The sequence below is a fragment of the Acomys russatus genome, chromosome 17 (genome assembly GCF_903995435.1).
Source record: "Acomys russatus chromosome 17, mAcoRus1.1, whole genome shotgun sequence".
Taxonomy (NCBI): Eukaryota; Metazoa; Chordata; class Mammalia; order Rodentia; family Muridae; genus Acomys; species Acomys russatus.
In genome coordinates, this window is record NC_067153.1 from 43,133,680 (window position 1) to 43,275,427 (window position 141,748).

General features: G+C 52.1%; 1 protein-coding gene across 1 annotated transcript; it reads left to right on the top strand.

Moving 5' to 3' along the window:
* The first annotated feature begins 20,260 nt into the window (after positions 1 to 20,260).
* Cacna1i (calcium voltage-gated channel subunit alpha1 I) lies at positions 20,261 to 99,444 on the top strand. The gene is made up of 35 exons (XM_051160025.1): positions 20,261 to 20,367; positions 21,108 to 21,241; positions 36,408 to 36,505; positions 45,967 to 46,126; positions 53,072 to 53,387; positions 54,674 to 54,766; positions 57,555 to 57,867; positions 60,465 to 60,874; positions 66,974 to 67,125; positions 68,003 to 68,188; positions 68,486 to 68,603; positions 68,773 to 68,928; positions 69,320 to 69,413; positions 70,024 to 70,226; positions 70,726 to 71,199; positions 71,496 to 71,596; positions 72,028 to 72,151; positions 72,492 to 72,560; positions 73,049 to 73,233; positions 73,705 to 73,831; positions 74,110 to 74,235; positions 75,647 to 75,736; positions 76,758 to 76,950; positions 77,538 to 77,689; positions 78,886 to 78,995; positions 79,573 to 79,706; positions 81,475 to 81,545; positions 91,133 to 91,211; positions 91,761 to 91,882; positions 92,417 to 92,797; positions 93,055 to 93,201; positions 94,166 to 94,288; positions 94,932 to 95,097; positions 96,820 to 97,016; positions 98,124 to 99,444. The coding sequence occupies exons 1-35, from the start codon at positions 20,275 to 20,277 to the stop codon at positions 98,769 to 98,771; spliced, it is 6,345 nt and encodes a 2,114-aa protein (XP_051015982.1). The 5' UTR covers positions 20,261 to 20,274; the 3' UTR covers positions 98,772 to 99,444.
* The last annotated feature ends 42,304 nt before the right edge of the window (positions 99,445 to 141,748 follow it).

Sequence of the window (141,748 nt, forward strand, 5' to 3'; positions counted from 1 at the left end):
AGGATAAGGTTAGAGGCCTATCCTGGCAGGTAAGAGGAGAGCATTTTGCATGCTGTGTGATACTGAGTAAGTCACTGGAGCTCTCTGAGCTTCTGTTGGTCACCATGGCTCTGGCCTTCAGAAGGACCTTGGCCTGGAGTGTGACTCTGATAGGTGTGCTGAGTAGGCTGCTATGACAACACTGCCCCAAGTGCCATAGAGAGGTCCCTACTTGGGAGGTGGCTAGTGGCCTGTGTGCTGAGCATGTGTGTGACTTTGTGTCAGCTTCTTTTCTCTGAGCCCCAGTGCCTCCACCTGGAGAGGAGGGGCTGGTGAGAAGTGTCCTTCCAGCGTTGGGAGCCAGGGCCAGGCATGCCACCCAGTGGGGCAGTGCCTAGCATGGAAACCCAGCTGTCACCTGACTAGACAGGGCAGCTACACTGCTGACCCATTGGGTAAATAGGCTCTCAGTGACTCCCCTCATTGACTTCACTCTCCCTGTGTCCTCTGCTTAGTGGGTCCAGTTTGAGTAGGACATATTGGGAGGGACTGGGAGGGAGAGGAGGGGCCTTTGGTGGAGCTTGTGAAAAGAGATTTAGTGGCTGGAGAGAGAGATGGCCTGGTAGTTAACATTAACAGTGAGTGCTCTCTTCCAGAAGATGCAGGTTGGGTTCTAAGCACCATGGACAGCTCACAAGCTCTTCCAGCTCAGGTTTTTTTTTTTTTTTTAAATTAACTTAACCCAAAGTAGTGTTTGAGAAGGGGGGACTCAACTGAGAAAAATATCTTTATCCAGATTTCTTGTACACAAGCCTGTGGGAGCATTTTCTTTTCTTTGCCTCTTTCCTTCTCTCCTCGCCTCTCCTTTCATCTTCCTTCTTTCCTTCCTTTATTCCGTGTGTGTGTGTGTGTGTGTGTGTGTGTGTGTGTGTGTGTATGTGTATGTGTGTGTGTGTGTGTGTGTGTGTGTGTGTGTGTGTGTGTATGTGTTTGCTTGTTCATTTGAGACACAGTTTCTCTGTGTAGCCTGGCTGTTCTGAAACTTGCTCTGTAGACCAAGATGGCTTCCGACTCAGAGATCCACCTGCTTCTGCCCTACAAGTGTTGGGATTAAAGGTGTGTGCCACTACACCCTGCTGGCTTTTTCTTGATTAATGGTTGATGTGAGTGAGGCCAGCCAACAGGGGGTAGTATCAGCCCCTGGCAGGTGGCACTGAGCTGTATAAGAAATCAGGATAAACAAGTCACGGGGAGCAAGCCCACGTAAGCAGCACTCCACCATGGTCTCTGCTTTAGTTCCTGTCTCCTGGTCCCTTTTTGACTTTCTATCTTGACTTCATTCACTGATGGAGTGTGACCTAAGAGCTCTAAGCCAAACAAATCCTTTCTTCCCCCAAGTTTCTCTTGACCATGGTATTTAATGACAGTAATAGAAACCCTAACTAAGACAAGTTCCAAGGGATCTGACTCCTTATTGTGGCCCCTGCAAACCTCTGAATGTATGTGGCTCACACATACAAATATAATACAAAGAATAAGTGTAAGACAGATCTGAGCCAAAGGGTGGGACACAGCTCAGCTGTGCTTTTCCCTTCGTTCTGCCCTTTGTTGTCTTCACTCATCCTCCTGCCACCCACCTGCATCCTGCCCTTCCCTCTTCTATCTTCCTGCTTCCTACCTGCATCCCACTCCTCCCTTCCCCCTCCTGCTTCCTACCTGCATCCCACTCCTCCCTTCCCCCTCCTGCTACCTACCTGCATCCCACTCCTCCTTCCTTCCTTCTTCCTTCTGCTCCCTCTTCCTCCTCCACCTTCAATCATTCTTCCTCCTTCTGTCCTCCTCACCCTTCACCCATCCTGTTCCTTCTTTGTCTTTTCCCTTTCCTTCTCCATCTTCCTTCCTTCTTACTCCAATCTCCACTCTCCTCTTCTGTAGTCCTTCCTCCATATTGACCTCGATTCTTCCATTTTCCACCTTTGTCTTTTCTCCATGTGCCTCCTTTTCTCTGTCCTTCATCCTCAGCCCTCTTCTCTCCATCTTCCATTTTTTACCTTCTTCTCCCACCTTTCTCTTCTTCCAGTTTGCCTTTTCTTTCAACACTCTTTTTCTTTCCTCATTCTCTGCTCTTTTTCCACCTTCCTCTTTCCTCCTCCATTTCCCCTTCCTTTCACCCCCTCCACCTTCCACCTCCTCCACCTTCCACCTCCTCCACCTTCCACCTCCTCCACCTTCCACCTTCTCCACCTTCTACCTCCTCCACCTTCCTTCTGCCTCCTTCTCCTCCTTCATCTATTTCCTCTTCCTTCCACCTCCTCATCCTCTTTCCTCCACCATCCATCCCCTTCCCTTCTATTTCCTTCTTCCTTCCTTCTTTCCCACCCTCCCTTCCTCCTTTCCTTCCTCCCCCCATTCCATCCTCTCCTTTTTTTCCTCTTCCTTGGGAGAGTTTCCCCAACCCTGAATGTTTGGTGCTGTCAATGGCAGCAGCTGATGTTTCTGTATTGGGGCATGGGGACTCAGTTCTCATGCAAAACCTCAGGCCACAGCTGGGGTGGTACCAAAGATGAGTGAGGTCATGGATTCCAAGCTCAGAGACAATTAGTCTAGAAGCTTCTATGACTGAGTCTAAGAGGTAGGATTTAAGGCTGGGTGACAGGAAAGCTAGACATGCCAATAACCCAAATTGAAAAATTCTAGATGTGTGAACTTGGCAGTTGGGATGCTGTGTGTCTGGGGTCCAGAGACCTGGGACTTTTGGCTGTGATCACAGACCTGAGGCTGGAGTCTCCTAGTAGACAGGGTGGCTGGGAGTCAGGAAACAGCTGTGTCAACAGGGGACTCTGTGGCAGGGACTTGGGGGACCTCACAGCATGCTTCAAGTGCTCAGAGAGTCTTTGTTGGGGAGGGGTGTCAGGTGTTTAAGGTCTGACATGCTGTCCTGGTCAGAAATCTCTCTCTCTCTCTCTCTCTCTCTCTCTCTCTCTCTCTCTCTGCCCCCTCCCCCCCCCCAGGCAGTGGGAGCACTCTCAGGCAATGTTTAACCCAATCCTCCTCAGTGGGAGGACATTAGGCTTTAAACTTTCTCCTTTGAGGGTATGTGGTTCTTAACTTAGTTCTTGGTGGGGAAAGCACAGGTGGGGTAATGTTAACTGAGCCCTCCTCGGTGCTAGAGGAGACAGGGGCAGCACCCAGTGCTCCTCCTGAATAGAGCCCTGTTTGGATTTTGGGCTGCTGGTATTTGAGGATATGGACTATCTTGCACATTGTAGGATGTTGGCCATTCCTGACCTTGGGCACAGAACGCTGTGGTGTCCCTTGCTTACCGTGACCACCAAATATGTGCAGTCTTTGCAGATGGTGGCTCAGCTCCCCACTAAAAGGCTGAAGGCCTGCAATGTCAGGCCAGGCAAGTGGGAACTTGCCCCTCATTACCAGTGCCAGGCAGGGCAGGGTAATGGAGGTCAGTCTCCAACAGTCCATCCTGAGCTCCTATCCCTGGTTCCTGGGGCTGTGGCCCAGGGTTCTTTGGAGCTTGGTGCTCCTGACTCAGCTTCTTGCGCAGCTTAGAGCAAGCAAGGCCTGAGTCACTGCCTGCCTGACTCACTGTGAGCCGCCAGGCTGTGGGGACCCTCGTAGGCGGGGATCCCGCTCACTCCCTGCCTGGCCCGGGGCCTGGGGCACTTGCTAGCAGCTGGGAGGCCTCTGTGCTGTGATGCCAGGAAACGGACTGTGCCATTTGACTCATGGGGAGAGGAGTGTGGCTTGTAGAAGTCACTGGCTACCTGAGTCACACAGACTGGGCCTGGTTCTTCTGTTCATTGCTGGGCAACCATGGCCAGCACCATAACTCCCCCAAGCTTCAGTACCCCTGTGGGGGGAAAAGGGTGGTGGCGTCCCCTTCACAGGGCATATGGAAGACCTGTGTCGTAGGTGAGGGGGACGTGACAGTGGAGTTTCCTCACAAAGGAGCGGGGCTGTTGTGGTTACCACGGTGTTGAGAGTTGTGAGGCGAACGGGCTCTCATGCATGCACGCATGCACGGCTCAGTAAACACTTTGCCTGCAGGAGATTCAATAAGATGCCAGGTGATGGGTCCTTTATATGGAACATAACACCTTCAGAGGACATGGTTCCCAGGGAAAATCTGATTCCATCTCTCTTATTAACATGAATCAGGGTGAGTCTGGTGACTCACGGTCAAGCCGGTGTCAGGGCAGACATTAATCGACCGTGCTATCTGCCACCTGCCCCCTCCCCCATCAAGCCATGACTAATCTGGGAGCCCCTTTTGTACTCCCATTGGGTTTTCAAAGCCCCTCTTAGGGGTAAGTGGTTGCATTTGCTCATGTTAATTGACTATCCTGTATACCCACTTCTTTCATCTCTAACGGCGCCATGACAGGAGATAGGAGGCGCTTCCTTTTTAGCCTCCAGGGTATCTCCATATGCCAAGGGCTGGTTGGAGGGCTCTACCTACAGCATTGTTTTTAGCCATCCTGGCCATCCTTGGAGATAGGTACCTTCATAGCCCCATTTCACTAATGAGGACAGTGAGGTTTATAGAGACCGAGTTACTTTTATTTAGCTGGGTTACACAGCTGGCATGTGGCAAAGCTGACACAAACTTACAACTTCTGTCACCCATCTCCCCAGGTTTTATCCAGAATTCTACTGCTACCTGCACCCAGTTCTCCACACTCTGCCTGGGGACCAGAAATTTGCTGTTCTAGGCAGTGGGGTAGGTCAAAGTTCCCCAGGCTCTTGGTGTACAGTCTCAGGAACCCTCTGGCTGTGGCTAGCTGGGCATCCCTTTGAGGCTGTGGCCCCCCTGCCCTTCCTATGTGCCCCTGTGCCAGTGACAGCCAATACCAAGGAATGGTAGGAGCAAGCATGGTGGTGAAGCCAACTGGCTGAGAAGCCACCACAAGTCCCCTCCCTCTAGACCCCTTGGTTTCTCCCTACTTGCAGAATGGCAGGACAGGCAGTGATCTGTAAGGAGGCCAGGCATCAACTTCTCCATTGCCATCTTTGTGGGGCTCCATGACATCTGCCTGCTGGGGCTGATGAAGTGGCTAGTAGCAGGTTGTGGTATTTGCCCTGGATGAGCTGGCCTATCTCTGGGTAGGAATGGGACAGATCTTGCTAGTGGCTTACGCTGGTCACGAGACACTCAAGAGTATCCATGTACCCATGGGATAGATGGAAATGCTGAGCCCCAGGGTGTCCATTGAGTGCCAGGTGTCTCATAGGTCACAGTGCTGGTCATTTCATGCCTCTAGTAGTGAGGGCTGTAAGACCGATGAGAAAAGAGGTGCTGAGGGGACCCTGATGATAAAGGACAGATCCTAGAGTGTGTTCCAAGGGTCTAGAGAGGGCAGTTATGGTGGAGGTGTTGCAGTCTTTGGGGCTGGTGTTGGGTGCAAGTGACTCAGAGGTGACACCAGGGCGTCTGCATCTTGGTGTCTAAGTGAATGAAGAGCTGAGCTTGGCTCGAGTGGTCTTGGGTGAGGCCCTCCACTTGCTTAGCCTCTGCTTGTGTGTCTGTATAACAGGGCTATGGTGCAGCTTGGTTGGGAACACTGGGATGGGATGAGACTTCCAGGGCCAGGATTGGCCAAGCTGCTATGCGATGAGTATTGCTGTACACATCCTGAAATGGCTGGTAGAGCTAGCAGGGCCTGCAGCAGCTGGGTAGCTGGGTGCTGGTCTATGGTAATGGGCTCAGGAGCCTAGAGGATGCAAGTGGGAAGTGTGCTGCCCTTGAGAGCATGGCATAATGTGTGTGTGTGTGTGTGTGTGTGTGTGTGTGTGTGTGTGTGTGTGTGTGTGTGCATGTGCGTGCACACGCACATGCATGCTAATAAGTACTAGCTAGTAAGTACAGGCTAGTAAGTATTGCAAAAGACCCTGTCTCCATCACTGCCTCAGTCAACCAGTCTGGCCCTGTCTCTGGATTGGCTTCTGCTCAGTTCTGCTGTATCAGATAAGACCTCAAGCTGCCAAATAAAGGCTTCTTGGATTTCCCAGTGTGTATGTGGGGATGCTCTGGGCTCCTGGGAAGTGCCTCCTCACCATACCTGAACCTTTTTACCCAGGATGCAAAGGGGTTGGGGCTAGGCATTTGCTGGTCCTTATGCACTCCAGTCTGCACTCCAGTCTGGCCTTATCCTCTTTCCCTTCCCCTATAGTGGAGACGGGGACTCAAGCTGTGTTGCTTTCTACAGCACCATGCTTGGATACGCTTCCCTTTCCAGCTCTTTCTTCTGTAGGTCTGGGGCTCCTGAACATGGAGCTTGTGTCTTTCACTTGTGCCTAGAGGATGCTGCCCTTTCCTTCCTTCCCTCCCTCCCTCTCTCCCTCCCTCCTTCCTTCCCTTCCTCCGTCTTCCTCAACCATGGGCTCTTCTGGTCTCTGCAATGGGCTTAGCACAGTGTCATGGCCTGGACTTGAGGTGTCTGTAATTCGCTCTGATTGACTGCCTGCCCTGCTCCCTGACAGCTCTCCATGCTCTGTCCTAAAGCTCAGACAGCCTCCTCCCCACGCTTCCCCATGTGAGCCCTGCTCCCTGTTGTCTGTGCTGTTCTCTCCTCCTTCTTTAATGCTATGAGCCCAGCAGCCCCACACAGCCCACCTTCCCCAGACCCTGGAGGGCAGGGCCTGTGTCTCTGCTGTCCAGTCCAGCCTGGAGCTTGTTTTGGGTCAGCATTCCTAGTCTCCATGTTCACATGCTTGATGCTTTGGTGGCTTTGGCACCTCCCGTGTGTGTGTGTGTGTGTGTGTGTGTGTGTGTGTGTGTATGTGTGTGTGTGTGTGTAGGGAGTGCGCTAATCGTATGTCCTTTAGCTGGGGCATGGGTTGGGAGGCAGACCTAAGAGGGAGTGTGATTCACTCAGAGTTACCTGTTGAATGTGAAGAGGTAGACCTCTTATATATAAAATATAATATACAACATATAACATAACATACAATATACAATATAATTATAATGTATAATTGTATATTATATGTTATATATTATAAGCAGGCTGCTTAGTTAGAGCCCAGCACTGTGGATCCTCTATCCAGGCTGCCTGTCTCAGTTCCCTCCGGGTAGGAGGGGCTCGCTAAAGGGAGCTGTCCCCTCCTCCTCCAGCCCTGGTCTAATGGGACAGTCCAGAAGGTGGCAGGCACTGCCGGGAGAAGCAACACATGCCGGAGAAATTGTCCGTTTCCTCCATCTGGTGTGGAGAAAGTTGTTTTTCTCAGAAATAAGAGTCAGACTCAAGAACCATCCCCCAAGATGCAACTGGAGGCCAGAGCAGGGACCACACTGGTTAGGGGGGGTCCTGGCCAGGCTAGGGAGCTCCTAGGTACCTTCAGGTTATGGGGGGTCCTGGCCAGGCTGGGGAGCTCCTAGGTACCTTCAGGGACTGTGTTAGAGAGCTCTGCATCAAGAGAGCCAGAGGGGTTGAGGTTGCCTGTGATGGAGTGCTGGGGTATTGGTGAAGTTTACCTGCAGGAAGGGGTCTTTCCTTCTGGGTCCTGCTGTGGGAATAGGAGTTTCCAGAACAGCTGAAGGAGTGCATTCCTGGTAGAGGCCATAGTGGGGATTGGGGGTCTGGGACAGTGAGTCAGGGGTTGGAGATCAGGGTGTGACTTACCAGGGAAAGGTTTGTGCTTGTAACACTGGGTAGTGGGGTGGGGACATGACAGGTGACCAGCAGGGACAGGCCCTGGACACACTCACTTCCTTCCTATTTTCCTTTTCTTTATTTTAATTATTAATTAATTAATTATATACATGCGTGCGGCCACGTGCACGTGCCACCGCACAGGTGTGGAGGGGTTCTGAGGGAGAGACAGAATCTGCAGCCAGCCAGGAGCTTCCTGCACCCACGTTGTTTGATTGCATCAGTTGTTCATCCAATGAGAGTTGGAACTTGCTGGCTCTGGATGGAGGTGCCCCGAGGTTCAGTCCTACCCCATGGCCACCGGGTGTCTACAGATCCCCTGGCCAACTGTAAGAGGCACCCAAGTCCCAACCCTTCTGAAGGAGGGTGGTGGTAGAGGAATCCTGGACCACAGTGATGAGATAACGAGGTCAGCTTGTGCCAGCTTAGGAGCCCACCAGAGCCTTGCTGTGTAGAACAGGAGGCACGAGATGAAGTTGCTCTGTGGGACCACCCAGCTGGAGGTGAGGGTGACAGGAAGTGGAAAGGGGGCCATGCATGAACATGACATGGACTTGCTGGGCACTTAAAGGTGACTGAATTCTAGTGTGCCTTTATATCCTGCCTGGTAGCCTCCAAGCTGAATTTGACCTGCCATCTTCCTTAGGCGAACAGGATCCTGTTGAGAGACAAATGGCCCTGTTTGTTTCCCCCTGGGAGGAATCAATAGTCTTATTAATCAGCTAGAATGTCTTTCTGCTAATCTCCCTACAAGTTGCTGCAGGGCTGCCTGCCTTTCAAAGAACCATCCTGATCAGCCAGGTGGAGCTGTGTGGTACTGGATGGACACCTTGGCCTCTCTGGGTTCAGTGTCCCTCTGGGGATGAAACTGCAGTGGGAGAGGTTCTGAGACCTACCCTGATCACTGCCAGCTGCTGGTGGTGAAGGGACCTGACTGTCCGTCCTATAGGTAAGGTCTGTTCTCTACAGGGTACGAGCATGGTGACCTTGGGGACTGAATAACCCTTTCCCTCGGTGTCAGTTTCCTGACCCATATGAGTGGGAACTGGGGGTTGCTGTCAGGTTGATTTTGCTCCCAGGGGGACAGATGACAATCTCTAGAGGCACACTTCGCCCATGTATATGACAGCCCATTCAGAGAACTGCCTGTCCCAAAGTCACTGGGGCTGAGGGTAGAAACCCCAGGATTGAAGGCACGGACAGGACCAGTGTGAGCTGAATCTGGGAGAGCACAGCAGTGCCTCTCATGCAGGTGGGAGGATGAAACTGAGTCCCAAGCAAAGGGCTTCCTATTCCACCCAGGCCTCATTCCTCATAGAATGACCATTTCCTACAGTGTCAGTACCTGCCAGGAACCCACCTGTCCATCTTTTGTCTGTTTGTCCACACACCTACCCACTAATCCATCATCTGTCCATTTAACCACTCGTCCACCCATCATCTATTCATCCATCTATCTATCTATCCACGCATGTGTACATCCACCAACACATCTACCATCCATCTACCTGCCTATCTATCATGAGTCGTCCACCCACTCACTTGCTACTGATGTATCCACCCACTTATCTGTCTATCCATCCACCTATCCCTCTATCCTTCATCCATCTACTCACCTATCAACCCCTATGTCATTTACCCATCCACCATCTATAATGATCCACCTCTTATTCACTTATCCACATACTTACCCACCCTTCCATTCACCCACCCACCATTATCCACTCACCTACCTAATCCAACCACAGGTCCATCCATCCGTCTATCCATCCATCCACCCACCCACCCATCCAACCATCCACCAACCCACCCACCCATCCATCCATCCACCCACCCACCCATCCAACCATCCACCAACCCACCCACCCATCCATCCATCCACCCACCCACCCATCCAACCATCCACCAACCCACCCACCCATCCATCCATCCACCCACCCACCCATCCACCCACCCACCCACCCACCCACCCATCCATCCATCCACCCACCCACCCATCCAACCATCCACCAACCCACCCACCCATCCATCCATCCACCCACCCACCCATCTAACCATCCACCAACCCATCCATCCATCTCTCCATCCACGCACCTGCTCTCGCATATCCACCCAGAGACCTTCACATTTATGCAGCATCTATTTGCCTTCTAGCCATTTCTCACCTGTCCTCATGAGAAGACACCATCCTGCCTCCTACCCGCACACATACTTCAACCCTTCCATTCTTCTTTTGGTTCATATTTGGCAAATACTTTTCGGTCACCCCGTCCCCATTTCTAATGTCTCCTGTCATGTGCTCAGGGCCAAGACAAGCCTGTGTGTTGGGGCCCTGCTATTCTCTCTATGAACCCTTTTCAGGGCCTTTGGTATGCAATGTATACTCCCATTCTGCTAGTTAGAGAACTTCCTGTGTTCAAGCTCCGTACTCCATTGATGCACACCTCTTTTCCAGGCTGCGACCTCACATTGCTGCAGAGCAGATATGTGTCAAGGCTTTTGATGGAGTGCCTCTTAGCAGGCAAGGTGAAGTGAGAGGGGTTGAATGGGGGTGAAGACAAATGGTCCCCGAGTGCCCAGCCAAGTGTTCAGGGCTGAGAAGCAGAGGCTGGAGATGTTGTGGTGTAAGGCATCCAAGCTTTTGGGTTTGGAAGAGCTTATGGAATGCACACATATGGAGGGTGCATCTTAGAAGGCTAGCCTGAAGGAGGAGGTTGTCCAGAGACGGTTCTGGTGGTGAAGTAGACACATCTCTAAGGGGGTTGTGGGCTGCAGAGGAGCAGGTAGTGAGGAGATAGGGAAGTGGACAGGTTGCCAGGGTGAAAGGAGGCTCCAGAGGTCTGTGGGCCACTTCCAAGACTGGGGGTGAGGTGGAAACGTGGACAAAGGAGAGTGTGCCTGTACCCCTTCATGTATGACAAACTTGGGGTTGACAGAGATCTTTGGTGCAGAATCTGGGAGCCCTTGCTTGGCTGTTAATGAGTACAGTCTTGGGACAACCTTGGACTCTGATCATCCCATGGGAGGCTGTCAGAAGTAGGGTCAGGGAGAAGAGACACAGGGGCCAGGGATGGCACCTGAGACTCAGTGTTGGAAGACAGAGCCCAGGAAGGGACTTGGGGTGCTCCCTCTGGCTTGAGGGTTCCTAGAACAGGTGTCAAGCTGGAGCTCATGAGCTTTTGTGGGGATAAGTTGAGTTTTGTGGACCCATGGCTCAAATTTAGCATTTACAGTGAAGGCAAAAACAAACACCGGACACTTCCTTACCTCCCACCTCTCCATCCCCCCATCTCCCCATAGCACAGTAGCAGTTCCTGCCACCTGGGGGAAGAGTCATCAGCGTTCCTGTCACACCAGGGTCACTGCAGGGCTCTTGGATTAATAGGCACATCCTTCATAGTGACAGGTTGTCACATAACCTTAGACCTATCGCTGGGCCTTGTTACTTACTGTGCTGATAACAAAACATGTGTATTTATTTAAAAAAAAAAAAAAGAACCCATCATTTTCTTGGTGTAGTACTTCATACCTGTAATCCCAGTCCTTGGGAGGTCAAGGTAGGAGGATTTCAAGTTTGAGGTCAGGGGCTGAGCACCTTTAATGCCAGCCCTTGGGAAGCCAAGACAGGTAGATCGCTATAGGTTCAAAGTCAGCCTTCTGTATGTAGTGAGTTCTAGGACAGCCAGAGCTACACAGAGAGATCCTGTCCCAGAATAAAAAAGTCAGAAAACAAAACAAAATCCTTAAAAGCTTGATATATATATATATATATATATATATTTTAGTATAACAGGTTCCCTTTCTATTCCTAAGTTTTTAGAAAATTTACATTAAAGACTGTCCTGGCCTGGTGAGATGGTTTAACTTGTAAAGGTACTTGCCAAGCCTGGCAACCTGAGTTCAGTCCTTAGGACCCACATTGGTAGAACGTGTAAATGGACACCTTTAGGTTGTCCTCTGACCTCCACATATATGCATATGAATAAAAAAAAAAAAAGGAAAAAGCCATTATTTCTGTGTTTAAGACAGAAAAGATGAAGAACCCATGTTCTCAAGGAGAAGGTTTGGCTGGGCCAAGTGCTGCTGTCTGGGAGCAGGGAGAGGTAGTTGTGATCACACACACTGTGTGTGTGTGTATGCATGCACGCACACGTGTGCACATGTGTTCTTGTGGAAGCACACAGGTGGACACGAACAGGTATGTGTTCCGGGGCAGGTGTGGTAATGCCACCATCCTCTGCCTCTCCTGGGTCTCTGGCATCAGGGACCAAGTGTCCTTCATTCTGGTTTCTAAGCACCAGGCACAGAGGGAGGCCCTGGCAGAGGAGTGTTACGAGAATAATGAGCAATGGAGGTAGAGTTAGGAGTAGCAGGTATGAAAAAGGACAGGAGAGGACACTCAGGATGGGAAGCCGAGCTGCAAACCCCTCCCCGGGCTCCATGGTGCCTCCATGCAACAGGAGTCTTATCTCCTCGCAGCCGCAGATGCCCTGAGTAGCTGTCCCAGGGCAGACTCCCAAGTTTGCAGGAGCACAGGATGGCTGAGGTGACGAGCCCACACCTGAGCAATAATGGGCTGTCTTAGCAGATGTGTTCACATTTGGCTGCTGGGAGTCACAGTGGGTTCTGTAGGTTCAGTTTCTTTGAGGTGGGCTCCCGAGGCCATGTCTGCCCCTGGACAGTGGTGCCTGTACCATCTTCTCTTCCCTAGGGGCCAAGGTGTGTGTCTGGCAAGTCTTCTTGGCCAGAGCCTCTTTCCTGTGGGCCACTCACCCTGGGTTCTCTCCCAGACTGGCATCATCTTTGTCGGCTCACTGTTGTCTCCCCTACTCTGGCTGTCTATGTCAGGCAGCATAGCTTGCTGGGCATGTGGGAATCAGAAGCTGGACAAATGCACTGAATTTTCATTTGGCGGTGACTCTGAGAGGGGGTTGGGGATGGGAAGGGAGAGAAGAGGGTAGACTTGCCCCTTGTCTTTATTTTTAGGGGCTTCAGGGCTTGTAAGTAAAGCCAACTAGGCTTGGCCGTCTGTCCTTAAGGAGACTTCTTGTCACTGGGGACATGCAAACTGAGTGGAACCTGCACCCTGTATGTCAGTTCGGTTCCTGGAGCAGCTTTCTGGCCCAGCTCAACTGCTGTGCCATTCGGGGCCAATCGTACTGTCTCTAGACCTTCTTTTCTGTGCCTGAGAAGTGACTGTGCCCATCTCCCTGGGGCATGGTGGGGGTGGTGAGGTACAGCAGATATACAAACACGTATCAGTGGAGAAATCGCACAGGGCCTGATCCTAGTTACTGCCTTCCTTAGCTGTAACTGTAGATAAGTCACTGAGCAGGGGTGCAAGGATTGTTGGGAAAATCTCACTGGAGGCCAGAGCCCGTGGGTGCCCCAGCATGTTGCTTATGTTTTATTGATTTATTTTTGAATCAGGGTTTTATATAGCTCTGTCTGGCCTCAAACTCACTATTTAGCCAATGATGCACTTGACAGCCTTGACGTTGTTGACAATTTGGGCTGATTGATTCACTGTGACAGGGACTGTCCTGTGCAATGTAGGTTTCTGGCAGCGTCCCTAGTCTCTACCTACTGGATGTCAGTGGTTGCCTCTCCCAGCCTCAGTCTGTGTTCAGCTTTAATAGACATTGTTAAACAACTCTCCAGAATAGCGATTGCCCATAAAGGCTAGTTGAATAGATTAATAAGTTAATGAATGACTGGATAGCTTTAATTCCCAGGCATTCAAACACAGCAGCCACGGCTCATGTGACAAACACAGTATGGCCACACGTCAGGAATGGTTTAGGAACAGGACTGTACTCTGGGGACTCCCAGGGTCCGAAGTGAACTTTCTTTATAACTTTTTTATTTTTATTTTAGGTGCATTAGTATTTTTCCTGCACGTGGGGCTGTCAGGTTTCCCAGAACTGGAGTCACAGACAGTTGTGAGCTACCCTGTGGGTGCTGGAAATTGAAGCTGAGCCCTCTGGGAGAAACAGCCAGTGCTCTTAAGCTGCTGAGGCATCTCTCTAGCCCTGTAGTGAACTTTCTGTAGCTCAGTCCACTGGTGCACATGTGATGTTTTTACAGCAGGTGCTCCGTAGATGCTTGGAGACCTGGCCTCAAGGAACCGGCTCAAGGCCTGGCCTGTGTAGATCAGGCCTCTGGGATTCCCCAGGGCCTAAGCTCTCCACTATCCTGGAGACAGACCGAGGGAGCGTGGCAGGGAGACTGTCCTTTGTGCCTACTCCCCATCCTGGAGGACTTGGCCCCAGCTCCCTTCCTCCACTTGACATATTTAGACAACCGAGTAGAAGAACCCTGGGAAATGGATCTGATTTCAGATTTGATAAAAATAAAAACAAACCTAGCCACCCCCTTGGCCTAGCCCAGTGTCCCTTCTTAGCATCCCCTCCCAAGTTCCCCCCACCCCCAGAACAGAAACCTCCTCAGCAATGAAGGAAGGAGGGTGGTCACCATGGTAACCATGCAGACCTCTGGCAGCTCTTTGAGAGGAGCATGCCCTGCAGGGCCCTGCTTGGGAGAGTGGCACTGTTTCCTCTACCTGGTCACCTGGTCACTCTCTTCTGCCTGGGTGCCTGGCAGGAGTGTGTGTGTGTGTGTGTGTCCCTTGTGTGGTGGAGTCTCTGGTGGCCCTGAACCCACCTACCCTGACCCACATTCTGGACTTCTCAGGATGCAATGCTAGGCTGTGGAGTTCCAGATTGATTCAGACTGATCTTTTATAGCTGGGGTAGCAAACACAGCCCTGGCTTTCTCCCCTGAAGCTTCCAGTGAAGAAGGGCAAAACAGAGACTCCTGAACACTCAACATCTGGGAACCCCAGGTCTGAGGTGCTGAGCCCAATGTGGACAGGATGTAGTTTAGAACACAGAACCTGGAGCTAGCAAGAAGCAGTTCAGATTCTGACATGTGGAATGCCACAACGCTTGCTGCCTCGGTTTCCTTATTTGTCAAATGGCAGCAGCAGTAGCATCTGCCAGGCTGAGGGACTTTCTAGAGATACCAGGTACTTTGTCTCAAGCTTGGGCTTCTGCGGACTGCCTGATTCTTTTACTGTCATTGTTTCCAAGACAGGGTCTCTAGTCCAGGTGTCCTCTAGGTAGTGAACCCCCTGCTGTAGTCTCCACAGGGCTCAAGTGGCAGGTGTGTTCCACCATACCCAGCCAGTCTGAGCTGTTTTGAAAGGCTCTAAGCTGTGAGGCGCCTGTCACTCAAAAGGCTTGTAAAGACACCTTCAGCATCTTCAAGGCCTTATTAAGCAATGATCAGAGAATGTTGAGGTGGGATCTCTGTCCCCTCGGGATCCAGGAGAGCCCTGGCTCTGTTGAGGCTCCTCCTACTGATCCCGCTGTGCTGGCATTGCATGCTGAGACCTCCTGGACCCTTGCTGCGCATGCTGACATTTGTTTAAGATAGGATCTGTGTAGCCCAGGCTGGCCCCAAACTCACACACATTCTGCCTCTACTTCCTGAGTGCAGATCACAGGCTGTGCCTGAGTTCCCGGCTTGACGTTTGGTTAGAAAGCTCATTGGCAGTTACTCTCGGTCACTTGGGAAGTGTATATAACCAGCAGGTGTTCACTAGGCATCTGGTATACAGCAGGCATCCCATATGTGTTCATTAATTCTCTTCAAGGCCCTGAGGACTTTGGGAAGCAGCGAGAGTGGAGAGAGCTGGTAAGGGTCCAGGTTTCTGAGAGTTCCCTCAGGTGGTAGGGCTGAGGTAGGTGTTGGAAGGTCCCTGCCACTCACAAGGGTGCTTGAGTGTCTTCTCTCAGGCCTGCTGAAAAGCCAGATTTGCCACCAAGGACACTGTATTGACCTGATGGACACTGATTTTTGCTCTGAAGGGTCCTCAGGGGTGCTTGTGGTCACTACTCTGGGGCTGTTCGGGGTGACAAACAGGGAAACTCAGGGCTGGTGGGCTTATAAGACTGCTGCGTCTCAGGGATATCCAAGGGTCTGGGTGTTACCTGCACTGCTTCTCTTCTGGGCTCTCCCTGTGTTCAGCCAGGTCTCTGCTCCTGTGACCCATTCATGCAGAGGGGTCTTGGATCCCACACTGTCTCAGGATTGAAGGGGCTGTTCTGCTGTAACCCCTGGAGACTGAGAATCTCCAAGCAAAGAAGGTGGGTTTGGTCCCCACTGCACATCCTTAGATGGCAGTCCAGGGCTTTGTTTCTGCCTAGGAGGGGCAATAGAGAGATATTGATTACTCCATTCTCTTGTGGGGACAGCATTCAAACCTCACCTGTTTCATTACTCAGAATTTCCCATCTACCCTCTTGGCATGGGAGTGGGGTGGGGTGTCATCATCTTACCTTCCCTTTTCCCAGAACTCAGCTTGGCCGGCTTGAGCCCTAAGCTCCTTGGTACTGTGACCAATGGTGGGAAAGTAGGTATTGGACCAGGCCACCAAGCTGCCCAACCTGAAGGCTCTGATCCCTCTGACAGCTCCTACCCGTACTGCATGCATGGCTTGGTTTATCTTCCAGGAAGCCTGGGGCCTTTCATCCCTGAGCCAGCGGGAATGTGTCAGGAGCTATGGGCAGCCATGCTGCGCTGGCCTGACTTCTGAGCCTTGGAGCTGTTGGACAGGGCCCAGGCCCTGCCATCTGGGATTTCCCCTTGTGCTCGAGGCCAGCAGGAGCTGAGGAGACCAGGGGCTGGACCTGCTCTGCCCGCAGGGCCTCTGTGCCACGATCGGGGTAGCTGAGCTGCAGAGGACACGGTTGGCATGTTGAGTTTGCTCACCCTGAGCTGCAGTGTGCCTTTGTGGAAGTCACATTCTCCCTCCACTTCCATGCCTCTCCCTGATGGTAGTGACAGTTAAGGTCATGTCACTAGGGTGCCTGGCATGAAGCGGTCATAGTGACTGCCAAGTTCACCACTGTGGTACGTGCTAGACCAGGGGCGGCGGGTGGGGGGCAGAAGGCTGGGCACCAGCTGGGATGGGTGAAAGGCGGAGCAGGTGAGTGAGGTTGTGATGGTGGGCAGGGGCTGCCTGAGAGGGAAGGTTAAGCCATGCAGTGGGTGTGCTTGCAGGTAGTAAGAAGCTCAGTGCATGCCGGGGCCAGCAGGAGATTCAGGCAGTGAACTTAATGAGATCGGAATCCAGGAGGCCTTGGGTGTCAGGCTAAGGGGTGATGGGGAGCCATGGAAGGCTTTAGAGCAAGCAGGGATTAATCTGGAGGGGGCAAACTAGTTTGGGGAGCAGGAAAAGACAGGTAGAGTTGCACATTTAAGGCCGCCTCTGCAGCTAGCTACTTCAAGTAAATTGATCCCTTTTCTTCACCAAGACAGGACCTCATGTAGACTGAGATGGCTTCAGACTCGTGGTATAGTGGAGGATATCCTCCAACTCTTTTTTTTCTTCTTTCTTTCAAGACAGGGTTTCTCTGCGTAGTTCTGCGTGGAACTCACTCTGTGGACCGGGCTGGCTCCAAGCTCACAGACATCCTCCCCCTGCCTCTGCTTCCCAAGTGCTGGGATTAAAGGTGTGTGCCACTACTGCCAGATGACGTTCCTGCGTTTGGGTGCCACGCTGCCACGCTTGGCTTTATGTGGCTCTGGGAATGGAACCAGGCTTGTGTGCACACTAGTGAAACGCTGGCAACTGAGCCGCACCTCTGGCCCCACCCCACTTAAAAAGTATTGCTATGCAGTTCTGGCTGGCTTTGAACCTCCTGCCTCAGCCTTCCCAGTGCTGGGATTACAGGTGTGCCATTACACCTGGCTAAATCTGTTCCTCTGTGTATCACACCTAGTTTTGTCTTTTCTATGTGAGCTCACCGAGGTGTCTGAGGCCTCAGTGCCTGGCATTATGCAGGGTCTACTGGAGAAGTAGGGGCCGGAACTGCAGCTCCAGGAGAGGCTGGTACTAGGTCAGGGATGTGCCCTGGGCTTAGGAAGTCAGGGGCAACATTGCAGGGGCAGGATGCATGGCTGAGAGGGGCCACTGGCCAAGGAGTCCAGCAGACTTGGTATAGACAGATCGCAGCCATGTGACCCAGGAGGGGCCTTGAGTTTCCCCAACTGTGAATGGCCCTGCCAGGTACCCTTGGGCTTGGGTCTTCAGGAAGGACAGAGGCAGGAGAAACTGGGCTGTGAGAGGGTGGTGTGTGTGTGTGTGTGTGTGTGTGGTGGATCAAGGGGAACTGGGATGCTCACTGGTAATTAGAACGTTTGAACTTCCAAAAAAAAAAAAAGAAGTTAATTAATGATGAAGCTGCTGCCGGAGCAATGCTTGGGCTCAAAGGGGGCCTGGCAGCAACTGAAATTAATTATAGGCTATGGCGGGAGAGTGGCAGCCAGGCCAGGGACAGGAAGGAACAGGGCAGAGAGAGGCCATGGAAGGCAGTTTTCAAGGTGAGCGGGGTCTGGGGAAGCAGAGGGGGTTGTTGCCATGGAAACTAGGTCAGCTCTTTTAGCAGAAAGCAGGGGCCCGGTCCACTGTGGTTGGCATCTGGCTGGGGTGGGCTGGTGCGGCTTCACAGAGCTGTGAGCTGAGGTTGAGCAAGTATGGCCAGGGTCCTGAGAGAAGCTCATTTATTCACTCAGCAAGTCTTGGTTAAGTATCTACGTGGTGTTAGGGCTAGACCTGAGAGTGTGAATCCCAGTGACCCAAACTCTGCTCTAGAAGTAGGCAGAGACAGTGAACACCATCTCCTTAGACGGTTTAGAAATGCTTGAGAGGTGCCGGGCGTGGTGGCGCACCCCTTTAATCCCAGCACCTGGGAGGCCGAAGCAGGTGGATCTCTGTGAGTTTGAGGCCAGCCTGGTCTACAAAGTGAGTCCAGGACAGCCACGGCTAACACAGAATGACCTGGGCTTGAAGAGGTGAGTGAAACTCCTTGCAGGGAGAATCTTGGGAAGTGTTTCAAATGTCTCCCAATGGAAGGGATAGTCTCTCCCAAGGCCCTGAGATGGAAGGTACCTAAGACCAGACCGGAAAGGCAGGAGGCCACCACAGGCTGAAGGGAGGCCATTGGGGGAAGGAGAGAAGGGTAGGTCTTGCTGGCCAGCTTTGGGGAGGGCTTCCAAATTTATACCAGGAGAACCTGGGAGCCATAGCAGGGCTCTGAATAGAGGTAGAAACCATCTCCCTGGTATTTTTCTTTTTTTTTTAAATATAGTTTATTAATTTATTCATATTACATCTAAATTGTTATCCCATCCCTTGTATCTTCCCATTCCTCCCTCCCTCCCATTTTTCCCTTACTCCCCTCCCCTTTGACTGTGACCGAGGGGGACCTCTTTCCCCTGTATATGCTCATAGGGTATCAAGTCTCTTCTTGGTAGCTCCCTGGTATTTTTCAATGGCTCACATTCTGTAAGGAGGACCTGGGACAGCCTCTGTGGACCTGTGAGGAGCCCCTGGGGTCCAGTGAGGAGCATCTAGGAGATCAGAGATGGGAACGGGCTTGCTTGAGACCCCAGAACCCCTCCCTGCTGGTCCTGGAGTTTACACGCAGGCCCTGGTCTCTGGTGCTGTGGGGTGCTCTGAAAGCACATAGTCTCTCTATACCCAGATGCTAAGTGCTGGGGGTCAGGGACAGAAGTGTGCAGACAGCTGGTGGCAGGAGCTGTCAGTCCCCCTTCTAGTAGACGAGAGAGACACTTCTGGGTCAGTTGTCATCTCCAAGGGAGGTCAGGCTGACAATACTGGAGACTCACCTCCAAGTCTGGCTTTGGTCATTTATGTGGTTGTATGGCTTAACTTCAATTTACCATGAACTTTTTGGGGGGCACAGATCTCCTTAGATTCTAGGACTTGGATAACAGAGGAGAGGCCATGTTGGGAGGTATGAGCAGACTTCAGCTCTCTTAGCTTATATATCATGACAGCTTGGGGACTGTAAGTGACACAGCCCCCAAGGTCCCTTTGAGTTTTGAGCTCCCTGGTTGGGTAGACTGAGATCAGCAGGTGTCAGCCATGGCCTAAGAGGGGGCTGTTAGCAGGGGGAAGGGGTACTTAGGTTTCCTCTGTCTGTGCTGTAGGATTCCTTATCCTGTTGGTGGCCTGTGGCTGAGTGAAGGACTGATCTCTAGATGCCCTGGCTCCAGGAGGCAGCATTTGGTTGGGGCAGAGCCTGGGGATGGGGCTGACTGGGTGGGACTGACCTGGGAGCAGTCAGCCAGAGCTTCAACTCCACAGAGATGGGCAGGTCAGGAGACCACGTCCTGAAGGTCTCAAAACCGCGGTGGAGCCCTTGAACTGGAAATGCAGGGCTTCTGCAGAGGGAGGGGTTCATGAGGGGAGAAGATGGTCAGAGAAGGGAGGCATCAGAATTTTTGAGGCCTTGCTGGGAGCTGCTACTTCCTTGGTGGCCAGGAGCATTCACCCGTGGAAGCTTCAATGGTTTGGTCTGGTCTGGTTCATTGCAGGGTGTGCCCATTGGTCTTACCCTGTGTGGTGGTGGGACAGGCCGCTGTACAGTCTTTGAAAACTTGGACCTGGGCCATTGAGGGGTCCACATGGGTGGGAGGGCAGAAATGGTCGGTGTGTCTCTTTCTGGGGTGTCACATTCAGGGGTGTAGCATCCTAAGCCATGCTGCCACCGATTCATCCTTGACTCCGTGCACATGGTTCGAGTGTGTGAGCATGCTGGTCATCCTGCTGAACTGTGTGACCCTGGGCATGTACCAGCCATGTGACGACATGGAGTGTCTGTCAGACCGCTGCAAGATCCTGCAGGTGAGTGTCCTCTCCCAAGCTCAGGGCTTTACTCTAGCGCAGCCTTCACCTCTCCTACCTAATTGCCCCTCCAGCCTCCTCTGGCTTCCCAGCTGAGGCTCCTCAGCCCATCCTATTTACACCAGTAAAGTGCAGTGGCTTACACTTCTCTGCCTATAGCCTGCCTTGGCTCCTTGGAATCCCCTCCCCATGTCTTTTAGGAAAGGCTTCCTGCACTTCTTACTTCTCATCTCCTGGGTGGGCCCTGACATGCCATCTGCATGGTTTGGGGGCAGGGTGTGAGGAACCATAGAGCAGGGTCTGGGGCTGCACCCACTTTGCAGAAGTAGACTATTTGGTGCCCATCCTTGGGAGCCAGACCTGAGGCACAGAGTTGCCGTGTAACCCAGGGGTCTCTGAGTCTCATTTCCTTAGCTGTAAAGTGAGTTACCACGTGTGTGCCATTGCAAGAATTAGGAGTGGGGTCTCCTACTGTCTGTCCTAGTGCTTGACAATTATTGGATTTAATGATGGAGGGCTGGTGCTCCTTGTCATTACTGGGGCTTAAGCAACTAAGGGTATGGGCTGTGTAATCTTGGACAACTTCATCCCTTCTCTGGGCCCTGGTCTCTGAAGTGGTCCCTGAAGGACCAGGGCCTCCGAGGTTCCTGTCCTATGACGTTTGACCTCGTAGTGGCTCCGACTTTCGCTCCTGCCCAAGAGTTCACTCTGCCCTGTGTTGTCTTCCTCCTGCTCCACAGGTGTTTGATGACTTTATCTTCATCTTCTTCGCCATGGAGATGGTGCTTAAGATGGTGGCGCTGGGCATTTTTGGCAAGAAGTGCTACCTTGGGGACACATGGAACCGCCTGGATTTCTTCATTGTCATGGCAGGGTAGGTAATGACCTGGTTTTCGATGCATGTCAGCTGCCATATAGCAAAGCCGGGGGCTTCTGGGAGATGACGGTGATACGTGTGAGAATGCAGGGCTCCTGGGTGCTCTCTGTGGACGGGCCTGGACAGACAGCTGTCCTTTTCTGTGGCCGCTGTAAGCATCTGCCTGTTGTCTTGGGTGGCCAGCTTCCACTGAGTGTTTTATGCTGATTAATTGCATGCCTTTGAGAAAGTCACTTAACCTTGCACCACAGTGATAGGCATCTTCGTCATTACATCATATTTGCACCACACTCATCACCACTGCCATCATTGTGACCATCAGAACCATTAATGTAATTACCACCACTTCTGTCACCGTCATCACAGTAACCATTACCACCACCATCTCCACAGTTGTCATTGCCACCACGTCTTGCCACCATCATCACCACCCTGAGCATTGTCACCACCATTGTCATCACCATCACCGCCGTTATTACCATCATCCTTACCATCACCCTTACCATCACCACCATCATCATCACCATCATCACCACCATCACCCTTACCATCACCATCATCATCCTTACCATCACCACCATCACCATCATCATCCTTACCATCACCCTTACCATCACCACCATCACCATCATCACCACCATCACCCTTACCATCACTATCACCACCATCACCCTTACCATCACCACCATCACCATCACCACCACCATCACCCTTACCATCACCATCACCACCACCATCGCCACCATCGCCATCTACCACTATTATTATCATGGTCACCATTGCCATCATTATTATCATAGCCACTCATCAAGTCAGAAATGGAGGGCAGACTTAGGCATCAACTGACCCCATGCTTGGTCATTTCTCATAAAGCACAGATGGCTTTAGGTTGGAGGATCAGTTTACATAGGAATTTAAGACTCAACTAAAAAAGACAAAAAAAAAAAAAAAAAAAAAGCCATATGCTGAAGCCAGAGAAGCTAGGAGAAGCGAGGTTCCATTTTGCCTATTTGGAGCATGACTCTGGGCTTCCTGGCTGCGTTCCTGGAGTCTGTCCAGCATCCAGGGATGCAGAGGGCTGTGTTGAGTGTGGGTGTTGCCCTGGAGGCCAGGTGAGGAGGAGAGAAGGCTGTCCGCAGGTCGGTCCTGCCAGGCTCACTGTCTAGGACAGGGTCCAACAGCACTGCTGTGGTTGGGTCTGTCCACACTTGGACCAGGGCTCTGACCCAGGTGCTGTTGTTCGGCTGAGGGCGTTTAACCTAGGAGTCTGATGGAACCTGGCTGGAGATATAGGGATTTGAGTTCGGGTCTGAGGAGGTAACTCATGGGTGGTGATAGAGAAACAGGCACTAACCATGCTTAGTATGGCTCAGCAGGGCAGGAGTCAGGAGAGAAGGCTGGTGACCATGGATGGGCATGTGCCTCTCTGAGTGTGTGGGGGCTTATGTATGCATTTGTACTTACGGGGCAGCAAAGTCCCTTGCAGATGGCTGAGAGGGGGACTAGAGATGCGGAGGTCCAGGAGTTTGCTGAGCTCTTATGATCATCCCTTCCTGGTGGTGCTGCCCAGACTCCTAGCCCCCTTGTGACTGGGGATTTGGACCCTGCCTGAAGGCAGGTAGACTTCAGGTGGTTTCTTGGGTACTGGGTCACTGCCTTTGCTAGGTGCATTTTCATTTTGGGCTGACTGGAGAATATCCTTAAGCAGAGTTTCAAAGAAAAGGTTTTGGATGGCATCATTTTTTAATCTTGGCTGTGCCAACTCGTCCCTTTGATCTTGGAATGGGAAGGGCAGCGTGTGTCTGCTCTTTTGTAGGATTGCAGTTTTACTCTCTGAGAACCGGTGGTAGTGGTGGTGGTGGTGGCGGCGTTTGTGCCATGTGACCTGATCACACACGGCTGCAGGGGGACTGGTACCACCGCACTCCCCTTTCTTGGGAGGTAACAGCTTTGTGTAACTGAGAACCTGGTGATTTTCCTTCTTGTCTTCAGAACTCAGACTTTCTCTGGGGTGTCTGGGCACTGGGGTGAAGTAGTGCCAACTTCAAGCACTCTGTTGGCTCAGAGCAGTGGCCCGGGTCCTGCTTTGGTTTTCCAGCTCACTCCCCTGATCTGTCCTTCTCAAATTCCTATTAGCTGGGCCGTCTGCCCCCGCCCCCCACTTGTCTCTGCATCTGTCCTGTTTTCACCCGGATGGGGGGAGGGAGAATTTGAACCCCCACTTTGTGAGTCACCCCTGGACTCTCAGTGGGGGCCCTCTGTGCTCTCACTGCCTCTGCGGGAGCTGTCCCCTTCTTTGTTTTTTTTAATCCCCTGGACATCTTCTTGCTTTATGGTTTTTCTGGGTTTCAGGACAGTTTGTGCCTGTTTTTTTTTTTTTTTTTAAATGGACATGCTAGTCACTCTCTTCTCCCTGGGAATACTAATGGCGCCTCTCTAGAGTCTCTGCTTCTGGAAGGAACCTCAGACCAGAGTGTCGTTTCTAAAAGTTCAAGAAAGAAATATGAGGAAAAGTGGCCCTAGTGCCCGTGTACTACCGGTCGTCCTGCTGAATGGGGGAAGGGTGAGATGGCGACTACAGTCTCTGGGAGGAGGTGTAGACAAGCTCGGAAGGCCACTAGAGCTGAGTGACAGCCTAGTGATGGCCTCCTGTGAAGACACCACGGGTTGTCTGATGGGCAGAAGTCTTTCCTGTTGGGTAGAATTGGCATCCATCCTGCCTGGTAAAAATCTACAAATTAGCTTGCAATTTCCCAGTGTCCACACCTTTTAATTAACAGGAAAGAACAAATCAAACAAAGACATTGTCCCCTAGATACTGACAAACCATCAGGCAAGTCTGTTACCTCATACTAACAGGGCCTCACTGTGTAGACGAGGCTGTCCTGGGCCTCACTGTGTAGACGAGGCTGGTTTTGAATTTAGACATCTCCAGCCTCCAACATCCCAGCGCTGAGACTAAAGGCACATTGGGCCTTTTCTCCTAACCCTTATCTCAGTAATGTCTTTTCTTTGTCTGGGTCTGCCCCTCCCATCTCAAAGCTTCCCAGTAGATGGAAATAGAGCAGGGGTGGCTGGGGGCGCTGGAATGCCAGGCTCAGCACCTAATATCCTGGGACAAGCTCTGGTTAATATGTTCCTAGTTCTTGGGACAAGTTGGTAGGTGGGAATCTTCTGGCCACAGCCCTCAGTATCGGGGAAGGCTGGCGTCGGGCTGGAATGTAGGGTGCATTCACAGCCTTACTGTGTGAACTGGTAGCTGTGGCTGTTGTACTGTCACTCTCATTGTGGTCCACAGGTGATGCAGCTCGTCCATTAGCTTCATGGGGGACTTTCTCCCAGAGACACCTACAGGCCTAGCCCTGTGCTAGATGCAGAAGCAGACCTACCGTTGTATCCAGGGGTCTTCACTATCCTAGGAATGGTGTGGGTGGAGAGGACAGGGTGAGGGGTTCTAGCTGGTACCCCAGAGCCCACCCTCCCCACTCCCACCTGGCTCTCATCACCCCCAGAGCTGCCCACCCATCCCCCCAAAAGTCCCACCAGTACTATAAACGTTCTGTTTCCAGGGTAACAGGTCTGACATCCCAAGGATGTTTCCTCCCTTCCCGCCCCACCCCTTCCCCAAATTACGGGCTGCCTCTTCCAAGCCACAGAGGGTAACACAGAACCTCCCAGTTGCAAGGTTCCTTAGAGGTCACAGCCTCCCAACTCAGTGGTGCCGAATTGTGATCCCTGGCCCCATTTATGTGCTGCCCCTGCATCTCACTGCCATGGTCATGCAAGGCAGCCAGTCTCAAGTGGAAACGTGATAACGTCCTGGGAAGTTCTCTTTCTGTGGCTCCCACCTGTTAACACCCATTCATTTCCTGAGTCAGCATTTATTGAGGTGCTGTTAACACACCAGGCTTTGTCTTGGGAAGCAGGGACACAAGATAAGGGAGACAAAATGCTCTTCTCACTGTCACGGAGCCCAGAGTGTAGCAGACAAACACAGAATGCACATCACAGACATACTCAAAATGGTACTGCAACCTTGCCTAGAAGGACCAGAGCACCATGGGGTCCAGTGGGTCTGGTATCCACTGGAGGATGGACTTAAGCGGCCCTCAGGATACAGAGCTGGTGTGGGAGCTGGCCAGCAGAGGCAGGACAATGGAACCTTTGGTGCAGGCTTCAGGCTGCAGACTGCAGGCTGTGGAAGGTGGTGTGTGTGTGTGTTGTGTGTGGTGTGTGTGTGTGTGTGTGTGTGTGTGTGTGTAGGTAGGTCCGGCCCAGCATTGGGAAATGTGTCTGGGGCTTCTCAAGTGGGGAGAGGCTGCGGGGAGGGGTTTCTGTACACACTCTCCATAGGCTTCTAGAAGCTTCATTTTCCCCTCAGGATGCAGTGGCCCAGGCCCTCCCAACCTTTCTCCAAGGACGGTATTCTCAGAGCTTTCACTTGCTGGATTTGCAATGCCGCTGTCTCTATCCTTGCCATTAGGTGTCTCTGTCCTTGCCTCGAGGCTAGGATCCTAGCCTCCAAGGACAGGACAACAGCTTTGAGGCAGCCGGGAGAGTGCCATCCCAGTAAAATGTAGGCTCGGGTAGCTTTGTCTCGTAGTCATGTTTGCCCTCCAAGCCAGGTCTCTCTCACCTTGGGATTAATAGCAGGTGACTTTTAAACTCCCACAGCCAACTTTGCCCTAGAGCTGGCACTTTCATCAAAGAAAGGTTCTTGGTGGAAGGATCCAGCTGTTGGTCGCCTGTGTCACTTCCTGGACTTGCTCAGCCTGGGCTGAGAGCCCTGCCATTTCTACTTCCCACCCCATGACAGAGCAGACCGTCCCCACGGCTCTTCAGGTGTGGGTGAGCCACCCACCGCCTTCTCACTTAAGCCGCTCTCTCCTGCCTTGTACATTAGGAGGTCATGAAACATTCCATTATGGGCCTGACTATTTTTGCCTGTATACCTTCCTTTATACACCACGCTGAATCCCTTCTCCGCCACGCTAGGTATGAAGTGATCAGTGCCAGCAGCGAGGAAGAAATGAGACCACTGTTAAAAGTTAAAGGCTTGGTCCTCTAGGGAATAGGGGCCTGGGTGCAGCCGGCCAGTTGTGGGCTCTTTGATGGGTGAACACAGGGAGTAGGTGTGTCAACACTTTGAATCTGAAAGCCCCTGAAACCTAAAGGCTGTAACATCCTGGGGAAGGGCCTCTCCCTGTGGAAAAGAGCTGCTCTCTGAAGGACAAGGAAATATGCTGCTAACTCCCTTCCCAGAGGAGATGCAAGCAGTGACTACCCCTACTGAAAAAACCCATGTCTCTGCTGGGTAAAGGCTTTCCTGGCACAGCAAATTGAGGGAGGAGGATGGTCACGCCCAGCAGTGTGTAAGTTGGGATGGGTGATTTCCTCAACCTTTCAAACACAACCTCTCATCTCTCTCCATGCTTCAGAGAGCAGCAGGGCCGTAGAGGCAGCCTCTTGGGCCCTACTCCAGGGATGTGGGCCTGTCAGGCATGGCAGGACCTAGGAATCTGCGTCAATGCAGGGGTCCCACTGTGGTGGTCTGTGGCTGCTCTCAGAGAACCGGGCCCCTGTGACCTTCATAGGAAGCCATGATAGGTGGAGTTCATGACTCCCCGTTTTGGTCATTAGTGAAAGCTCTGCCATACAGGAGCTCATGCCCTTGTGATTTTCTGTTCTCTCATGGTCACAAGGCAGTGGCTGGAGCTATATTGAACTGAAGGCCATATGGGAGGGTGGAGAGATGGCTATGCCAGCCATGCCTGACCACTTGGGTCAGAAAACAATGTTTTCTTTACCAAATCCCTTCCTTCCTTAGTGCTCTGGGCCAGAGCCAAGCCTCATGGCTACTCTTAGCCACAGGGAGGCGAAGGAAGCAGGAAACACGCAGCACAACCAACTAAGAGCTACTCTGTGGGGTACAGTGAGTGGGGAAGAGGAGGATTCTTGGTGGGCAGTGTCCTCACGGGAGCCGTGGTCCCCTGGTTGCCACTTCCGTAGCTCCATCCAGGCTGGCTGGGCACAGTCTGAACTTCGCTGAGGAACCTAAAGTTGGTACTGATCATACAAGTGCTGCATAGGCCATTGCCTGCCAGTGGCCAGAGGCTCATTACTGGGTGTTTCCGGAAGCCTGTGGAGGAGGCTTCCTCTTATGTGCCTGTGTTTATGTTATGCATGGCTCAGGAAAGCTCCAGAGGTGTCAAGAGACCCTGTGGGCCACCTCACCGGCCTCTTATGGACTTTATAGAGCTTTTCTCTGATGGCAGGTCCCTGGAGCCTGGCCCTGTGTCTAGGACATGGGGAGGTTCCAGGCAGCATTGCTTTCCTGTCTGTTGGGTGAGGTGTTCAAGAGTGAGGTGAAGCTCTGTTAGCGGGTGGGTGTGGACCGGGGAAGGTTCTAATTAGAATCCGAGTGTAAATGTTGTTTTTGTGTGTGAACAGGGCTGGTAAGAGCAGGTGATGGTCACCGTGTAGGCCAGTTTCCATGGAAACAAGATGGTAGCCACTGTGGGGGATGGATGAGTTGCCAGAGATCCTCAGACCTGCCTGTGAGTGAGTCAGACTGGTCAGCTGTGAGTCAGGCAGGGACCTCAAAGTCACGTGGTGAAGGGATTCTCCCAGCTCTCTTCCGTGCCTTCCATCATGGCTGGTTCCGGAATCTGGACAGACATCCTTATCTGTGCTGCCATCTTTTAGCTCTGCTGTTTCTTTGGAGCTAACTCTCCTCACTGGAGCTAGCCCATGCCTCATGGCTTCTAAACAAGGAGGATATCCCAGGGGAGGATGGAGAGGGAATCCCTGGCCCTGGGTTCCTTGGAGCCCAATCAGAAACTTGGACAACAGGAGCTGGCTCATGAGTGGCTTGTCGGTGGGCTAGGGTCCTTTACCTCTACCATCATGTCCTCAGCCTCGGGATCCCAGGAAGTCAAAGGGCTTTGCAGATGAGGAAATGGAGGTTCATAGAACTTAGTAGCCCCTTCCAGGTTACCATCCTATATTGGGTGGGGCCGGAGGGGGGTGTCTAGGATTGCTCAGATATGGCTGAGCCTGTGCTCAGTCAAGGTACGAGAGAGTGTCACCTTTTCAAGGGTCCAAATAGTCCCATGGGCCTGTCTCAAGGTCTTGAGGAGTCTCACTGACCCTCGGGAAGCTGCCTGGGACAGAGTTTATAGTGCCCTTCCCCCACCCCCCAGTAGCATAGCCCACTGAGTAGGGGGTGGTCCCAGGACTAGTCTGAGGGGGACTCAGGGAGGCAGACATTGCAGAAGATGTGCGTGTGGGGTGGGGGCACATATGAAAAAATAAACATGCATTGGTGATAGCTCATTGCATAATATGCTTACCCCACAAGCGTGATGATTAGAATTTGGAACTCCAGTACTTTCTTCAAAGCCAGGTGGGCATGGGTGGCTCACCTGTAACTCCAAAGGTCCAAGGACCAAGACAGGGGATCCCTGGAGAAAGCTGACTAGCTAGACTATTCATCTTGGAGAGCTTTAAGTTCAATTAGAGAGCTTGCCTCAGTGATTAAAGGTGGAGAGGATCAAGGAAGGCTCCCAACATCAGACGCAGGCTTTCATACACACAAACACACATGTACTCCTACACATGGGGACAGGGGTACACACTACCCGAAGACACACGCAAAACAAAGCAATCAGGCATCGCTGAGTGGGGCCTGGGGCTCAGTCATGTCTGTAGACCTAACACTGAGGCTGAGAGTTTGAAGCACAAAGGACGACTGTCTACAAACCAACCCAAACAACATATGCATTTTACCTTAGCACCATGCATTTCTCTGGTTACCCTAGCAAAGAGGAGGCCTTGTAGCAGAGGGCAGGCCCATGGTGGGAGGGTCCCAAGTCTCTTGACCACTGAGTTCCTGGAGCCACTTTGGTTCCCACCTTCAGGAGCAGAAGTCCTCCCCTCCCCCCCGCCCCTTGAACTATGAACTCGGCTTGACTTGGTTATATTCACTTTCCCTCATCTGTCAGGTGGGCTTACCAACCTCCAGCCTCCTGGATGTGGAGGCTTTGTATGAGGGACTGTGGGATCTCAGTACTGGCATGCCGTATGGAAATGCCACGGGCTAGCTGGGTGACGGGAGCTATTGTTCTAAACGGCAGACATGCATTTCTAGTGCTGGAGGCTGGGAGCCCAAGGTCAAGCTGCAGGAGTGTTTGGAGCCAAGGGAGGGTCCACTCCCTCACAGATGCATCTTCACAGGATGAGGGGTGAATAGTTGTCTTTGGTTTAGTCTGTAAGGGTACCAATTTCACCCTGATGTACCCTAAGGACCCCACCTCCTCGTTCCATGCTTTTGGACATCAGAATTTTAACATACGCCTTTGGGAGGAATGTAAACCAACCATAGCAATGGGCGAAAACACCATGATTGTTAAGGAACTGAGTCAGGAACCATGCTGTTGTTTCCATGGTGACCCCACTGTTAGCTTTGCGGTTTCCCTGCACTTTCTCCACCAAGACCCCTACTGTGTGCTGGGGGTCAGGCTAGCATCCCAGGCAGAAGTTGTGAAGTGATACTGGCTGAGTTATCTCCAGCTGCCTCCTGACAGATGCTCTACCATCCCCAGCGTTGCATCTTCCCTGCCACGAACCCCATCTTCTACTACATTTTAAGAGAGCCCCACGGGCTTCTCACAAAGATGGAGGAAACAAACGTAGATGCCAGCCCTGGGCAGAGTGTCTCCTCGATAGATGCACCCCAGCCACTTCGTGTTGCTTCTCCGAGGCTCCACAAGCTCTCTTATCATCTTGTTCTTCAAGGTGTTTATTTGAGAAGCTCTCACAGGGAGCCAGTCTGGGCTCAGTGCTCGGGGGCCCTGGCTGAGACCTTGAGGCATCTCTGAGGAACTGGGCCAGGCAGAGTAAGCATCAGAGGATGGAAAACAGTGGGACACAAAACAGGAGAGCTCAGTTCAGGCTGGGGTTGGGTCTGGGGAAGCCAGGAAGGGCTCGTTAGGTACAAGGACTGGACTGAAGGGGCCCGGAACACACTGAGAGCTGGTGTTGTTGCCTAACACTGGAGTACAGTGGGTAGCAATGCTGGGGATGAGGCCAGAGGGCTTCCAGAATTACGGCCTGGCCTTTCTTGGCTCTTCATGCCTGAGTATATATAACTTTCTTCAGGGTCCATGTAACTGGTGGATGAGGATGAACTGTAAAAGGTAAGGAAACCCATGATGGTTCATACTTATTGGCCCTTCTTCATGCCAGGCCCCGCTTCCATTGACTACATTGCTCAAGGTCACTGGGTGTACTGGGCGTGAGATGGGACTGGAACCCAGTATAATATGCTCTCACCATTGACCCACACTGCCTCCAAGGATGCTCGCCATCTCCCACTTGCTGTCGTGTGTTGTGGCCGTCAGGCCAGCTGAAGGGGAGCTTGAGAGCTGTGGTGAGATGGGGCTAGTAGAGGGTAGGGTCCTTCCACACCTGGAGGTGTCCCCTGGGTGCTCTGAGTCTCAGCTTCCTGTTCTGCACATCGTAGGCGTGGTAATCCTCCAGTGGGAGAGTTTACCAGGGCATGTGTGTGTGTCTACTTGGTGGCTACAGAGTGCTTAGGAGGTCTGTCCCAGCTTGCCAAGATTGAGTGGCAGGTGGGAGAAACTCAAAGCATCCAGGCTCCTTAACCCTTTAGGCTTCAAGGGAAGAAACTAGTCAGAATAGAGGACAGTGCTGCTCTGGCCTAGGACCCTGCCCTTCAGGCCACACTAAGGCAAAAGGGCCTCTGGAACCTCGAGTTTCCAAGCCACACATCCAGGAAGGGGTGCCTCCTTTCAGCAGTTCTGGTTCAGGGACCACCTGGGACGGCATGCCCATTGTGACCCTGTGACTGTGACCAAGCCAAGGGAACATGTCTCCATCTGAGCAGTCCTGAGGTTCTCCTCAGAGCCAGGAGTTCTGGGAAGGGGGCTCGTTAAGCAGGGACACTGGAGGATGCCCTGAAGAGACCACCTCACCCTCCCTGCTTTTCTCCTGACCTGGCCCCCACTCAGGTGTGGGGGAGTCGGACAGCTGGAAACAGGCTCAGGGCTTCTTCTCCTGGCCAGTTCCTGGGTGGAAGTGTTTCTTTAGAGCAAAATTGCTTTACCCAATTAGGCGCCTGGGAGCTGGCAGGAGGTGGTGGGGGTTGTTGATTTTTTTTTTTTTTTTTTAAAGACTTTTAGCACGGAAGCTCGGTGATAAAGTAACTGTGTAATTAGGAATTAATTTCTCACTCCTGAAACTGTGGCCTTGCTTGGGGCCTGAGGGAAGTCAGCCCCGGAGCGAGGACAGGGGGGCCTGAGACCACTCTCGGGGTGACAGGAGGAGGAGGAAGGGACCACTTTTTGTCACTGCAGGTGGCCTTGGGCACGGAGTAGGTGGTGTTAGTCACATTAGGTGGGTTCCGTGTGTGTGTGTGTGTGTGTGTGTGTGTGTGTGTGTGTGTGTGTGTGTGTGGTGCGTGTCTTCAGGGTGTGGGTAGCAGGTGAAGTTGAGCATGAGGGTCAGAGGAGAGGAGATGGGCACACCCAGAGCCGCTGTGTGTGTGTGTGTGTGTGTGTGTGTGTGTGTGTGTATGTGTATGTGTGCACTGCAGGGGCTATTGCTGTTGGGTCACCTCCCTGCAACTGCCCCCCCCCCCCCAAGAACAGAACTCAGGGCCTCACATGTGCTAGGCAAATTCTCTGCCCGGTGCTACAGCCCAGTCTTGCTGCTCCAGTTTCTAGATATCCCTACGGTCTCTTGGGGAGTCCTGTATGGGGTCTTGCCTAAACTGCCCCGACCGGTCCATTCTTTCTATTCACTTGAATGTTTCTTGGGTCCATTCTTGAGTAAATGAGCAGCAGTCCGAGTCCTTGGCCCAGTAGAGGGGAACCCATCCCAGCCAGGAGGTGTGGACTGTGAGGACAGACACAGAACAGGGCATAATGGTGAACATTTGTACTTGGTGAGGAGCAAGGAGGCGCCTTCAAGGAAGAAGGTAGGGAGGGTGGCGGAGGGCCCTGTGCCATAGAGTGCTTGCTTAAGGTGAGCCTAGCTTGGCACTTCGGGTCACTGAAGGTAGGAGCAGGCGTGAGGGGCAAGGCCAGCTGTGGAGGGCCTTGAAGGCTGTAGTCAGGGGCTTGGGCTGTTTTCTGAGAGCAATGGGAAGCATAGAAGGCTTTAAGGAGGCATCGCTCCATATAAGGTTTAGATTTGTTGGGCTAGTGGGGGAGGGGAAAGTAGGAGACAGGAGAACAGGAGGGAGGCTGTTGCAGCTGTCAGGAGACAGGGATGGTGACGCAGTCTCAGCAGGGACAGTGGAGAGATGCCGCCAGCTGTCCCAGGTTAGACTTGCTGGTGCAAGAGTCTCTGTCAGGATGATGAGGTGCCCAGGGCAGAGACTTCTTATGCACACAGTTCCTGCCTCCCAGCCACGTGTTCTCCCCTGTCCCTCCCATGCGTGTCCAGCATTCTATCTGTCATCTTCCCCTCAGGGAAAACTGAGAGCGTCTGGGTTCTCCACTGTGCACCTAATGCATGCTTTCCTGTGCACCTAATGCATGCTTTCCTGTGCACCTAATGTGTGCTTTCCTGTGCACCTAATGTGTGCTTCATACTCATCAAATGCATTTAGATCACTGGGCACCTAATGTGTGTTTTTTGTGCACCTAATGTGTGCTTCTTATCCACCAAATGAATTTAAACTGTCCTCCCCTCTGAGACAGGAAGCAGAGTTGCAGGCAGAGTGTCACAGTAGGGTCAGGAAGCATTGAAGAAGGTTTAAAGAAACCGTGGAAAGCCCCACAGTGTCCAGTCAGTTCATGTTGCTTAGAACTTGGCGGTATCACACTTTCCCTTTCCAACTGGCTGCCAGGAAGCTTGGAATTCAGGCTTCAATATTAAATTCTATAAGAAGTTTCCTGGGGCCAGGGTGTTTTTTTTTTTTTTTTTTTTAATTGAGGGATGCACTAATGGGGAGCGAGGTCTCAGGAAGTTTTGCAGATGGCTGCAGAGACCTGGAGGGTCAGGTCCAGGGTGGAGGGAAGGGGCTGGGATGGTGGGCAGTGTCTCTCTAAGTCTGCTTTTTCAGACTTAGATGAGGAGGGTGTCTGCTGTTCTGTTGGGCTGTGGGAGCTTTCTCTCTACCTTCTGAGGAGCCAGAGTGTAGGGGTTGCTGAGTCTGAAGCTAAGCCTGTGAGTCTGACTGGCTTCCCACCATGAGTAGGTGTTCAGATACTGTTGTTTACTAACTGGGCGTTCGTGGGCCTTGGTGCTAGCCAGCCACAGCCCACAGCCCATCCAGGATCCAGGGAGCCCGTCTCTTCTCCCGGGTTATGGAAGACAACATAAGAGGGCAGTTTCTCACCAAGATGCTAAACCTCCCAGGGCAGCCTTATCCCAGACCCTGTGCTTTTCTCAGTGCTAATTGCCCAGGCTGTGGACCTGGGGGGAGTCACTGGAGGGGAGATGGTAGAGCTGTGGGGCCCAGAATCAGGGATAGCAGGAGGTGTTCTGAGGACAGGGCTCTCTCCAGGGCAGACGCAGGTCCAGAATAGTGGCTGCACTCAAGTGTGGGGGCCTCAGGCATATGAACATAAGAAATCAGGAGCACAGTGCCCAGGCAGAGCCCCCACTTCTCAAGGCTGCATTATTTTTTGATGTTTCACAGGGGTAGGAATGGCTCCATGTTCCCTCTGTCCTGAGCTGGGCAGCTGTGCCACCAAGGGTCTTGGGCACAGTCTCTGGGAACCCCTTCTCCTGCACCCTCAGCAGAAAGTGCCCTGCAGCTCCCTTATGACCATATCAGAGAACGTGGGTCATCAGGAAGAGAGGGTCTGTGGAGTGGGTGACTGCTGCAGGGCAGCTCCTCATGCCCTCTGTGTGTGTGTGTGTGTGTGTGTGTGTGTGCATGTGCGTGCGTGCGCGCACATGTGCCAAAGCAAAACATGTCAGTGAATACCCAAGTGTGTGTGTATGTGTGTGTGTGTGCATGTGCCAAAGCAAAACATGCCAGTGAACACCCAAGTGTGTGTGTGTGTGCCAAAGCAAAATATGCCAGTGAACACCCAAGTGTGTGTGTGTGTGAGTGTGTGTATGTGTGTGTGTGTGCATGTGCCAAAGCAAAACATGCCAGGGTGAACACCCAAGTGTGTGTGTGTGTGCCAAAGCAAAACATGCCAAGGTGAACACCCAAGTGTGTGTGTGTATGTGTGTGTGCATGTGCCAAAGCAAAACATGCCAGGGTGAACACCCAAGTGTGTGTGTGTGTGTGTGTGTTTGTATGTGTGTGTGTGTGCATGTGCTAAAGCAAAACATGCCAGGGTGAACACCCAAGTGTGTGTGTGTGTGTGTGTGTGTGTGTGTGTGTGTGTGTGTGCCAGCATATGCCGCCCCCACAGTGCCTCCGTCACAAGCATCCCCCAGCTGCTGGGAGAGCTCTTTCTACACAATATGAAAATGACAGTTTGGCTCACCCACGCATGGAATCCTCACGCGGCCTGCTCCCTGCTGCCTGCTCAGGGGCCCTCTTGTCCTCCCCCATGGCCAGGCCTCAGTCTCATCCTCTCTGTCAGCTACTCCCCTGCACCATTCCCTCTTCTTCCTCCTCTTCCCTTCCCTTTCTCAGATCATTGTCTCTGATTCTAATCTCTGTCACTTTTTTTTTGAGGTTACTCCTAACTCAATTTAGGCTAAAGTAGGAGTGTGTGTGTGTGTGTGTGTGTGTGTGTGTCTGTGTGTGTGTGTGTGTGTCTGTGTCTGAGAGTATTTGCAAGTGAGTGTGTGAGTGGATGTGTGAGCTCAGGTGTGCATATGTGGAGGTTGTGCATACAGAATGGAGCCTGCCAGAGAGCAAGGTATGGACAAGAGTGGAGGGACAGACTGGGGCATCTCAGGTGAAGCAGTTTTCGCTCAATTACTCCTCAAGTGACAGGAGGGGGCGGTGGCTCACAACAGTTGGACAGGTTTATTGGGTATGTAGGAAAGCCTTCATTTCCCACCCACACTTGTGACAGGTGGAGCTGGCAGCCATGCTGGTACCAGGGTCGGGTGGAGGAGGGGCTGCTGAGTGACACCTGAGGTCAGTTGTTGGGGGGATCTTTCAGTGAAGGAAGAGGGCAGTGGCGTCTCAGCACCTGACTGATGTGTGGACCTTTGTGTGGGTCTTTAAGATCTGCCCTGTGGGAGATCTGGGAAAAGATGACCAACCGCCAGCAAAGCACTGCAGGGCAAGTGAAATGAGGAAGTAGGGTGTGGGGGTGAGTCTGAAGAGGGGACTAGAGCAGTGTGAAGCTCCAAGGCTGTCTCTTTGTGTTGCCCTGCCCAGCAAGGCTGGGGGTGAGACATTACTGGTCCATAGCACTGGCACTGGTCTGGTGCATTCTGGACTCAGTGTGGAGGAACTTCCGGGGCTCCAGGGCTGTGTGTACGGCATAGGCATGATTTTGTCACAGAGGTGGCTGCCTTCTCTAGGCAGAACAGACCCGAGCAAAGGTCTTTGGCCGTGGAGCGTCTGTGAGCCTGAGGTGATAGCTGAGTTGTCCAGGGCTTCGTGGAAGCTGAAGAACCCAGCTCACATGCCATGTCTTGGAGATGTGGCACAAGGTGTCCAGGCCGGTGTGAGGTGGGACAGAGAGGAAGCTAGCCCTATGGGATGCTTGGCTCTAGCCTCATCTAAGGTGACTCAAGCCCTTGACATCATCCCTCTTATCTTGCTTTCTTACTGGGCCTTTGACCCTTTGCCCTGGTGGGCCCCTCTTAGGTCCTTCTTTGTGGTGGAGGCTTTATAAAGCCATTGCTGAAGTTAGTGACACCCAGGTGCCAGCCTGAGGTCCCTCAGCTCTCTCAGTTTAATCTGATGGCCCAGCACCCATGCTGGAAGAGACATTCTAGGAGCAGGACTGACACAGGTCATGGGTCATGGGTCATGGGTCAGATGGATAGGCTCTAGAGAGTGAGAGCCACATGACATGGTGCTGGCTCTACAGTGGGTTCTTGTCTCTGTTCTTTCCACTCCTGCACCTGACTGTACCGGCAGAGCGCCTGTGACAGGCAGAGTCTTGCTGTTGCTAACCTCGCTTACAAAGAAGACTGGGCCCAGGGGAACATCACAGCTGGATCTTGGTCCCTCTTTCCTCACTCTCCTCCTCTCCTTTCTCCACAGGATGGTCGAGTACTCTCTAGACCTACAGAACATCAACCTGTCAGCCATCCGCACTGTGCGTGTCCTGAGGCCCCTCAAAGCCATCAACCGTGTACCCAGTGAGTTGGTTCTCCCTGCTCACCTGCCACCACCTGCCCACCTTGCCCCATTTATTCACTCAGAGAAGACAGATCAGCTCCCTCCTGGGACAAATCTGTGCTTATGGTCCTGGCCAAATGTCACTTTGCTCCCATCGAACTCATGGGCCTGCATGTGGGACTCATAGGTGCTGGGGGTGGGTGGGTGGGTCAGGATGCCTCTGAGTCCTCAGATAACAGATTTCAGCACTTAGGAAGTCCAACTGCTCTGGGATAAAAGGTTACCTGGGGGTGGTCTACATAGGCTATGAAAGGGGGCTTGTGTAGAAAAGAACCTGATTAGCTCGAGGGAGAACGAGTTTAATGCTTCATTGGGAAGTCAGCCCTGGCCGACTTAGAACTTGAATCTGTCACCTGCTTACCCATAGGACTATCTACTCCTTTGCTATCTGTCTCCCCGTCCATCTACCCACTCATCCACTCACCCCTCTACCCACCTGTTCATGCACCCACCCACCCCACACACCTACCCTACACACCCACCCCACCCACCCACCCCACACACCCACCCCACACACCCACCCCACACACCTACCCCACACACCCACCCCACTCACCTGTTTATGTGTCCATCTACTACCATTCACTTACCCATCCACCCTCCTGTTTGTATATGCATTCATGTATCTGTCCATCCATCCATCCTTCTGTCCATCTATCTATCCATCCATCCATCTGTCTGTCCATCTATTCATCCACCTCCTCATCTGTCTATCTATCCATCCCATCTAATACCCATCCACTCACACATTTAGCCCCTTCTCTGCTGGCTTTCTCTTTTCTGTCTGTCTGTCTGTCTGTCTATCTATCTGTCCATCCACACACCTATCTACTTATTTACCCCACTGCTTCAACTATCCACCTGCCCACCTCTATACCTGTCCATCTAGCTCATACCCACCTTATATTTGAGAGGCTGCCTTGAATCCACAAGCCCCGAGGTCTGCTCTGCACTGCCCAGTCTGTCTTCTCTTGACATCTCAGCCTTACATTTATCCAGGGAGGGATCTTGGGCGATGAATAAACAGCCTGGAAGACATGGTTCTCTCCTTGAGGATGCACTGCCAGCAAGCAGCAGATGTAGCATGCCTCCTCCACTGCCCCGTGTTAGGAGTAGGGAGAGGGAGGGAAGGGAAGGAGGAGGACACAGGCTTGGGGCTTTCAGATCTGCTTGGGAAGGCCAGGAGCTGTTCTTTCTCTTTGTTCTCTCATGTGCGTGTGTGCATGTGCATTTACATGTGTGTGTAGGTACACACAAACTTGTGTGTGTGTGTTGTGTGTGTTTGTGTACATGCCTGCATGCATGGCAGCCTGAGGTTGATGTCAAGCATCATCCTTGATCACTTTCTACCTTTGTTCTTTGAGGCAATTTCTTTATTGAACCCAGAACTCAGTGACACAGCTACTATGGCTAGCCAGTTTGCTCTGCTTCTGCCTTCCAAGGGCTAAAATTACAGGCAGGCTGCTAGGACAACCAGATCTTTACATGGGTCCTGGGGATTAAAACTCTGGCCCTCATGTGAGGACAACACTTTACCCACTGAGCCATCTCCTCAGCCCACCCCATGGCAGATTCAGGCATTCAGTGCCTAGAACCATGAAAGGACCCCCCCCAAAACACATGTCAGCCCATCAATCCATTCTCCAGGGCAGGACCACAGAGCTGCTAAGGCACAGTGCTGCCTTGGACCCAGTGAAGCTCAGGATGCAGGGAGTGGGGGTGGGGAAGCATCTGAGCTGAGATCCATGAAAACCTGGAGATTATCTGACAGTGAGACAGATCCACCAGTGGGGTGAAGGAGTGGGTGTGGCTGGAACAAAAGTCTAGAAGCTGCTAACCTCTGACTGTTGGGAATCTCGGGTACTGGCTGCTGAGGGGAGTTGCAGATGAAGATCAGGGAGTGGGACTGAATCTGGAGGGGACAGGAGAGGTCAACAAGAGAGTGTTTCAGACATGGCCCTGGCAGGAGTGTGGGGTAAGCTGGTCAGGGAAGCAATGGCTAAGGTGGGGCAGGGCAGAGGGAGGGAGGTGGTGCTCCTGGACCAGCTAGGGTCTGAGAGTCATTAGCACTGGCTTTGAACTGCTAAGGGAGGGGCTGGGCACTGAGAGTCCATCTCTCCTTGTCCTGCCCATAATGCTGTCCCAGGGATGGCAGGGGTAGCTGCTTTCATTTACAGCTGTGTTCTTGACATAGTGCCTACAGGCCTGGTCACTTTGGAGGTGAGGGGCATGCGGAAGGGCATCATCCACAAGGGCAGTTTGCAGGATCTGACATCATGGTCTCCATCAGGCCCGGCATCTGACAAGCATGGGACAGCCATACAAAAGAATGTCAGAGAAAAAGGGACAGCATAGACACGTAGGGTCCAGGTCTTTCTTGTGCTAGGTGGTTTCTGGACATCTGTTTGTAGATGTGGAGATCTATATGTATTCACAGGAGAACACACTTGAGTGTATACGTGTGTATGTAAATGTGTAATGTGCGTGCATGTGAGGAAATGTATGTGTGCCATGTCATGGTGCTTGTCACTCATGGGAGCATATGTGGAACCTGGCCATTCACGATGTCTCTCCAGGTTCCCTTGGTCCCAAGCTGGCTGTGCACAGAGCTTGTTAAGTGGCTTTGGGACTGAATTGATTATTCCCTGTCCCAAGCACCAGCTTGCTTGCTCTCTGGAGAAGGGCAAGGGTCAGTCTTGAGCCCAGCTTCCGTGTGTTCCGGAAAGTTCCAATTATCGAGGTTCTGTGCACAGATAGCCAAGGGAGGCTCCAAGCCTTTACGCAGGACCTTCTAACAGCTAATGGCTCCCCAGGGAGCCCTCAGATGCCCTTTCAGCTGATGGTCACCTCTCTCAGAACTCAGCGTTGTGGAGATGCTGAGAACATGGGCCCCCACGATCCAAAATACCTTCAGGTTGAGAAAGCAGCTGTGTTCCACAAACACTTCTTCCTCTTCCTCTTTTTATATATATATATTTTAAGATAAGTTCTCTCTCTTTACATATGCCTTTCACTCTGTAGACCAGGCTGGTCTTAAACTCAGAGATCTACCTGCCTCTGCTTTCCAAGTGCTGGGATCAAAAGCATTACCCACCACCTCCCGGCTTAAACTCACCTTCTTAGGTAACTAAACCCCAGGAGCACAGGACAGTTAGAAAGTGAGGATTCCCTGAAGTCCAACAATTCAGCACCTCATTCTGCAGGGCTGTCTACTTTGTCCCTGGTTGTCCTGTCTTCCTCCAGGAATCACCAGGTGATGAGTGACCTGAGAGGGGTGACTGGGCTCTTTAGCTGTGTCTGCCTTGGGATGTGTTCAGCAGTAGCCCGCAGCTCTCCATTTCACCACTAGATGGCAAGCGAGAGAGCCAGCACTGGGGCAGTCAAATTATCAGTGATTAATTGGGAAATCAGGGAAGGAGGTTACCTGAACCTTAAAAAAGAATGCAGTGGAAGGTAGAGTCTCAACTTGATCACCCAGAAGGACTCAACTTGGCGTGAAAGTTTGTTTTCTTTTCGGAGAGTGTGTGGTTCTTTGGTCATGAGGGAAGTCAGAAGGAATACTGTGAGTGGACCATTCCCTGGCACATCTGGCATTCCAAGGCTGCTTGTCTTTAGTCTCCAAAGGGACTCTCTCCCCCTGGGTAAATAGGCCCCACAGCCTGCAGGAGGGAGGAATAAAGGAGGAGAGAGGTAAAGGGGAGAGATGAGGCAGGGACCCTACTGCCAAGAGCTGCTGCCTTCTCTGAAGAGCAGGGTGCAGAACTTCTGGCCAGATGTCTGGTGAGACCCCAGAGGGATTATTGGACATGCTGGGAGTGGGGACCAAGGCAGTGACTGCAGGTCAATACTGATTCCTGTCCTAGGAATCTGGAAGATTGTTGGGCAGGACACAGGTGGCAGGAATAGGACTGTGTACTGGCCTCTTGATTTCTCTGTAGCTGAAGTAGTGTTGCCTGGGCCCTCTATGCCAGGACCAGAGCCAGAAATGGGCCAACGCAAAGGCTCATCCATAATCCCTCACTGTTGGCTGACACCTGAGCCCCAGGTGGTGGACCAGGGTCTACGGGTCAGGGCTAAGAAACTGCAAATGAGACCTCACAGAGGAGGGTGACAAGACCTTGGAAGAATGAATGCTGCTTGGGACGCTGTGGGTGGGAGTGTTCCCAGGGTGTGGGCACACACTGCTCTGGGGCAGGGACTCGAGGCCTGTGGGATGAAGAAGACAGGGTGTTCTGTGATTTGCTGTCTGCCTTCTACCTACAGGCCCCTTCCAGGCTGGCCTGGGGCCAGCAATTGTGACCCTGGCAGTCCGACCGTCTGCTGCCTGGCCTGGCCTCCCTGGCCCCTGTTGTGCCTCTGATTAGTTGGCTTGGCAACAACAGGGCAGCAGACGGCTTCTCCTTGCGCTCAGCACCTTCCTCTCCTGGCTGCTCAGTGCCCTCCACCAACCTGGCCAGATCCGAAAGTATGCAGCCTTGGGGGCCGGGCCACAGCCGCGGTGCACCTCTTTCTGTGCCGTGCCTTTCTCCGGCAATGGGTTGTGCCCCTGGCTGAGGCTGGCACACGTCCCATGATTTCTGCTTGAGATGGCCCAGCAGAGTGACCGAGCTAATCTGGGTTGACAGCCCCTGTCTGTGGAGCACCTTGGGCCTGGGGAGGAAATGCCTAGTAGGAAGGCATCTCCTTGCTTTCTCCTCCATGGCCGCCAAGGGAACTTTCAGGTTTTCTTGCAGCTGGGGGTCTGTTCTGGGGTCTCCGTCTCTTAGGGTTGGGATGGGACTGCTGTATTCATTTCTCTGCCTGGCATTTGCCATTATGGCACCAGTCTTGATGCCATCTAGACCGTCTCCCCTGACTCATTCACTTCACATTCCTAGATCAGACCCTTCTCTCCTGAACCCCACACTCTGAGCCTAAACGAAGCAATGCTATGAGGATGGACAGCCAGGCACCCCAAACTCCACATCTCCACCGTCCCTGACGGATTCCTTCCTCCAACACTCTATGCCTCATCTCTTGACCCAGTGTCTCCAGGGTCCTCCCTCTGTCTCCACACCACTCTGTGTCACCCAGACCCGACATGACTGTCCTTTAGCTTATCACAATGGCGGGTAAGCAGTGGCCAGGCAGCAACAAGCAGGACACACGGGGCAGATGGACCAATGGCAAAGTACTGTCTAGCCATAAAAGAGGCCTGAGTGACTGAAGCAACCTCAATAGTTGGGCTGAGGATGGGGAGCCTATTCTTGCTGTGTCCCACCCCAGCCATTATACTGCCACCATTACCCTCTTCGTCACAGAGCCCAGGAGCCTGTCCTCCAAACTGATATGGGCTCATGCAATGGGGCAGTTCACGGGGCATTTGCACAGGATCCTGTGTGCTGTTTCCCAGCGGCCTCTTCTGCCCTAGCCTGTTTTGTTCTCTTTCTCTGGCTGCTCCTGCTGCCCAAAGCTCATTTGTATAGACATGACTCTTTATTTCCTTTGCTTCTTTGCTCAGTGTAATCTTGCTTTTCTGGTCCCTATTTCATACCCTGAATGTCCCCTGACCCTTGACTGGCAGCCCTGTTCCTTTCCTGATTCCCTCATCTTCACAGTTAGTGCCACTGGGCAGACAGATAGATCTATATACTCATCAGTCGCCTGTTCTCATGTGTGCTTTGTGGGGTAGGGGATTTTGCCTGTTTTTTTCCAATTTCATTTTACTTATGTTAATTAATTAATTGACTTTTGAGACAGGCTTTTCCTCTGTAGTGCAGGCTGGCTTCAAAATTGGGGCAATCCCCTCGTCTACCCTAAGTGGAGGAATTACACGTATTCTTCACCACATCTGGTCTTACGTGGTTTGATTTTTAAGCTAACGAGTCCCTGGGGCCTAGAGCACTGTATGGTGGTGGCAGGCTTCTTGTTTAGTAGCTGTGGTGGGGAGCATCTATTCACTCTATCTTTAAATATCTAGTTTTCCCTCTGTCTGTATGAGTGTTTTGCCTGCATATACGTCTGTGCACCATGTGTGTGCCAGATGCCTATAAAGACCAGAAGTGGGTATCAGATCCCCTGAACTGGAGTTACATATGTTTGTGGGTTGCTATATGGGTGCTGGGAATCAAACTGGGTCTTCTGGAAGAGAAGCCAGTGTTCCTAACTGCTGAATCATCTCTCCAGACCCCACCCATAAGTCTTTTATTCTTTAAACTGCTGTCTCCTGAGGGACCATCACTCTGAGCAGGACCCAGGTAGGACTTGGGAATGCAGACTTGCCTGGGTCCAGAAGTGAGATTCAGAGCAGCAGGAGCTCTCGACCTATAGAAGTACCTCAAGGTAGTAAGTACCTCAGGGTAGCTGTGATTGGGGGGGGGGGCAGAATGGGCTCAAGTCAGGCACCAGCCTATTCCCAGAGACCAGAAGAGGAGACCCTGGAGCAGAGAAAACCAAAAGAGATGCCCTCTGACTATGCACTGGCTGGGCAGGAAGCAGGAAGCTGGGGTCTATAGAGTATACAGTGGTGGGCCAGGCTTGCCTCTAGGTGTAGACCCAGGGCTTCCTGATAGGAACATTTGAAATGGGCTGTAGGCTGAGTTGAAGAAGAGGAAGAAGAAGAAGAGGAGGAGGAGGAGGAGAAGGATGATGATGATGAGGAGGAGGATAGAGAGTATTCATGTTCTTGAATTGAATACATGTGTGCACATGGGACCTGCCTATTTATAAATGAGGTTACTATGGCCATTGTGGCTCCAAGAGGAAGGAGTATGTCTTGATACCCAACTTGGACCTCTTTACTTGATCTGTGCTGGGTGCCATCAGGAGTGGGTTGGCATCAGATGTCCTGTGTCCTCTGTCCCTTCTTGGCTGGGGAACAGGCCTTTGGCTACACTCTTGGGGCTACTAACAGCCTGTCTCTACCAAGAAACACGTGTCTCCTGATCCAGACTGAAGGCCCCCAAAGTAAGCCTAGCCTCAGAGAGGGAGAGTGGGATTGGGGCCAGTGGTGGCAGAAGGTGGGCACTTTTGACCAGGTGTGGTGAGAACCCAGAAACACTGCCTGGAGGATGAGAAAGAGCACGTGGTGGGTGGGTGCGATGGGGAGAGAGAGAGAGAAGTGTGGATGGAGGCCGCGCTTTCTCCCATGCATCTACCCCTCTGACTCTCTCCCACGTCTTCCCCTTTCTGTCTCCATTTCTTTCTACTGCCTCTTCCTCCCTCCTCTTCCTCCTATGCCTAGCACCAGGGTACTGGAGGAAAAGCGCCAGCATCCTACCTGTCTTGGCTACTTACTATAGCAAGTATATAAAAGAAGGCTTAGCCAGGCTCCTTGGGGGCCTTGCCTGACTCCTAATCCAGTGGTCCCCAATTCCCTGGGCAGCCATGGATGAATTCAATTTGTGTTAAATTCCTAATTAGCTAATTACACCTTGGCTCTGTGGCCCTGGGACTGTCCAGGCCCTAGGGAGGCACCTGTGAGAGGAGCTGGGCCCCTGGGCAGAGAGGAGCAGCGGGAAAGGACTGTTGTTCAGGGAGAGTAACTGGCAGCTCAGAATTTCAATATCCTGGAGAACAAGGGAAATGTAATTAATTGAGCAACAAAGGCCACCCTTGGGAGCAGCCAGGAGCAGCCAGGCTGGCGTTGCGCTAGTTAGTTAGTGTGGAGAGGAGCCTGTGGCCTTCTCAAGGTAGTCTGGTTCAGCTTTCTCTCCATCCACTGCCTCTGCGTGGACTCTAGGACTGCATTTCTCAGAGCCCAGAGCCACTGGGGGGGGGCATGCCTGCTTACAGATCTGCTGGTGACAGTGACATAGGCCTTTGATTAGTCATCCACATAGATACCACCACCACCGCCACCCCCTTTAGAATCTTCAACAGCACTCCCGGGCCTGTCTCCAGGTAGCTATGTATGCTCACAGGCTAAACTTCCTTACAGCCCCTGTGGCAGATTCTTTACATCCTGTAGGGCCCAGCTCTACCTCATCCTTCCTAAAAATGCGCCCTTGGCAATAGTCCTTTTGCTCAACACTGCTGTCTCTGGCCCCTGCTGCTGGTCTTCGAGCTCTGAGGGGAGTTCTCAGCCTAGTGCTGGCAGTCTGCTGCTTGATGAATGAATGCATGCATGCATACATGAATGAATGATTGCATCCCCAGAAAGGCTTGCAGCTGGCTGACTTAAGTCCTTTGGTCCATTTTGAGGAGCATTTGGGGACCTGTTTTGTTTCCTTGCCTCCCCCAGTATACACCCCTTGTCTTCATGTTGGGGGGTGGCTATAAAACAATAGGGTGCTGAGCCCTGGCCCTGGCTGTTCAGTCAGATGACGCAGCCTGCCAGGGAGCCCCATTGCTTTTCCTGAGAGGACGCTGACCTAGTTTTGTGGGGAGGGAAGATGGGGTGGACATTAATTATTGATGGGAAATCACTCCACACCAAGTTTGTGATGCAAATCCACGGTAATTATCCTCATCAATAACCACCTCAGCATCACACTGGGATGCATCAAAATCCAACAGGATTGACCCTCCTACTTGCTACCACCCTTCACTCCTCCCCTCGACAGGCTTCCGCTCTTTTCCAGTCTTGCACATGAGCAGGCATCCAACAAATATGGAGGAAGCTTATCTTCTGGGTTAGGCCCTGCTGGCTTCTGGGAATATCGAGGTGACTCAGACACAGATTCTGGCCCTAGGAACTTACAGCCCAGCAGATGGAACAGGAAGGCATACAGGCATACAGGAAGGCATGTTTATGAGGGTTAGATGTTGATGCACACGGGACTTCTTAGGGTTGTGGGACATAGAAGCTGAAGTGTACAAGGCAGGCAGCCTAGGTGAGGAGCTACTCAGATTGCCCAAGGGAGGGGAGGGGAGTGAGTGCCCGGGAGAGAAAAAGTTGGACCAGCTCCGTAGAACAAGGTTTCACAGGGCTGTGGCCAGTGAACAGGTGGTGGTTAGGGTGTTTCAAAAAGAGCAGGCAGCATAGGCAAAAGGATTGGCCATAGAAAAAGGCTTAAACTCAGCTTCGGGCAACAGATTTAAATTCATATCCTTTTGCTACTGTGGGACGCTGCGTAAGCAGCTCCGGTGGGCTCTTCGAACCTCCTGCATAAAAAGAGTATTGCCAGCTTCAAGGGGTCACTGTGAGTGCTGAAGGAGAGCCTGTTTGTGCACGTCCCCACGAAAGCATTCAGCACCTGAAAAGGGACTCCAGACACGTCTGTTCCTTCAACCATGATCTTCTGGAAGTCCAACAGGGCCCAGAGCCATTTTCCTGGCTTTGTGGGCATAGCAGCAGACACGGAGGAGAGAGGCCCTCTGGCAGGTCCCAGCAGGTGTGGAGCAGGAGGCTCCACTCTCTCCTCCAGCCACCCCCACCTCAGCTTCTTGAGCTGTCCTTTTTGCTTCTTTGATGCCACCTCCTCTGCCCTTCTTCTCCCAGGCATGCGGATCCTGGTGAACCTGTTGCTCGATACATTGCCCATGCTGGGAAACGTGCTGCTGCTCTGTTTCTTCGTCTTCTTCATCTTCGGCATCATTGGCGTGCAGCTCTGGGCAGGCCTGCTACGGAACCGCTGCTTTCTGGAGGAGAACTTCACCATGTGAGCGCCCCCCCTCCTCCCTCCCCCCCCCCTCCCCTCCCCCCTCATCTTAATTAGGCTTTCTATTGCTTTGATGAAACACTGGGATCAGAAGCAGCTTGGGGAGGAAAGGGTTTATTTCAGCATCTCACGGCGTGCAGTTCATCATTTAGGGAAGTCAGGACCGGAACTCAAGCAGGGCAGGAGCCTGGAGGCAGGATCTGAGGCAGAGGCTGTGGAGGGGTGCTACTCACTGGCTTGCTCCCCATGGCTTGCTCGACCTGCTTTCTTATAGCACTCAGGACCACCAGCCCAGGCATGGCACCACCCACAGTGAGCTGGTTCCCCCCACATCAATCATCAATAGAAAATGCCCTGTGGACTCGCCTACAGGCCAAATCCAAGGAAAGCATTTTCTCAGTTAAGATTCCCTTTTCTCGGAAGACTCTAGCTTGTGTCAAGGTGACATAAAAAACAAACAAACAAACAAACAAAAAAACAAAAACAAAAAAACCCCAAAACCAAAGACAAAAAAACTAGCCAGTTTTCCCCACACCTACCCTATCCCCAACCCACTCTGTTCCTGCTGACTCCGACCTGCCCCTTGCTAAATCATTTAGTAACTGAGAATTAGGCCAACAAAGTAGGAACAGCCAATGTGGGAAAGCTGGATAGGAGGAGAGCGGGAGGTCTGCACATTAGAAGGAGAGAGAAAAGTTCCAGAACTCAGGGAGGTGTGTGTGGGGATCAGCTTACATCCTGCTGCTGGGTCTAGAGTGGGAGCCGGGCGCTCCTCAAGGCAGGATGTCAAGAGCTGCTTAAAAGATGGGTTTAGTTTCTGAAAAGGACGTCCTTGGAACCCCTTCTTCCCAAGTGCTGAGTGCGACCCCGTGCATGCACACACGTTACATGCTTGGAAGTGAGGGTGTTTCAGCTTCCAGTTTCCACAAGCCACTGGGCTGCTACCATGTGCCAGGCCCCACCGAGGCTGAGACGGGAGAGTGATCATGTCTGTTTTAACCCGGCAGATGTACCCAGGGTCTGTTCTTTGTTGAGCTAGGGCACCCCTGGGGAAGTACCGGGCTAGGGTTTGGTTGGTCTCTGAGACTGAGTGCATCTTCTAGATGTGGTGGTGTAGGGAGGGAGCCTGCATGAGTTGGGTTCGGAGCATTAGGGATGATGTGATGTAACGAGAGGTGAAGGTTGGGGAGGGACTGGCTTACCTACCCGTTGCTGTGCTGAGCTGGCCAGAGAAGGGGCACATTGCTGGTGGGGGGTCCCAAGGATAGTGAGAGAGGGGTGCTCAGCAGAGACCAGTCCTGAGTAGTCAGGGTCAGAAAGAGGGGAAGGCCTTCAGAGAGCAGCATGTGTGTGAGCTCCTGTGCCTGCTCTGTCCCATGTGGATCTTTCTTACATTATTCTGTGGCTGGCCCTGTCTCACTGCCCATGCTCGGCCCTCATGTCACCTTCTGCTAGAGGATTGCTGCCTCTTCCTCAAGCAGCAAGCATACTCTCTGCTAATCCTGGATGAATGAATGAACAAATTAATGAATGAACGAATGAGTGAGTGAGTGAGTGGGAGAGTAAATGAATGAATGCCAAAACTGCAATACAGCACAGAGGCAGGTCGGGAATAACACTGGTTGCAGGAGAGTCTATGTGCTGGCTCCTGCTCGGCTGGTTCCCCTGTCCTGTTCAGGCCTTGAGGGTGGCTCCAGCCCTGCCTTGTGTGTGATGAGGAGAGCTAGGGGCACAGTGCTGTGGACATGCCTAAACCTCGGTGTTAGAGAGGGCCCGTGTGCAGCTGGCCCACTTGGAAGAGGAATTCCAAGTGTGAAAAGAGAAACTTAAAGACCCAGCCGGCAAGGCGGGGTGATTCTCCTGAGCTCCAAGTCTTAAGCTCTCAGGGCAGGTGGTCTTGGCTTACAGGCCCCACTGGGGTACAGGATGACCATTTTTCAGGGAGAAGGAGGCTGGTAAATTCCAGACTTGGCCAGAAAGCAGGGCCAAGTTTATCCCAGGTCTGCAACCTCCATAGAGGGAGGCAGAGTCAGACTTCAACTCCAAAGACCCAGCTCATGCAGGCTGCAGAGCAGTTGGTAAAAAGGTCTTTCCTGGGGCTCAGACAGATGGGATCTAGACAGACCCCAGAAGAGGATCTGGTGAGCCGGGCCTGGCCTTAGACGGGAGCAACAGGCACGTAGTGGAGAATCACTTTGTCTGCTTGGCTTGTTGTCTGGAGGCCTTCAACCACCGGCTGGCTGTTCTATGAACAAGCTCCTTGGCCGTGCAGGCTGGACAGAGCAGGACCCTTCTTAGATGGAGCACTCAGGTGGGAGCCGGACCCTCCAGGGACCTCAGTTTAACCCAGACCTATGCAGACAGGGCACGAGGCCTAGAGAGGAAAAGGGTTTGCTCAGGCTCACACGGCAAGGTTCCTTTCTGGCTGTAGGTGTCTCTGAGCATGGATATCATAGTAAACATTTGCCTGCCACTTCCAGAGTTAGTTTCTGCATGGTTCCTTGATCTTGGCCCTAGGAGAACCAGGCAGACGAATGTGCACTGGGACTTAGGGTGTTGGGCTGAGAAGAGAGGACTCCTGGAATGTCTAAAGGTGAAACTTTGACCTAAACCTGAAAGGTCAAGATTGATGTTTGCTGGATCAGGGGTCAGAGGTGAGGTAGGAGTTAATATTATTTTTGTGTGTGTCTTTTTTTGAGGCAAGGTTTCTCTGTGTAGCCTTGGCTATCCTGTACTCACTTTGTAGACCAGGCCGCCCTCGAACTCACAGTGATCCACCTGCCTCTGCCTCCCGAGTGCTGGGATTAAAAAGGCGTGTGCCACCACGCCCAGCAGGAGTTAATTTTCTTTATTTGTTGGTCTGTCTGTTTGTTTGTTTGTTTTGAGCCAGAGTTTCTCTTTGTGTAGCTGAAGTCCAGGCTGGCCTCGAACTCACAGAGATCCGCCTGCCTCTGCCTCCCAAGTGTTGCGATTAAAGGCGTGCGCCACCACTGCTTGGCGTAGGAGTTAATCTGTGATGGAGTCTCCAGCTGCTGCCCTTCAACTGGGGGCTGGGGCAAAGGAGTCTGAATTTTAGTGTCTAATTATGCTTCTGCCACTTGCTAGCCATATGACTTCAGCAACTTTGTGCCTCAGTTTCCCTACTACAGTGTTGTTTTGAGAATGACCCAAATTAGAACACGTGGAACCTTAGGGACAGTGCCTGACCCCAGGAAGCGCTGAGCAAGGGTGAGCCATTGTGTGACACAATGTGTGTTCCACTAGTCTGGGAAGTTCCTGATGGGGAAGGGGGTGCCACTGTTCATTTATCGGGAAGGCACCAAAATGGCACCAGGAAGCGTGGGTTGGCAAGCTTACCTCAGTCTGGTGCCACAGCTGATCTACGGCAGCTATCCTTAATAAACACACACCGAGTGGCAGGGTGGGCCTGAATCTGGTTCTGGAGAACAACAGCTGGTATTCACAGGGTGCTTAGTACATGCTGGGCACTGTGCTCAGCACGGCCAAGTCAGTTACCTTCCCAGCATCCAGTGGGGGAAGCATAGCATCCTTACTTTTTGGTTTATGTGAATGTGTATGTGCTACCGCATACATGTGTGCACATGTGGAGGCCACAGGTCAATGTTTGGGGGTGTCTTCCTTGATTGCTCTCCACTACATGCATACATACATACATACACACACACACACACACACTGAGATGGACTCTCACTAAAACTGGAGCTGATCAATTCGGCTAGATGGATTGGCCAACAGGCTCCAGGAACCTTTATGTCTTTGTCTCCCTAGTGCTGGGGTTATAGGCACATATCATCATGACCAGTTATGTGGGTGCTGGGGATCTGAACTCAGGTCCTTATGCAAGGCAAGCATTTTACCAACTAAGGCTGGCAGTGGCAGAGCCCTGGGGGACCCCAGAAGAGGGGTTCAGCAACACTACAGTGGAGGGAGGGTTGGAGCTGGGTAAGTGTAGGAACTGGGCTCAGTTGTCCACATTCTTGGCTGGTCACCTGAACGGGTGTCTGGGTGCAGGCTGGCCTTTAGTACAACTGCCCTGGGGTTTCTGAGTACATAGAGTGGGGGTGGCAGAAGAGCACCAGAAGGAAAGCTGGCAGGAGGGACTCCAGGAATGACAGGTGCTCACTGACAACCCGACAGGGTCAGCTCATCATCCCTCAGTGCTAGCTGCATTGACTCTTGCATCCTGGAGCTTCTGAGTTCTCCATCTTTCACTCGTGGAGCCAGAGAACCACCTCCTGCCTGCGTTGATGTTCACCGTGAGCTGGACACCTCGAAGCATGGTGTGACTTTAGGATGTCTAGGTCTGCAGGAGCGATTGAATCTGAAAGAGAACAGGTTGAAACAAAAACTTTGCAGTGCGTGCACCCACTAGAGGCCTCAAAGCCAGAGCATGTGAAGGATGGCTATAGGTTGATAAGAAGTGTCCAAAAAAAAAAAAAAAAAAAAAATGGTCCAGAGGACCTTACAAGAGACCTCTCAGGGGGCTGCGAGAGTGGCAGATGAGTATTTGAAAAGGCTCTTCTCCTTCCAGGTCTTAAGGGATGTGTAACTGAAACGGCAGTGAGGTACCATGGTGCACTCCCAGGATAGTTAAAGTGAGAAGGACCTGTATATTTGCCACAGACACAGAGCAGGCGGTGCTCCTCTGTGTTCAGGGAGGCCTCAGTGAATCTTCACAGTGCTTTCAGGATCCACTGTAGGAGGCTGGACAAACCCAATGTTTTACACACCCTCAGCTTGTCAGGTGTACCCTGGGGCTTTTCCGGGAAGGAAGACTTGCTGGATGAGGGCTGAAGATGTAGCTCAGTTCACAGAGCATTCCCTTAGCACGGTCCCTGGAGTCATTCTTCAGCAATGCAAAGAGAAAAGAAAATCACAGCCACTGAACTTTAGCCAGGAGTGGTGGCTCACACCTGTAATTCCCAGCATTGCAGGATGCCTTTGGCAGAAAGGTGGTTGGAGGTCAGCTTGGGTTGAAAAACAAACAAACAAACAAACAAATACCACTCCTGCCCATCCCACCCACCACAGAAAGAAAGGGTGGCTCGTACCCACTCAAGCCTGTAGGCAAGAGTAATTCTGAGTCATAGGGACCCCATACCCAGAAGTGACCCAAATTGACAGTTGGATAAATAATAGCAGTGTGCTTGCTCACTCAGCAAACTCACTTATAGGTGGGAGTTCCAAGGAGTAGCCGTTTAACTCTGCTAATGGTGTTTTTGAGCAGCAAACACTTGCCTCCCCCCAATCCCATTCAGCTTTACAATCTTTTTTTTCTTTTCTTTCAGCATTGCTATTTGAACAAATCTCAGAGCCTGAAGCTAGGGGAAAAAAAAAAAAACCCACAACATTTTCATCATCTTTCTGTCTGGTCTCTATTTGATCACAGAGAGTTTTGTGTGCAGTGTGTGATAGGCGGAGTGACGTCAAGGTTGATTTATCTCATGGGTACCCAGTCTTCCCAGAATCATGTGTGGCACAGTCCAGCCTTTCTGCAGGGGTCAAAGTGATGTCTTTATTGGAAGCAGGTGGTTGTGAGCCTCTGTGTGGTTGGTTGTGACATCTTGATTGCTACAGGGATGTTGATGAATTGTCTCTCACAAGGGTGGTGCGGTTTATGCTCCCACCCCCAACAGTGCGAGTGTCTGTTTACACTCTTTCTTCCCACGTGGCATTGCAAATCCTTGAGGTGGCGATTCAGATGGGAGGAGGCGGTTCTGGTATTATTTCTATTTTGCTGGGTTTTTTTTTTTTTTTGCTTTTGTTTTATGAGACAGGGTCTTTCTGTGTACCCCTGGCTATCCGAGCACTCACTCTGGTAGACCAGCCTGGCCTTGAACTCAGAGATCTGCCTGCCTTTGCCTCCTTTAAGTACTGAGATGAAAGGCATGCTGTCACCATCACCACCCTAACTTGTTTGCTTTTTTTTTTTGTATTTAATTGAATTAAGTTAATTTTTTTTTTTGACACAGCATTTACAGGCAGGTGTACTGGTGTGCACCTCTAATTCCCAAGAGGTAGATGCCATAGGATCTAAAGTTTAAGGCCATTGTCAGCTGCCTAGAAAGTTTGAGGACAGCCTGGGTTACATGAGACCCATCTCAAAGCAACCAGCCATCCAAGAAAACAAATAAAAGACAGCATCTTTTTATTCAGTCCAGGCTGACCATGAACTCAACACTTAGCCTAGGCTAGCCCCAAACTCACAATCCTCCTGCCTTAGCCTTCTGAGGGCTGGCTTCTTGTTTGCCTTAAGACACAGGTCTGTCTTTATGTGTTGTGGTCTCCGCTAAGGGGCCTTATTTGTAAGACACCACACTAAGCTTGTTACGACAGTCTCAGAGCCCCTCTGTTGTAAGGCTAGTTTCTGCTCATCTTTCCGCTTTTAAACCCTCCTTGAACCCTCTACCTGGGTTCCATCGATCAAACTGCAATAAGATTTCATTTGCGATTATGTGGCGGGCAGAGCAGAACATATGGTCAGCTGTCACAGATGAGGTCATGCATGTTCAGGGAGAAGAGAGACTAGTCCAGAGCCACATACTCCCTTGCCTCCTGGGCCAGCAAAAATAATTGAGCATTTGCTCTGTCTTGTCCAAACAGTGTGGCCCGGGCCAGCCAGGGAGCTGGTTGGTGTCTGCCCCAGGCCACCGTGTATCCCAGGGAGCCCTGGCTTAGCTCTGGGATGCAGAGGCTCCTCTGGGAAAGGAGAGAACCTTGCAAAGGTCACAGTAGACCTGGAGGGACTTTTGTGATCATAACAGAAGTGGGAAACAGTGTCTCAGGAGGGGACTACATGTTCCTGGGCCCTGGGGTGGTGATGCGGCCTTGGGCCAATCCTGCTGTAGCATGGCCTCTCTTTGCCTAGTACACTTGGCAGTGATCCTCCCCTGTCACTCTTTGACTGGCTCTTTTCTGTGGCAGACAAGGGGACGTGGCCCTGCCCCCTTATTACCAACCAGAGGAGGATGACGAGATGCCCTTTATCTGCTCCCTGTCGGGGGACAATGGCATCATGGGCTGCCATGAGATCCCCCCACTGAAGGAGCAGGGCCAAGAATGCTGCCTGTCCAAAGATGATGTGTATGACTTTGGGGCTGGGCGACAAGACCTCAACGCCAGCGGCCTCTGCGTCAACTGGAATCGCTACTACAATGTCTGCCGCACGGGCAATGCCAACCCCCACAAGGGCGCCATCAACTTTGACAACATCGGCTATGCCTGGATTGTGATCTTCCAGGTGAGAGCATTCAGGCCCAGGACTGGTCAAGCTAGCAGCGGGTGGTATGGCTGGCAACCTCACTCAGCAGGTAAAGTCTTGAGCTGGACTTTGTCACCCACTCCCGTAGATTTGTCCAATAAGCTCTTGGTATAAGCTCCATCCTGATCACTTTGCAGGCAGAAAACCCATGGTTCAAAGGAAGGAAACATGCCTGTTGACCAAGGAGTTTGTGGTGACTAATTAGCAAATCAAGATTTCAATCCACTTGGGCTCCCCTGGAGACACCCAGGTGGGCTGGGTCATAGCAGGGAGTGTTGTTCACAGAGGGCAGAGGCAGGACATGGCTCCATTGTAAGGGTTGGCTGAGCCAAAACAAGACCCTATCGACACCTGAGGCCAGGTCTGGATTGCCTGGAGTGCATAGAGAATACTTTCATCCTCTGACAATTATACCTATGATGCCACCGTGTGCAAACCATCTTGGCACCAACCCTACCTCTGCACTCTAGAGGGGACTAGATAGTGTTTGTTCAGGAGACTGGGGCTGTAGGACACCAGGGGTCTTGCTTGGCCTGTCTATGCCTCAGTTTTCTCCTCTTCACACTGGATGTACTGTGCTCTAGGCATACTCTTCATTTTGGGTGTACTGTACTAGCAGACTCCTTACCTTGGGTGCCTGACAATAAGCCAGATGCTGTAAGCAGGGGAGCTGGACCCTGTGCATGGAGGCTCTGATGTCCTCAGAGGAAAGAAGGGAAGAAAGAGCAGTGGAGGACAGGGCCACTCCTACCCTGCTCTGGGAAGGGCTGTATCAGAGATTCAGGGCTGGGTGGGCACTGAACTCATGTCCAACTACTCTGAGTCTCTTGGTTGGTCAGCCCAGAGAGTAGAGGCTGCTCAGTGCTTTGCCATGAGCAACGGTGAGGCAGAGCAGGGGAGGCCCCACCACCTAGCCCATCTTTCTCCAGATGGCTCCTCGTCTCTGGATAGCATTGCAGGGGGCAAAGAAGGGAATGGTCAGCTGACCAAACACTTCAGCTCCGCAGGGGGCTCTGTCATCAGTGTACTGAAATGTCAGTAAACTAGAGTCCAAGGCTCTCTGCTTCTCCAGCTGGTGTCCGCACCCCTTAGTGGTAGGCCTTTGAGCAAGAGAGGACAGGAGTCCCTCCTCCCCTCTTGCCTGGCACTGTGATGTTGGACAGATGGCATCAGTATCCCAGCCCTTGTCGGGGTATGTCTTGAATCCCGGTGTGCAGGAGGGCCCACGCCTTACGCTCAGGCCCCTGTCCTCATGCCTGCTGCAGGTGATCACTCTGGAAGGCTGGGTGGAGATCATGTACTATGTGATGGACGCACATTCCTTCTACAACTTCATCTACTTCATCCTGCTCATCATAGTAAGTATCAGGGCAAGTTCATGGACCATGGAGCACGGCACTAGGTGCGGGTGGGGAGGGAGAAGAGGGATGGGCAGACCCCCACCCCACCCCAGGGAGCCCTCAGGGCTAGGGGAGCCTGGCAGGGCAGGAGGTGGCAGCAGTGGCAGGAGGAGCAGGCAATCCATCCCCATGGGAAGGGATAGTTTTAAATGCAGTCAACCGGCTGGTGATTGAAGGGGCTCGTCAGGGCTGTGGCTGGAAGCATCCATCATGTCTCCTTGCCTTCACTTCTCATCTCTAGACTTTAACATCTACCCCGCTGATCCTGCTTGTCTCTCTCTGCCTGAATCTCTTGGAACACATTCTTTCATGGCCTTAGCTGGGGGTATATAGTTCCAGAATGGAGCCTCTCAGGGACTCCATCTGGTCCCTATTTTTCTTAAGGCAGACAAGATGCTCTGACTGGCTGCATGGGGCTTCTTCCTGGGTAAGACTTAGGGTAGGAGGTTGGCCTTGGTGGTGCCTGGTGGAATTCTGGGAGAAGTCTTTGAGCTCTGGAGTCTCTGCAGCTCTGTCTGTGACTAGATGATGGGGGCAGAGGTCTATCTGCCTCTGTAGGCCAGCACTTCCTGCCGTTGCTTTCCAGTGTCCACCTTATCTTGCTTGCTTGCTTGTGGCTACTGCCTTAAGCGTAATCCACAGAGGCAATGCTTCTGGGAGAGCTGTGTTCACCCCCTCCCCAGGATGAAGGCTAAGGTCTCTAGCTTCCTAATGGTGGGTGAAGGCAAGCTTGGTCCCCTGTGAGTAACAACACCCTGACTGAGGACTCAGGACAGACTGGCTGCTGACCTGAGTCACACTTGCTGTGACTTAGCTCTAGTGCTGTTCCCTGGGCTGCTGGGGGCCTTGGGCTCAGGAGAAACCCTGGGTGAAAGAGAGAAGGGCCCAGATTTCATTCTGCATCTTGGGTTGTTTCACCAACTTACCTTCCACAGAGCATCCCCAAAGATGAGCTGAGTTCTTGGGGACAGAGCAGGGATCCAGACCCCAGGAAAGAAAGGCTGAGAGGTGACAATGGCATCCAGACCTTTAGGTACCCAGATAGAAAGAAGCCGTAGGGGCTGGAAGGGCCCCTCGGAGGAGGACTGGGATGTGGGTGACTTCCTGGAGGAAGACAGAAGGCTCTGTCCTCTCCCACAGGAAGCCGTTTACTCAGAGGCAGGCTCCTCACAGACTTTGTGAAATGGGTCAGTGGCCGTGATTAGTTCTGAGGTGATGAGGAAGGTTAGCTGGGACATAGCCAGGAGCTGGTATACCCCTGCTGTCCACTAAGTGGCCAGTAAATGTGCCCTGATATTATTGGGGGCCACTTGAGTCCAAGGTACCCCTGTCTCAGGACAGAGGATGCCATCAGCGGGCTGGTGGGGGGGTCTTTAGTCTTCATACACAGCTCCCAGTACTCCCCTGGCCAGTGAAGTCCCCACCCACTTTGCTCCAGCCTCCCACTTTACAGAGGAGGAACAGAGGTCCAGAGAGAACAAGACTGACTGACCTGGGTCACCCAGGGCAACCACTGCTGAACAAAGGCTAGGTAGGAGCTTTCCAGGGGTTTCCACACAGACGGCAGGTTCTTATCTCTCTGGTTTCTGTGTCCCTAACCAGTCCAGGAGATATCTCTCAACAGCTCTCTGGGAAATGTTATGGACTACATGGCAGCCCAGGACCGCTGGCCATCTTTTTGTCTAAGAAACAGTCAGTTTCCCAGAGTCCTCTGGGCCAGGAAGCTCTATACCTCTTCCCCCTACCCCCAGACAAGGTTTCCCTGTGTAGCCTTGGCTGTCCTAGACTCACTTTGTAGGCCAGGCTGGCCTCGAACTCACAGTGATCCGCTTGCCTCTGCCTCCCAAGTGCTGGGATTAAAGGTGTGTGCTACCACGCCTGGCCTTATACCTTTTTAGCACCTCAGCTGTATGTAAAGAGAGAGGAAAGAAGGATGAGGAAGCAGTGACTGGGGCAGCCATCTGCATGTACCTCTTGGTGATGTCCCAGAAGGCTAGAGGCCACATCTCTCCTGCCAGGCCAGAGGAGCTCATTCAGGGTTAGCAAATACCAGGGGAGAGGGCTGGTACTAGAGTAGTTAAATGGGGTGTATAGAGGGGCTACCTGGCTCCAGTCCCCGTCCAAACACACAGCTGAAGTCCAGGGTAGTGAGTAGGTCTCAGGACTTTTTGTGACTTGAGGGACTGTGCCTTTCCTCTTGGCTTTAGCATCTCTGTCCCACGTGGTCTTGGTCCTGATGGGGCTTGGATGCAGTCCCCGTCTAACCTGGGATGTCACTTAGGCTGTACCTTCCCCTACAAGGACTCAGTGATCTTTTCCTGTCCCATCTGCATATCTGTGTCTATGTTTCTGTCTCTCTGGGCCCCTCCATCTCCCCTGCACCTCTTCTCTATTTCTACCCCCAACTCTACATTTCTGTGTGGCCCCAATTCTGCTCCCTCTCTCCCTGCTTTTTTTAATTTTAATTTTAATTTTAATTTTTTATGTCTTTGACTCTCTGTGCCCTGGCTGTTCCTTCTCTTCTGTGTCTCTGACCTGCCCCCTTCCCTCCCCACTTTCCCATTTCTGCTGTCTCTGTCTCTGGCCTCCCTCTCTGTCTCCTGCTCTCACTAACTATTTCTTCATCTCTCTGTTCCCTTCTCCTGTGGCTCCCCACCCTAACCCACCTTCCCTGGTTCTCTCTCTCTCTCTTTCCTTCTCTGTCCCCACTGTCCCTGTTCCTGTCCTTTTCTCCTGTTGGTCACAGGTGGGCTCCTTCTTCATGATCAACCTGTGCCTCGTTGTCATAGCGACCCAGTTCTCGGAGACCAAGCAACGTGAGCACCGGCTGATGCTGGAGCAACGCCAGCGCTACCTGTCCTCCAGCACGGTGGCCAGTTATGCTGAGCCCGGCGACTGCTATGAGGAGATCTTCCAATATGTCTGTCACATCCTTCGCAAGGCCAAGCGGCGTGCCCTGGGCTTCTACCAGGCCCTGCAGAACCGGCGCCAAACCACGGGCCCGGGGACACAGGCCCCTGCCAAGGCTGGGCCCCATGCCAAGGAGCCTAGCCACCGCAGTAAGTGGCCTTGATTCTGTAGCTCATGTGCCATGATTGTGTGTGTGTGTGTGTGTGTGTGTGTGTGTGTGTGTGTGTGTGTCTCACAATGGCAATATTGCCAGTGGGTCATGCCTGCTGAAATAAGACGTATTCACATTAGATGTGGGGTCCCAAGGGTTCTTTGCAGGCTCCTTTATGGCCTGTCCAGGACTCATCTGCCCTGCCTACTCTTTGCCCTACTCTCTATCCAGAAAAATTCTTCCAAGTTTTGCAGGCAAACCTGGGTACCTGTACTCGAAGGTCAAGTGATTTTTTTCACAGCCTTGCAAGACTAGCCTCCCTCTTTGTGGCCACCCACATCGTCTCCCACTCTGGCTCCAGTGGCTGTTCCCTATTTACCAGCACATGAGTAATGGCATCAGGGCTCTGGCACAATGAGCACATGTCATGGCACACTGGGGACCCTCATCCCCATACTCTGCTCCTGCCTCGTGCTTGAGTGGGGCCATGTTGTTTGCGTGAGTTTGGTGTTCAGCTTAGAAAGAATGCTCTCTGGGCTGGGTAGGCGGTGCAGCAGCCAGGCTGCTAGTGTGCTTGCCAAGCATGCGTGAAAACTCTAGGTCCAAGCCTTATCATGGCGGTAATCTTTGTGCTCGGGAAACGGAGCCAGAGGACCAGAAGATCAAGGGCATCCTTAGCTACCTAGTGAGTTTAAGACCAGGGTGAGCTACGTGAGGCCCTGTTACAAGGAGGGAGAGAGAGAGAGAGAGAGAGAGAGAGAGAGAGAGAGAGAGAGAGAGAGAGAGAGAGAGAGAGAGAGAGAGATTCCTTATTCATTTCTTTCAAGAAGGGGACAGAATAGAAATAGTGTCTCCAGTTTTGAGATGGGAAAACCAAGGCCCAAGGAGATAAGAGAGTCAGGTAAATGGTAAATGGCCTAGTATGTCAGTGCAAGACTTAGTCATATAAACTGTCAGAGGTTCTGGGCTTTACTTAATGTCTGTCTCTAGCTGCAAATACAGCCATAAGAGGAGGCCACCCAGATACCAGGGGACTCCAGGTTTGATCTGCTTCCTCTCAGCTACTGCTGAAAAGTTAGCAGGCCTTAGGACTGTTCCTTGGGGCAGATGTGGAGCATGGCATGTCCTGTTCCCCTTGTGATCTTGGCCACCACAGAGCCTGCCATCTTCTCTGCCACAGCAGGGCTCAAGGGATCTACTACTTTGTGCCTGTGAGTGACAATTACTCTCTGAGGCCCTGCATGGTGAACTCCATGGTCCTAGTTTTCTTATCCCGTCTATTGGAGACTGGCAGAGGCCAGAAGGTTGCCCACTGTCCTCAGACACTAGCCGTCTAGATGTGGTCCCAGGAGGCCCGTGGGCTGGCCTAGCAAGCGGAGAGCAGATCTTGGGTCTGGGCAAGCCTAACTCCCATCTTCCCAGGGATGTGAGGATAAAGTGGCTTCTTTCTTGCTGTTGTTACCACCCTCTCCCTAGAACACTATGGAGGGAAGCTCTACGCTCTCTAGTGCTCCCCACTCCTCAGGCCTCCATACCACCTCCTCTTCCTGTGCTGCGTGTTGGTGTGGTCTGAGAAGAGCTTTGATCCTCCAAGGCTGCATGGAGGAGGATGACACTTATGTCTGATTGCTTTGCAGTATTTGGAAACGAGTGTAGAAAGGTGCAGGCTTTCCCACTTTTCTTTCCCTTTAGTGCTTTTTTTCTTATTTAAGTAAAATGTGTTTAGGTTACACAAACACACACACACACACACACACACACACACACACACACACACACACACACACAACTCTAATAGAGAAAATAAAGAAGAAACCAACTAGGCAGTAGTGGCATACACCTTTAACCCAGCACTTGGGAGGCAGATCTCTGAGTTCAAGGCCAGCCTGGTCTACATAGCAAGTTTCAGGATAGCTAGGGATACACAGAGAAAAGCTAAAAAGTAAAAAATATTTAGAAGGAGGAGGAAGAGGAGGAGGAGGAGGAAGAACCAAGTTAACTAGGGGAACCCTTTCCAACAAGCTAGGCTTACAGATTTAAGACCAGCCTAGGATTGGAAGTCTCAGACCACATCTACTGTCACTCTTCTTTCTCCTGCCCCTATTTGGCCTGACTCTCACTGGTATGGAGGGAATTCCTGGGCACTCTCAGAGCAAGAGTCTGCTCTGTCTGGTCCTCCTCCCTTCACAGAGATGGGCAGAGTGGGGAATGCCAAAGCTACCGTAGCTTCCTCTGAGGGGTGTTGATTCTCCACTCAGACCTACAGTCTCCAGATCCCCCATAACTGTGCCTGGGAAGGTCTGTGGGATGACAGGCCCAAGGTTAAGGTCAAAGGTGACCAACAGTTGGCATGGTCTGAGGTGCCAGGCGCTCTGATGAGCCTGCCATATGTTTAAGGCAGAGAACCATCTCACAGTTTCGTCAGGTGGATGTTCCCATCCCTGCTTCTGCACAGGGGAGCAGACCAAGTCCAGAGATAATAATTTCCCAAGAAGTACCAGGCCCACGAGGTGGGGTTGGCTTGTTTCAGCCAGTGTCCCTGGGGAGGTGGGGACTTGGTTTGGACACTAATGCTGCCCTCTGTTTGCTTTTCAGAGCTGTGCCCACAACACAGTCCCCTGGACACCACCCCCCACACTCTGGTGCAGCCTATCTCTGCTATTCTGGCCTCTGACCCCAGCAGTTGTCCGCACTGCCAGCATGAGGCAGGCAGGAGGCCCTCAGGCCTGGGCAGCACTGACTCGGGCCAGGAAGGCTCGGGCTCTGGTGGCTCTGCAGGGGCTGAAGCCGATGGGGATGGGCCCCAGAGCAGTGAGGATGGGGGCTCCTCGGCCTTGGAGAAGGAGGAGGAGCAGGATGACGGGGCAGCCCGACTGTGCGGGGATGTGTGGCGAGAGACACGAGCCAAGCTGCGGGGCATCGTGGACAGCAAATACTTCAACAGAGGCATCATGATGGCCATCCTGATCAACACTGTCAGCATGGGCATCGAGCATCATGAACAGGTCAGTGTGGGGGCAGGGGTGGGGTGGGGTGGGGCAGGGCTGGGGCTGGGGGGTGAGGTGGGGTGGGGTGGTGGAGAAGCCAGCTATCGGCTATTGTAGTGCCGGGGTGGAAGGGCACACCCAGGCCAGGCTGAGCCCATCCTCACATCACCTCTGTCTCCCTGACCCTGCCTAGAGTAGAGTCTAATTCTTCCATATGACTTCACACCTTTGCCCAAGGCCACGCTCGAGGGGCAGATGTTCTGGGGTATCTTCAGGATAAGTGGACAGTGAGTGAGGCTTGACAGGACAGGACCTGAGGCTTGCTTTTTTTCTTCCTAAGCTGTCCGGAAGTCTGAAGTCAATAGTCCACTTGTGGGGTAACAGCCTGTCAAACCCGGGCTGCATTTGGAATGATCCTATTTTCCTGACTCTTGTCCACTAGTCCTTTTTGGAGGCGTGGCTTTTTTGACCTGATCCTCAGCCTGGTAGGGCACCTCTACTTGCCATCTGGCTATGCCTGGCCCCGCTGACCTGAGGTCCCACAGCTAGCCAGCAAGTAGCCCGTCTCGAACCCACTTCCTGTGGTGAGACTGACACCCTAGCAGGATTTGGATTTTGAAGCCCCTTGGCTTTGGTGTCATTGTCATCCTGCAAAGCCCTCTCCTGTGCCTGGATGTGTGTGTGTGTGTGGGGGGACACTCTTCAAGTCCCTGTTCATTACCTCACCAAGCATAGGCTTCATTCAATTTAGTTAAATGTGGCACTGCAGGTTTGCCAGCTCTTTTGACTTAATTAAAAAGATCTTCGGGGAGAGCTGTTGGGTAGGATCTCGGCATGGTGGGGGAGCTGTTGAGAGGAGAGGCCTATACTTTGCCTCAAGGCCCTGGACTGTGAGAAAGCAGACACCCAGTAGGGTTTACACTCTTGGGGAGGTTCTGTGGGAAGAGCTGCTATTCACATAGCTGGCTCTGGTGTCTACACCCTGCTCTACCAGAGTCCAGTCGGGTTGTCTCTGGCTTGCTGGAACCAACTGGTGAGAGCCGATTTTCTCACATTTGGGAATGTAGCAAGCAGTTGCTAAGTAGTTGCTTGTTTGAAATGGGTGACGGAGAAAGCATTTACACCAGGGAAATTGGCAGACACTAACAAATTAGGGCTATTTCTCACTGGTGAGTTTACATGTGCCTCTGTGGTTCCCAGCGTTCTTAGGCTTCCTCCAAGGCAGCACTACAGAGAAGGCAGCTCTTCCTTTGCCCTCCAGCTTGACCTTGGGCCAGTCAGGGTCCCTGCGTGAGTCTGTTCAGTGTCTTCTCTGGTTCACATCTCTTGTACATGCCACATTTGAGCAGGCTTGCTTTAAGTTGGCCTTAAGATGGGCGTGATGGTGCACCCCTTTAATCTCAGCACTCAAGACGCAGAAGGAAGATGGGCCTCTGAGTTTGAGATTAGTCTGGTCTACGGAGCAAGTTCTTGGATAGCCAGGGCTACTCAAAGACACCCTCATTTGAAAAAACAACAACAAAAGCAAGCAAACAAACAAAAAAAACCCTTCGTTTTATTACATCTTTACCCATTGAGTCATCTCATTGTGCCCCTTGAGCAAGTGTTCTCAATCTGCTGGAGCCGCTTGCATTGGGACAGTGGAAGTCATGTGGCGCTGAAGTTGCTTCCTACCTAGAGTCCCCGCCAGGCTGGACGAGGCTCTGGCCAATTGTAAGGTCTACCCTGGTCTCATCTGCAACATCAGCTGAGAGATATCTTTCTCTTAGGGGTGTCACTCACTGGGAACCTACTAAGCCCCATGCTTAGGGAGATCAGGGAGTCCCCGAGTCCTCACAAATGGTTTCCAAGCCACTGTCCGTCACTGCTTCTTGTTTTCACACGCGGAAAGCCATTGCTCAGAGGCCATGTTGTTCATCCATGGTCTGGGTTCCAACCGTGGTTCTACAGCTGACAGACAGGGTGGCCCTGGGAAAGTCATATGCTTACCTAGCTGGTGTCTGTACAGAGAAGTCAGACCCCTTCTCTCCCCCCTCACACCCCCAGGGTGGTCAGGAAAGGTGAATGTGTGAATTTTGGTGTCTAGTACGCATTCTGGGCTCCGTCGTTACTAGCAGGTCTTTTGTTTGAGCCTTCTACCACCAGCCTGGGTGAATTCACCATCCACTGTCTGGAGCCTCAAAAAATTAACTAAAGGAGAAGTGAGGAGGAGGAGGAGGAGTAGGGGGAGGAGGCATTTTTAAACCATTCTTTTTAAAGCAGCGCCGAGTGGCAGCCATTGTTCAGTGGAGCTCTGAGCAGGGGCCCGCTAGTATTTTTGTTCCTTGCCCTGGGCTCTCAGACATCTCTCTGCGGGAAGCCGATCCGCCCCCAGATTTATTTTGAGCATTCCCCCCCCCCCCCCGCCCCACTGAGGTGGCACCCACAGTGAGAGGTGGCCCAGGGCTGCAGATGGCATGGAGAGTGTCACAGGTGCTTTCTCCCCAAACTCCACTGAACCCCGCACCCCACCCAGGCCTGCAGAGAACTCTGTGTTATCACTGCAAGGGGACAGGTGATGAGGTCCTGGCTTGCCACCCCTGCCTCCCTAGTTACAGGGAGCTCAGTGCAGATGCTCATAGCTTTTAGGGTGGTCACTGCTGCTCAGATAATGGAAGGCCATTACGATCCCTATGGCTTGGATATTCCTTATAGGGACTGGCCTAGAAGGAGATGACAGTTGAAAGGATGTCATCCAGTCAGGGACCTGCATGAAGAGAGAGAGAGAGATAATGGCCAACAAGGGCAAGATGTGCCTTGATGGTGGAACACTTGCCTGGCGCATCCTGGGTTCAGTTCCCAGCACTGGAAGAAAGACAATCCCGGGAGACTGAGACGTCCACAGTGCTTGCGCAGTCTCTGGTTGAGTCGTGTGATTATCAAGAATGGTCAACTTGGCTGCCAGGCTTCATCTTCATAGCAGCCATGGAGGGCAAGCAGGGTATATGTCTCAGTCCCACGTGGAGGATGGGGGCAGATGGGGAAACTGAGGAAGGGGCACAGGCTGCCCAGGTGACCTGCCATGCACTAGCACAGCTGGCTTCGGGGTGCAAGGGTCCCAAGTAACACAGGGTTAGGGTGACTCTGGGAAGAGAATTATGGAATGGCTTAGTGCCATCATGAAAGAGAGAGAGAGAGGCACTGATATGGGTCGCAGTCAGGGAAGGCTTCCTGGAAGAGACAGCGCTGAGGATGGATCTCTTGAAGGATGACCGTGAGTTATCAGTTAGAAAGACTGGCACAAGGGAGGGGCAGGACCCAGAGCTTTCAAGAAGGATGCATGCAAAGGGTGTGGTCGACAGTCCATGAGGCAAAGAGGGCTACTTATCCACTAAGGGCCTCACGGACACGCCTATATTCAGTGCAGTGGAGAGCGGGGAATTATATGTCTGCTGAACAAACTTCTACAATGTGGCCCAGTGAAGGCGCCTGATTTACAGCCCAAGGAGGAGACCTGACTCCAGGGTGGACTCCATCTTGGCCTGGCCCTGACCTTGAGCAACCGCTTTTGTCTCTGTGCCACACGTTTCCTAACTGTTAGAGGGGACAATGTGGGCAAGATGGAAACACAGATGACATGTGCATAGAAAGTGTATGCCTGCCCCAGGGAGGAACTTAGCTGACACCTGTCGCCATTGTCATCATGGAGCTGGGCTGGGCTTGAGGGGTTCCTGGACTGGACCTATGCGTGTCCTTTTATCTACTGCTGTAGATGCAGTCAGAGATTGGACAGTGTGGGGCCACTAAGCCCAGCCCTGGGCTAGGATGAGTCCCCTGTGCCTTCTAGGTAAAAGCTGGTATTTCCTGACCTGGACCACCTGCTCTTCCATAGGATGCATGTCAGGCATCCTTGTTAGACTTCTCACTTTCTGTTTTTCTGTCTGACTGTCCATCTGTCTGCTGCGGATTTTGTATTGTCTTTCCTCTCCAAGAGTGTCTCTGACCTCTACCATGTCACTGTGTCTCAGTCAGCCCCTCTTTTCCTTTCTAAAATAGAATTTCATGTAGCCTAGGCTGGCCTTGAACTCAATATGTAGTCAGCAATGACCTTGAACTGATCCTCTTGCCTCCAACCTCTTGAGTGCTGAGATCACAGGTATTTGCTGTCATATACCAGGTTAATGGGGTGCTGGGAATTAGACAAATGCTGTGCCAGCTGAGCTACATCCCAAGACCTCTGCCTTTTGCTCGCCACATCCCTATCTGTCTGTCCATCCATCCTGCTCCCATCTCTCTGCTCCTCTCCACATCTCTGCCTTGTCCCTTCCATCCCCCCATTTGCTTGGCCTCCCACTTGTCTGTCTATATCCATCTGTCTGCCTCTCTCCAGCCTGCCTCTCTCCCGGAAAAAAAAATGCTCTTGGGAGTGATGGATGGTCCATTAGAGAGAGATTAACAGGTGTGTGCTGCCTGGAAAAAACAGCTGTTGCGGGGGAGGAGGGAGGCGAGTTAGTGACCTTTCTGAAGCGCAGTGGCTCCAGCTCGGTTGGAGGGAACAGGTACACACTGTATTCAGCTGAGGGCCAGCGGATGGCCGTCACAGACCCGTCATCATCAGCCACCCTCTCATCTCAGAAGATTTGATTTGGGTGGGCTGAGTGAGCTGCACCGGAGTCCCTCCCACCCACACCCCTCCTAGGGTCCTGTTCCCCTTGCATTTTGTGAGTCAAATGTAATTACAGATGGAAACAGTGGCGGGGCGGGGGGGGGGGGGGGGGACCGCTCTCCTTTTATATGGGCTTGAGAGGAACTGGCGGTTTTATTGGATTTCCTGGGCAGTTGGATGGGAAGCTGGTGACTGGATAATTTTTTTCTTCTTCTTTCTTCTTGTAAGCCATATGGGATCAAAGGTAGGCCCCTGGGATTCCATGTTGCTCAGTGGAAAAGGCAGGCTTGGTGTTTGGGTGCTGACAAGCAGGAGATGGCTTGCTGTTGTGGCTCTTTCCTGTCACCCAGCCCTTGTCCTAGCTGGGAGTCTGGCTTGGCCACCCTTCTCTGCCCTCTTCTTTTCCTTCCTCCAGGAAGCTGCCTGGCTCCCCAACACTGTCCCCAATCAGCTTAGCCAGTGTTAGGTTAGGGGCTTGCTTTGTTTTAGGGTGCCACTGACAGCAGGCATCTTCCCCCTTCTCCCCCCCCCCCCCCTGCCCTTCCAGGAACATAGGCTCAGCACAGTGCGGGCTCTTGGGAGACCTATGTGATTCATTCAGGAGTGAACAAATGAATGAGTGAGCAAGTGAACTGGTTCAGGCAGGGTTTCTGTGTGCGGCTATGGAGTCTGCGATTTTCTACTGGGTAGTTCTTTGCAAGTTGGACCCCACCTCCCAGCCAGTTTCCTTACTTACCAAATGGAAAGGTCAGTGGTGGCCTATCAGGCTTGGAGGGTCAGTGAAGGAGAGACAAGTAGCCATTTCTTTTCTAAGATTCAAGCAGAAGCTGCTGGCGTCCCCCCATGAGCACGAGCCTAGTGCTCCAACGTGGAGAGGAGAGCAGAGGACAGAGCTTCATTGCCTGACTCTTATCCAGAGGCTGGGAGTTCAGGATGCCCTGCTTATGGATAATGGGAGAGAGGCTCAGAGGCAGGGGCCATATCTGGAAGCATTCTCTTTATCCCCACAGCATGGTCTATTTTAATGCAGGGTCCCAGACGGTACCATTTGCAAGCAGCTACCTGCCTCTTAAATTCTTGAGAGTAGAGGGTAGAGGGAGGCCTGTGGCTAAAGAATGGCAGCCCAGTGCCACCAGCTAGTGACTCTGGGCTCTTCCCTTGAATTTTCCTTAATGTTCCCTGAGAGCCACCGTGGAGGTTCTCATGTACCTAGGGCTGTGCACGGCATGCAGCAGGTTCCCTGTCTTTGTCCTCCACTTCCTGGCAGTGTGTGAGAGACTGGCCCATCTATAACTTGGTCGTATGATGCTGCCCACTGTATGGTACCAGCACCATGTGTGGGCTGCCTCACTCCCTAGTAGACAACTGTCCCTCCATCCAAAGGTAGCATAGTTGAGAAGTCCTAAAGACTATGGTGCAAGTCAAATGGACCCAGCAGGGTCATGCGTGCCCTCTGTCCCTACGTCCCACAGCCCGAGGAGCTGACCAACGTCCTGGAGATCTGTAACGTGGTCTTCACCAGCATGTTTGCTCTGGAGATGATCCTGAAGCTGGCCGCCTTCGGGCTCTTCGACTACCTGCGAAACCCTTACAACATCTTTGACAGCATCATTGTCATCATCAGGTAATCCACACTGGCACCCCGAAAGCTGAGGAGCAGGAGCGAGAGCCCCCCCAACCCCTAGTGACACAGGAAGCCTCTGAATGACAAAGGGAACCATTAGCGGTGGGCAGCTATCAGCATACCGACTAGACCGGTGATTCGGCAATATGTGCTTCCACATCAATGTGCTCTATAGAGGGAGCGGTGAGTCTGAGGCCGCCAGAGTTCCAAACAGGGGCCGGAGACACAGAAGTAGCGACCTCAATCATTATGCAACCTGAAGATAGCAAATATTTTGATTGCCCATGAAGTCATGGCTGTGGCTGATTCTCTGGTTTGTTTTTTATGTGACTAATCAAAAGAAGCGTGCAACTTCTGAAAGAGGATAGCGATGTTCAGAGGCTTGCGAGACTAGGCACAAGCTGTTGCCTCCTCTTTGTCTTTCTTTGCACACGCATGCATGTGCGTGTAAGTGTTTGTGCGTGTGTGCATGCTGCACGTGTTTGTGTGCGTGTGTGTCTGTGTATGTGTATGTGTGTGTACGTCAGAGGGCAACTTGCAGGAGTCACTTCTTTCCTGCTGTGGGGATCCTGAGGACTGAACTCAGGTCATCAGGCTTGGTGGCAAGCCACTCCACCTTCTGACTCATCTCACCAACAAGCCACAGGCTTCTTAATGCTGGATCCATTGACTCCTGGCTAAGAAACCCTGATTTAGGGGGTGCTGTGGAGTAGCACCCACAGTCATGGATGGATGAATGGATGAATGGATGATGTAAGCTGTTTTTCTGTGCTCCTTGCCCTCTCCACTTCTTCTATCTTCCTGTCCCCTTGGCCTCCCGTTGACACTTTGCGCTTCTCCCCCCTCTCCCCCTCCCCCCACCCCATACCGGCTGCAGCATCTGGGAAATCGTGGGGCAGGCAGACGGTGGCCTGTCTGTGCTGCGCACATTCCGGCTGCTGCGGGTGCTGAAGCTGGTGCGCTTCATGCCGGCGCTGCGGCGCCAGCTCGTGGTGCTCATGAAGACCATGGACAACGTGGCCACCTTCTGCATGCTGCTCATGCTCTTCATCTTCATCTTCAGGTGAGCCCCGCCCTCCCTAGGACTCAATATCCGGGATCTGCTGGAGGCCATGGGTGTGAGCCTGGGACGTGGTGGCTTGTGGAAGACCCTAGGGACAAAGTTGCGAGGGTCTGGCTTTAAATCCCCGGCACCAGCATTCAACCTAATGGCTCTGGGAAGTTCTGCCTTCTGAGCCTTGGCAGTATCCTCTATGGACATGGACGTGACATGTCCCTCTGTTCTGGTACTGGGTGGTCTTGGGAGTAGCAGGGAGCTCAGTGTGACCCGTGCCTTGAGCCACCTCCTTCCCTTTCCCAGCATCCTTGGGATGCATATCTTCGGCTGCAAATTCAGCCTGCGCACGGACACTGGTGACACAGTCCCTGACAGGAAGAACTTCGACTCCTTACTGTGGGCCATCGTCACAGTGTTCCAGGTGAATGGCAGCTGAAAGCTCATGGATTTCGGCGGGGTGGGGTGGGGGGTGGGGCGTGGCGCCGGCGAGCGCTGACGCTGATGTCTCATAGCAGGTCTGGGAGGGGCTAAGGCTGACACAAGGCTGGGCCTGGGCCTGGACCAGGGCTGAACCGTGTCCTTGTCAACAGATCCTCACTCAGGAGGACTGGAACGTTGTCCTGTACAATGGCATGGCCTCCACCACCCCCTGGGCCTCCCTCTACTTTGTTGCTCTCATGACCTTCGGCAACTATGTTCTCTTCAATCTTCTGGTGGCTATCCTGGTGGAAGGCTTCCAAGCTGAGGTAACTGTAACTGTGGGCTAGTCACTGGGCAGAGCACAGGGAGCCTGGAGCTGCCAACAGGGCGTCGAGCTTTTCATTTCAGGAAGCATGCAAATGCAGGATGAATCCAGGATTCTCACTTTTCCCTTGGGCGGCTTCTTTGCCTCAGATTAAAGCCTCCAAGATCTGGGTTTCCAGAGCCTGCTTCTTCTGCCAAACTGTTGAGTTTTGGGGAGCTGGAAATAAGGAAGGCTGTGTTTTGTGGCCAAAGTTCTCATCGGCCTCTCAGGTCCCTGTTCTGAACCAGTTTCCCTCTCTGTAAAAGGAGGGTGGAAACACCCATTGAAAAAATCTCAAGCATGGGGTAGGGAAAGGCAGAGCTGACCTGTGCCAATGTGACCTGACCTCCCAGGGTGATGCTAACCGCTCCTACTCTGATGAGGACCAGAGTTCATCCAACCTGGAGGAGTTTGACAAGCTCCCAGAGGGCCTGGACAACAGCGGAGGTAAGCACGTCTACTTTCCACTCAGAGTTAGGAGCCCTCCGTAGCTTCCCAGGTGGACATAGGGCACAATGGCTTCCCCATGAAGGCTAGGCTCAGGGATGGCTACTTGTCTGTGTTCTGCAATTACACCTGAAATAGATGCCTGGTCTCAGAAAAAGACCATCATGGACCTCCTGGGCTCCTGTAGAAAGGCCACCTGCTTCCCTTACCACATGGAGCTCTGAGTTACAACCCTGGTGTCTTTGGCTGTGGCCTGGGTTCTGATCATGTCTGATACCACTAGGTGTCCTTTTCCAACCATGCACACTGCCCATGGAAACTCAACAGGACAGTCCCCGCCTATGTGCACGAGAGTGAGGTGCTCTGGCTTGGTGGAGGTCTAGACTGGCCCCAGAACAGAAGGGAAGGGTTCCTGAAGAGCAGTCTCACAGGCAGGATGGAGGAAGGCACATGAAGTAGGCGCCAAAGCAACATCCAGGATTTCCTGGCGGAGGACATCTCCACAGAAAATCTCTCCATTTATATATACTCATTCTTGATTATCTCGTGGCTTCCTTTGTCTGTCTGTCTGTCTGTCTGTCTGTCTGCTGTCTTCATCTCACCCCTCCAGATCTCAAGCTCTGTCCGATACCCATGACACCCAATGGACACCTGGACCCTAGCCTCCCCCTGGGCGGGCATCTGGGTCCTGCTGGTGCCATGGGCACTGCCCCCCGCCTCTCACTGCAGCCAGACCCGGTACTGGTAGCCCTAGACTCCCGAAAAAGCAGTGTCATGTCACTGAGCAGGATGAGCTATGACCAGCGTTCCTTGGTGAGTCCTGCGGGTACTATGATGGCTGGTTGCTTGTGATGGGAGGAGGGAGGATGACAAAGGATATGACACAAGGTGCCCTGGTGAGCCCAACATACTATGTAGTTGGAACCAGGCAGGATCTGTGTTTATGATAACCCTGGGTGCTCTGTGTCGGAACAGGTCTTGGTAATGGAATGAAAAGAGTGGGGTTTGGTGGAGAGATCTGGAATCCAGCAGGGTATAGTCTGTAAGGGGTGGGGCCAACTAGAACTTTAATCTGGCCTCTGCCACCTCTGAGCTGTGTAAAAGCGAGGAAATTATTACCTACCCCTGAGCCCCAGTCTCCTTACCTGTAAAGCTGGCCCTTATTTGTTATAAGTTTTTCTCAGGAGAAGGAAAGGGTTTACTCTGAGTCATACATTGGAGTGGGTGGGCACACTCTAGCATGGCGTGCAGGAGGTATGGGCCTAGATTATGGTGTGGGTGGCTGCTGATCCAAATCCGGGCCTCTCCGCAGTCCAGCTCCCGGAGCTCCTACTACGGGCCCTGGGGCCGCAGCGGGACTTGGGCCAGCCGCCGGTCCAGCTGGAACAGCTTGAAGCACAAGCCGCCCTCAGCGGAGCATGAGTCTCTGCTCTCCGGGGAGCGTGGTGGCAGCGGGGTCAGGGCCTGTGAGGGCGCCCGAGAGGAGGTGCCTCCCCGCGCCGCACCCCTTCATGCCCCGCACACCCACTATGCACACCATGGACCCCACCTGGCACATCGTCACCGCCACCACCGCCGGACGCTGTCCCTCGATACCAGGGACTCAGTTGACCTGGCAGAGCTGGTGCCCGTGGTGGGTGCCCACTCGCGGGCCGCTTGGAGGGCAGCGGGCCAGGCCCCGGGACACGAGGACTGCAATGGCAGAATGCCCAACATCGCCAAGGACGTCTTCACTAAGATGGATGACCGCCGCGACCGCGGAGAGGATGAGGAAGAGATGGACTATGTGAGTAGGGGCTAGCTGGGACACCTGAGTCACGCTGCACTGTGAAAGCAAGTCTGCAGGGCTGAAAGAGGCGGATCCAAGGGCTTTGGGTGGTCCCAGGCATGGTGGATGGGGCTGGAGGGTGGGGCCAGAACTGCCCACATCTGATCTACCCTGTCACCAAACTTTCCTTGGTTGGGGCCTGGGGGAGAGTTTGGAGTTCTTCTCGGGCCTCCAGTTTGTTGGCTGGCAGAGTGGGAAGAGACAGGCCGCTCCGCGCAGCACCAACCTCAGCACCCAATTCCTTGCCTTGCTAGACGCTGTGTTTCCGGGTCCGCAAGATGATTGATGTCTACAAGCCGGATTGGTGCGAAGTCCGCGAGGACTGGTCGGTCTACCTCTTCTCCCCTGAGAACAAGTGAGTAGTGGCTGGCTAGGAGAGTGAGGGAAGGAGAGGGCAGGGCACCTTCATGCGCCAGAGAGAGGAGGGTGGGTCTTCAAGGGAAGAGGAGGGGCCTGATGTCCCTCTGGGGGATTTCTCTGTGCTGGGCACAAGGAAAGCTGGACAGGTCCACAGGCAGCCTGAAAACTCATATGCAGGCTTTCCCATCAGGCTTTGTTGGGTATTGGAGGCAGATGGTTGACCTCACTATGTAGGTATATGGTGGGGGAGGAGGCTCCAGCTGGGTACCTTAGGCAGTTGTCAAATGGCTACAGGAGAGGAGAGAGAGACTTTTCTCTAAGCCATCCTGTCCCTGAACATGTGTCTTGGCCCTCTGTCTTCCTTCTGGTCAGAGTGGGAGGCAAATTGACCCTCCTGGGGGCGGGGCTTCCTTGACACCCACTTAGGTTCCGGCTCCTGTGTCAGACCATCATTGCCCACAAGCTCTTTGACTACGTAGTCTTGGCCTTCATCTTCCTCAACTGTATTACCATTGCTCTGGAGAGGCCTCAGATTGAAGCTGGTAGCACGGTGAGTGGCTGCAGAGGGCCAGAACACTGGGGTGACCAAGGTGGGGGAGCTCAGGGACCGATCAGCCAAGTCAGACACTAGGCATGGAGAGAGAGAGAGAGAGAGAGAGAGAGAGAGGAGAGAGAGAGAGAGAGAGAGAGAGAGAGAGAGAGAGAGAGAGAAAGGCACGAGTAGGGGGTGGGAGAATGAGGGGAGGGAGGTGGCAGGGAGCTTGCCTGTGGGAGGGAAAGGCCACGAGATCTGAGAGGTGGTGGCCATGATGGCTGCCCATGGCTGAAGCTGACCAGGCACACAGGGAGTCGTGGAATGCCTGGGCTCACGGCTTTTCCCACTCTTTCAGGAACGCATCTTCCTCACGGTGTCTAACTACATCTTCACGGCCATCTTCGTGGGAGAGATGACACTGAAGGTTGTTTTGGGCTTTACCAGGATCCCTCTCACCCCCCCCCCCACCACCTGGAGCCCCTGGCCTAGGCCTCACCTCTCCTGCTGACCTGGCCCTCAGCAAGATTCCACAGGCCCCTGAGGTCCATTCCTGTTGGGCTCTAGCCCCTGCGTTGAGCTTCTGTAATTAGAGGGGATCAGTGGTGGCTCCTTCTTCTCCAATCATGAAATCCAACTAGAAAGGCGCATTTGGGTAGAAATGTTACTCTGCGGTGCTCCCCGGCATGGGTGGCTTTGGGGTGACATCTCATGGTCATCATCTAAGACCATAGCTTACAGACTTCCCTGGGCCCAGACCCTGCTCCTTCCTGCCTGTCACCAGCCCTCAGAAGACCCTTCGCGAGCCACATCCCATCCGCCACCTCCTTACCTCCCTTTGTCCTGTCCCTGGGGTCGGGTGGAGTCTTCTGGCCCCATCTGTCTCCTAAAGCTTGACCCTAACCCCACCCCTAGGTGGTTTCTCTGGGCCTGTACTTTGGCGAGCAGGCGTACCTGCGTAGCAGCTGGAATGTTCTGGATGGCTTCCTGGTCTTTGTGTCCATCATCGATATTGTGGTATCTGTGGCCTCTGCGGGGGGAGCCAAGATTCTGGGGGTCCTCCGTGTCCTGCGGCTCTTGCGCACCTTACGTCCTTTGAGGTAAGGATCCTGCCCCAACGCATGGGGATGGAGTGCGTGGGGAGCAGTGTTGTCGCACTCTATAGGGAAATTGCCCAAGTCTAAGTGGATCAGCCACTCTGGCTTGACAACGCAGGCTCCCAAGAGCATTGTGCTACATATACCCTGCTGCTGGGGGAGGAGCCTAAGCGCCTAGGGCAAGGGCTAAAATGGCCTCCACTATATTACCTCCTCTGAGTTCCTGGGTAGCTTAGTGCCATCTCTGGGTGCCATCTCTTGGATGTGGTGTGCACTCTACAGGGATTGGGTGAGGAGGTCAAGTGCCTTTCTGAGTATTGATCTAGGTAGATCGCTGCCCATCTCTTGCTACTGTATCTTCACTTCCTGTTGGCACTTCACCCCCTGGAGGCCTGGTGACTGTGAGCTGTATTGGGGCTGTCTCTCTGTTGGCTGTTCCTGACAGTACCCTGGCCTTCCTTGCCTACCTTGCAGGGTCATCAGCCGGGCCCCTGGCCTGAAGCTGGTGGTAGAGACGCTCATCTCCTCCCTTAAGCCCATCGGCAACATTGTGCTCATCTGCTGTGCCTTCTTCATCATCTTCGGCATCCTTGGCGTGCAGGTGAGGGGTGCCCACTTTGTAGGGTGACAAGACGCTGTGCACAGATTACTCACCCCTACCCCACCCCACCTGTGCCCACTCATCTGGGGGCTCAGGTGGTCTTGGTAGACCCAAGTGAGAAAGGCAGACCCAACTGGGTTGACTGAGCATGGGCGGGTTGTGTGTGTGTGTGTGTGTGTGTGTGTGTGTGTGTGTGTGTGTGTGTGAATTCCTGTAGCTTTCCCTCCTCTGATTGTGTCCCTCTTACACTGAGCACCACCACTCCTCCTTTCACACAGCTTTTCAAGGGCAAGTTCTATCATTGTCTGGGAGTGGACACCCGAAACATCACCAACCGATCTGACTGCGTGGCCGCCAACTACCGCTGGGTGCATCACAAATACAACTTTGACAATCTGGGCCAGGTGAGCCCTTCCAGGGTCACAAGGGGCACAGTCCTGCTCTTTCAGGACAGTTCCCCACCCTGCAAAGTGGGTAGGGGTGGAGCTCTGCTCACAGGATGGGTAAGGCTGGGACCCTGGGTGCAGAGCCGGCCAGCTCATGAAGCTTAAAAGTACTTCACGAACACTGGTCCTGGTCTTGACTTCCCACCCAAAGCATAGTAATGGGAGTTTTAGAGCCATCCACACTGGGAGGGTGGTGTACACCCAGTGAGAGGCCACCAGTGAGGGGTCAAGATTATTTTTCTTTCTTTCTTTCTTTCTTTCTTTCCTTCCTCCTTTTCCCCCTCCTCCTCACCCTCCTCATCCTTGTCCTCCTCGTCCTCCTCTTCCTTGTCCTCCTCCTTCCTCCTCGTCCTCCTCATCCTCCTGGTCCTTGTCCTCCTCCTCGTCCTCCTCACCCTCCTCGTCCTCCTCCTCCTCCTTGTCCTCCTCCTCCTCCTCCTCCTCCTCCTCCTCTTCTTCTTCTTCTTCTTCTTCTTCTTCTTCTTCTTCTTCTTCTTCTTCTTCTTCTTCTTTTTCTTGTAGAGGTGTTCTCTTAAAGTCTCGATTCCTTCTCCTGTCAAATGGGAATATGACAGCCCAGTAGGCAAGCTGAGCTCATGACTAGTCTGTCAGGCCCCTTGACCTGATGGCATCTCTTTCCTAACACTTCAGTCAGCATGTTCTGACTTCACCTTTGATCCCGTCTCCTGGGGGCCTCATACATTTTCATAGTGTTCCAGATAAGAGAGAACCTCCTCTCCCCATCTCCACAAAAGCCTCCAGGCAGTTAGCTGTTTGCAAAGAGAAGACTGTCTTCTCCCACAAGGTACAAGAAAAAGCAGGGTCCAAGGTGGTGCCCCCTCACTGGTGGCCTCCAACTGGTGGTCCATCACTGGATCTCCTTCACTGGTGGCCAGTAGTAGATTACCTGATGTTCACTCATAGGTCCACACTGTCACACCTGAATTAACACTAGAGGCTGAGTTGAGACCCAAGGCTTCTGAACTTTAGATTTTAGGTGCTGGAGACTTCTGGGGTGACAATGGCACAGCCCCTCAGGCTTGTCACTCACTGTCCCTCTCACTTAGTAGCTCCTGCCATGGGTCAGGGCATGGAAGCTCATGGACTTTCTTGCTGGACATCTCACAGACAGTTACTGCTAGAATTGAGCTAGTAACTCAGGACTCTGGCTCCAGTTCTCCTTCTACCTGACAATAGCAGTCACAGGACACACAACAGGCACACAATATGTCGTCAGAGAGGTCTCTTCAGCTGAGGGCATAGCTCTACCACTCAGGAAGACCTCCTTGTCTTGGTCTCCTAGAGGCAGAACAATGGAGGGCTGATGAAGCCACATCTCTTACCCCTACCCGCTTCCTCTGTCTTCCAGGCTTTGATGTCTCTCTTTGTCTTGGCCTCCAAGGATGGCTGGGTGAACATCATGTATAATGGTTTGGATGCTGTTGCTGTGGACCAGCAGGTGGGCATGACTGGGGCCACTGCAGATGAAGATGGTGGGGAAAGGACCCACAGGTCACCTCTGACTCTTGGTTTCCTAGAACCCACATGGTTAGATCTGGAGCTGAGGAGGGTCAGGGGTGATGAGTACATTTGTATGTGTTTCTTTACTCTCTCTGCCTGTCCCCTGTTCCTAGCAATGGATTCCACCTACTATTCTGAGCTTGGTTGCCTCTTGGTCATTTTGTTTTCTGCTTTGTTTCTGTGTGGACGAGTAAGTGGGTAGGTGGAAGGGTGGATGAGTGGCAGGTTGAGTGGATGGCAGATGGGTGGGTAGAGAATGGATAGATGGATACGTAGATGGGTTGGTGGATGAGTGACAGGTTGAGTGGATGGAAGGCTGGATAAGAGGACAAGTGGGTAGGTGGATAGATGGGTATGGGTGTGAGAGGGAAGGTAAATGGATAGATGGGTGGACATGTGCATAGATGAGTCCATGAGTGGGTGAATGGATATATTGATGAATGGATGGATGGATGGGTGGATAGGTGGGTGGGTGAATATATGACTGGGCTTATCGATGGAGAGGTGTGGATAGACAGATGCATGAGTAGATGGGTTGATGGGCAGATATAAATAGGTTGGATAGATTGTGGGAGGATGGATGGATGGGTGGGTGCATGGGTGGGTGGTAGATGGATTAGATGGATGGTAGATGGATGGATGTGTTGGTAATAGATAGATGGATTGGATAGATGGTAGGTGGATGGATGGGTGACAGAAGGGTTGGGTAGATGGTGGGTAGATGGCTGAGTGGTAGGTCAATGAAAAGACAGTAGACCAACGTGTGCAGGAGACAACCACAGGAGCAGAGAAGGAGAAGGATCTTTAGCTCGCCTCCTTATTCATGTCGGGCCCAGGCTAGACATTCCCTGTTTGCTGTGTTGTTTTCACCTTACACTTCAGAGGCGGGCTGCACATCTGTGTGACCTTGCTGTGCTGATCAGGCCCCCCCCTCAGCCCTCACACCTGCCTCCCTGCAGCCTGTGACCAACCACAACCCCTGGATGCTGCTGTACTTCATTTCCTTCCTGCTCATCGTCAGCTTCTTCGTGCTCAACATGTTTGTGGGTGTGGTCGTGGAGAACTTCCACAAGTGCCGGCAGCACCAGGAGGCCGAGGAGGCGCGGCGCCGAGAGGAGAAAAGGCTACGACGCCTGGAAAAGAAGCGCCGTAGTGAGCACGTGGTGGATGCTGGGATGGGTGGGGTCTCTCAACCTAGCCCCCTGAGGGGACTGGAAAAGAATAAAAGATATAATCTACCCTTTGCCCATGGCCCAGCCCCTTTCCCCAGCATCTACTGGTCCATCAGTAATGACAGTGCTGCCCACCTGAGTGCAGGCAGAGACAGATGTAGTCTTTCCTGTGGGCACCACTGAGTGGGAGCTTTTAGAACACACCTGCGCCTCATGTTCTTCCTTGTGCAAGTTGTCTACAGTTTGGGGGGCCAGTCATCCCCCCTGGATGGCCTTAGGACCCTTGTATTTGCCTATCAGACCTAGTGTCCTTGTCGTGGACCTGTTTGGGGTGTTTGGGAATAATGTGTACCCTAACATCTCTGCTTCCTGTCCCCTCCCCAATATCTCATGGTTCCCCCACATGGCGTCCTGGCTGGTAGAGGAGCACTCTCGTCCAGGACCTGGTGTGGGCCAGCATGCTTCTCTCTTGCTTCCTTCCTATCCATGGTCTGTCCCTATTTTGTGCTCTTCCTCTGCTTGGTCGAACCCTGTGCGGTCTGTGCCACTCTCCCATGGTGCCTGCAGAAGCTCAGAGGCTGCCCTACTATGCCACCTACTGTCCCACAAGGCTGCTCATCCACTCCATGTGCACCAGCCACTACCTGGACATCTTCATCACCTTTATCATCTGCCTCAATGTGGTCACCATGTCCCTGGAGCACTACAACCAGCCTACAGTGAGTCTTGGGGTCACCATCTAGTCTAAGGTCACAATGTTGAGGACCAGCCTTAGCAGGATCCCACCTCAAGGACGAGGTTGGGTAAAAGGGCCCGCTGACTATAGCATCCATGAAGTCCCTGTAGGATGGGCTTTACTTACGCCAGGCCTTTGTGAGGAAGAGGTGCAGGGCAGCTGGTGAGTTAGACGCTTGAAAGGAAAAGGTCACTCTTTCCTGGAGTGTGTGGGAGGTGGCATTTGTGGGCAGCCTAGAGTGTGAGTAGCAGTGGCTGTGGTGTGTCAATATGGACTTCGCTGGGCATGATGTGTGCTTTAATCCTCATAGTCATGTCAATGTTGGGAGAACCTCAGTCTGGGTTTTCCAGATGAAGAACTTGAGCCTCAGAGAGTAAAGTAGGCAGCAGAGCCACAATCAGAACTTGAATTTGTGTTCAGGGTCTACTGGGGCCTCCACTGCTCACTGAGTATCCTGAGCCTGGCAATGACTTTCTGCACGGAGAGGGGGGAGGTGCAGACCCATGGCAGGCAGCCTTGGGGTGGATGTCAGACAGCATGCAAGAGAGGAGGCTTAGGACTCTGTTTGGCAAAGTTGGCAGGAAAGGTGGGGTGAAGCCTCCAGGTGAGGAATCTTATTGAAAAGGAAGGGAGCCATGGCAGAGTGAACAGTAACTGTTGAATTTCCAAATTAATGTGAAGAAACGGGATTATTACACTTCACAATTACCAATTAACGTGTCCTGTGCCCAGCTCTGAATATCTCGTTTAATTTTCACAGCAGCTTTCTGATAGTCAGGAGGGATTATTTTCTTAAAAATTTCAATCGAAGAAAGTAAGTGTCAGAGAGGTCAAGCACTTTCCCAGGTCACAAACTGAATAAGGAGCAAGTGCTAAGCAGTATGCAAATCTATGCTGTCTGGTTTGGGAGTCCTTAACTACTACCCCATTCTGTCTCCAAAGAGGAGCAACAGGGTCAGGCCAGCCCAAATATAGAAATAAGAATGTGAAACGACTGTCACAGATGATAAGGAATGAACAGGAATATAAATAAATAATAAATAAATAAATAAATGGGAACAAAGCATTACACTAAATGTAAACGGACTAAACTCGCCCTCAAAAAGGCAGACTCTCTGCTTATAGGACGGTTCTAGGGCAGCTCATAGTCTCAGACCATGCTTCTCTTTTCCCCTATAGTCCCTAGAGACAGCCCTCAAGTACTGCAACTACATGTTCACCACTGTCTTCGTGTTGGAGGCTGTGCTGAAGCTGGTGGCATTTGGCCTGAGGCGTTTCTTCAAGGACCGGTGAGTGCCTGGACCATACTAGGGCAGCAGGCTTGAAAAGGAGTCCCGATCTTTGAAGTAGCCTGAAGGCACCATTAACATCTGGCTGTTGTTGGCCAAGGACTCCTAGCTGATGACTAGATCCCTGGACAGGAAGTAATTGAGTCTTATTGAATGGACACAGGCTATTCGAGCTCATCTCCTGTGGGTTCTCTGTAACCTGAAGACAGAACATGATCTGCCTCATGCTAACTTTTTAGAGGAAACAGCCGAGGCTTAGGGAGCTTGACAGACTGTCCAAATGCTACCCAAAGGGACCAGATAGTTTAGGATTTAGACGTAGAAGTCAGAGTCCAAATCCCCTCCCCTACAGGAAGCCGGAGATGTTTCTTCAGCTTAGGTAGCTCTCTGTAGAAAAGAAAAAAAGGGGCCAGACTCATTGACATCAGAGAGGATGGGTAGAAGGAAGGGTATTTGCACATTCTAGTGGGCCCTACAGGAGTCTGAAGTGCTGGGAGACTGTCTTCCTCTTGGGTGTGTCTGAGCCACTATGCTTTCCTCTGATTCCTCCTCCTGCCTCACCTGCCCTGCTGTGCAGATGGAACCAGCTGGACCTGGCCATTGTGCTGCTGTCTGTCATGGGCATTACCCTGGAAGAGATTGAGATCAACGCAGCCCTGCCCATCAACCCAACCATCATCCGTATCATGCGTGTTCTGCGTATTGCCCGGGGTAAGTAGGAGACAGGGCAGGGCAGAAACAAGCAAGGGTAGAGAGGGGACTCCCCACTGCCCAGGGGAGAGCATGTAGGGGTGGGGTGGGAAATGTGGAAAATGCTGGGCAAGAGGGGCTGTCTGCCGAGTAGGACAGAGCAGGATCCAAAAGAAATCCCTGTGTGTGCACAGCCTCCCACCCCCAGATGCCACCTCAAACCCTTGTGTGTGCATAGCCTCCCACCCCAGATGCCACCTCAAACCCCAGTGTGTGCACAGCCTCCCACCCCAGATGCCACCTCAAACCTCTGTGTGTGCACAGCCTCCCACCCCAGATGCCACCTCAAACCCCTGTGTGTGCACAGCCTCCCACCCCCAGATGCCACCTCAAACCTCTGTGTGTGCACAGCCTCCCACCCCCAGATGCCACCTCAAACCCCTGTGTGTGCACAGCCTCCCACCCCAGATGCTACCTCAAACCCCAGTGTGTGCACAGCCTCCCACCCCAGATGCCACCTCAAACCCCTGTGTGTGCACAGCCTCCCACCCCAGATGCCACCTCAAACCTCTGTGTGTGCACAGCCTCCCACTCCAGATGCCACCTCAAACCCCTGTGTGTGCACAGCCTCCCACCCCAGATGCCACCTCAAACCCCAGTGTGTGCACAGCCTCCCACCCCAGATGCCACCTCAAACCCCTGTGTGTGCACAGCCTCCCACCCCAGATGCCACCTCAAACCTCTGTGTGTGCACAGCCTCCCACCCCCAGATGCCACCTCAAACCCCTGTGTGTGCACAGCCTCCCACCCCCAGATGCCACCTCCATGCTTGTGTGCATCTACCCCTGGCTCCTCATGGCAACATAATCTGTGTGGTCCACTCTCAGGATGCACCACACGGACTCAGTTTCAGGTTTGTGTGCCACCTGGCAACTTTTCCAGCACCGTAGCAGGGCCACAGCCCCCCCCCCCCAGTGTGTCTTACAGTCTTACAGTTTTTCTTTCCTCCCCAGAAACCCATCTCTCATCCCAGAGGGTTTTCCTACTTTTTTCCCCTTAAATCTTATTGCCACAGTGATGGCTGGGTGCTTCTTGATTTTTTTTTGGTCTGCCTCCTGCCCATTGTCACCATGTTCTAGAGTGTGAGATGTGCAGAAGCTCTGTCAGTGGTACCAGAATCCTTTTATGCCAGAGGGCACAGGAAGGGATGTGGAACCTTGTGCCAGCCATCTTTGCCACGTCAGTTACCGACTCATCCATCCACACACTTGTGTTCCCCTCACTCCACTGTACATGTTCTGTGGTCTTTGGGCTTTTCTGTACCCAGATTTTGTGTTCTCTTTTGTGCACATACCCCTCACTCTGCAGCTGCAGCTGTGTTTGTTAAAAAACAAAACAAAAAACAAAAAAAACTATATACTTTATGTAAATGGGTATTTTGTCTGCATGGGCATCTGCACAGCAGAAGAAGGGCATTAGATTTCATAGGACTGTAGTTATAGACAGCTGTGAGCCACCATGTGGGTGCTGGGAATTGAACTCAGGACTTCTAGAAGAGCAGCCAATGCTCTTAACTAGTGGGCCGTCCAGACCCTTCAGCCATATTCTTATGTAGTGCTCAAAAAAACAAAAAACAAAAAACAAAAAAACCCCAAAACCAAAAATAAACAAACAAAAAAAAACTCTGGTCATATGCTGCCCTGTTTCCTCTCTCCTCTCCGAGTTCACACACTTGCACGTACACACTCACGTGCACACACCCATAGCCTGGACTGAATGTCACCCACAGTGTTGAAGCTGTTGAAGATGGCCACAGGAATGCGGGCTCTGCTGGACACGGTGGTACAGGCTCTGCCCCAGGTAAGCGCTGCATCCTTCTGGGGCCCTGCTTTACGACGTAGGGTTCCTTGTGTGGGGCTGGGCCCTGAGGGATGTAGGCTTCAAATTTTCTCATCCCAAGACCTGCCAACACCCATGACAGAGTCTCTTCCCTGGGGAGTTGCTTAACCCTCTCCTGCTTCTCTTTGGGAACTCACAACACAGTCACCAGGATCCGCTCTTATGTCCGTCCCTGGGAGGACTGGGAGGACCTATATAGTGCTTTCGGGAGCTCCAGGTTGGTGAGAAGATAGACACCTCGGGGTCCTGTGGGAAGAGGCCTGTGCTATGTTCCAAGAAGCGGGGAGGCACAGGTCACTCCCTTGCAAATCGGGGAAGGTGACTTTTGAGCTGGACCTGGAAAAGTGACTTGGTGGGAAGATGTCATGTGATGGACGGTGAGGTCCCCATATAGCCTTCCAGGAGAGGAAGTGCCAGTCCCAGGTCTAGGGGAGGACACTCATTAGGTAGGACTGTGTCCCTGGTCAGTGGAAGGCAAACTAGGGTCTGGCTCACAGAGGGGGAAATTTTTCATCCTCTGATAAGCATGCAGTGTTAGTGCTCCCACCCCGCCCAGCCATATCTGAGTGTTCTGCTGAGTTGACCCTTGCACACATCCACACTCATTGTGACTCACAGAGGAAACTTTATGCTTCCTAAAAATCAAAGGCATGAATAGGCACACAAGGAAGATGGAAGTAAAGCAAATTCTCTTGGGGACCTCCATTAAGGAGACCAGCAAGTCTTGTTCTTGAGTTTGGTGTAGGTTGTCCCAGTGTTACAAGGTAAGCCAACCAGGTAAGACCACCACACAAATACTCTTAAAGCTGGAAAAAAGTCTTTATTGCTGGCCAGCGATTGTATGGGGAACTAGCCCAAATCATGCAGCCCGGAGTCTTACAGCTCTTGTGTTTGTTTTTATTTTCTCTGTCTCTCTATCTCTGTCTCTCCCTGTATCTCTGTCTATGTCTCTCTGTGTCTATGTCTGTGTGTCTGTCTGTCTCTGTCTGTCTGTCTGTTTCTCTCTCTCTGTGTCTCTGTCTCTATCTCTGTCTCTCTCTGTATCTCTGTCTATGTCTCTCTGTGTCTATGTCTGTGTGTCTGTCTGTCTCTGTCTGTCTGTCTGTTTCTCTCTCTCTGTGTCTCTGTCTCTATCTCTGTCTCTCTCTCTCAAAAAGCACATCCTAGTGTTGACACACTTCAGTTATCAAGAAGTGGAACCCAGAAACAAAGCAAAACAAAACAAAAGCAAGATTAGTAATTTAGGGATTTCCCTGGAAGTTTGGATGAGGTCTTTGAGGGATTAGGTCTTTGTTCCTATTTTGGCAGGTGTTGAGGCCTACGTGCTGGGTTTTAAGGTCAGAATGGTGCCTCAAACATGGGCTCAGTGTGCTAAGGTCTGGGATCCTGTGGCATTCCCTACTGGTTCCATGGACGTGAGTCAAATTGTGGAGTCATCTTGGGGCAGGGAGTTACATCGTCCCCCCAGCACTAAGAATTTAACTGAATTTATTCTCTGTTTTTCATAGTTGAGTAAGCAGTTGAGCAAGCAGGGTCCTGTGTTGAGGGTTAGGAGTTAATAAAAGGATCAATGGCCCAGCAATGGCCATGAGTAGAGTAGGTAAGTGGGCCCAAGAGAAGAAGGCCTGATAACAGTTGTTAGATTCTTGGCATCTCTTTTCTCTTTCCTCAACGTTATTTCTAACCGTAGGTAAACATTTGTTAGAGTTATTTTTATGAAACTATTTGTGTCTCAGTTTCTCTCTTAACCCAGCTATCACACAAATAATTGAAACTTTAAAAAATATTTGTGTAGTAATAAGCTTCACAACACAATAACTGAGCAGTTATTACTCTACTCTTAACCCTCTAAGCTAATTTGGCTTCCTCCCAGCTTGCATCCCAAGAGATACTTACACTTTGTAGCTTTCCCTGCTCCAGCTCCTCTCCTGATGTCTCTTGGACCTCTGCTTGTGAGTCAATATGCTAAGCCTTCCTCTAACTCCTCTTCCTGTGGCTGTCAGGAAGTCCAGCCCTATTCTCTCCCCTGCTTGGTGATAGGCTGTAAGCTGCTTTATTGGCATATCAGGGCACAATTGGGGAGCAGTGTTTATACAACATTGAGAGGGGAGGTTCTCAGAACAAGGATGGCAACCAGATATGGGGGGGGGGTGGTTTACAAAAATCAGCATTTGTGTTAAACAGTAACATGCTCACAAACAGTCTCTAATTACCCCTGGCTGGTTGACATAGAAGCAGCAGGTTTCTTCCAGTGCCGTAAAGAGACATCCTTATTCTATGAAGAACAACTTCTAAGGAGTCTACCTGGGCTTCCGGATGGAAAATAGAATTTTCCAGATATCCTAACCCTATGTTTACTTGAGTACTGAGTTCCTTACATTTTTTTTTTTTTAATCCCCCACAACTAGGGCTGAAATTTCAACTGCAGGGGAACCTGTGATGCTTGCCCCCCCCACCAGGGCAGCGAGAATGGGGATGGTTCGCCATGCACAAGGCAGCCCACCATGTAGATTTAGGTGGGCCCTGCCCAATTATCATTATAGACAAACATGACATACATTGGGGGGGGGCGCAAACAATTCAGAAGGTGCACACTTGGTTAAGCTGTTAGTGCAAGCAAGTCAAGTAGCAGCTGGGACCTGGAAACACACTTTGTCTGCCATTCTTGGAGTTAACCTGCTGTGTGTGGCTACAGGAATCTGCATGGGGGTACTATCTAGGGGGTATCTTAGTGACATTAAGCAGACAGTCTTTTCTTGGAGGACTCCCAGGGTGGGCTGAGGTTGGTATCATTTACAGTTTTCAGAATTGGAAATGCTGAGTATTGTTTGATAATCCTGACATAGAATAGGGGTTGGGACCCAGGCACAGCCAACAGTCTTTACCTATGTCTCGTAGAGAGATGGTTCAGGAACTGACACACCCCTTCTTGTATCCCAAACACTGAGGGGCTGGCTTCTATTGCTTCTTGGACCTTTACCCTCTATGGTTACCAGAGGAATTCCCTGGGACATTGGAGTTTTCTGGCTTGCCACCTTAGGGCTCTTGTATTCCAGGGGAACCAAGATGTGCCAGTTTGGGAAGATGGGCAGATGACCCTATGTGGAGGTTTCCTTTGCATAGTAAACTTGCTGCCTGGGTCTCAATACAACCTGACACCCTGGTTTCTGCTGGGTTTCCAATAACGGCCTTCAGTTTCCTGCCAGGCCCTAACCTTTATGGATCTGGGATTGCATTACAGGTAGATTGTGATGGTTTTCTCTTTAGGACTATGAAAGGGTCAGTGTGCCCATAGGAGGACTCGGCTTCACAGCCCCGTTAAACACAATGCCATTTGCCTAGCTTTTGGTAGTTCAGAGCAGGGAAGGGGAGGCTGTGAGCAAAGCCGACATAGTATGGGGTAGATTGGAGCCCCATTTCCGCAATAGTGGACCCACAGGCCCAGGGACATGCTCCTTTGCAGCATCTTTCCCCAGTTGTCTCTGGATGTGATATTTTACAGAAATCCCTACCTGGAAGGTGGGTTGACCTCAGAGGATTGACTAGCTATGAGCTCCCCAGTTCTGGCCTTTCTTAATTCCTATACTCAAGGTCCTGGCTCAAGAGAGTTTGGGGGCTTTTGTCACAGGGAACAAACAAGAGAAAATAGGACAATCACAGTCCTCCTAGGGCCCGGGTCAGTCTTATCTTTAATGAGTCAGAGGACCTGGTGACAACCTACATGTCTTTGTCTTCTGCAGCCTCCCTTGGCTGGGTATGGTAGACTCATGGGATGACACTCACAACGTTCACTTCTGTAGGGATGATGGGGACCACAGGGTGTGGGCTTCATGTTAGCTCTAGGCTCTGGGTCAATGGGATGGAGCTTGTAGGCAGGCTCAGGGCTTGGTGCAGGGCCTGTAAGGACTTGAGGAGGGACATGGTTTGTAGTCCCCACCTTATGAACATCTCTGAGCTCAGGGAGGGGGTGGGGAGGCCTCCCAGACACAATTACAAGTGGGGTGAAATCTTGATATAGGGTGCATCTAGCCTCTAGAAGGGGAAGTAGTAGGAGGTTGCTCAACTTTTGCTAGGCTCAAGGACGTATCTAGCCAAAGTTTCCTTCAAGGCCCTATTCATCCTTTCTACCTGTCCTGAACTCTGTGGCCTATAGGCACGATGTAGTTTCCGATCAACAGTTAGGACTTTTGCCAGATTTTGAGAAACTCTGGCCGTGAAAGCCGGGCCATTGTCTCACCCCGGGGAGAGGGGCAATCCAAACTTAGGAGTCTACACTTTGAGGAGTTTCTTGGTGACCATCGAGGCTGTCTCCACTCAGGTAGGATAGGCTTCCACCCGTTCAGACAGGCTAAATATGAACACCGGCACATACTTAGACCCATGAACTATGGGTTTTATACAGTCTACTGTGCAGTGTTTCCTGGGAGTGCTTCCTCAGGCATGGATTCCCCTGGAGCTTTTCTTCCTCCTTTGAGATTTACTTGGGCACAAGCAGTACTTCTGGACACAGTGCCTTTGACAAGATTGTCTAGTTGAAGGATGGGCCTGAGTAACTCATCCATTTTGGCTGTCTCCAGGTGGGTGCCCTGGTGGCGTTTGGTGTCCATTGGCTCCTGATGGCAGCAGGAGTACATGCCTCCCATCTGAAAAGAACCACCATCCATTTGCCTCCTGTTTGGCATCTTCCCCCCTCTTTGCCTACTTTGTTTTGGGCACTGGAGAAATTTGGGTTTGGTCAAGATAACTAAGATTTGGAGAGGCCCCACTGGTTCTAAGGATGCTCTTTGTGGGGCGGGGGTCAAGTCAGCTCCCCTGTCCCCTTGGGTCTCTGGGGAATTCCCCTTCTGATGCCCTTCACAGTGGACATTGGCTAGTTTTTTTTGACATCCATATGGCCTCTAGTAGGATCAGGGTTTCTTTATTTTTGCTCTCCTTTCTGGCTAAGATAGAGGGTCCTATGAAAATGGGTTGTGGTAAATGGCTTTGTCCTTTCCCCAATGAGGTGCCTGGGTTCATGCCAAAAGCTCAGCCCTTAGTGCTGAGGTTCGTCAGCTGAGGGATCTCTGTGAGTTCGAGGTCACCTTGATCTACAAAGAGAGTTCCAGGACAGCCAAGGCTACACAGAGAAATCCTGTCTCAAAAAACCAAACCAAACCAAACAAAACAGAGAAACCCCAGAGAATGAGCTAACCTGGCCGTATAGGGGCTCACAGAGACTTCACCGCCAAACAGGGAACCTGTGTAGGTCTGACCTAGGCCCCCCGCACATGTGACAGTTGTGTAGCTTGGTCTTCTTGTGGGACACCTAATAGTAGGAACAGGGGCTGTCCCTGACTCTGTTGCCTGCCTTTCCTCCTACTGGACTGGGAGGAGAGGAAACCGATGTCTGGATGTTAAGAAACAAAAAATAATTTGGGTTGGGGGCTGAGTAGTAAGTGTGTGGTGACCTCCTCAAAGGATGTGGGGCTCTGTGGTTTTTGTAATATTAGATGGGATAAGGACAGTCTGGCTTGACTAAGAAGGAGTAAGTCACAGTGCCTTGTCACAAGTCCACCATCTGAGAGCAACCCAGCATTCTTGTCCAGTTCCAAAGGGAAAGTGACCTGGCTCTTCTCTAGTTGGCTGGAAAGCAAGGACATTTGCTGGGAGAGGTGTGGTTTCTCCTAATGTATGCGGGAGAGGGTGGAGGGTGGTGTTCTGGGATGCACACGTGGGCAGACAGGAAGTAAGCTGAAGCCTAGACTTGGAACACCCTGCCTGGGATCCAAGGGTGGGCCCTGAGCTTGTGACAACAGGTCTCCCGCTTTGGCTTCCTCACCTGTGAATGAGGATGCGACAGCCTTTCCGAGTTGGAGGTGTCAAACAATTAGAGCTCACCAAGCTCTTGGCAGGACTCAGTTCACGGGAAGCGCCATAGCGGAGTCAGCTACAAGTGGGCATGAGGGTGTGGCCGTGATGGGTGTGTGCACAGCCTCCTTGACCTCTGAGCATCCTGTGCCGGTTCTGTAGGCCAGTGCTAAGCTGGTACAGGAGATACTGGGGGAAGCCCCAGGCTCAACTAGGAGACACATGACGGGCAACTATAATGACATAAGCATGTGCTAAGTGACATGAGGCTGTGGAGGAGGGACTGCCCCTCAAAACTCTGTCAGCTTAAGTCTGTGCGGATAAATGGCATATCCCCTGCTTTTCTCACTGCTGCTAGAAAAATACCCGGCAAAGCGGTTTATGGAGGGGAGGGCCTGCTTTGGTTTACACTTTGAGGGCATCCATGGCAGGGAAAGGCACTCGGCATTGGGGAGCGTGAGGTGGCTGCTCACAGGGCATCTGTGCCCAGGAAGCAGAGACAGCTCAGTGCTAGGATTCAGTTCACATTCTTCTTTTTATTTAGCCCAGGCCTCCAGCTGCTCACAGTTAGGGTGTGTCTCCCCACCTCAGTTAACCCAGTCTGGAAACTCGGGTCCTAGCTGAATCTTGGTTCCATCAAGTCGACAATCAATAGAAACCACAGCAAAATGGATTCTGTGAAGTGCCGTGAAGATGGAATTGCAGCTCCTTCCCGTGGACTTTGTCCTATACAGGCAGAGAAGGCATCAGGGAGAGCTCCTCAGGGGAGATGGCCAGAACCAAGCTTTGAGAGATGAAAAAGGAGGTACTGGAGCTGGAGAGATGGCTCAGAGGTTAAGAGCACTGTCTGTTCTTTTTTTTTTTTTTTTTTTTTTTTAAAGATTTATTTATTATGTATACAGTGCTCTGCCTACTTGTATACCTGTAGGCCAGAAGAGGGCATCAGATCTCATTATAGATGGTTGTGAGCCACCATGTGGTTGCTGGGGAATTGAACTCAGGACCTCTGGAAAAGCAGTCAGTGCTCTTAACCACTAAGCCATCTCTTCAGCCCTGTCTGTTCTTTTCTTTAAAAATTTATTTATTTATTGTATATGAGTGCTTTATCTGTAGAAGAGGGTATCAGATCACATTATAGATGGTTGTGAGCCACCATGTGGTTGCTGGGAATTGAACTCAGGACCTTTGGAAGAGCAGACAGCGCTCTTAACCACCGAGCCATCTCTCCAGCTCCACTGTCTGTTCTTCTAAAGGTCCTGAGTTCAATTTCCAGCAACCACATGGTGACTCACAACCATCTATAATGAGATCTGGTGCCCTCTTCTGGAGTGCAGGCATACATACAGGCAGAATACTGTATAAATAATAAATAAATCTTAAAAAAGAAAGAAAGAAAAAGAAGGTACTAACCATACTAGTTCAAAATTCTTCCCCACAGAGGGACAGGATATGCAGAGACCCAGCAGGTCTATTTTCATGTTGTTGGAATCAAGGAGTTGAAAGATCAGACTGGGAGAGGGGCCAGGAGAGGGTGTCATAATAGGCCTTCAGCTCTGGGACAGAACAAACTTGGGCTCTGTGCTGTGGCCTCCGTACGCCGCTATAGGAGTATTTGGACAAGAGGGTTCCAAGCAGCTGCCTTTGTGAGGAGACTCAAGGGAAGGGTGGAGGCAAGGAAGCAAGTGAAGAGACGGCTGGGGTTCTCAGACCCTGAGGGGCCAAGGGCGAAGGTAGAAGGTTGATTAGAAAGATGAAGGTAAGATCCTGCTTAGGAAATGCCACCAGCTGGGTCTGAGCAGAGCAGGAAGCTAGCAATGTGGGCCGTGGTGAGGCCAGGACCTTCTCTGCTGTCAGGGTCACACACTGTGGCTTGAGGTGTCCACTGAACGCTTGTGTCCTTAATGAGTAGGATGCCATTAATTAGCCAGGTACTGCAGTGCCGAGTGGCTGAGAGGGAAGGAAGTTCCGTTGCTCCATCTCAGTCTGTGATCAACGGGGTTTACTTTACGGTAATTATTTCAAACGCTTCCCCCGCTTCCCCCGACTGAATCCCCAGGAGCCTTTGGAGAGTCAGGAGGGAGTTTCTTTGTAGGGCAGGAACGCCTTCTAGCCTCTCCCACAGCATGAGGTAAAGGCAGTCTCCCACTGATGCCTGGATTTGAACCAGGCTTGGAATCTGGGGCATTCTGTCCTAGAGGAGCCATGGGATGGGGGTGGCTGCATTTGCAGAAGGCTCCTGGGATCATGGGCATGTGTGGTTCCTCCACTCACTTCTTTCTGTGGCCAGCCTTGCTCAGGCCTGTGGAGGCAAGTCCTACATCATCCAATTGTGTCCCCGGCCAGCAAAGGACAGTTTGCTGGGCTTGAATCCCTGACCTGTCATTACTCTAGATCCGTGTAACTAAACAGGTACTTCAACTCTCAGTCTGTCTTGTTTTCACCTGAGAAATGGGGAGAGAGCACACAGATTTGTATGTGTGTGTGTGTGTGTGTGTGTGTGTGTGTGTATACATGTATGTGAGGGTGTGGAACTGAGTGTCTTCTATCACTTTCTACCTTACAGGTTTTGTGGGGTTTTTTTTTTTTTTGTTTTTTGTTTTTGTTTTTTTGAGATAGGGTTTCTCTGTGTAGCCTTGACTGTCCTGGACTCACTTTGTAGACCAGCCTGGACTCAAACTCACAGAGATCCACCTGCCTCTGCTTCCTGAGTGCTGGGATTAAAGGCGTGCGCCACCACGCCCAGCCCTCCCAGCCCTCCCTTATGTTTTTATTTTGAGACAGGGGCTCTCCCTGAACCTAGAGTTCATGGATAGTTGGTCAATGAATTCCAGGGCTCTAGCCAATATCATCCCTCGTAAGCAGGGCATATGCACACCACTGTACCCAGCTTTTACATGGTGCTGGTTGGTGATTCAAAGCTGGGTCCTCATACTTGCACAAAAAAGTACTTTACCCACTGAGTCATCTCCCCAAACCCCTCAGGCTTCTGGAACAGTCCTTAAGCATCCAATTCTTAATTGGTGTCCTATACTGGCACTAGTCTTGTCCTTCAGGAGACTAGAAGGCGGACCACAGACATGGATGCTCAGCCTTCTGTAATGATACAGCTGCCCCAGCCTGGCCCTGCCGCTGTCCCCCTGGCCTGAGGTCCTTCACCTCTACCCTGCCCTGCCCTGCCCTCCCCTCCCCTCCCTAGGACTCCCCCCCTCCTCTACCCTCCTCTTGTCAAGCCCCACACGGTCTCCTCTTGCATACCCCAGGCCCCACCCCTTCTCCTCTTGCATACCCCAGGCCCCTCCCCTTCTCCTCTTGCATACCCCAGGCCCCCCCCTTCTCCTCTTGCACACCCCAGGCCCCTCCCCCTTTTCCTCTTGCATACCCCAGGCCCCACCCCTTCTCCTCTTGCATACCCCAGGCCCCTCCCCTTCTCCTCTTGCATACCCCAGGCCCCACCCCTTCTCCTCTTGCACACCCCAGGCCCCACCCCTTCTCCTCTTGCATACCCCAGGCCCCACCCCTTCTCCTCTTGCATACCCCAGGCCCCACCCCTTCTCCTATTGCACACCCTAGGCCCCACCCCTTCTCCTCTTGCACACCCCAGGCCCCTCCCCTTCTCCTCTTGCACACCCCAGGCCCCTCCCCCTTCTCCTCTTGCACATCTCAGGCCTCCAGCCCCCAGCCCAGCCCACCTCTCCCTGCAGGTGGGCAACCTGGGCCTTCTCTTCATGCTGCTCTTCTTCATCTACGCTGCCCTGGGAGTGGAGCTCTTCGGAAAGCTGGGTGAGCGATGCCCCTCCCCCCGCCCCGCCAAGGTCACTGTATGGGGGAGACACCTTAGTAGCAGGGTTCCTCATTGGGACCCGTCTTAGCATGGGGTAGTTTCTGAAGCCTGGGTCACAAATGTACCTCAGACCTGTCTGCTCTCCTGGGGAGCCTCCTTCCTCTGCTTCCAGCCACCACATGTCCTGGGCGAGGGCCACCCCAATAACAGAGACCAAAGCAAGGGACAGGGCAACAATTCCATGTTGAGCCCAGCCCTGCATAGAAGGCCAGTTTCAGCAATCAGGGGTTCTCTGGGGAGGCGAGGGGGGGCTGGCCCTCACCCCACCACCTCTCTCAGGAGCTGATTATTGGAGAGAAAAGCCAGATGCTCCTGAGACTGAGCCCCCAGCTGGTGCGCCGCTTCCTTGAGCTTCAGTTGTCCCATCTATGGGTTGTGCACAGTCCACATGTACTGCTACGGGTTGTAGGGGTTATTCTGAGAGGACGCTGAGGGGTGGTAGTTTGGGGTGACGTAGGTGGACGGGCTGACCACCTCTCCCCTCTCAGTCTGCAATGATGAGAACCCGTGTGAGGGCATGAGCCGGCACGCTACCTTCGAGAACTTCGGCATGGCCTTCCTCACACTCTTCCAGGTCTCCACAGGCGACAACTGGAATGGAATCATGAAGGTATGTGTGGCCCAGCCGAGGGGAAACCGGGGAGTTCCAAGTCCTGGGTACGCGGTGGCCCTACTGATCCAGTCATAGTATCCTCTGTATGCCCACTGTCCCACTGTGTGCCAGAAGGGAGTCAGGGACCAGAGGTGTCCAGGGACCTGCTTGACTCCAGTGAGATGGACCTGTGATCTTGTTGGTCTGGCCTGAAAAGCATCAACGAGTGCCTGGGGAGCCCCATGCCTCTTCTCAGATTTACCTGTGGCTCTGAGAGGTGGGGTCAGCCACAGTAGGGAGCGAAGAGGGCCAGAGCAGACTAGATTAGAGTCCTAGGGACTTGGCTGAAGCTAAGGCAAGCTTGGGGCATCATGAGTTGGATGGGCATGAAGGCGGCTGGAACTCTGGGGGCGCGGCGTTGTGTGTGTGTGTGTGTGTGTGTGCCTGACCTCAGGTAGCCTTGTGCATTGTCCTCTGTGCTTTGGAGGTGAGGTGTGTGGCTGGGCAGGTGTGATGGGTGGCACTGACCTCACCAGCCTGTCCCTGTGGTAGGATACTCTGCGGGATTGCACCCACGATGAGCGCAGCTGCCTGAGCAGCCTGCAGTTCGTGTCGCCCCTGTACTTTGTGAGCTTCGTGCTTACGGCTCAGTTCGTGCTCATCAACGTGGTGGTGGCTGTGCTCATGAAACATCTGGACGATAGCAACAAGGAAGCCCAGGAGGATGCAGAGATGGATGCTGAGATAGAGCTGGAGATGGCCCATGGCCTGGGCCCAGGCCCAGGCCCCGGCCCCTGTCCCTGTCCCTGTCCCTGTCCTGGCCCGAGGCTGCCCACTACTTCCCCGGGTGGCCCGGGCCACGGATCAGGAGGGGCAGGTGTTGGGGGTGACACTGATGGCCACCTCTGCCGGCACTGCTATTCTCCAGCCCAGGTGGGCAGGGGCAGAGAGGTGAATGGGGCACAAAGGGCAGGAACCAGGGGGCCAGATGGGCAGCTGGGTTGGGAGGTGCCTTCTGTCTTTTGGGGGTCCCTCTGTATTCAGCTTCAAGATAGGGTGATCCTGTGATGAGAGGCTCAGTCCCAGGCTGTGGGCACAGAGAATGAGAGGGCAGCTCTGCCCTGCCCACCCCAAAGTCCAGGGACCCAGCCGATAATCCCACCTGTCCCCACCCTGCCCCGTCCGCCTAGGAGACCCTGTGGCTGGACAGCGTCTCTTTAATCATCAAGGACTCCTTGGAGGGGGAGATGACCATCATTGACAACCTGTCCGGCTCCATCTTCCACCACTACTCCTCACCCGCCGGCTGTGACAAGTGTCATCACGATAAACAAGAGGTACTAGCAGCCTGGGAGTCACCAGGGAGTAAGGTGCTGGGGGTACCATGGTTTTTGGCTCCTAAAAGCATACTGATACCACCCTGTCAAAGTGCTTTGCCTATGAAGTGCAGCCCTGTGGTGGGGCTTAGAGAGCCTTGAGGTCTCAGCGCTCTTGGATATAGAAGGTGCTTAGAAGCAATAGTTGTTCCCCCCTTGTGCTACTGGGACAGGCAGGTGCCTTGTGTCCCTTCCAGGGCATCTGCCCTTTCTGAACCAGGAAGGGGCCATTGGTACCTGTCTGTTCATCTCCAGTGGGCATGGTCCTCTCCCATTCCCCCATACCGCCCCCCTCCCCAGCACATCTCAAAGCTTATCTCGGGAGCCTTCTTCTCTCTTCCTCTCAGAGGCAGCTCATCCCCACCCTGCTCAGGAACCATCTCTCAGGCTGTGTTCCACGAGTTCTCCTATACCCCTGCCTGTGGGCTCTTGGTATCACCCCAGGGCATTCTAGCATCAGTGGCTATGAGGTCATCCCCAGTAGTCTTGGCCAGGAGCTGATCATACGCCTGCTCAGTTCTCCTGAGATTCTTCAGGATAGCAGGTCTTACAGATTCACCTTGCAGGGACATGCAGTGCAAGTAGCCCTCAGGAGAGTCATACCCAGGCCTGCTCTATGGACACTTGGTCTGGGGCAAGTGGACAACGGAGCTCCATAGTTCACTATACCATGGCTACTTTCGTGTTCAGACACCAAGGTGGGCCACTCAGACCTGGTTTCTGTTGGAGGTGGCCCCTGTGCTGTCATGAGTCACCCAGGCTGGGATCCTACACAGAGTGAGCTCACCACCTCATGCCCAGCAGGCCTGTAAACCACTCTGACCACTGCCCCATGTCCTTTCAGGGACCTGTTGCTCAGCGCTCCAGGCCCAGGCTGCCCCATCCCAGCCCCAGGGTGACCCGAGGCCACCACCTCCCCCTGCAGGTGCAGCTGGCTGAGACAGAGGCCTTCTCCCTGAACTCAGACAGGTCTTCGTCCATCCTGCTGGGGGATGACCTGAGTCTTGAAGATCCTACAGCCTGCCCACAGGGCCCCAAGGAGAGCAAGGTAAGTGGCTAGGAGTCTCCTTATGTTGCTCTCCATGTGTGATGGCAGGGTACACAATTTCTCTGGCCAGGTTAGCCTCAGGCAGGGTACAGTCTACTTAACTGAGGCCATATTTTATGTCAGGCACAGATAGCAAGTTGCAGGTTGGGGTAGCGTGAGTCCATCAGCCTCAGAGTGGACATCGGGTAGCTTTCAAGCAACTTGTAGAGCTGAGAAACTCTGGAAAGATGCCATAGCCCTCTGCTCCTCGTACAAGACCCCAGGAAGTGGCCAGAGAACTCCTCTCCCCAAGTATAAATGTGGAAACTGAGTTACACGACAAAGGGAGAGGCCAACGTAATGTTCTGTCCTGATGCCTTCACTTTGAATGACCACGTCACTGAGTTAGCGTTTGATTGTTCATAGGAGGAAGACCTGGTGCTGTCTCAAGGCCATTAGAGTCAGGAAGAGAGGGGGTAGGTGGGACCTCAACTGCCTGGGGCATCCAAGAGGGCTTCCTAGAGGTGGTGACCTTCCACTTGAGTCATGGAAGGTGGTGACTGCTGGTCAAGAGGAGGACATAAGAGGAGGGGCTTCTTAGCTGTGCAGGGGCCCTGCCTCTGCCTCCCTCAGCTTATCAATCACCTACCTCCCTTGCCTGCAGGGTGAGCCAGAACCTCTGGAGTCCATGCAGACTGGAGACCTGGATGAATGCTTTTTCCCCCTTGCCAATGCGCCAGTGAGCGCAGGCCCAGAGAGCCTTCTGTGTGAGATGGAGGCCATCCCGTTCAATCCTGTCCAGACCTGGCTCAAACATGACAGCAGTCAAGGTGAGGGTTACTCGCTGCCCTACCAGCTCCCCAAACCCTGATTCTAAGCATCTGCTTTGTGGAAGAGGTGGTGGAGGGTTGATTTTTTTTTTTCTTCCTTCCATAAAGAATCAAATGGGTATTGGACAATTAGAGAAAGACTCAAGTAGTGATAAAAGACGTAGCGTCAATGAGCTAACGATAGCTGAAGCCTGGGCTAAAGGAAGCTCCACACTCAGCTTCCTATGATCTGGGATGAAAGGTTGCCACACACGGCTCTTATTATTGAGCAGAAGGAAGGCTTACAAATTATTAAATTTGGGTAGAGCATAATTTGAGAGGCAGCTCAAGGTAACACACCATCACCGAGAGACTAGTGTTCTCAGTGGTCCTTTGAGAAAAGGATCTTTACTCCAACCTCCTTGAACCTCCTGGTTTGTGTTTGGGGACATGGCTGGACTTTGGGCTCATGGCAAGGGACTGAGCTGGCTTAGCTGTCACTTAGGCTTCTTGAGGATGACAGGAATCTAGTTGGCAACACTGGCTGGGTGAGGGAAAAGGGAGACCGCCCAATAGAAGAGTGACCCCTAAAGCCCTGAGCTCTCCCCAAGATGTCTTCTGGGATGTCTGGGTGACCAGCTTTTCCATGGACCTTCTGTAAAGCCAGTGGCCCCTCCTAGACATGATGGCTGGGGTGCCAGGACCCCAAAACTTGAGTACAGGGTCTGATTGTAGGCACATTGTGATGGAGTGTTCAATTCATGGTTTGTTTGCACATTCCTTCAGTAACCCTGCAGCTCAGAGCAGGAACCTTGCCAGGACATAGCCTGCACAGCCACCTGGTGCCTACTCCCATATTCTGAACCCTGTATCTTCTTCTTCATTCTATGAAGTGCACAGGGGACCATAGGCAGAAGCGGCTGCTGCTGGCCCTGGCATACAAAACTCTGTCCTGCCTCAGGCTCCCCCAGCCTGGCCACCTGGAAGCCATACCATCAGTGAAGGGCCTGGCCCATGCCTGAAACTCTACCCCTTATTGTCCAAGATGGGCCCCAGGCCTGGCCAGTCCATGTGGGGTTGTCAGAGCCTGAGGGGGTGATGAGACTTAGTGACTGAATACCTACTGTGTGCATGGTGCTGGACTAGGTGCTCCGTACCTGCTGTTATCTCCACAGCACTCCTCATGTGTAGCTTGCGTTCTTACTGCTGTGACCAAATACCTGGTAAATGCAACTTAAGGAAGGAAGGGTTTATTTTTGGCTCATAGTCTGAGGGTATCCAGTCCATCATGGCGGGAAAGGCACGGCAGCAGAGCTTGAGGCAGCTGGTCACATTTGCTTAGCTCACTTTCTCCTTTGTGTTCACCAGGACCCCAGCCCATAGGGTTCTGCTGCCCTCAGTTAGGGTGGCTACTTTAACTCAATCTAGAAAGTTCCTCACAACAATCCCACCATCACAGGATGGGCAGCTGCCCTGCTCCCCACCCCCCATTTCCAGGGGAAGAAGGACTAGGAGTCAGACCTGGAGTCTAGCCCACTGGGCTCTAAAGGCAGCATTCTGTTCAGAGCCTGTCCTTCCAGGAACCACACAAGAAGTATTTCTAGCTTTCACTGCAAAGAAACCAATGCTTCAAGTTGGAGACTTGCCCACAGCCTCACAGCCAGTGTTAAGTAGCCCAAGTGAGGGTTAGTGCTCTGTGCACCTTCTGGGCTGTCGCCAGCACCTCCTCTTCCTCCCCTGCAGCACCCTCAAGCCCTTTCTCCACGGATGGCTCCAGCCCTCTCCTGCAGATGCCCGCTGAGTTCTTCCACCCTGCTGTGTCCGCCAGCCAGAAGGGGCAGGAGTCGGGCATGAGTGCAGGGACTCTGCCCAAGATTGCCCTTCAGGGCTCATGGGCATCCCTGAGGTCGCCGAGTGTCAACTGCACCCTCTTGCGACAGGTACAGGCACCTCCTGGATTCTAAAGAGTGTCCTGGAGCCATGGGGATCTGGAGTGGGGAGGGGAAAGAGCAGAGCCCAGTCATGGCAGACGAGTGTGGGAGAGTTAGGTGAGCTTCTGAGATGTGACACCAAAGATGAATGTGAGTTAAGAGCAGCTCCTGAGGAGGACCCAGCTTGTCAAGGCAGCTGAAACAGGAACCCTAGCTTGAAAGGAGGGAAAGAAAGTGTTACACTGAGGAGGATTTCTGGAGCGGCGCTGGGGCCGGGGACCATGCCCCGAGTGCTCTGGGTGGGTGGTAGGAGTGTCATTGCTGGACTGCTTGTAGACTATAGATTGCTGGATTGCAGAGGAGTAGGTTGGGACATGGGAAGTTTTGGCTGTATGGTACCCTGTAACAGGATGGCTGCAGCCACAGCTCCCATGCCAGCTGAGCAGAGAGGCTTGGAAGCCATCGGCACCTTTGGTGGGCCTTGTGTAATCCTATATGACAGTGGACACTGGCCTGCAGCATCCTAGTATTTATCATTTAGATATGGTTAGCCTTCGCTTTCATCAGGTTGTTTGCTGCCACGGGCAATGGACCCTGCCTCCCTGCCTCCCTGCCTCCCTGCTTCCCTCCCTCCCTGCCTCTCATGGAGGGCGGTTTGTGTGTGTGTGTGTGTGTGTGTGTGTGTGTGTGTGTGTGTGTGTGTGTGTGTGTGTGTCTCACAGGAGGAGAGATGGCAGGGCAAATGCATGCTGGGAATATAATCTGTGGGGAAGAGGGGCATGACGTGGCTTGGGGAACAAGTAAAGCTGGAGGCTTACCTAGGGGAGAGGATGGGAGCAGCTGGAAGGCCATGAAGCAAGCAGAAGAGCCTGGGAACAAGGGACAGTGCTAGAGATGTGGGTGGATGAGAATCAGCTGGGAACTCTGTGAAGGCCAGGCTTGATGGTGACATTGGGACTAGGATGGCTGAGGCTGTCCAGAGAGGACAGGAAGCCTGTCAGTGGTAACTTCTCTGAGAGACTCCAGAAATGCTTCTGGGAGATTCTGGATGTATCGAGAAGGGAAGCCTCCTGGGAACCATCATCAGACACTTCATCCCCTTTTACCTCCTCACAGGCTACTGTGAGTGACACGTCACTGGATGCCAGCCCTAGCAGCTCAGCCGGCAGCCTGCAGACCACACTGGAGGACAGTCTGACACTGAGCGACAGTCCCCGACGTGCCCTGGGGCCATCGGTCCAGGTGCCAGGGCCACGGGCTAGCCTGTCACCGACCACCCGGCGCCGCCTCAGCCTGCGGGGCCGTGGCCTGTTTAGTCTGCGTGGGCTGCGGGCCCACCAGCGCAGCCACAGCAGTGGTGGCTCCACCAGCCCTGGCTGTACCCACCATGACTCCATGGACCCCTCTGATGAAGAGGGCCGTGGGGGTGCAGGGGGTGGCGGTGCAGGCAGTGAGCACTCTGAGACCCTCAGCAGCCTGTCGCTCACATCTCTCTTCTGCCCGCCACCCACGCTGCCACCACCGGGCCTCACCCCAGCCAGGAAGTTCAACAGTACCAGCAGCCTGGCCGCTGGACCTGGCCGTCATGGCACCGCTGTCTCAGCCCGCAGCCTGGCCAGGAGCCCCTCGTGGGCTGCAGACCGAAGCAAAGACCCACCAGGCCAGGTTCAGCTGGCCTCAGGCTTGGGCTCCTCAGCACCCGATCCGCACCCACCTCCCGGGGAGCTGGAGTCAACTGATGCTGCAAGCAAGAGGAAGAGATGAGGGGCCGCAGGGGCTGCGGGGAGACCTGCCACCTGCTGTCAGCCCGCCTGCCCCATCTTGCCTTCTTTTACCTCAGGAGCCAGGGAGCAGACAGCAATACTTTGCCCACACCTGGGAGTGGCATAGGGGCCAGCCAGCGCCAGGCCACTGGGCAGGCGACTGAGGAGGGTCTGGGTTAGCCGAGGCTCAGATGTGGTCCCAATCGAGGCCCTTCCAGTGCATATGCAGATATATATATATATATATATACATATATATAGAGAGACAGACATATATTTATTTTTTTTACTGAGAGCTTATGAATTCCAGAAAGTGCTAAAGTTGAGGGTGCAGGCCAGGGCCCAGAAGGGGTCTCGTACGTTGGCTAGAACACAGGTTTGTCCAGCACAGATGCTCCTATTGGGGCACTAGTGGCTGTAGTTTTGGGGTCTCCCTGAGTTGAGAGCAGCTTGGGAGGACGATCAGGGCCCAGGAGACAGGAGAGAAGTAATTCAGGGTGCACTTTTTTTTCCCTTTTAAAGAAGAGAAGCTACCAAGTTCCCTAACCTCTACCCACACGTCAGGGTGTGAGTCTTGTCCCTCTGACTATCGTGTTGTTGTGAAGTCTTCTGTAGACACTCTTGGCACAGATGCTTAGTTAGCTGGCTAGATGTTCTCTTTAGAAAACCCGGGGCGGGGGGGGGGGGCGGATTTTAGTCGTATTTCTTAGAGCAGGTTTGGGGGACAGGGCAGTTCTGTGGCCAGGCAGGCAGCTCAGAACACAGGTGAAATTTTGACTTCTGTGGGCACTTTGTGTGTGTGTGTGTGTGTGTGTGTGTGTGTGTGTGTGTGTAGGTGCATTTTAGCCCTCCTGAAGGCAGCAAGTGGGACTAATTCATGTAAGAGAGAGGATGGGTGAAGGGGTCGGTGGTACCTGCTTGGCCCACACAGATTCCCGTTGCTTGGCCTGTCAAGTTGCACAGGAAATGTTCTGTCTTTATCCCCTACAAAAACCTCTTAGTGCAGCCGTTCCTGTGGATTATGGGGTCATCCACTGCAGGCACCCCCACCTCAGTGGTCTTTGGGGGGCAGTAACAGCATATCTGAAAGCAACCTGTGAGCACCTGCCTAAACCCTGGCTCCAGTCTTTCCCCACCCAACACTCTTAGCCTCCAGCCAGCTACCCAGGCATTCATATCCCCTGGCCCCAGCTCCCCGCTGAGTATGTCTCACTGTTTCAGGCTGCAGGCTGGGTCTCACTAAGGTAGCGCTTCCTGAGTGAGTTCAGAGTGGGTGGCTTTTATTTAAATGGATCTCACACAATAAGCTCTAAAGTGGCTGGGTTTAAAATGTGAGATGCTCACCTAGATCCCCAAGGGTCACCCTGGGCCCTGCGAAGAGCTGTGAGTATATTTTGTCTGTGCTCCCAAATCCTGATTGCACAGAAATGGGCTTCTAGCCAGGCTAGTGAGCGGCAGCAGTGTTTGTAGGCTCTGGCGCATTCATGTCTAGCATAGGGATCCTGGGGTTAGGGCAGTGTGAGGAAGTTAGGGGTGCTGCCTGTAAAGCCCTTCTCAGAGGTGAGGAGTAGGAAAGTGGTTGTTAGGCCCACTTGGCACATGGGTAGACTGAGGCTCCGGGTAAGTGAGGCAACCATTGTGGAGGCACAGTGCCTGGGTCACCTGTGGGCCCTTGGTGACTCCACGGGCCCAGTGTGGAGTTGGCTGTGGTTTAGTGAGGGCTTGCCAGGCCCATTCTCTTCAGGATTTGCAGTGGTGGTATTTGATAGCACCTAGTGCTCTCTGCTTTCTGGGTTCAAGGTCAGTCATCTAGGTCCAGTTTCAGGGTGCCCCTGCCTGTGCATTTATGCTGCCCTTTACAGCCAGCTTTCTCCCTGTCATGGCTCTGAGGCTGGGCAGGAATGTTCAGGCAATCACAACTTTTACACTGTGACCCCAGAGCCAGCAGACATGTTGACAGGTGTTCTAGGGAAGTGGGTAAGCTCTAAGTAAGGGCTGTAGCCTGGCACAGTGGGGCATCCAGAGAGAACAATTGGCTGGGCCTAGGGGCATGGCACTTTTACCCAGGGTGGGGTTTCCCTAGGCCTTGTGTCTGTGGGGACTCAGGGACCAGGGAGCTCCTGGCAAGATGAGCTATAACAGGCTAGGATTGGCTATGTGGCCCTTCTTCAACACTATGGCTTGAGGCTGTGGCCTCAGGCCAAGCCTGTCCATCACCAAAGCACAAACTTCCCCAATCCACATGGGCCTGGCTATGAGGAGAATGGGGACCCAGGTATCAATGCCCTAAAGCCGTTCATTTGCTTAGCTGTGTGGTGTGGAGGCTGGAGGGCACCACGGCATCCATGGAAAAGGCTCTGGAGCTGGATAGGACCTGCCCTGGCTTCTTTCTGACTTTTGATGTGGTCCAGGCTGTCCCTCCGAGGGCGATGAACCACGAGCAGCACTCAACCTCTCACCTGTCTGCTTGTCCCTAATATTTCTTCTGGAGCTTACAGCTCTCGGCGTCACCTCCAGCCCCTTTTGCTGCTCTGTGTAAGGGCTTGAGGTCTTAGAAACCGCTGTTAAGCCCAGACACACACAGTTTTTATTTATTTGTTTATTTATTTATTTATTTATTTTGGGTCTTTGTGCAATAATCAGTGTCCCTGGCAGAGCCAGGGCTTGAACTGGGGCCTGGAAGGAGGCAGAGGCTACCTTGTCCAGCAAGCCCCCAGCCTGGCTCTGCTGCTGTGACTCTCACTTCCGGTCACTGTACAGTTTCTACAGTGTGAACGAGCGTCCCGCCCCTCCCCCTAATCACTGAAGGCGCTGGTCCCTGCTGGCCCAGATGGCCCGAGCATAGAGAAACCAAGATGCACCGCCAGCCAGCGCTGTTTTGAATAAAAACCCAGAAACCTATTTAGGACCTCCTCCATGTTTCTGCTCTTCCTTCCCCGCAGGGCTGGGGTTGTGCTGTTTATTTTCACCCACAAGGGCAGAGCGATAGTCTCTTCATATGGTGCAGCTCTGGGGTCTGAGGTTTTGGGGGATCCAGAGACCCTACGGTAGGATCTTCTTGTAGTCAGGGTCTGGGTGGGGTTCAGGGATGGGAATGGGGCAGGGGATGGACAAGCTGCTTAACCACGACACTAGCTGCCGAAGTCATACAATTGCTACTGTCAGGACTCATGGCTACAGAGGACAGCAACTCGACTCAAATGTGCTTATGAACAACAACAACAAAAAAGATGGGGGCTGGAGAGATGGCTTACTGCTTGTCGTGGTCACTGTTCTGCTGTTATGAAGAGACACCATGGCCACAGCAACTCTTATAAGGAAAGCATCATTTACTGGGGCCGGCTTACAGTCTCAGAGGTTTAGTCCATTATCATGGCGGGAAGCACTGGGGCACACTGGCAGATACGGTGCTGGAGAAGTGGCTGCGAGTTCTACATCTGGATCCGCAGGCAACAGGAAGAGAAAGACACTGGGCCAGCCTTGGGCTTCTGAAACCCCAAAGCCCACCCCAAGCGACACACTTCCTCTAGCAAGGCCACGCCTACTCCAACAAGGCCACACCTCCTCTAATCCTTCTCAAGTAGTGTCACTCACTAATGACTAAGCATTCAAATATTATATGAGCCTGTGGGGGTCATTCTCACTCAAACCACTGCATTCCTCTTATAGAAGCCCAGGGTTCAGTCCCCAGCACTCATGTCAGGTGGCTCACAGCTGCCTGTAACTCCAGGTTCAGGGGTCCAACAGCCACTTCTGACCTATGTGGACTCCTACATGCTTGCGGTCCACATAAACTCATGAAGGCACATATAGGTATACATACAAGAATATTTAAAAAAATAAAGGAGAGAGAAAAAGTGAGGAGAACAAGGAAACAGAAAAAAATAATGTAATGGTTCAAGTTTTTCGGGGAGTTTGGTTTTTCTTTTTTGAGACAGGATTTTTCTGTGTAACTCTGGCTATTCTGGAACTTACTCTGTAGAACAGGCCGGCCATGAACTCACAGAGATCCACCTGCCTCTGCCTCCTGAGTGCTGGAATTAAAGGCGTGAGCCACCACCACCACCACCACCACCACTACCACCAGGTATAGTTCAACATTTTAAGAAGCCCAGATGCAGTGCAGGCTTCAGGTGCTGTGGGACCAAGGGCTCCTGCCGAGTCACCAGGACACAGTCTCTCTACCTCCTGATTCTGCTGCTTCTGCATTTGTTCCTTCCTCTCTGAGGCCATTAGCAGCCCCAGCCTTGGGCTGCTCCATCTCTTTCGCACCTCTTTCTGGGCTGCCTGGCAACACCCTAAGACAAAATCCTCCTTCAGCCTTCCTCGGAGTTGAGTAAGGTCTACACCATGCCATAGAGGCACCGTGCTGGCGTTGGCCAGGCCTGATGATGCACTCACTCTGAGGTCCAGGGCAGAGGTGGCTGCTAAACTGTAGCTATGAAGTAAGGTCGAGGTCCTGCGCTCATGATGAGCTCCTGGAAATCGTGGCTTTTAATTTTTGCCTTCAACAGGACACATGGGGCCCTCTGACAGACTGGTTACCTGCACGTTGCCAGCTGGGGACACAGGAACAGCCAAGCTGGCAGGTAGAGGACCAGGGTGGACACCTGTCTCTTTTGAGCATTCCCCATTTCTTTAGGGGCTGATCAAGGCCTGGTGGGGGGTGGGGTGGGAATCTCACCAGGATGGCAGGCACGGCTTCTAGCAAGGCATCCCCTTTCCTGAGGACTCTAGACAGGGGTGACCTGGGGCCAGGACTCCTGAGCCATCCTACCTCATTAGCACCCTTGGTCTGAGCACCTGCTGTATGAATATCTGGAGATCCCTATCCACTGACTATGGCAGCTTTTGGAAGCAAAAGAAACCAATGCACTGTGACTGAACAGAGAACCAGGTTTCCTCTCCAAATTCATGAGGATATTGGAACACCTACTTCGGGCCTCTGCCTCCATGCAGGGGCAGGGTTGGTATGTGTGTAGGGAAATGTGTATTTGCCTGTTTGAGGATCTGTGTATATATGTGGTGGCTGACTGTGTTTATATGTGGGCATGTGCGTGTGTGTGTGCAGATGCAAGCACCTGCTTCAATGCCTCAGGGTTACAGGCTGTGTATATGTGGGCATGTGCGTGTGTGTGTGCAGATGCAAACACCTGCTTCAATGCCTCAGGGTTACAGGCTGTGTATATGTGGGCATGTGCGTGTGTGTGTGCAGATGCAAGCACCTGCTTCAATGCCTCAGGGTTACAGGCTGTGTATATGTGGGCATGTGCGTGTGTGTGTGCAGATGCAAACACCTGCTTCAATGCCTCAGGGTTACAGGCCCCACAAAGGGAGCTTTATTCTCATCTTACAGATGAAACAGTGAGGCACTCTTTAGAGCAGGCTGGGTCCTGAGTCCATGTATGTATTCTTGGAATGTGTGATTTGGGGCCAGTACCCCCATCCTGAGCCTTATTCCTGGGGCACCTACCTGGTATAGGTACCACAGCTGAGAGAAGCGCCCAGCCAACCTTTCTCCGGCAGCTTCTGTCTTGTCCCATTATCACAGACCTGCTGATGACTCCTCTGGGTGCTCCCTGGGGCCTCTGACCAGCTTCTTTCTCATCACACTTCTGCCCCTCCTGGCTCCTCAGCTTCAGAAAGCCCACTCATTGGTGCTGCTCCTGGAACTCTGAGTGTGGCCTTAATGCCTCCTGCCACTTCCTTGGAATCAGCCCATGACCAAGCCAGCATCTCTCTGGAGTAGCTTTCCCCCTCCTCTCTCATCACTGCCACCACTCAGACCCTATTATTCCAGATGGCCTTGGATTGTCACACCACTCCCCGGCCCAGCTCCATCAGGTTTCCTGACTACCTTGCCTCTCACAGCTCTGAGATAACACTCCGGCTCCCTTCTCCCTTGTCTCCTGCCACCCCTTCCTGCTCCTTTTTCCCATCTACCCACTCTGCCTCTTGAGTTCCCGTGCTCCAGACTTCAAGGAGACCTCTTGGAGTGAATGCAAGGCTTTCTGTTTCCTTGCTATCTGGGGTGTACGGGCGCTACCATGCAATGATGACATCGCATGTGGGGGATTCACTTCCTCTACAAAGCTGGGAGCTCTGAGAGTGGTTTGTTTCTGTGCCCTGGAGGACAGCTCTGGACTGGGCTAGGTGAGAGTCTAGATGGAATTTGGATGGGTAGATGGATGCATGGATGAAGTGATGAAGGGAAGAAGAATGAACAGAGACAAAGGGATGTTAGGACTGGTAGCAGAGACATGGATGGAGGGGAGACTGGGGAATTGGTAGCTGGGATCAGTTCAGTGGCTGCGTGGGGTTCGCAGTAGACAGAAGGGAAGTTGAGAGCCAGAGGTAGGAGAGCCTGCCAGGACTCTTCAGAGGCCTCATTTTGCTGTGATCCCAGAGCAGGATTGGGGATAGAGGCTCACTGTGTGCTACTGGCCATGTTGTCTCTCTCTCTCTCTCTCTCTCTCTCTCTCTCCCCAATGCCCCTTTGGTTTCATTTCATCTTTATGGCCTTCACTGTTTGACTTGGCAGCTCCAACTACCTGCTCCCCTACTTTGCAGGTGGCATATCAGAATGGCACCCACGAGTGCCAGGCCAGCCCATTGAGCTGCCAGGGTAATAGCACATCCAGTGTCTTCCTGTCACACATTTACTGCCCAGTGGGAGGAAGAGGGACAGTGTGAGAGCAACAGAAGCTGCTAGGGCCAATGCTGGGGCCAAAACAAAGCCTCTAGTAGGTCCTGCCTCAGCTCCACCCACTCCAGCAAGGAGACTGACTGACAGGTGAGTGTGTGGCTCCACGGACTGTGGCACGGGTGAGTTGACCTGAGGTCTGGGCGGGTCTAGTGCCTGGCTGGGTGACCCAACCCTGTTTCTTCTCCTACCCATTTGCAATGGAATTAGAAGCCAGTGCCTGGCTAGTAGAGATCGGCTTAAAACAACAATCCAAGAACATTTTAAGAGAGTGATAAACTTCAGCCATCAGCACTTTTTTTTTTAAATTTAGACCTGAATTCATGAATTTTAACCACATAAACACAGGCGTGTTAGGTATTAATATATGTACCATTATGCAAAACCAGTGTTATGGCTGTAATGAAAATTAGATTCTGCCTCGGTGGTGGTGTTCCAGGAGGGCAGGCATCCTTTGGTTTCCAGCACTGTGACCTCTGGTTGCTGTTGCCATGGTAATGGTGCTGCCATAGAACTGTGTGCACCTGAGGCTGGGCTTGTGGGGTAGGGTGAGGGCAGACCTGTATTCCAGCCCTGCTTATCAACACTGTTCCTCAAAAAAGAGGGACTAGTGGCCAGTGGCCAGAGTGAGAGGCTGAGGGGGGAAGACAGTAAGAGAATAGGGGTGCAGCTCTTCACCCCCATGCTTACCTCCCTCCTCCCCTCTGCACTAGGCAGCTCTTTCAGAGAGGCAGTCTTGATGTACCTACTGTGTGTCAGACCTGTGCTAGGCTCTGGGGATATAAATAGCATCAGGTGCCTGTGCTTGTGGAACCTGCCATGTCAGAGGGAGGGTCCGATGCAGAGAGACAGCTGCCCCTCAGAGCAAGGGCCAGATACATAGCCAGAGGCAGAAGCAGGGCCATCTTAGATGATGGGGCAGAGGAGTGACTGTTGGTCCATCTTTCTACTAGCATGGTCTGCGGTGGGGGGCAAGATGGGGGTACCTGCTGGATGAGAAGGAGGGGGGCTTGGAAAGCAGCTGCCACTCCTTCCAGATAAGGGGCAAGAGAGCAAAGCCTCCTTATTCCCTGTGAGTTTCAAATAGGATCTGGGAGTGAGCTCAGCCATAGAGTGCTTGCCAGGCACACACAGGACCCTGGGTTCCAGCCTCAACATTAGAAAACAGAACAAGCAACCGTAAAGGATTTGTTGGTGCAAGTGTGTCTCATGCAGTTAGGGACACACGCCGACAAGCCATTTGTTGCCCACCTGACATTTGGATTTATCGGGGCGTCCTGTATTCCCTTCGAAGTCCAGGCGGCCTGGGAGAGAGCGGCCTGTGAGAGTTGCAGACGAGGCCACATCTGTTCTTGTGGCCCTTACCTCTGCCCAGGTCCTGTTCGAGGCAGCTTGTTGTCCTATCTCCCCTACGGTCCTTCTCAGTCTGAGCTTACGGGTACATGGCATCTAGTTGATATGCCATGTGACATCATTCTTGTCACTCCATAGTTGAATGGCTTGGCTCTGTTAGCTTCGAGGACCTGTGTGATGCCATCCAGGCCCAGAGGACACTGGTCCTTACCCACTGTGGAATTTCACCTGGACCGTTCTGTCTCCACCCTGCTTCCTCTGCCAGGCTCTCCTCAGCTGGTTCACTCTTCTCCAGCCTTTATAGGCCAGTCAGACATTGCTGACTTGAGAAACTTCCCCACAGCTCTAGCTTGATACCATTCTGTGCTAACCCTCAGCTCCCTGCTCTGCAAAATTTTAGCCATATCTCCAATTCCAAGCCACACATAAACCAGGCATGAGGGCACACATATGTAACCCTAGCACTTAGGAGGCACTGACATTTAGTCTGGCGCGGTATAGCACACCTGTAGTCCTAGCACTGTGGGAGGCAGAGGCAGGCAGATCTCTGTGAGTTCAAGGCCAGTCTGGTCTACAAAGAGAGTCCAGGACAGCCAAGGCTACACAGAGAAACCCTATCTCGAAAAACTGAATAATCAATAATAATAATAATAGTAGTAGTAGTAATAATAATAATATTAATATTAATAAAGTTCAAGACTATCTCTAGCTGTATAATGAGTTTGAGACCAGCCTGGGAATATGTGAAACTCCATCTTAAAAGACAAAAACAATTTAACCATATTTGGTTTTATTGTATTAAATTATACTTAACACAATAGGATATGTCATCTTAGCCATTTTAACCATCTTAATTACTGCATTAAATATATCCATGATGTTGTGAAGCCCTTTCTAACATCCATGCCAAACCTCTCATTTTTCCAAACTGAGGCTCTGGGCCCCTCAAATACTAGCTACCCATTTTCTCCCTCTACTGTTGTGTGACACTATTCCTGGGGGAACTAGTCAAAATGTTTTCTCACCCCAGACAAAGTAATGATACCATCAAAGTCCAAATTGGGGAGTCAGGTCATTGGGGTTACTCACAGGAGGGTATGGGCAGTTTTAAGGCAGCTGAGTCATCTAAAGCCCACCCAATTCACCAGAGCTGGGGCTCCACAGCTCTCTGCAGGGCTTGCAAGTGGCTTGACAGCTCTAAGACTCTCTCTTCTCTGCCACAGCCTCTGAGGCATATATAGTCTTGGGGAGGCCCTCCCCCCCGCCTTGTGCATCTGGTAAGTTTGTGAGAGTTGTTGACTTCTGAGACTAAGCTTCCCTCCAAGATAGAATTTCAATCCCAGGGAAACTGCTACACAGCACCCAGGTCCTGAGGACACACCTCCACCCCCACCTCCACCCTGCATGCTTCTACTTTTTCTAAGCACGGTTTCTAAGTACTTCACGCTGTGGAATCACAGTGTTTGCCCTTTCTTTGCATCCTATCCTGAGGTTGAAGGAGGCCCTAGGAGCGTTCTGTAGACGTGCATCCACTGTCTCCCCACTGTTGATAGGCACCCGGTTTGGCAGCTGCCTTTTACCTGTGGTGAGCTGGGCTGCTGCAAGCGTAGATGCACAAATCTCTGGTTACTTCCTCCTTCCTGCAGCAGCGTAGATGTACAAATCTCTGGTTACTTCCTCCTTCCTGCTTCTCCCACCTCTATCACCCAAGTGGGATCATGGCGTCAGCGGGAAAGCCCTGCCCGGTTCACGAGAGCTGCCGTGCCATTTTCCAGGGTGCTGGCTCCCCTGCTCACCACAGCAGCTCACCTTTCCCTGCTCGAGTGGGTCCTACATGGGGGAAGGGGGTATCTCTCCTGCCCCTTTCCTCCACTCTTTAGCTGGTTTCTGCCTGCTTGACTTAGGGAGGGAGGTAATGACTTTGTCAAGATGTCCTGAGGTTTATTTCAAAAAGTCCAAAGGAGCACAGGGATTTGCAGAGGAGGGAGAGCCTGCCTGGTGACCCATGGGGAGAGGAAGGACACGGTGGACATCCACTGTCTAGCCTGAAAGGAATCTCGAAGCAGAGTCCCTACAAGTTGGTGCCCTGGGGGCATGAAGGGCTTGAGGAGTTAGCGTCTCTGCTTCTGAGGCACACCCTCAGACGGAACAGCTAATCTGTCTTTGGGAGGCAGATAAGTGGGTCCATGTCTCTTCAAGTTTCCTCCAGGGTTTGAGTACCTCCACAGCGAATGGCCCCCAAGTGGGCCCCAGTTCTCCCAGCAGGGTTGGGTCTGGTCTCCTCCGGGCAGCAGGCCTAGGCTGGGCCACACGCTGTTCCTGCCTGCTTGGCAGAGTCTCCTTATCTTTAGGGCCAGGCAGGAACACCTGAGGATGAGGCTTTTGTGTTCCCCCTTGCAGACACGGAGGTGGCAGTGAGCAGCGAAGAGTCCTGCTGGTACTGACATTTTGATTTATCCAACTACAGGGGCGGGGGGCGGGGGAGAACAGGTGTGGGGGGGCCTCAGCCTTCCCTGGCCTTTCAGTGTTTTGTCTGTCACATCCGCGAATCTCGAATCCATTTCCCCAGCCGCAGCCTCTGTCTGACGCCCTGCCCTCTCCTGAGCCACTCTTAGGCCCAGTCACAGTGCATCACCCTGATCATCACAGCACCTAGGGCAGTCTGCCCTGTCACAGTCACGCTCCACCCAGGAGTCCTCTACGCTCTTTCTCCTCACACTCTAGTCTCCAGCATCTCCAGAGAAGATCAGGACTCAGGCTCAGGTCCAGTCCTGGGTGATGGTGGATCCAGGGTGGTCCTCTCTGAGTAACCCAGGGACAACATACTACAGTGATGTCTCAAGTGTGGGAGTGCTCTTCCGTGCACAGGGTGCACTGGGAGGGGTGGGTGCCTTAGTCACTCCCTTACCCAGGCACCTCACTCTACATGTTGCTGGATGGAGCATATGTACAGGGCTGATGGGAAAAGTCAGACACTCAAAACCTTGGTTAGCTTTGGGCCAGGGCCCAGCCTTCTCTAAACCTATGGATGGGACATGTTCCCACTGGATGTCACATGGAGGGACATTGGCCTGGATCTGTCACTAGGGATTCTGCTTCTACTGGTGATAGGCAGGCGTAGGCATTTCAAAACCACGCTGAGGGAGAGAGGCTTCACTCAGAGGCTCAGCAACGGCCTTGATCACTCACATGGCTGCTGTCTTTAGTCAGGGTTACCATTGCTGTGATGAAATAACCATGACCAAAAGCAAGCTGGAGAGGAAAGGGTTAATTTGTCTTACACTTCTACCTCACTGTTCATCATTCAGGTAAGCCAGGAACAGAACTCAAACCTGGAGGCAGGGACCTGGAGGCAGGGACCTGGAGGCAGGAGCTGACGCAAGAGTGCTGCTTACTGGCTTGCTCCTCCTGGCTTGCACAGCCTGCTTTCTTGTAGAACCCAGGACCATTATTTCACAGATGGCACCACCCACCATGGGCTGGGTCCTCCCCCATCACTAATTAAGAAGATGCTTTACATCCGGATCTTAAGGAATCACTTTCTCAACGGAGATTTCCCCCTTTTCGGATAACTCTTGCTTGTGTGAAGTTGACATAAAACTAACAACCAAAGCTGTCATCTCCTAGAACCCATGATGCTATCTAATTCCCTCTCCTGTGGGTGTACTGGAACCAGGGACTTGTGTCCAACTAATTAAGAGTGTAGGCAGTGATGGGATGTCACTTCAGTTGGCTACCCCAGCCTGCTTTTAAAAGGCTCCCTCACAAGTAGCCTAGTTTAGTCTCAAACTCATTACGTAGCTGAATATGACCTTGAACTTCTGATCCTCCTACCTCCATACCCTCTAGGATTACAAATCTGTGCCATCATGCCTGCTCTGTGTGCTGCAGGGGATTGAACCCAGGGCTTTGTGCATGCCAGGCAAGCACTCTACTAACCCAGCTACATGCGTAGCTCAATCTATTTCCTTCTTGCTCACACCTGCTGTAGAGGAAATGAACTGTCAGTTCTGAGCCACTGTGGAGAGTGTCCTTTTTGGACAAAGAATCAAAACAGTGGCGTCATCCAGATAGCTTTCGGTGAAGGACTGAGATCTTTGGCTAGAGGTCTTCAAGTAGCTGCCCATACCCATGTCGGTGGCTGGGAACAGAGATGAGAGGGTACCCGTGGGTGAAGTCACCTCCGAGTGGCCTGCTTCAAGGAGACTCTGCAGGATCTGAGCGACTGGTGAACTGTGGGTGAGAAGCAGGGAGGGGCTATTCCCTGTAGCTATGACCAGATTGGCCTTGAACTCACAGCGATGCTCCTGCCTCTGCCTCCCGAGTGCTGGGATTAAAGGCGTGTGCCACCACGCCCAATCCCTTTATTCTTTTATCTTGAAATCCAGAGGCTTTTTTCTTAGCTGTTAGTACCCAGAGCAGGACAGACACGGATCCTGTCAGGGTAGGAAGTACAGTGACTTGGAAAGGCATGCTATAGGCTGTGCCCAGCTGCCAGCGGCCTCTGCTTTCAGGAGGACTGACAGATCATCTCAGATGTGACCTCAGCTCTGACTTGATCTTCCTGCTGAGATCTATACCCTGTGGCACATGGGGCAGTGTAGAGCACATGCCAATGTCTTCAGAGTGGTGCTTTGTTTTCAGAGCAGCTGGCCTCTGGCCACAGCTCTTCCTACTTCCCAGGGCAGCTGAATAGAGCAAGCCAGGTTCAGAGAACCTCTCACTAAGAACTTTCTCAAGAAAGTCTAGCCAGGCTCACCGCCGCCTCCCCTGGTCTTCCATACTGTAACTCCTATATTTTGGGTGGGTAGAGATCAGGCTGGGGTGGATTTGTTACATACGGTATGGGTGTGGGGAGCACAGCATTCTAGATGTCAACCCAAAACTCTAGGCTTGTCCCAAGTTGGCTGGAGCTCGCTGGGTGTGATGGTGCTTCCTCTCCCTGTGATGCCCTAGACTCTCTGGGTAGTTGTCTCTGGGCTGGGCTGTGACCCCAGCCTGAGTGGCACTACAGCAGTTCACTCCTCTGCCCCCGCCCTGGCTTCTGAGCCTTCACTTATTGGCCAATGGAGTCAGATGTCCTTCCTGCCGACTCCCACAGCTTTTCCCTTGGCTGACATCATTTGAACTCCCAGACCATTTCCATTAGCTCTGGCTGCTGTTACAACAGACCACAGATTGGGGTGCTGATGGGGTGATGGGGGCTATGAGGGTGTTACGCAGTAGGTATTTTTCTCTCACACACACAGTTCAGGAGGCAAAGATATCAGACAACTTAGGTTCTCAGTACCTAGCGAGACTCCTCATCCCGGCCTGTAGACATAGTCCTGCCAGGTCTTGTGACCTTAGCCTGAACCAAGCATCTCCTGAGAGACATCTACTGTCTACTGTGGGCCCTCACATCCCTTCTTCCTTTGTCCCTGTGAGGAGACAGCTAGCTCTGATCTTTTCTTCTTGTTGTGAGGATACTATTTCCATTATGAGGGCTCTACCCTCATGCTCTCATCTAGTCCAAATCAAAGACCACCTCCTCTTATACAGAACTCTTGATTTGGAACTTGGGGACTCCTCAATGTATGAAATTAGGGCATAAACATTGAATCCAAAGCAGAAACCAGCCATGGACTCCTGAAGAGTGGCAGGTGATCTGGGATTTGGCATAGGGGCTGCAGCAAGGTGGGACGGACAATGGTATGCCACCGAGGACTCATGTGGGACTATAGGACATGCTATAGTTTGAATCTGAAGTGTCTCCTTATGGCTCGTGTTTTGAATTGCTTGACCCCAAGCTGGTTACTCTGTTTTGGGAGGCTGTGGAGCCTCTAGGAAGTAGGGTCTACCTGGTGGAAATAGGCCACTAGGAGCCTTTGGTTCCTGCCCCACCTTGATTTTTGGGTCTATCATGATGTGAAAAGTGTCCACCATGCATTCCCACTGCCGTGATATCCTGGAGAGGCACATGGGGCACTTGTGGATTGAAGCTATGCCTCAAAACAAATACCTCTTCCCTTGTGTTGTTTCTGTTGGGCGTTTTAATTACAGGGACCTAAAAGTGGCCAATACGGTGCATGTGTACCATGTGCTGTCTGACAATTATCCAGTCCATGATGGATTATGTGCGTGATGGTGGCCGTGCCGCACATTCTGAGCGTATACCCAGCTGCACCACCCAACTTTGGGCAAGCACATACTGTGACATTTGCACAATGGCAAACTCTCCTAAATGATGCATTTGTCAGAATTGATCCTATTTTATTACTCAGCGTGTTTTAAAATATTGGTGTGGGATTGGCTGGCATGATTGTGGGAATGGCAACCTCAGAATCCAAGAGGTGGGGTGCGGTAGGCAGTTGTCACAGTCTCAGGCGGATTCCCCATTTAAGTGGTGGGATGAGTTCATTCGCATCTCCAAGGGCCCTCTCCTTTACTTCCAGGAAACTGACTGGAAATGAGGACATCTACAAAATACCGCCTAGAAATACCTAGGTTCGTGTGTGATTACACACTCATGCCCAGTAACCCACCATGTTGTCTTGGAACCAAGGGCCACAGCTTGGCTCAGATTTCAACTCCAGCCTTGCTAGTAGCAGCCCATTTGGCACAATCTCATCAGCCATAGGCTGCTGAGAAGGGCAATGGAGGGGGTGTGTGTCAGGTCTTAGCTGGGTCTCCTCCTGCTTGCCTGTCACCACAAGCACTCTTCAGGAATGTCACCAGCTGCTGGAAGGCAGTCCAAACCTCCACAGTGATCAAGGGATTGATGGTTTCTTGACATGTTTGCACAGAAGGCTCTGGCCACTGCCAGGCAAGCTGTCATTGAAAACCGTGGACCGAGGTTTTTCTAGCATCGATCAGGCCTGCCAGCTCCAGGCCCCAAGCTCATCTTCAGAATATCCCACACCTTTTCTCAGAGCAGCCAGGCTGCCCTCAGGGGTCCCAGCTGCTCTAGTCTAGGCAGCACCCTGCCTGGTGTTCTCTGCCCGGTGCTCTTGCCACAGGAATCCTCTGGCAGGCTGAGCCCCACTCAGGCCCTGTGACCTCAGCTTGAATGGGGCATCTCCCGAAGGACAGCCTCTATCCTCAGACCAACAACAGTCATCATCCTTCTGTCTCAGGTCACCTGTGTGTCCATCCATGTCCTGATCGACCCAGGAACTTCTTGAAAGTAGAAAACCCCATAGGCCAACATAGGGCTTAAGGTAGGATTTTAAGATGCTAGGAGGTATGGAGGCCTTTCTTAGCCAGATCATTCCATTTGCAGCAGTAGTGGGATGTACCCGCCCCCTCCCCGCACCTCTCAGGCTCTGCGACCTCTGGATCTCTAAGCCTTGTGAATATTTTGAGTACAGTACTTACCCACAGACTCTGTGGTATTAGCTAAGGTGTGCTAGCAGCTACGTCAGGCACACCAGTTATTATTACTGCTCAAGTGACATCCAATGTGGTGGGCGTCTCTCCTCTAAACAGGATCAGTGGCCTAGAAAGCATTTATTTCCAGCATGAAAAATTCTGTGTGGGAGGCATTTGTCGGGGGTAAGCCTGGAAGCAGCGCCCAGCACTTCTACTATAGTGGCCATGTTTAGCTGCAAGGGAAGCTGGGAATGCAATCCAATTGGGATCCTCAAGTAGAGAAAGGTATGGGAGGCAGGTGAGATGCCGGAAATTTCTTTATTCAGTGCAGGGCTAAGTTTTCAAGGAAGCAAAAGGCATTTTTTAAGAGCCAAAAATGAGCAGGAAGCAAGATCTGACTTCTCAAAGCCCATGACATTATCAGATGAAGGCAGCATCCTGTTTTTGTTTTTAAAATTATATTTATTAATGTGTGTGTGTGTGTGTGTGTGTGTGTGTGTGTGTGTGTGTGTGTGTGTGTATTCATGTGTGCATATGCACATGTGGAGGCCATAAGCTGACATCTGGTTTATCCCTCAGTCTCTCTCTATCTCCTCCTCCTCTTCATCCTCCTCCTCCTCCTTCTCCTCCTCTTCCTCCTGCTAGACAGGATCTCAATACATACCTCTGGCTGGCCTTGAACTCTGCCTCCATGTGGTAGGCTTAAAGGTGTATGTTATAGCGCCCAGCCTTCCACCTTATTTTTCAATGAACCTGGAGCCTATCAATATGGTACAAATAGCTGCCTGCAAGCCCAGAGATCTCTCTGTTGTCACCTCCCCAGTGTTGGTGTTACAAGCACTCATCACCACGCCTGGATTTTTGCATGGCTGCTGGGAGCTGAAGTCAGGTCCTCCTGTGCAGAAAACATTTGACTGAGTCATCTCTTCAGCTCTTGTTTTATGAATCCTAAAGAGACTTTGGGTGGAGAGGGAAGTTAAAGACACCTCTGGGCTTCCCCATATACAAACAAATCTCACACATACATGCACACACATGCACATATACACATATACGTGCACATGCATACCTATGCACACATAGGCATGCATATGCACACTTGTGTACACACACAAATGCACATGCATGCATATACACATACACAATATACACATATACATGCATACAAATGCATGCTCACACTCATTTCCTGTTTACTAGTTAGCTCTCTCTCTTCTTCAGTTGTAAATTTCTGTGGCCTTTTAGTAGTTTTCTGCTGCCCTTTGCTTTGGGCTTTTCCTAAAGACCAGATCATGGGCCCAGTGAAGCACCTTTGAACTTTGCCCATGCCCGGCAGACCCCATCTCCTCCTCCTCCACTTTCCACCTTACAACCACGTCCCTTGGATCTGCTCAGGGTCCCAACAAAGTCCTTCTTCTTTCCCCTCTTTGTTGAAGCTGTCAGCCACCTGGCAGGGGCTTTAATCAGAGCACCACGGGCAATTGATCCCAACAAGCTTAAGACATCCCGTTCCAGCAGAAGGCCCTGCTGACAGCCGAAGCAGCTGCTGTGGCTGCTGCCAAGCCTCCTGTAGAGGCATCTGCCAGGCCCCCCATTCCTTCACATGAGACAGGCACTGGGAGAGAGGCTTTCTGGGTGATCTGGGGACATGACTGCCCCCTCCGCAAGAGCCTGGGGGCTTCCCTGAGAGATATCCAGAGGATTTGAGAGTTCTAGGGCAGCAGAGGTGGGCAGCCTGGGGTACTCAGGTGGTTGATTTATGAGGGCAGATTAAGAAGACGGATGGCCTGTCCCTTAGTCAAGAAATGAGTCTTGTTGTAGTCCTTTGAAGGGCACGAAGGCAGAGGAGGAGATGCTTGCTGAGGAGTGCTCAGCAGAGTAATGAGGAATAATGGTTTGAATCAGAGCTGAGTACCAGGAAGGTATCTTGGCTATGAAGCATGAGACGGATGGCTGTGGCTCCAGCAGCGGGAGCGGGGCCTGCCTTCTTGAATCACGGGTGCTGATGGACGAGGCATAAAAGGCCCATGGTGGAGGCAGGACCAAACTCTCAACAGCATTATCTGCTGCCTCGGCTGGCCCTGCAGTTATCTTCTCTCTGGGTCACTGACTCCTGACATGGGCCTAGCCCATGCCTGCAGCCCCATCAGATGGGAACACCTGCTGCTGGCTGTGTCGACTGTCATGTAAGGGAAAAAAAAAAAAAAGCTGCCAGTGTGGCGGCTTGGGTCTCAGTTATTCTTGGTGGCTGTCCTTAATCTGGATCCTGTGAGAGGGGCTAGCGGCGTGGGCACCCATGACAGAGACCTCCTGGGGCTCAGGTGAATGTTAAGGTGGGGAATTTGGACAGCACGCAGGCCCATCCCAGAGCTCAGCCTTCTGCTTCGAAGTCCTCTGAGAAACCCTGGAACAAACTACTCCAGGGGACCTACTTTTTGCTTGGCAAATCCCCAACAGGGAAAGTGCCAGAAGGCTAGGAGAGCTTTCTTGGCCACTTGGCTATGTTCATGAAAAGCATTTTGTGAGATGTTCTGAGATGCACTCTGGAACTGAGGGACCCAGATCATTCCTGGAGGAACGGGGAACATCTTGGAACTGATTGCAGCCGCTGTGAGTGGGTACTCCAAGTGTCCCAAACTAACTAACAGCCAGACAGCACAGCATTTGCACCTTCCTTGGGCTCAGATGCCGCCCCCACCCCCACAGGGCCCCACCTATCTCTGAGTAACTGAGTCATGCGTGCCAAGGCCAGTTCCCACACAGAGGAAATGACTGTGACTCAGTTCTGATTCGATGCCCGGCCTATGGGCATGGGCTGTGCTGGTTGAGATACCTTCCCTGGAGATTTGGGACCCTGGGAAGAGTCAGCTGAAGGGATATGTCCCTGTCACGCATGCTCAGCTCTGCAGCCCATGTTGGGCTGCAGTGTTTACTTGGGCATGGGATGACTTGGGATATACAAATGAGTCCTCACAGCAAGGAAAGGGGGCTTGCCCAAGGCAAACTATATGGCTGCTATGTGTGCTTGAGCCCTGGCAGACCTGACTCCAGGATTCACTCTTTCATGCATCTGCTGCTACTCCCCAAACCTTGCAGGGGGGTGAGGGGGTATGCAGGCCTCATCAGTGGAAAGGCTGATGTGCCTCGAAGTTAGTCAGGAGACCTTATGTGAATTGCTTCGCTGTTTCCAGCCTCATCTGAGAGGAGGACCCTCTCTACGGATTTTTGCCAAGATGGATGTGGGTGGGGGTAGGGGTGGGGGTGGGGGTGGGGAAATCCAGACAGCCAGTGTCCTTACGTGATGGTCACATGTGCCTCTTGCCTTATGAGGACCAGCTTGAGTATTGTTTCCCAGAGTCCTTCTGAGGTTACTGGGCTGCAAACCAGGCATGCTGCGCTCCTTAGGGAAAGCCCAGTCCTGCATGATGGCAATGTTGCCCTAGTCAGTACGGAAGTCTCTGTTCCCACACTTAGGTACCTTACTTGTCTCATGCTCGCTCTGTACTTAGCTCCTTCCTGGATGGCAGAGGACAGCTGCTGGAGCACCAACAACTCATTTGTAAGCTTTTGATTCCCTTTGGGAAGTGGAGGCAGGACAGGCTGGAGGAGCATCAACGGCTGAAGCATATGTGTCCACCTTGCTTCTGCTCCAGTCCCCATAAGAGCCTTAGTCCCCTGCTTCTCAGGGTGACCTTCTAGCTTCCTAGAGCCCTGAACAGACCCAGGGCAAAACATTCAGCTGCAGGCTGCTGGGAATATGGGGGAAAGAAATAATAATAATAATAATAATAATAATAATAATAATAATAATAATAATAATAATATTGTTATTATTATTATTATTATTATTATTATTATTATTATTATTATTATTATTATTTCTATTATTATTATTTATCGGGAGGAGACAGAAGCTGCCCAACATCCCCAGACAAGATTTCTCATTAGTTTGAAAGATGACCAAGGAGTCTAGCCCATAATGAAAAACGGAGTAGATTGAGTCTTGATTAAGTTGTCTGGGGACTTGAAGCCATGCTGCATTTCCAGCCCTGACCTTCACAGAGGTCTCCAAATACATCCAGTTTCCAAGCCAAAGAGGCTCTGCCCAGCTAGGTGGTTTTAAAGTCTCCCATCAGCCGTATGCACCAAAGATCTGTAGGCTGCTTCCACATACGGTTTGGTCCTCCAGCCTCACAGATGCCACAGGTAGGGGTGTGCTGGTCGGAGGTACTGGGTCTGCTCTTGTGGCGGTAGCCCTCCGGCTGGTTTGTGATAATGATTGTTGGGACCTCTGTGTCCTGGCTGTCGAATGACCATTAGCTTCCAGCCTGTACAGCAGCCGCAGGGATGCCCTACGTGAGCTGGTCCGGCTCTTCCTGAGGCCCAGTGACAGAGGCCAGCTTCCTCAAGACCAGTTGTCCAGCCAAGCTGCTGGGTGACCCAGGACACGTGCTTCCCTATGGGATCAGGGCTGCAGCCCTGCCCAGCCCAGCTCAGCTCAAGCACCCCTTGAAGTGTGTGTGTGTGTGCAAATGATTGTGCCCAAGTGTGTGTGCATGTATAGAGATCAAAGGTTGATGTTGATGTGTCTTTCACATTGATCATTGCAACATCATCATCACCATCATCATCATCATTGTCGTCGACAGGTTTCTCACTGAACCTAAAGCTCACCATTTGGGTTAAGCTGTGACTAGCCAGTGAGGCCTTGGGATCCTCCTCTCTGCACCCAACCCCTCATAGTTCAGAAGCATGATACAATGTCTGGTTTTTGTAGGTGCTAAGAATCAAAACTCCTGCTTACGCAGCAAGCCCTTTGCCCCCTGAGCCATCTCCCCAGCCCTCCCTTGCACCTTGAATTGTGATGCCAAGGTCTTCACGTGGGCCCCACAGAGAGGGACTTGGATAAACAAGACCTGTGTGAGTAACCCAGTGCCAAGGTGGGAAAGGCCATTTCTTAGCTCAGGTGCAGAGAACCTGGTGCACCCTATAAACAATACACACACACACACACACACACACACACACTGATACTTTATGCAAAGCTTCTGCAGTGACACCTGCATCATAAAAGTGATCAGGGCCATTTATCTTCTGCCTTCAGGACATAAAAACAATCCGGAGGGCCAAGGCTGTAATATGCTAATGACATTTCTGTTACCTGAAGCCTACAAGCAGTACCCAGCCTTCCAGAAGCCTCTGGGGACAGCCAGTGGCTATCGTAAGGGAAGGTTCTACTCTTTAAATTAATGAGTGAGTTTAATAGCCCTGGGAGGCCTCTCCCTCCCTTGGGCTCTGCTTAATTGTTTTGGCCAGCTGCCTCCTCGCCTCAGGCCTCTTTCTCTCAACTGTCACTGCCTCTCCAGTGCCACCAACAGGGTGATGTCTCCCTGGGCTCTGGGAACAGGTCAGCCCTGGCCTTCAGCTGTCTGTGCTCAGAGTCCCTAGTGTCCTGTCCCCCACAACCAAAGGGATCTGGACTTTATGCTCTGAAAACTTCACAGACTCTCCACCTCCGAGGCATGGCGGCTCACTGAGTTGGGGAAATGGTCGCTCCCTGCCTGTCCCCCACCCAGGATCTAGGGTGGGCACAAATGACCTGCTCTACCTGTCTTTCACCTTTGGCAGATCCTGGTGCCGTCATAAGGTGTGTAGCATCTCAGGACTCTGTCCACTCTTCCAGGAGGGTCAGGGTATGTCCTCTGTTGTCCCTGGTTCCCGCACTTAGGGAGCCTAAGTGCTCTACTCCTTTGTTCTCGGAGCTTTGCCAAAATACCTCCCGCTAGCTTTATTTTTATTTAGACAAGGTCTCATGTAAGCCAGGCTGGTCTTGAGCTCTCTGTCCAGCCTCTGATCCTCCTGCCTCCACATCCAGAGTGCTGGAATTATGGGCAGGCATCATTATGCCTAGTGTACTTAGTGTTGGGTCTAGAACTTCAGGTACCTCAGGCAAGAGCTCTATCAACTAGGCCACTGTGTTGGGGAGCTTCTCAGCCTTTGGGCTCCTCAGTTCTTGGGATTTGCTTCTTGGAGACCAGTTGCCCTGCCCTGAGGGCATGAAGGGAGCCCCTCCCTACCACGAGGGCATAAAGGTTGGCCAGTCAGCAGTCTTTGGCCCACAGCCTTCTGGGTACTGCTGCCATCAGTGGATCATATCTGTGGAAGGGCCACGCAGCTCAGAGATTCTGTTCACCCCCAAGAGAATGACATCATTTGGTTTCATCGTGTTGTCTCAGCAGGAAGGTTGGGAGAGGATCTCAGGGTGCCAGGGTGGCATCCAACTGGAAAGCTCTCAAGTGACCGGGCAAGCGAACCCCACATTCTAGGAGTCTAGGAGGACACGACAGGGATTGTGGATGGCCCTGTCAATTTGAGGATGAGGGTCATCAGAAGCTCCTGTCCCCTGACTGTGTCCTACTCGTCAGGATGACAGGGTGGAGCAGGGAGCCTGGCAGGCTGTGCAATGTCACTGTGGGAGGACACCCTCCTACTGACTAACTTATGTAAGCCTCAGCCACAGTGTGCTCTGTGAGACCTGTGTTGTTGTCCGCTGCTGCAAGAGCCTCATAAGGACAGTAAACTGTGCTGGCTGTAGAGTGAGACTGTTCCAAGCAGTGTCTCTTCATTACCCATGGTCCCCCAGGGCCCAGCAGAGAGCTCAAGTGACAGTGAAGGGGCCCATGGCCAGGCAGTTTATGGGACTGCCAGCTCAGCTCACACAGAGCCTGCTGGGCAGTGCAGCCCATGCAGCTGCCTTGTTTGTAGGTTTCTAGCACCTTCCGTTTGTCAGTAATGTTCCTGTGCAGACCCAGCTTGTCTAGGACACAGGATTGAAGGCCACATGAGGGACTTGGGCCACGGCTTTGAGAACTTTCTAGAAATGAAGGCCATGTAGGATTTGAGTCAGTGGCATTGGAAGCAGCTCCACGGTGAAGAGAGTGTGCTGTGCTACCTCCTCAAGGATCTGGCGAGTACCCTGCGGCATACTCTGCTCTCACTTGGTGCGGACGACGGACTCCAGCACACCAGGATGGGAGTGGAGGAGTAGGTGCCCTAGACCAAATTGGAGGGGCCTTATGCAGGGGCGAGGAATGGATCGGACGGACTGAAGATAAACAGAACAATTTGTTGAGAAGGTTCAGGGGGTCCTCAGGGAGGGAAGGAAGTTCATGGGACTTTCTCTAGGACTTTTATTTCTAGCATTGATCCTTCCCTGTGGCAGTCTCCCTCTCTAAGCCACGGGCTAGCTTCCCTGCTGCCGCTGTCATGGCCGTGCCATAGCTGTTTCTAGTGTGTAGGCCTAGGCTGTCTTTACTCCTGCCTCTTCTCATCCCAGCACCCCTCTGCATGACAGCTCAGCCTTTCCAAGTCTCCAGGACAGGCATCCGAATTGCAATAACCCTACTTCCATCAGGGATGGACAGGGGCGGTCTCTGGAAAGGAGGGAGGGTGCTATGTCCCTGGTTGTAGAACAGATTTCTTTGGATGACGCCTCTGTGTGTCTCTACTACCCAGGTGAAGATGTGAAGATTATTTGTAGATGGCTTTGTGGGGCTCGGAGAGGAGACTAGAGGCCTGCATGGGGAGCTCAGGGGATTTCATGGAGGAAAAGGATCCAGGTCTACACTGAAGGATCTGAAGGCTGGGGATGACCTTATGTGTGTGCTCAGCAGTCAGCCCAGGGTCTGGACCAGAGGAAAAAAAAATAAATGAATGAATGGATGAATGAACGAACGAACGAATAAACGTCAAAGCCTGACTTGGGTTGCCTATGAGGCCTGTCCTAGAGCTTAAAGGAAATGGAGAGGTGGTTGGGCTGGCAAGACATTGCAGTAAATTGTAGAGCCGAGCCAGTAGGTGGTGTTCAGGGAGGCCTGTGACCTTTGACCTAGCAGTGGCATTGCCATGAATTTATTGAACGACTACACAAAGATATTTACAGCAACCCAAGTTTCTGTTGAGATGGTATCGAAACTGATAACAAGGCATAGTCCCTGATTATCCTGGAATTCCAAGAAACCACAAGAGTGGACAGACTCCATCTATGTGGCCTGATAGGGGAAAATCTCTAAGGGGCATCTATCTGTACCATCCTCAAATGAAAAATGCACATGCACAGGGAGGGAGGGAGGGAGGGACGGAGGGAAGGAGTGAAGGAGGGAGGGAGGCTCTAAAAGAGGTCGTCTGGAGTTATAGACTGTTGTTAGCACCACGTGGGTGCTGGGAACCCAACCAGGTTCCTCTGCAGGCACAGTCAGTGTTCCTAACTACTCAATAATCTCCCCAGCCCCATGAATTTGTTACCTTTACTAAAAATGGCTGAGAAGAAGCCTAGCCTGGTGCACACCATTCCTTGGGCCCTTGGGGAGTTCCTGTACACACACCAGAGGACTGTCCCCTCCTCCATTGCTCACGTGCCCTCCCAAGCTCTCAAGAGTCACAAGTGAAACATTTAATGCTCGTATAGTCTCCAGGTTGGTTTGACTGGATTTAATGTGGTCAGTGACTATTGCTGAGGCAGCTGGTGTGATTTGATATGCTGTAGAACTCAGCTTGCCATTTCACACATGCCATTTCACTTTGTCCAAACATAGCACCCCCCAAAGCCATTATCCTTGTGTCACAGATGAGGTCTCACTGTAGTCACAGCCCGGCCTGGAAGCTATTGGCCTTGCAATTCTAGCCACAGCTCATAAGAAGCCAGAGGCTGGGCCTGGGTTAGGCCTCTATCACTGTCCTACATCTCAAACTTATCCTGGGCTTTATCTTCTTTCTCTTGCAAGGCTCCCAGAGACAATCTAGATGCAGGTATATCCAGGGATGTCCCGTGTGTGGGTCCTGCCACACCAGCTCCCCTTACTTCCTGCTCTGCTCCTCAGTGCTCACTGCCCACCCAGGGCCTCTCCAGACTGTCATTGAAAACCCTGCCTGCCTTCCTCAGAGTGTCCTAGTTCTTAGGCTGTGGGAATAGGTTCAGATCCTGAGCCTGGATCCCTGTAGCTATATGAGCTTGAGGAAAGTTTCTTTTTCCTTCTGAACCTATTTGTTCACCTGCCAAATGTGGGCAAGAACAGACAACTGTGAATGAAACAGCACAGTTAAAGACCCCTGCATGGTGTCTGGCATTCCAGAAGTCTTCTGTGAACATCAGCTTTTGTGCTGTTTTGGTCACTCCCTTAGGTCCAAAAGCAGGACAGACACCTGCCTGTCCCTCACCTTTGGTTTTCTAGAAGACCAACACCCTAGTCCTCACTGGGTCCTTCTGTCTGTTCTCCTGGACCCTATCAAAGGCCAAACACCTAAGGCCACACATTGAGAGTATTACCCTCCCCCATCCAGGGCCTCTTCCCTGGGATTTTTGAGATGTGAGTATGAATGAATGAATGTGATGCTATGGGTTGGCCCATCAATTACACTTAGGGAGGACCAGGGAGGGCACTGGGCTTGAGTGGGGCAGGGTCAGCTTCTCAAAGGAGCATCTTCATTGGGCAATCAAGTCAGATGTTTTAGGTGCCAGGCCCTGCTCCCAAAGTAAGCAGAAGGCAAGACCCTTACTATTTTAAGCTTGACAGAATCTCCACTCTGCCCCCTAACTAGGCTCAAAAGCCCTAGAAGGCAGCAATGGTGTTGTAACTGATGTTTCCTGAGAAAGTCACATTTATGTTTGGAGATCCAGAAGACTGATGGGTGGCCTGGATGGTCCTGATTGTGGAGAGCTGAAGTATTGCTGATTGAGGAAAAAACAAAAACAAAAAACCTTGTGTTATGTAGAGAGGAGTGTCATCAGACAGCACGTGAAACCTACGGCAGAAGCTTCCCCTCTAGGCCGTCCCCCACCTGCCTGATGCTCCCACCAATGTGTTTGGGAAACGCATGGCCTTATGACTAGATTAGTCTGTGGCTATAAAGACTCATGTAACCTTTTCTGCAACAGGATGTTGCTATTCAGGATAACCTGATCTTGTGCATCCAGGCTGCAGTCGCCATACTTAGCTTAGAACAAGTGATCTTTTATCCTCTTAGGAGCAAGAGCTGTGATTTGCATTGGCAACAGGATGTATGGGCACCTACGTAAAGCCGAGTTACCCAAAGCCCATTCTGTGGCCGGGGAAGATGGTCCACCATATCATGAGGACTGGTAGGCTTTATCTGTTTTCCTTGCTGCTGGATGAAGAGCACACTTGAGCTTGGACTTGGGAGCAAGACTGAGGACATGAGGTCTTTGCCTTTCTCTTTTCGCTAATGGCAGTCTTGTTGGTTTCCAGCCAGCTCCTGGTGTAGAAGCGGCTGTGGTGGGAACTTTGGGCACCAAGGATCTCTGAAAGCAATTCCCTAGAGGCCAGGAAACCCCCAAGGTGGGGCTAGGGCAGCGCTGCTCCTTGGTATGGGGAGTACAGCACTGTCTGAAAACCCCAGTGTGTCCTCTGATGTTCTCCCCTGAGCCTGATTACTGAATTACATAAAGTTGGTTCTGTGCTTAAAACCAAGAGTGCCGCGTGGCTTATGCCTGGTCACTGCTCTGTCATCCTTGCTTCAAGTTGACACTGATTTGGCACCTTTCTGTCCTCTATAAATGCCTGGGCTTGCTTGATAGCTCAACAAATGAGTGGCCATTTGGCTTGCGATGGGCCCAGCTGCTCTGAACAGCTTTGCACTTGCCTTTGGACAGATCTGTGGGTTGTTTTCTCTTGAACTTGTTTCCCATTTCCTAGAGGAAGAGTCCCCCCATGTCACAGGAAAGAGCGGTGCAGTTAGCCAGAGGTATGCTGGTGCTCTAGTCTGCTTTCTGTCACTGTAATAGGGCAAACTCTCCACTCAAAGGCAACTTAGGGGAAGAAAGAGTTTATTTGGCTTCCAGGTCACAGCGCGTCACAGAGGGCAGCCAGGGCAGGAACCACAGAGGACGGCTGCCTCCTGGCTCATGTTCAGCTAGCTTTCTTATACAGTCCATCTTCCTAAGGGGTGGTGCTGCCCACAGTGGACTGGGCCCTCTCACATCAGTCGTCAATCAAGACATTTTCTCACAGGCATGGCCACAAGGCCAGTCTGATTAAAGCAATTCTTCAACTGAGATTCCTTCTTCTCCGGTGACTTGGAGTTGTATCTTGTTGCCAATAAAAACCTAACCAGCCCTGATGTGTAGAACTAGCTAGTGACCATGGTGTGAAACACACTAACATGGCTGTCACTGCACGAGTGCACGCGCACACACACCATGAGGCTCTGTAGTCCATGTGAACTTGCTCAAGAAGGCAACGGAATCTTTTTCCTTAGGAATGTGTGCAACAGGATCAGGACCTCTTGATGAGGCGGGTGGGCTGTAATGGCGTGCCCTCGGATGCCTTGTGTATCATGCATCCTATTTTATGTCTACATTCGCTGTCTTCTTGGTACTTAACCGAGGCTTTGGGGTAACTGGCATTTGTCTAGTTCTTACCAGACCATTCAAAGAAGAGCAGGTACCTCTCAGAGTAGTGTGGCCATGGCAACAGAGTTGAGGAGGCCACCCCCAAGGTGAACTACAAAGAAGAGCTGCACCTCTCCCCCCAGGAAGAGTGTGGTACTCTGCTCGGCACCCTCCTACCTAGGAAGATACGGCTCTTACTGTCTTTGAAGAAAGCAGTTTTCTTATAGAAGCCAGAGAGCTCAAGGGCTTCCTTAGGATCATACGGCAGCTTGGGGAGGAAGGCTGCGATGTCCCTTCAAAGTATGATACTCACAAAGGACTTGTTTAGCACCAGAGGCAAGAACCTGTACTGATGGTAAGAGGACAATGTCTCCAGGTACCCACAGAGCTCCCCAGGGCTCCCTCAGTGGACCCTGGGCCAGCCACACATCTCAGCTTCATTCAAAAGCCCACCCCACTCCATGTCCCTACCACAGCTGCCATGGGTAGCAAGAAGTCAGCCTCCATCAGTTGGTGTGTACAACGTCTTCCCCATCCAGGTGTGTGGTGGCTGGTGACACATCTACTCCTCTGAGGGCCTTCAGAGCTAGGGACACATCTGTTCCCCAAAGCACTTCCTGCCAATCTCCTTCTCTGCCGTAGTCAATTAGGTTTAGTGTCCCCAAGGCTTCCAGCTGCTGCCCCTGGCTGCTCTTTTTCCTCTCCCTTGTGGCCTCCCAGCAGGAGTTAGTACCCCTGACTCATCTCTCAAATTCTCTCAGCTTCCGTTGCTGCTTGCAGGACCAAGTATAGACTCCTGAACTTGTCCTCCAGAGTCCTGCAGATGGTGGCTCCCCGCTTGCTTCCTAGGACGTCCTCTGCTATTTGCCAGCTGGCCCTTCCCTGAGGACATCCCATTTGGCCATGCACAACCTGTCCCCTCCTCTGGGTGTGCCTCCCTACCCTCCTGCCCGGAGAGCTTGTCCCTGAAGACCAGCCTTCTTGGGTGTGCCACCTTCCACCTTGGGAAGACTTGTCCCCTGTCCTCCCATATGTGGCCACAGGGAACAATGTATATGGTAACAGGTGGACTTTTCTCTAGTCTGTCATCAAGGCCACATCAGGTCTCCTTCCCCTTCGTGGCATCCGTTGCCACTGGGCCTCAGCAAAGAAAACACACAGCTTAAGACTAGCACCATCAGCTTCCTCCAGAATGGAGCACAGAGGGTAACATTCTGGGTGTAGACTTTGAGGAGGGGTTCCCGATACCATCGTGAGAGAAGCAGTAGGGAGACCCCAAGCCTGGACCTTGTCAGGAGCCTCTACGCGAAGCTGGGCTTCGGCCATCAGTTTTCTTCCATCCTGACTCTGCGTCCCACGCTCCTGTCTCCTGGAAGGGGAAGAAAATGTGAACTTCAGGTCCCCTCACATCTTTCCTGTGTGAGTGACCAAATGCAGGAGGGAGGAGACACCCCTCTCTTGTTTCAGTAGGTGCCTGCTCCTGATGGCTGTTCTCAGTGGGGAGATGACAGCTGAGCCTGGGTCAAGGTTCATCACGCATGGCTTTAGTGCAAATCGGAAGCTTCTGTCTGCTGTTGTCCCCTTGATGGTCAGTCATGCTATAGGGAAGACAGGAAAGAGGTGCCTGGGGATCCTGGGGTGGAGACTGGGATGGAGTTTCCTCTTGTTTTTTTCTAGAAGGCTGTAAGAGGGTGTACCATGCTCTGAGCTCAGCTGCCTCCATGAGGAGCCTCTGCTGAAGGTGTAGGAGGGATGTTAATTAGAGTGAAATGGACATCAGGCCAATGTGAGGCCAGTGCTGCTCCCAATGAGGTCATGGGTGGGCCAGGGTGCTGTGGTGGGGTTGGCTCTGGGAAGCTTCTGAGAGGCTCAGTGGCTGCTGAGATCAGACTAAGGCCTAATCTAGCTTATTCCATACTGTGTAAAACGGTGACACCCCTCCCCCAAACCAGGCTGTACCTTGTCCCGACAGATTCCATTTTACAAGCAGCTTTTGACTCCATTTTGAAGATGGAGGATGACTCTGTACCCGGGTAGACACGTGAATGGCACCATCGATCCAGAACCACCCTCGTGGCACAGAGTGATACAGCACTTCTTGGGAGTGGCACGAGAGCCACCATACAAATCCCTCAAGGTGAAATGGGAGTATAGGGACACATACTGTGATCGTATTAGGAAAACCAAGAAGTTACTGAATACTAGGTAAAGAGTATGGTTGCACTTCCTGTGCCCTTAAAGAAGAGGACACCAAATACTGTGATGACAATGGTCCCCATGCCATCTGACCATGTCTAGGAGTGGACCAACAGGCAGAGAACGCCTGATTGTCCCAGGGGCTTTAGCTTGCCTCCATCCCTTATCTTGATGCCATCTATTCAACCGCTGCCTGTCCGCCCATCTGTCCATCTGTCTGGACCTGGTCCTACCCTTCACTGCACCTCTCTCCTGCAGATCAGCTCTGACGCTGCAGCCTGACTCTGGCTGACAGCCTCAGCTCCTCCCGTCGATGTGTTAGCTCTCTCTGCTTTCTCCACAATCTCCCTGCTTTTCAGGCCTCTGAAACCTCTCAAATTCTGCTGCAGCCACTTAATTCTCTATAGCTGTTTCATAACCTATACATACACATTTTGAGAAGCATAGTTACACACCGATGTGTGTGTGTGTGTGAGTGTGTGTGTCTGTGTGCGTCTGTGTGTCTGTGTGCTGTGTAATGTGTAATCTGAGAGTTAATATCAGTAATTAGGGCTGTAATGGAAGGATCTGTGTTTGCCTCAGCCAAGGCCATCAAGGAAAGCAAGACTCTGGTAAATTGCTGCCAATGAGACCATCATCCCTTGTGACTTTATTATTCTTCAGGACACTCTGACACTGTGGAAAGAGACAAGGGTGTTCATCTGTGTTTGTGACACAGTGTGCTCATGAGGGGGAGACATGAAATCTCTGGGCCCCAGCAAAGGGATGGGTGGAGAAAACTTTCTAAACAGGACAGGTAGGAAGCTGCTGGCAGCTCGGGGTTTTCTATCACAGCTCACACGTGAGGGGGGCTTCAGCCACTTTAGCGAAGAAGGAAGCTCTGTCTCGGACGGAGACAAGCTGACCTTGAGGACAGATGCAGAGTGAGGCAATCCAGTCACAAAACAATATGCGAGGCTGGAGCAATGGCTCAGCAGTTATGAGAAGTGGCTGGTTTTCCAGAGGATCTAGGTTCAATTCCCAGCACCAGGTAGTTCACAACTGTCTGCAACTCCAGCTCTGCTGTTGTTCATTACTAGAGGAAGGGAGAGAAGGAGGGAGGGAGGGAGGGAGGGAGGGAGGGAGAGAGGGAGGGAGGGAGGGAAGGAGAGAGTGAAGTCAAGTGAGGTGGGGCAGGGTGACCAGGACTCGGAGCTACAAGGTGCCAGCATGGTTAGATGAAAGAGTTCTCTGGGTCATGGTTGGGTCTGAATTTGAACCTCAGAGCCAACCTAAAAAAACTGGGCATGGCTGCGCACTTCTCTAATCCCAGCGCTTGGGAGGCAGAGGCAGGAGGATATCATGAAGTAGAGGCTAGCCTGGTCTACATAGCGAACTTCAGGACAAACAGAGCTATGTAGAGAGACCCTGTCTCAAAAAACAAACAAAAAGACCCCCTTCAAAAAGAATGAAATAAAGAAGAAGAAGAAGAAGAAGAAGAAGAAGAAGAAGAAGAAGAAGAAGAAGAAGAAGAAGAAGAGAGAAAGGAAAACTGGGCATGGTGGTGCATGCTTGTGGACTGTCACAGGCAGATCTCTGGGGCTTGGGGGACACCTAGCCTAGCTTAATGTGTGAACTCCAGACCAGTGGGACAGCCTGTCTCAGCGAAGAAGGTGGAAGCTATCCTGAGGGATGCTACCTAAGGTTGTTCTCTGGCTTCCGCGAGCACACGAGGTCACATGTGCACAAACACACCACGGCTAAGATGGCTGATTTTATAGTGTGTACATTTTACCACAACTTGAAAAGAACGTATGACAGCCACTTTGAGTGTGGGAGAGGAAGGGATTTAAGGATAGCCCATTCCTAGAAAAAGAAAAGGTATGGGTGTGGGGATTCCTTTTATATACAAAACAAGTGAGGCAAATAAAAGGGACAGAGCCAGGGCGGCTTGTTCCCCCTCCAGGCTGCTGTTTCCTAGCCTCTGGGTCAATGCCTTCACACAGGAGAAAAACTGATATCGCTTATAACATTTTGAAAGGTCAAATCACTTGGAAGTTCAGTCTGCTGCCTAAATGCATGATAATAGCAAATTTAAAAATTAATTACCAGGCCCTCTCCTGCTGACAGCAAGAGCAGGTGGCTCTGAGGAATGGAGAGAGACTGCCACTCAAAGGTGCCAAGGTATTGGGGCGGGGGGGGGGGGGGGGCGGGCCCTTTTCACTGTCTCCTTCTATTCTTGGGAGCCAGCTAGGCTCTGTTTTTTGCCATTGTCCGAGACAACAATACGTTCGAAATGAAAAATGTTCCAGACGACACAAAGGGGATGCCTTCTGGATTCCAAGCCCAGGCAGGGATAAAAGCGCTGTTTAACTGAAGGTAGTGGCAGGGACACCTCAGCTGGAGCCTGGGGGACCCTGAATCACCTTTGAACTCCCTGAGCTGTACAGAAACCTCTGGAAATAGAAGCAGCTGAGTGAACAGAGCACAGGTCAGCAGGGACGAATGCTTATTGAATGCTTGTCAGAGCCAAGTGTGCCACGTGGGTCACGCAGTGTTGGCACTCCTAACTACTCTGTGGATTGGTCCCCTCATGTGGTCCCCAAATCACTTGCTCATGGCCTCAAACTACAACAGGAAGAGCTTCTCTGGATTCAGTGCCCACTCTGCCTAACTGGTCAAGTCCATTTTGATTCAGGATGGTGCCAGCCTCTTGCCCAGGTAGCCAAGTCTTGAATTTCCATCCAGGTTCATGTCTAGGAGGGCCTAGGGCAGCAAGTGTGAGGCTCTGCTGATTCATCCTGAGGTGAGAATCATTTCTGCACTAGTCAGTATGGCTGTAGTTAGCTGCTGTGACAAACATCCCTTCGTGCCACACCCAGTGCTGGATAGTTGGGTAGTTTCCTCTGAGTCTCCCCCAGGAATCCAAGTCATATGGGGCATTGGGGACAGGGACATGGGTCTTATAGAGGAAAGGCTTTGTTTACATTTAAAAATATTTATTTATTTATCTACTTATTTAGGTGTGTGCACCTGTGTGAGTCTATAAGCACCACATGCAGTGCAGCACCCACAAAGGCCAGCAATGGGCAGCAGGTCCCTTGGCAATGGACTTCCAGGCAGTTCTGAGTCTTGATGAGCCAAACCTGGGTCCTCTGCAGGAGCAGTATGCACTCTTAATGACTGAGCCATCTTTCCGGCCCCAATCACCCACACTTTCAAGTGGGTTACCACCCAAACTCTGCGGGGGCGGGGGTGGATGGGAGAGAGTGCTATTCTGCTTTGTGCCTTGGAGGAGGGGACCATGCTTGTGTGGTGACAGCATTCATGCTTACATGGCATTTTCCCTGCTTGCTTCCCCAGCTTGTGAGAATCAAGGGAGAGAATTGTATGTGATGCACGCTGAAAAACCCCAGGCCCTCTGCAGATGTAAATTATGGGTATGAAGCACAAATGCAAAATATTAATGTAGGGCCGGGGAGAATGCTGTCAGTAAGGTACTTGCTGTGCAAACATGAGAATCTGGCTTTGAGCGCCAGAACACAGATAAAAGTGGGGTTCAGTGGTGTATGATGGTAATCCCAGTTCTGGGAGGTGAGGTACAGACAGACAGATTCTAGGGAGTCACTGGCTCTAGCTGAAATTAGGACCTATAGCTTCAGAGAGAAACCTTGTGTCATAAAACAAGGTGAGGGGGAGAGAGAGGGGCGGAAGCATCTATACCAGCCCCTGGTTTCCTCATGTATGCATAACATGTACACACACGTAAAATGTGTCATACTTGCTATTTGCTGCTGCTAATAGTGAGTTCTCATGTTTGTCACATTACTCCAACAATTTGCTGTGGCCATCACCCCAGGGCCATGAAGGGTTACCGTCTCCAGACAGGCCAAGGGCGGAGAATAAACCCCCACCCCCGGCCCTGTGGCATCCCCTCTGCCTTTGACTTCCGGGGTATGGACTGTCATTAGAGTGTTTCCTCTCTTTCTCCACTGAAGTTTCTATCATATTCTGCTCCCACAGCCGCAGAAGCATCAGAATTTTAATAGACTTGGGCCCCAGAGCCTAACAGCCAATCATTGCAATGCACCTGCGGATGGACGGTACAGTACATGTAGATGGGCATGAGTGTGGGGTCTGCAAGCCATGCTGGTGGGCTGCAGGGAGGTTTCTGGGGGGAAATTCTGACGAGTGGGGGCACCTCTTTAATTGGCTGTTTCCCTAGACCCGCCCCCAAATTAAGTTGGAAAGCAGCGCTTAGAACTATCTCATCAAGAAAGGTCTTTCTCTTTCTAGGAGTTTCGAAGCCTCAGCCACTGAGGGAGACATTTCTATATGCTTTTCTTGCCCATCAGCACTTCCCGTTGGCCCATGGCAGATTTTTTTCCCCCCTTCCTGAGGATCTCTTGTAAGCTCTCATGGCTCTTCGCCCCTCCCTCTGGTAGGAGGTAGCGGATGATATAGTTTTAGAACACACCTGTGGCTTTAGGCAGCCCCAAGATCACACCCCCCCCAACTCTCACTGGCTGTGTGTTCCTGGGTTATTCCATCACTGCCCTAAGCCTGACTTTCTATTATAGTATAGAAGATAATGCCTGCATGATAAATATATAAACGAGCCTGCTGTGTGGCTGAGTTTCATTTCTGTCTATCTGTCCCTCCATCCTACCACTCTGTCATCTTCATTACCTGCCCCAACAGCCCTGGATAAGTCTGGCCCCCAGGGTTTTCCCAGGTTGCTGTGACAGTGCACCCTCGTCCCCCATACACACACTGTGTCTCCTATGCCTCCTCTGTTCCATGGAGGACAGGATGGAGCTGGAGGCTGAGGGTGGATGAAGTGTGGATAGTGGCAGGTGGGTGATGGGTGGAGAGGTGGGTAGGTGGTGGCAGTGGAGAGGAGGGCAGGGCTTTGGTGACAAGTAGCTCAGGTTGGGAGTGAGAAAGTCCAGCACAGCTGGCTCTGTAGGAATTACGATTCTTTGAACCTTCTAGAGCTTTAGATAACAGTGCCCACACCAGGATGGAGCGATGGGCTACCCTTTCTAGACCAGCTTTGCTGAGTCTGTTTTCTCTGATGTTATCCAAGCCCTCCCCAACTCTGCCTCTCCTTCTCCCCTCCCCCCGCACCCCCCCCCCCCCCCCCCCGCTCGGAAGCAGATTTGACTTGAAGCTTCCACTTTAGGAGGCTCCACTGTTTGTGGGGAGCAGTCCTCAACTCACCCTGAAGCCCAAGACAAGGTCATGGCTGTTGTGGGTAAGCCGGTGGTCAGTGGCGCATAGGCACACTGCACTGTGATCTGGAGGCAGGGGATCTGCAGGAAATGAAGAACGTCTCTAGGCCGTCAGCAAGCAGCCACTGTGAAATGTAATATGAAATCAGCCGTGATTGTGAAACTTGTAACATGTCATGGGGTAATGCTGCCATCCAGAGAACTTTCTAGAAGCCAATGAAGAATTAAAAAGAGAGCTTACCGCCGCCTCTAGGGGATGGGGAGCTTCAGTTCAGGGCTTCTGGGGACGCGACTCTGTTTCTCCAACAGGTGACCTCTGTGCTTCTGCACTGATGCAGGGATTCTGGCTTTAGGAGACTTTACTCTCTAGAAAGGAAAGCAAGGTGGCTGGAGATGTAGCTCAGTGGGTAGAGTGCTTGCCTGGCATGCATAAAGCCAGCACTGCATACCGCAGGTGTGGTAGTGCCTGTAATCCTAGCATTTGGCAGGCAGAGAAAGGAGGACCAGGAATTCAGGGCCATCCTGGGCTACATGTTGAGTTTGAGGCTAGCCTGGATTTAAATAATTATTTATTTGAAGCCAGAACAGGGCACTGGATCCCTCGGAACTGGAATTACAGACAGCTGTGAGCTGCCAGGTGAGTACTGGGACTCGAACCTGGGGCTTCTGGCTGAGAAGGCTTCCCTAGGCTTAGGCTTGCAGGGTCAGCTGGCTTGCTTCACCAGCCTCATCCCTCTCTGGTTTATCCAGGGGTTGTCACTACCCCTTTGTTCTGCCCATCACAGGATCAGACACATGGAAAACCATGCCAATCTTTCCAGCCTTGGCTTGAAGAATGAACCCTGCCAGGGCTGATAAAACTGGGGTTCCAGAGGTGGCAAAATCAAGGTGACTGGCGGGGATCCAGTGAGAAACGGCCTCTTAGGAGCATCTTTTTGAAGTGGGCTGCAGCCTTGCCTGACCACAGCCAGGGTGGAAGACAGAGAGCCGTCCGCCCCCCTCCCCTTCCCTGCAGGCAGAGCGATGCCTTCTCTGGTGCATCTGTCCCTGCTGAATGCTGCTCCTTGGGATGAAGGCTCTCCGGCACAGTGTGATTGATTTCTGGAGGACAGACACAAAGGCTCCCACACTGTGGAACCTGGAGACACTGCACCTGCCAATCAATTCCAGGCACGGCATTTGGCCTGCATCCTTTTCAAAGGAGGCAACCTGTCATTTGACTTGGTACCCCTCTGTGGCTTCTGAAAACCCAGGCACTGAGGAATGTTCCACCTTTGTTAACTAAAGGAAGCACAGAATCAGCTGAGGAGCAAGAGGCATAGTAGCATGTGATCTGAATAGCAAGGTCGGGCCAGCAGCAAGTCCCAGGACCATGCAAGATATGGGGGAGACGTCAGGATGGAATGAGGGTCCGCTGAGCGTCTGCAGCCAGCCATGTGTTGTTCACTTGGTCTCTTTTCATTCTTATAATTAGGAGGGGTGGCTGATGTAATAACTTCCCAATGTTCAGGAGGAAATGAGGGTTTAGGAAGGGTGAGTTCAGGCTAAGGGCTAGAGACCGGAAGGGGCGGAGCCAGATCTAAATCAGCAATGGCCAACCCCCATCTCCTCCTTGGGCCAATCTCTTCAATATGAAAAGAAATGCAAGAGCCTCTGTCGAGCTCTGTTTGAGTTCAGGACGGGAATGGAGCCAGGTGTTTGGGACCGCGCCTGCTTTTATGCAAGCGTTTGCTCACAGGTGAACAAGCGAGGCCGCACGTGAGAACTGGGAGCTGCTGTGGGTGCGTTTCATTTCTGCTGCTATGACAAAGTGTCCCAACCAAAAAAAGCAGTATAAGGGAGACATGATTTATTTGGCTTACAAGTCCGGGTTATTGACCATCACTGTGGGGACAGTCAAGGCAGGAACTCGAAGGCAGCTAGTCACGTGACTTCCTCAGTGAGCTGGATAAGGCAAGCTGGTAAGCAGTGCTTCTCCGTAGTCGGGTTCCGTTACTGCCCCAAGTTCCTACCTGACTTCCCTCACTGATGAGCTGTGACCTGGGAGTTGTAAGATGAAACAACCCTGTTTTCATCTCAACGTTGATTTGGGCCACGGTGTTTGTCATAGCAACAGAAGGCAAATTAGGACTGGTGCCACACACTAATAGGCTGGTGGTATCGCCTCAGCTGAAGCAATCAGGGTCTTTCCACCCCACCTGTGTCCACAGGCAGATCCGATCTAGACAACCCATGCTTGATTTTCTTCCCAGGTGTTTTCGAGTTGTAACAAGTTGGCAACTAAAACTCACTGTGACACCCCGTATCTACAGGACTGCTTGCTGGGGGTCTGTTCTATCTGGTCAACCTCAGCGTAAAAGGATTGACATTTGTCTTGGCTCTTTCCAAAGTGGCCCCACGGCTTCGTGACTTTCACACTGTATTGTTGTAACTTTCTACCTTCTTAGTTACTGCCCGTCTCCTCCCATGCCTGACTCACAAACCTCATCACAGGTGGACATGTCAGACAACCAGTGTATCTGGTGTTTTTTGTCGACCGTGGCTTCAGGCATCTACCCAGAGGCTTGGAATACATCCCCTGTGATGAAGAAGGGACTGTCACATTATCCTGATCCTGGGCATCTTGGTGTAGGACTTCATTTAGAAATAGGATTTTTAGAGAGGTGATGAAATGTGGCCGTTTGTGTGAGTTCTGGGCCAAGCTGACTCTTGTTCTCACAGGAAGGAGACATTTGGGACAGGAGCTGCCATGAACCAAGAGTGCATCAGGAGAGAAACTGGGAGGCCATTCAAAGGTAGCTTGAGCCCGGGGAGAGCGTGTATGTACACAGGACCGATGGGCATCGTGGTTAACCACAGAGGCTGGGGCAGGCAGGCACCCCCTTTTTTTCCCAGCCTCAGAGGACACCAGCCCTGTCTACACCTTGGCTTTGACCTTGGACTCCTCGTGTTCAGAACTTTGAGGCAACATGTTTCAGGCTATTTGGCTCATAGTATTTTGTTACTGAGCAACTAACACAAGGTCTGTGATGGTCTCAGTTTCCTTTCTTGATGGAGGGGGTCCACCTCTGTACCCATGGAAAAGTCAAAGCCCCATCCCCAGCTCATCATCCTCTGAAGGCCTATTGCTGCCTCTGGAAACACAGGTATTCTTATAGGTATTCTTAGGGGGGCCGTCCCCTGCCTCTATTCTGGTGGATTGGTGGCCAGGGTGCTTTGTATCATGTTTCCAACCAGGCTGGCTGTGTCTTACCAAGGGACAGGTTAACACTTGGTACAGATAAGATACACTGGCACCCTGCCAGTGGGGGCTGCTCTCTCCAGCCACAAAGGCAGAAGAGAGGGATACACTTGCGTTCAGCACTATCCCAATGCTCTTTACACTTTAAGAATCACAACTTTGAGCTGGATGCCGTGCTGCACAGCTGTAATCCCAGCACTTAGGAGGCTGATGCAGGAGGACTGCTGCAGGTTTGAGACTAGTCTGGGTTACTTAGTGAGTTCCAGGCCAGACTGATGAGAGGTCCTGCCTTAGAAACAACCCCAGTTTTAAACCAATGCGACTTGAATTAGCGCCTTTCAAGCACCTGCACTTAGCTTTCCACATGTTAATGCCGAGGCACCAAGGGTGGCGAAGTGGCCGCGTGCAAACTGCAACAGGGAAATTGCTGAAATTCTCTTCTTTATGTGGCTTCCTTTAGCTCCTATGAGTCTGTGAGGTGCTCTTGCCTCCTCTAACACTGTTCCAGTAACTTCAGCCTCTGTAGAAAAGAGCAGAGACCAACGAGCCGAATAAAAACACGAATTCCCATGTATTCGACATCATGCCATGTGTTAATGGTTTAAACAAGGCTCATGTAGAAGATTAAGAATGCGGAAGTTGGTTTCAAGGGGAGAGCTTCCCCATTGAGTTTGGGCAGGAGACTGGAATCCAGGAATTTCCGCTTCCGGATGATGCTAGAGACCCTGGAAGCAGGAATCCTCCTGTGGTGTCTGTGTCTCTCTCTAACTCCATTCATACACTGAACGCCCCCTCCCCCCAAAGACACTGTTAGGAGCTGCATTAGTCAGCATTGCATTACTGTAACAAAATGTTTGAGGCTTTTTGTTTGATTGTTTGTTTTCGAGGTTATTTGGGTTCTGATTCTGAAAGTTTGGTTGGTTGGTTGGGTTTTCGAGACAGGGTTTCTCTGTGTAGCCTTGGCTGCCCTGAACTCAGTTTGTAGACCAGGCTGGCCTCGAACTCACAGCGACCTGCCTGCCTCTGCCTCCCAAGTCCTGGGAAAGTTTATATTTAAGATTGAGTGGTCCTATATCTTTGGGCTTCTAGAGAAGACAGAATGTCACTGAAGGAGAATGTGGCAGAGTAAAACACCTACCTTGTGAGTCAGGATATGAATGAAGGAATGAGGAAGAGACTAAATTCCCACAATCCCTTGGGAAGGCAAATTCCTCCCACTAGGCTCCACCTCTCCTAAAAGGTTGTACACTGTCCAACCACCACCATCCTGGTGACCAAGCCTGTGACAGGTGGACAAAATGTGGGTGGCTGGGACCCTACTTATCCACACCACAAGTGGAGGCTGTTAGGCTACCATGGGGCAAGTCCTTTTGTGAAGGAGGCCCAGAGAGTCCTCTTGGCCTTGTAGGGACAGAAGAGTGTGAGCTTCCTGTCCAGCACATGTGCCTCAGCAGATGTCCCCATAACAAGAGAACTATATATCATTTAATTAACTAAGTAAAGTTTCATGTGGCATGGCAGTCCCAAGACCCAGGAATCTTGTTTGTTTGTTTGTGTTTTACTTGAGTTTGACAAGGAATGGGCAGTTGCATAGAAACTGCATTTGGGTGCATGAGATATAACACAATGGTACTAGAACGTTTTTTTTTTTTTTTTTTCCTTGCCATTTCTGGTTGTTGCCCTTCCTGATGACAAGACAGATCAAAGACTTTTTGAAATATTTGACTTTGCACGCATGTGCACGCATTTGTGGGCACATGTTTGTGTGTGTGTGTGTGTGTGTGTATGTGTGTGTGTGTGTGTGTTTTGCCTGCAGGTATATATATATGTGCACCACATGCATCCTGTGTGTGTGTGTGTGTGTGTATGTGTGTGTGTGTGAGTGTGTGTGTGTTTTGTCTGCAGGTATATATGTGTGTGCAACACATGCATCCAGTGCCCACAGAGTCCAGCAGAGGGGATTTGGAACCCTTAGAAGTGGAGTAATAGACATGAGCTGCCATATGGGTGCTGGGACCCTGGTCCTCTGGGAGAGCAACCAGTGCTCTTAACCACTGAGCCATCTCTCCAGCCTTCAGGTTTCCGGCCAGTTGCTTTGCAGAAAGATGGGGAAGGAGGCTTGCATATCTAGTTCTCTGACATGTCCTTGGGGAACTGGAACCCTTGTTTCTATAATTGGATTTGTAGGAGAGGTAGATGGGAGACAGGACAATTGAAGGGCAGGGAGAGACTTTCCCTTAGGGGCTTTCGGTGTTCTCACTTCTAAGTCCTCAGCATGTCAAAGAGGCTCCTTCCAGGGCCCTGAAATCATCTCTGCTGTGCATGACACAGTAGAGTCTATTCCAGAACCAGGAGAAATGCACTCCAGTGGCTTGCCAGCCACCCAGTTCACGGTCCATTGCATGGCAGCCGGAACAGACTGAGGCACCTCCAGCAGCAGAGATCCCGGAGGAGGCATTCCAGCAGACTCTGCAATACTGTGTGACCACCAGCCAGTGACCCAGCCTCCCTGAGACTCCCATTCCTCCTCTGCCAAGCTCTCCAAAGAGCTGTGGGAAGAAACTAAGCTCTGTTCCAGTTCTTTTCCCATTGCAAAATGTGCTGCAAGTGGCATGGAGCAGGGGCTCCAGGGACAGTGTGGACTGAGCAGGGAACAGCTTCTGAGAGAAGCACATCAGCACTCCTAACCCAGGTGTTGAGAGCTTCCTAAAATACCTTAAAAGGGAACTTTGCAATCCTGGGGTGGCGGGGGAGATGTATCTATCTCGCATCTCCATAGCAGGTTAAATAGCCTTGGGACCCTTTCTTCCTGAACTGTATGTATGCCATTGCTGTCCCTTATGGGGACCATGACCTATGAGGTGTCTTCTAATTGGAACAGCGGCAATTTAGACAGATGTTGGTATGTTCAGCAAGGGTTCCCGGAAATAGGTTGGTGAGCTTGAATAATGTATTCAGTCAACAGACATTTCTGGGTTGAAGAGCCCCCACCCCGCCTCCACTCCCGGCCACACTGTGGGAGGCTGGATGGGTGCTGTCTCTGTAAGCCTCCTACATCCCCCGGACATGGTGACATGGGAGACTTCATGTTTCCTGACAGTCCCATGGAGACTGTGTTTCACCATAGTGGCTTCCAAGATGAAGAGGGCGCTATGTTTTTGGCATAGCATAGGTCCCGGATACCCAACCTTAGAGATCTCAATTGCCCACCCACTGCCTCCAAGCCCTGCTACGTATCTACTTTGGAGCCAGGTTCTCTAAAATGTCCCACCGGCCCCTTCCCTGAGGGATTCCAGATGCCATCAGAGGCCGAGGGCAGTGCTGTTATTGATCAACCATTCGCTCTAGCCTTAGAAAAGGGCAGAATGGCGCTGCCTGCCTTGCTAGATGTGCGCCCCTGTGAGAATGGCTTAATCCCCACCTCTCGCAGCCTCTTATCCTGCGGGGCCCTGGTTTATTTTCTTCACCCTGCCTAGTTCTTTTTCTCCTTGGCGTGTGCTTTTCAAGCTATGCTTTTGTTCTCTCACATGTGCTCCCAGCTCTGTCTTCTCTGCGTGTTGGTTGGGATGTAAGAGAAAAGGGTACAGGAGTAGCACCAAAAAAAAAAAAAAAAAAAAAAAAAAAAGGCAGCTATGGGGTTATCAGCCCTCCTCGGGACTCCTGGATTCCGGGGGTGTGGAGGGAAGGCAACCCCCCCCCCCCGGCAGTGCAGAACTAGGGAATCAATCTCTCTCGGGGTCACACCTCAGGGCCCCTGCTTTGTTTTTAAAAATAAGTAAGGACATACTGATGCTTTGTGGAGCCAGCTCCAAACCATTTTCCCTTTGGTCTGTTGGCTATTTCTGGGTTGTTCTGCGTGGTTTTTCAAGAGCTCATCACACACTCTCGGGAGCCGAGACCCATCGGAGCAAGCCTGTGTTCTCTGCAGCTAGGGTGAGCCCTGCACACAGGCCCCAATTAAAATCAAACTGTGTGTGTGTGGCTACATGACATTCCTGAGGCTTAATTAGGCGGAAAAGAGAGAGGCTGGGCCAGCCTCTCCATTTCCAAGCCTGCAGTTAAAGTAACCCCTCCTCTGCCCAGGCCTCACTAATTTGGGTCTTGATAAGAAAGCGGCAAGGGAGGTGGTGGTGGTCCTGGGGTGAATGAGTGTCGACAGAAAGCTCCTTAGAATCAGGGGGGAGGGCTACGAAGGAAGATCTTGAGGGTGCAGGGTGCCCCACCTGAGCAGGATGATGTGGGAGACCCTTTCTGCTTCTCCTGCCAGCCATGCCCAGTGTGAAGCTTTGGGGGATTCCCCTGAAGGCTGGTCAGGGTTCAAGATCTGGCTTTGACTCTTGTGATTTTGTGTGGGACCCTGAAATGCACCCCTCAGCTTCTTTTTAGCTCTGCCAGAGGAAGCACTGGTTACCAACCCCTTCCTGGTGGGGCTGTTGAGCAGAGCTGAGCTCAGGGTGGTGGGAGTTGTTACCAAGTGTCAACTGTGATCACTAAGCCAGCAGGACAGAGCTGAGCCACAGCCACCCGCCTCTCCCAGCCCCCAGCATTAGCTCATCACAGCTCTGCTTTGTGTGGGAAGCACCTTTAAATGTCATAGTTTCCCCAGGTTGGTGAGTCCAGTCACCGAGTGATAAGATCACGAGGGCTCTGACTTAGTCCACAGATTCATCCACTGACAGGGTCTAGAAGCTGATGACATTGTCAGGAGGTGAAGAGAGCTATTGGAGGTGAGGCCTTGTGGAGAAAGTAGGTCACTAAGAGGCTACCTCTCGTCCCAGTCTCTTCTATATCCGCCATGATATTCTGCTTCACCACACATGGGCAGAGAAGCAATGGAGTGTAAAGTGACTTGTGGACGGAAAGTTCTGGGACTGTGAACCAACACAAACCTTTCCTCCTTAGAGACTTGTGACAGGGTAAAAACTCATGAAGACATCATTGTTTATGGACTTGTAGGCTGTCTTCCTTGCATGTTCTCCTCCATCCTGTCTACTTTCCCCTGCCTCTCCTCTCTGCTCCTGCTGTCTGTCCTGACCTGGGCTGCTGGTGTGAGGTCCAGGACATCGCCTGTGACTCTGGTCAGTGTCCTGGGAAGGTCTAGATGTATACAGAGAGTTAGAACTGGGAGGTAGGGGGTGCCAAGTGTGTGCCAAGGAGGGGACGAAGCAGGTCTCAGTGGAATCAGGTGACAACAGGGCTGTGTTGGGAGAAGAGAAGAGCCCACAGCCAGCTCTGGAGCTTCCACGTCGTGGCCAAAACAGCAAGTGAGAGAGGCAAGTGAGGAGGAAGATGGCAAAGCCATGGTATGTTGCAAAGTTCAAAACAGAAAGTGGGTGCCAAGGTGCTCCTCCATCTGTGAGCTGTCCCTTTTGGCAGTTGGATGGTGGCACGGTCCTCGGTTGGTGATAAGCTTGGCAGAGACACAGGTTTTAGGGGTTGGTAGCCATCAGGTAGGTCCTGAGAGGAGCTGAACAAGCAGTCCTCCATCCAAGGCAGCAACTGCATGACCCAGAGA

Bases quoted from the DNA above. Each gene is read 5' to 3' on its own strand.
- Cacna1i (XM_051160025.1), top strand. From the start codon at position 20,275: ATGCTGGTCATCCTGCTGAACTGTGTGACCCTGGGCATGTACCAGCCA. The intron at 67,126-68,002 runs GTAATCCACACT...TACCGGCTGCAG, and splicing joins AGCATCATTGTCATCATCAG to CATCTGGGAAATCGTGGGGC. The intron at 74,236-75,646 runs GTGAGCCCTTCC...TCTGTCTTCCAG, and splicing joins ACTTTGACAATCTGGGCCAG to GCTTTGATGTCTCTCTTTGT.